This window comes from Grampus griseus, assembly GCF_964374135.1.
Source record: "Grampus griseus genome assembly, chromosome: 16".
Lineage (NCBI taxonomy): Eukaryota > Metazoa > Chordata > Mammalia > Artiodactyla > Delphinidae > Grampus > Grampus griseus.
In genome coordinates, this window is record NC_139010.1 from 51,689,920 (window position 1) to 51,834,098 (window position 144,179).

Consider the following 144,179-nt stretch of genomic DNA (forward strand, 5'->3'; position numbering starts at 1 on the left):
ACGCGCGACCCGCGAGCCCAGCACGGGGCGGGGCGGGGGCGATTGAGGAGAGCAGCAGGCGGGAGCGGCTGGCGGGTGGAGCGAGCGGGGGCGGGGGCGGGGCATCCGGGCGCGCGCGCGGTGCGGGTGCGCGGCGGGTGCGCGGGCGCGGGCGCGGGCGCGGGCGGGGGCGGAGCGGCGGCTGAGGTTGGACGCGACGGCGCAGAGCCCTCTCGCGGCCGCGGCGGCAGCAGCGCCAGCCCCAGCAGCAGCCCGGCCGCCGCTGCCGCCGCCGCCTAGCGCTCCCGCTGCTCAGCTTGACATGAGTGAGGTGGATCGGGTGCCCTCGCCCGCCGCGCCGCCGGCTGTGGCGGCGACTGCGCCCGAGGAGAAGAAAGGGAAGGAACCGGAGCGCGAGAAGCTGCCGCCCATCGTGTCGGCTGGCGCCGGTGCGACTGCGGTAGGTGCCGGGCGGGGGCCGCGGGGCGCCCCGACGGCAGGTCGGGACGGGGGGAGAGGGGTGCCCGGGGACCCGCGTATCCTCCGGGGAGCTCCGGACCCGCCCGGGGAGAAGCGCTCAGGCTCCCCTTTCTCGGGCCGAAATCAAAGAGTTGTGCCTCGTGGGCAGCCGTGATCACTTCGCGATCTGCACCTTCCACCCTCGGGAAATGTCGGGGTGGCCGGATACGCTGGCTGTTTTCGGTTATTTTCTGGCTTGGGGGGTTCCCACTCTCTCTAAGGAAATGACCAGCATCTTGGAGTCGGCATCATCTGTTGGATAAGGATAAGGTGTCAGGCAGGCGGGAGTGGGTTTTCCGCTGAGCTTGGGAGAGCGAATATTTCCCCCTTTTCCTCGCTTTTCTTTCCGTTCCCCCTTCAGATTGAACAGTCTGCGGCGAGTTTCCACCTAATTGTGACCTTTCCGTTACTGTCAGCCTCGATGGTGGTTTTATTTTTCATATGATACAGGCGTGTGACGTAAGGTGGGGAAGCATTTTTAACCTTTTATTTAAACTCAAGTGATCTAAGCTTCACGGGGATGATTTCCCAGATGGATTTTTTTAAGGATTATTTGGAGAGCGCTCTCAGGCTTCAAACTACATATTGCCAGATGATGTAATGGGACAGCCCCTCTTCCCCGTTTCTACTGGTGGTTTTGACTGTTTACTTTGGAGCACACACACAAAATTAACCTCTGATTTTTGAGATTTTTATTTGACATCATATTTAAATACTTCTTGAAACTTTAGTACATTTAAAGCGCATGACTTGTCATGCAGCCGTGCATGACAAAATGGTAAAAGTTTAGAGACCATGGTACATTTTGTTTATTCCTGCTTGCAATTCATTTCTTAAAACCTCCCTCTTAAATGACTAAGAACTTACTAAAATAGCTCACTCTAATTTAAAGTATTATAGGAATAATGTTTTGATTTGGTAGGTTTTTCGAAAATGTCTAAGGACTGTGAACTGGAAATTGTTAGAACAAGCTCTTTACGTTAAATGAGCACAGCAGAGTGTAGACAGTGATAAAATGACACTTTAAAAAATTAGTACAGTTGATTGATAAGTTGGAGTTGTGGGTAGAAATTACCTTGGGAAATGCTTTGAAGGAATTTGTCACCCAACTGCTTGTAGACCCAGTTCTTGCTGTTGGTTTCCTGGGCTTTCAGAGCTTATCTGGGAAGTTCTTAACTGGCAAATAGGCAGTGTTTCAACAGTTCATTTCTAAGTCAGTTTAAAACAGTGAATGCATACATGCTTATAGGAACAGTTATGTGAATGAATTTAGGTCCTCAAGTAAGCACGCTCCCCCAAACTTATTTATTTCTGTGTAATTGAAAAACTGAAGGCTTGAAATAAAAACTTGGAGAAATTGATACAGTGTGGATACAGGTCTACAGACTGTTATCTGAAACCTTGGGGCTTTGAAATTCAGAGTTCTTCGGATTTTAGAAAGGTAATTCAGTACCTATATTATGTATAATATCCACAGTGGGGTCCTGGCCATTTCCCCATAATCAAGCATATTAACAGCTCTGCAGTGAAATGTATGTGTTGTTCACACCAAATGAGGTAAGGTCTATAAGTAGCTTCCTGTCAGTTCAGCTCAGGTTGGATTGTCGGAGAGTTCAGATCAGGTACATGTTTTATCACCAAATAAGCTCTTTCAGTTTGAAAAGCTTAGAGGATTTTGGAAGTGTAATAAAGGAATATGGACTTGTACTACTAGACAAACAGAAGAATAGAGTGCAAGAAGTTTTTTAAGATCTTGAATAAAGCCTTGAAAAGACCGGTTAAATCAGAAGAGGATACAAATGAATAGCAACACTTGAGATTTCTGAAGGCAGTTTCTGGTGCCTTACAAGCAGGGTTGGTAGCATTGTTTTTTTGTTTTTTTAAGTGACATTCAGAATTTAAGCCTCTTAGAAATGACAGAGGTTTATCATTAGCACTGATGTTCTGAGTCACATCAGGAGAGAAAAGGACTTAGGTTTTGCAGCAAGAGTTAGGAGAGCAAGGGAGAGATGAGCAACTTATCGATGATGATATGTGGTATGTATTTGTCAGAGATTTCTAGAGCTGGAATTCTGAGCTATAGCAGTGTAAAGCCTTAGTCAAGAAAATCTGTGCTTGGTCCTCCAGAGGGCGAGAAAAGCAGGGAGCTGGCACAATGTCCGATTTCATCTGTAGGTGGAGAATGCCTTGGTGTGGGGGGCAGGGAAAGACAGCTTGTGGCCTGCTTGGTTGTTTTCCAGCCTCCATGTGGATCAAATAGAGCTTCTGGAGGTTTGCTTAGGAACCTGATTGCCATCAATAACTTATCTCTTTGAACCATTTTAGTGATTCTTCCTTTTTGCCCCAGGTTAACAGCTCTTTCTATGTAGTTTGAGTTTATGACTCAATTACTGTAGCCCTACAGTACTAGCTTTTTCCAATAATCATTGTATCACATTTCTGTGAGAGTTTGGAAATAGTTTAGAGTGACGGTTCCCTGAAATAAGTAGAAGGTCAGGTTATGATGACCCCAATTAAGCTTAAAGAGTTGGGATTGTATCCCAAAATTTTTTAAAAAGGTGCAGGGGTGGGATTGAGGGTGCAGGAAAGAACAGGCCTAACATGATTGATCCTAAGACTGCCTAAGTGTGCAGGAAGTCCATTCTAGCCAGCAAGTGCCTAACACGGTGGTCTCAAACCTGGCCATCATTGCCCAGGCCCGAATGCAGGCCAGTTAAATCAATTTCTGGGAGTGGGGCTCAGGCATCTTCTTTTTTTAAATTCTCAGGTGTAGCTAAGATTGAAAATTGACGCTCTGTGTAGTGAATTAAAAGCTCCTTGGAGTCTGTATTTTAAGTACACTGCCCCGAGTCTGCTTAGTTAATGGAGCAGCATTTGAAATGGAGTAGTGAAAGGTATGGGTTAAGTGAATGAGGCACAGCAGAAATCAGACTTAGTGGGGAATTGAGAGAAATGGCAGCAAAGGTGGTTCTAGTTAGAGGTGCTCACAGGTCCAAGATAGAGCCCTCAGAGGCCTCTCAGTGTTCGGGGTTGGCCTTGCTGCTGTGGAGAGGTGATGTAGGCCTACAGAGCTAAGGGGAATAAGGAATATGAAGGGCTAACGATGTGAATATTTACTGAAGTTGACAGATTAGAGTGGAGAAGAATATTATAAAGTAGTTGCTGCTGTAATACAGAAGTTAGAAAAAATTGGTGAATGGGGAAGAGGAAAAGGGTGAAAGGAGGAGCAGATAATAGTGATGAGTGAGGATGAGTTTGTCTACTTCATCATTTAAGTCAGGTGAGAAGAGAAAGGGAGATTCTCCATGGCATAGGGTTCAAGAAAGAGCTAGACTTTACTTAGGTCAGGGAGGTGAAAGGAAACGGAGGAAATCATTTTAGGATGGTAAAGGGAAGTTTGCCCACAGTGAAGGTCAGGAGACTTGTCAAGCAGAGGGAAGGTGAGAGCAAAGCTTAAGGTATGTGGAGAGGATTTGGTAGGAAGTCAGTAACAAGAGTGAGAAGTTTGTACTTGTTGTGTCAGGAGTGTTTAAAGGGGCTTGATGGAACCTCTGGGCCAAAATGTAACTACCAATTATTGAACATCTATTATGTTGAGCTTTGGGCTAGATGCTACAGAAAACACAAAGTTTAAAAAAAAAAAAGATTCCTGCCTCAGGGTAGGCAGGGCTGACACATGAAAACACAGCAAAGCAAAGCAATGTGTAAAAGCCACCATGTGCCATAGAAACAATTTGCTCTGTAGGAGATCAGAGAAAGGATATCAGTGGGTGCAGAACTGTAAAGAAAGGGCTTAAAGTAAAGGTAATTATTTAGGCTGGCTGGCCATTGAAGGATGATAGGATTTGGATGGGCAAAAGCAAGTGGGAAAAGTAATCCAGTGGGGAAAACAATGTGAACGAGACTTAAAGGGAAGAATTAGGGAGTAATAAAGTAAGCCCAATGGGAGCATGCTGGCAACTTGTGGGAGGTAAGTGAGATTGCATGGGGGCTGGACCAAATCAGCAGGTGGGGAAGTTGGGACTTTTTTTTTCCTGTTCTTAGCAGGAAACCATTGGAGTTTCTTAAATAGAGGAACAACATAATGAAATTAGTGGTAGTAATTAGAGGTAGTTAGACTGGAGGAGGAAGGAGAAAGAGGGCAAGGAAGGAGCTCTGCAGTTCATACTGGAGATCATGGGGCATCCGTTAGAGTTGTGGCCATGTGATAAGGTATAAGGGATGGAAGAATCCACACGAAGTGGAATCTAGTGGAACCTAGATAACAGGGATGAAAGAGAAGGAAGATTAATAAAGAAAAAGGATTCTAAAGTTTGCAGATGAGTTCTCTCAGAGAAAAACATTTACGTAAAAAGGCCAACAGCATTCCAAATAAATGTGTATGTGTGAACTTCGATAAAACTTGCCCATCTAGGTGTTTGGAACAAACTTATTTTTGGAAAATTTTGTACCCTTTTCAAACGAGATGAGATGGGAAAGAATGAAGGCTATGGTGGTAAAAGTGTCTTAAGCAATTTAATAAACCACAGATATTACAAAAATGCATCATTTATGCATATGTGTAATACATATAGATAATACAAGTGATTGCCACCATTTACTTCAGTACCTACTCTGTGCCAGGCATTTTCCATGAATCTTTCATCTAGTCAGTTAGTGCAACCAAAGCCAATCACCTAACTGCTGTGACCATGAGGAAGATACTGTTCCCACTTAACAGGAATCTGAGAGTCAGGTTATGTGTAGTATACCTTGCCAGAGGGTAAAATGGCTAGTAAGGGGCAGAGCTCGGTTTCAATTGAGACTTTTCTGGCTCAAAAAAATGCCATGCTCTTTGCCTTATTCCACGTACTCTGTATCTGTGGTCAGAGACCGTGGGGTTCAAAGAACCCGTACCTATAGCAGTATTTCCTAGTTTAGAAGAAAGGATGTGGCCCAGGGACAAATTTGTTCAAAACTTTGTTCCTAGAGATAGAACTGTTATGGGAGAGAAATATGTATTCTAGAATATCTGATAATATCAGTTTTAATTATGGTATGAATGTATCATTAAATTCTATGTAAAATAAAGCAATCTCATTAAAGAAGAGTGATCAGAGATTCATAAGACACAAAAAGGGAAGGCTGTCGCTACATAAATACATAACCAAGGTGTGTCTAATTTTGAGTGGGTTGTAAAGTCGTCTGCCAACTTTTTTTTTAATTGCAAAGCCACATTGTAGTTGCTACTTATCCTCCCATTCAAAATTAACTCAGGATGTTAGGACATGAATAATTTGACTATATTTACAGTTGAAGAAAAATGGTCATTATAAGTTACAAACCAGGGGCTTCCCTGGTGGTGCAGTGGTTGAGAATATGCCTGCCAATGCAGGAGACACGGGTTTGAGCCCTGGTCTGGGAAAATCCCACATGCCGCGGAGCATCTAGGCCTGTGCGCCACAACTACTGAGCCTGCGCGTCTGGAGCTTGTGTTCCGCAACAAGAGAGGCCGCGACAGTGAGAGGCCTGCGCGCCGCGATGAAGAGTGGCCCCCGCTCGCTGCAACTAGAAAAAGCCCTCGCACAGAAACGAAGACCCAACACAGCCAAAAATAAATAAATAAATTAATTAATTAATTAATGAAAAAAAAAAGAATCTGCCTGCCAATGCAGGGGACACAGGTTTGAGCCCTGGTCTGGGAAGATCCCACATGCTGTGGAGCCACTAAGCCCGTGCACCACAACTACTGAGCCTGCGCTCTAGAGCCCGTGAGCCACAACTAGTGAGCCCGCAAGCCACAACTACTGAAGCCCGTGTGCCTAGAGCCCGTGCTCCTCAACAAGAGAAGCCACCGTAATGAGAAGCCCGTGCACAGCAATGAAGACCCAACACAGCCAAAAATAAATAAATTTATTTATTTATTTAAAAAAAAACATAACTTATGAACCAGAGAACCTCTAGAAGTGTCCAGTATGATACTGCCTTGCTATTTGTAGCTCCCTTTCTATAAAATGGGGAAAATAGTAATAGAACTTACCTCACAGGGTAGATAAGAAGACTAACTTAGTTAATACACATAAAGTATTTAAGAAAGAGCCTTGACAAAGTAAGCATTCACATAAGCCAGCCAGCCCTTTCCCATCCTGTCCTGTGGCTTCAGTACTTTCCTTTACAAGCTTTCTTGGTTTTTTTTTTTTTTGGCTGCGACTTGCACGCATCTTGCGGGATCTTGGTTCCCTGACTAGGGGTCAGACCCGGGCCACAGCAGTGAAAGCCCCGAATCCTAACCACTAAGCCACTAGGGAACTGCTTTAGAACCTTCTTTATCAAGCCTCAAGCTCTACAGATACCACCTTTATCAACCTACCTGCACCACCCCCCCTACACACACACACACACACACACACACACACACACACACACACACACACACACACACACACACGGGCCCTCTCTGAATTAAGGGATGTCATGCGCTCTCTGAACTCTTCAGGACTGGGGTATGGTACATATGAATTTTTCTGAAAGGGAACAGTAATGGCTTCAGAAAGGGGTACTGCTCACTGTTCCAGTGTAGCAGCTTAGTCTGGCATAGTGTACGGAAATTAACTTGCTTATATTTACTTGAATTGAGGAAGAGAGAGTAGCAAAAGATCAACAGAAGATGAATGAAGAAGGAGGTGGAGCTGAGAAAGCTCTGGAAAGTTTGGATTTTTCTACTTTTTCTCCTGTGATAAGGATCCCTTCTTGCACTATAAAAATGTTAGACTGCTAAGCCTTATATGAATAACTAGTTGTTCTTAAGTTGATATTTATAACTTGGTGACAGTTTAGTAAGCAGTCAAAAAACATTTTGCAGGGAATAATTATAATAAATGTCTGTGCCTTTTAAAAATAGAAACTATTAAAATTTTACTAATTCACCTTAATTGAAAAGTCATTGTGAAGTTTGAACCTAGTCATTAAAGAAAGCTGTGTTTCAAATTAACTTGGTTTTGATCCAGACATTTTTATTAAAGAACAGTAAATTGGTTGAGAATTGTGACTACCTCAAATCACACATTTTAAAAGTAGTATTTTATCCTATAATGGTAATCTGTTGATGCAATTTCCTTTTTTCCCATCTTGTGAAGTAAGTGAATAAAATCACCCAAGCCAGTTTGCCTTTCTGATAAGCAAACACTGAAATTTCTGAGCATCAGGACTAACGTTTCCTTTGTATTAAGTAGAGTTAGTTTTCAGTTATCTGTAAGGTCAATCGCATTGTGATTTTTTTTTTTTTTGAGTGTTAAAGTTTTGTTTCAGAATCCACATCCTTCCTAGTCTCCTTTGAAAGATGTGGTTTATATCACTTAAAGAAAGCAATTTCACTGGGGCCGGTGCTATTTAGTTGGGGAGGGAGATTCTTCACACCTTGAAAGTAGCCAACTTTTCACATCTTAGTAGAAGGTTATAGAGCACTGATTTTATAACCTAGTATCCTAATAAGGAACTGTGAAAAAACATACAAAAAAGAAGAACAAAATACCTCTACCCAGGAACAGGGCCTAAAATAGTCTCCTTTGTAGACTCTAAATACAGTTAAGGCCTCTCATCTGGTGTGGCCCTAACTGGTAGTTTAGGTCAGTTTATTTTAAAAGTTGGTAAAGCAAAGTATATTCAGTGCTTTTTATTTTAACTTAAAACATATAAATGTACATTTGTTCACCAATCTTTTGACATAGTAACATTTGCTCAGTATCTCAGGAAGCCACTCAAGTCTTTTGTAAAGTAGTTTTTCTATGCACCATAGGTATTCCCTGGACTCATTGAGACTGAAGGATCCCTGCTTTATATTAAGAGCACTTAATGTATTGCTGAACTATTCATCTTTGGGTTTGAAAAATAAATTTCATTGAGGTGTGACCAAAGTGTACAGATTGCCATTGTCCGTATATACATATCTGAAATGACCAAAGCAAGAAACTCAGTTTTTATTACTTCAGATATCTTTGATTGTTCGTCTATATTTTATACCGTATTTAAATTTGCTACCTGTCCAGCAAATCTTTTCTTCCAGAATGATGCAGGGAAATGATGAAATCAGAATAATAATTCTGTCCTAATTCCTAAGATTGTATGTTGGATTGGATCTAGTTTAGGAAAGTATTCTTTCATCTATATCAGCTCTGTCCAATAGAAATAGAATGTGAACCACGTACATAATTTAAAGTTTTCTAATAGCCACATTAAAAGGAATAAAAATAAAGACGTAAAATAAATTTTAATAATGTATTTTATTTAATACAGTATATCAAGAAACTTACCATTTCAACATTTAATCAATATAGACGTTTAATGAGATATTTTATCTCTTCTTCATACTAAGCCTTTGAACACTGTGTATTTTACACTTACTAGCACATTTCAAGTGCTCAGTAGCAAATGGTTATTAGTGCAAATTTAAATGTTGTCTTCTTGTTCTCCCAAGATTTCTTAGATTCATTCTTCGTTCTAATTACTGTTTATTCCTACTGCAGCAGTCCTCAACATGTGGTCCTCAACATCCTTTTAAATGTCCATGAGGTCAAAACTACCTTTTTAACGATACTGGGATGTTATTTGTGTTGCCTTGTTCTCTCTCATTCTCTCGAGTGTACGGTGTAGTTTTCTGTGTGACACATGATATTGCAACAAACTGAATGCAGAAACAGATAGAAAAATAGATTTGCAAAATGTAAACCATGCCACTCTTCTCACTGATTTTTGTTTGGGAAAATAGTTAATTGTCCATAAATGGGTTTATTCTATTTTAAAAGGAATTGTACGTACATACAGTAATTTTTAAGAATGCAGAGAGGTCCTGAAACTAGAAAGTTTGAGAACCACTATGCTAGTGTATGTAGAATTTCCTTTGTATTATTACCATTAATGCTTTTTATTTGGTATTACTGATGACAGATATTCTACATAAGTGAATTTTCCAACTAGCCAAGTGTTGTTGGACATTTTAGAATACCCAGTCATTGACTGTATGGAACATTTTCTGAAATAACATTATGTACATCTCTTCTCAAATAGAAGATACTGAACATAATTTAACATATCCTGGTGACTGGATCCCCTATGACAACTTTGCACAGCCAACTAAACCAAAGAGCTCTATGGAGAATCCATCTACCTGTGCATTTGTGTGTGTTGTCTCTATAGTAAATAAAACTTCTGCCAGTCTCACTTATCTAATAGCTAGAATGCAACATTAATTTTTACTTGATATGATTTAAAATGCTAGCATTTCCAGCTGGTTGCAAAGCTAGTAGTTTAAAATATGTTGTGAATAATGAATTTTGTAAACATTACAAAATAATGAATTTTGTAAACAGTTAAAAAAATTTTACTTCAGGTACTCTAATATAGTGAGATATTATGACTTTAAAAAGTGTTTCATGATGGAACAGAGCCAGCAATTATTCTTTTATCAAAGATTGGTTTAGGGACTTCCCTGGCGTGCATTGGTTAGGACTGCACGGCGTCCACTGCAGGGGGCAGTTATAACAAGGAATGATATACTTTTTCAAATGTATAGGCTATTTTAATTTTATTTTTCTAATTAGCTAGGTCTGTGAACTTGAGCATATTGTTTTAATTTACCAAGATTATGCAAATTATGTAATTTACAAAGACTTTTATAGAAAAGTATTGCATATCACTATTTATTAATCTCTTTCTCCAATTTTCTCTGTCCTCCTTGGGAATCTACATCTCTGTTAGAGATTAGAACTGATAGTTGTTAAATGGCTTTATTGATTGAATCAGTTACTTGTGGGTTCTTTTTTTAATTATTTGAAGATTCCACAAGTGAACCAAGCAATGTTCTTTGGGATCTCCTTTTATTAAGAAGGAGTAGAGGAAGGGGGAGAAAAATAAAATAAAATATTGAGTCTTTTCCAGATTGCTAGAATATCAAAGATTTTCCTAAAGTACAGTTAGTTTTTCTGCTTATGTTAATTTCCTCTGGTTAGGTGAGTTGCTCCTGAAGCTATTATATTTCATTCAGCATATATCTATAAAAGTAGAGAAGATAACATCAACCACAAGAGTTGTGAAAACAGGCTGATATATGTAACATACTTCCTATCGCATGATAAATCCTTAATAAGTGATAGCTACTGTAGTGAGAAACTCTGAGCTATAGTGGTTTAAGAATACAGACATTAAGGTTATTCAGACTAGAGTTTGAATTCCCACTTCCCAGCTCTGTGAACTTCGGCATGGTACTTCAGTTTCCTCATTTGTAAAATGAAGTGTAAATATGCAACTCATAGGAATGTTGTATTAAAGCACCTAATATAATAGTAGGCATATACCTAGTACTCAATACATGACTTGTTTTAGTGAGTTATTATCATAGGAGTAACCATTTGTGAAACACTCAGCGTGTCATATGTTCTGTACAAGACCCTAGATGACGTTGTCTGTGATTCTGAAACTTCAGATTCATATCCTACATCTGTTAGAAGATGACTTTATTTCAGTTGGGCAATATGTTTAACTTTTTTTAGGCTGGATCATGTAGCCTAATCCTAACACAGAAATGTTGATTCAGACTTCACTGAGCCTAAATCTAGCCAAAAAGCAAGCAAAAACAAATAAAGCAAACAAACAAACAAACCCAAATTCTTTGAGCAGCCACAGATGTCACACACACAAAATCGCATATGTACTTTCCTTATGGAAGCATTCCTCAAGTTCTCATTTAGTGCCCCTCACATCTCTGTTGTTTTGTTAGCTGAATGACTTTAGGTGAGTCTCAATTCCATTTTCCTCATCTATGAAATAAAGGAGTTAAATAACTAATTTCTAGAAATCTCAAGTCCAGAAACTTTTAAATTCTATGTGTATAGCATCTGAATTTTTTATGGGTTATTTTTCTATACTAATCTCTTAAAAAGAAAAAACAATAAATTTACTCTGAAGTATAGGATCTATGCACAGGATTCCCTGGACGTCAAGCTCTGTGATGAATAAGGAATTTCTAGTCCAGCATGAAGGACCAGTATGACACCAATTATAATTTCAGTGGAATAATTTAAGTAAATCACAAGTATAAATAAGAGTGATTGATTTTTGTGGAAATGGTGACCACCAGAAAAAGCTTTGCAGAGAAGTTATGATAGAATGGGTTAGGCTGCATTTACAAGGTAGTCCCAAGTTTCAGTGTTTGAAAATTGTAAAGGTGCATTTATTGCTGATGGTATAATCTAATGTTGGTCAGCAGTGGCTCTGCCTCACATAGTGATTCGGGGACCCAAGCCAACGAATGCTCTAGCATCTCAGCTTGTAGCCTCTGGGATTATTACAGTAGAAGAAAATAGAGAGGAACTGGAGATTGTCCCACCAGCCTTAAATGCATCAGTACTTTCTGGTCCCAAAATGGCAGACATCACTTCTGCTTCTGGCCTGTTAGAATTAATCAGATGGCTGCATTTAGCTGTAAGAGAGTGGGCGATGTGGGAAAGTGAATATTTGGTGAGTGTAAATGTTTTTGCAACATGGCATCTGAGTTGATTCTAAAAAGCTAAGTGGAAATCAGTCTGGTAAATGAGGAAGGAGGAAATGAAAAACTCTCTACTCTGAAAGCAAAGAATGCCTAGCCATATTTTTCTTAAGTCCCCTTACACCCAAAGTCCAATCTCGTGTTTAGAGAAATAAATGAACTCTAAAAGATTTATCTTTTGACCTGAGCTTTTGAAGTTGCATCAAGACTAGAAAACCTTTAATCAATCAACCTGCGAAGTATCATATGCATGTTAACTACTGAAAAAATATTTGTGGAGGTCACAAAAACAGTGTTACCTAAATACCAAGTTAAAATAGCAGATAACATGAATGAAACGTGTACTGTGGGCAAGGAACTCTGCTCATTGTTTTACATGCATTATCTCAGTTAAACCTCACAGTAACCCTGTGAGGAAGGTACTGTTATTATCCCCATTTCCAAACTTTATCAACCTGTAAGCAGTTAGATGGCATGACTGTTTTCCTTTTATACTTAAAACAATTTGGTCCTGGAAAAGGTAAGTCAATAATATATACAGGTTTTATCTATCTATCTATCGTGCATCTATCATCAGATTAAAATCTCTATTTTAAATGTTTATGATTTTTGCAGTAAAATAATTTAAATAGAGTGACTAGGAATTATGCTGCAGTGTTAACTTTTCTGTTTTTAGGGTTTGGACAGGGGATCCAAAGGCCAGATTTCTACTTCCAGCAGTTTTATTTCAACTGTTAACCAGAAGAAAGAAGCTGCTGAAAACAGAAGTTCACCTACACATCTTGTTTTCCCTAACATCAAGAATGGTAAGAAATTTTTAATTTTAAAAATTAATGTAGTTACAATTATTAAAAGTATATGTAGTATGTGTATCTTGGCGCAAGTATATTATTGAACTATTAAAAAGTAGATTTTAATTATTCAATGTTGTTCTACTAGGTCTAGTTAGTTAATACAATAAAAAATAAGCTATAAATATTTACAGAAAGGAGCAAAATCATTATTTTTAGGTAATTGTTACCTAGAGTAAGAGAATCACATACAAAGCTCATGAATAAGAAAGTTTGGTTAGGGAGCCTGACACAATATAAACATACAAAAATTCAGTAGATTTCCTTTATTTGAGCAGTAATCAATCAGAAGAGTTGATGGAAAATATACGAAATATTTAGAAATAAACCAAGGAGAAAGTGAGCAAAACCTATACGAAGAAAAACTATGAAACTTTATCAAAAGACTAAAAGGTGGTTTGAACGGAAAAACTTAAATATCATAGAGATCTCAGATACACCCGATTTACTCTCTAACATTTAATGAATTTTTCAACAGTTTTTTAGGGGGAAACTTAAGAAAATGATGCTCTATTTGATTTATAAGAATAAATGAGAGAATGCAAGGAAAAGTAATGAGGGAACCCATTCCTTCGTATTACTATATATTATAAAGCTGTACCAATGGTAGGACTACCACCAAGGTAGCCAAATACATGGAGACGGATCAGTAAAACATAGTGTATATAAATGATATTAAATTATTCAAAAGATGGAATTAGGCCAACTAGCCAACTTTTTGAAAATGGTAACTTTAGATTTTTAAAAGCTACAAAAGTACTAGAAGAAAACACAGGAAATTGTTTTTATAATAAAATTCTTGGAATGATAGCAATGTGAACAGCCATAAAACAAAAAAATTGAAAAGTTTGAAGACATAAGAAAATTTGAAAGTTCTATAGGAATTTTAGAAGGTCATAAACAAAGTTAAAGTAAGATGTCATAGTCAGTGAAAACAAATCCTTGAATCATAGAGATCATTAATAAATCAGTAAAATGAACATTTCATTAGAAAAAAAGACAAAGTGTATGAACAGACCCATCAAAAAAGGAAATATGAATAATTAATACACGTGAAAGGATGCTCAGTCTCACTAGTATTAAAGGAAGTACAGATTAAAACAAGTAGTTAACATTTCCCTACTCAGTGGCAGAGAATGAAGACATGTGTATCTGTGGGGTTGTCTAGGGAGTGTGAAAATGGGCACTTTTATGAGTAGAGGGCTTGGAAATTGATACAACTTTTCTGGAGAGCAAATTATTTGACATACATTCAATTTTTAAAATGTTCATATACTCGCTGATCCAGTGTTACATTTCTAGGAATTTATTCTAAGGAAATAACGTATGTTGAAAGACCTATGGAAAGAATGTACATTGTTTATAATAGTGGTATTTGAAGCAATCTAAATGAATTGGTTGACTAAATTATGGTAATCCATATTGTAAATACCATGCTTTTATTAAGAGATGACAGGTGTATAAATTTTCTAGGAGAAATACTTATAATACATTGTAAAATGAAAAATGCAAATTACACAGTAATAGGTAGAATATGACTCCAGTTTTTTTAAGTGTGGGAAAACCTTTTATACTTCTTTGAGCAGAATAAAGAAGTATGGAAGGATGCCCACCAGCCTGTTAATGGTTTCCTCAGTAAAGTAGGATTGGGTGGATATTATTAATATGCTCGATTTCTTTATATAACTCTATATTGTTTTATCACAGGGAATATATACTACTTGCATAATTTTAAGTGCCCCTTGCCCTGTAATGAAACAAAACAAATCTGCAAAGGTTTAGATGTCCCTCACACCTGGACAAAAAACAACAAACCTCAGAATGTTTAAGGACCTTGTTCCTGGTAAATTGCTGTGTCCATAAGCTGCACATGGCATAAATTATTCTTCCGCATATTTTCTGTTGACACTCCAAAGGATTGCTAGACCTATTCTACACTCTTGCAAGTTAGCATTTATATTGTCTCATTTATCAACCTTTGCCTTTGATAATTTCTTTCTTCTTTTATTTATTTTTATTTTTTTATATTTTATTTTATTTATTTTTTTATACAGCAGGTTCTTATTAGTTATCTGTTTTATACATATTAGTGTATATATGTCAACCCCAATCTCCCAATTCATCCCACCACCACCACCACCCCTGCCCCACTTTCCCCCCTTGGTGTCCGTACATTTGTTCTCTACATCTGTGTCTCTATTTCTGCCTTGCAAACCAGTTCATCTGTACCATTTTTCTAGATTCCACATATATGCGTTAATGTACGATGTTTGTTTTTCTCTTTCGGACTTACTTCACTCTGTATGACAGTCTCTTGGTCCATCCACGTCTCTACAAATGACCCAATTTTGTTTCTTTTAATGTCTGAGTAATATTCCATTGTATATATGTACCACATCTTCTTTATCCGTTTGTCTATCAGTGGGCATTTAGGTTGCTTCCATGACCTGGCTATTGTAAATAGTGCTGCAGTGAACATTGGAGTGCATGTGTCTTTTTGAATTATGGTTTTCTCAGGGTATATGCCCAGTAGTGGGATTGCTGGGTCATATGGTGATTCTATTTTTAGTTTTTAAGGAACCTCCATACTGTTCTCCATAATGGCTCTATCAATTTACATTCCCACCAGCAGTACAAGAGGGTTCCCTTTTCTCCACACCCTCGCCAGCATTTGTTGTTCATAGATTTTCTGATGATGCCCATTCTAACCTGTGTGAGGTGATACCTCATTGTAGTTTTGATTTGCATTTCTCTAATAATTAGTGATGTTGAGCATCTTTTCATGTGCCTCTTGGCCATCTGTAGTCTTCTTTGGAGAAACATCTATTTAGGTCTTCTGCCCATTTTTTGACTGGGTTGTTGGTTTTTTTAATACTGAGCTGCATGAGCTGTTTGTATATTTTGGAGATTAATACTTTGTCCATTGATTCGTTTGCAAATATTTTCTCCCATTCTGAGGGTTGTCTTTTTGTCTTGTTTATAGTTTCCTTTGCTGTGCAAAAGCTTTTTAAGTTTCTTTAGATCCCATTTGTTTATTTTTGTTTTTATTTCCATAACTCTAGGAGGTGGGTCAAAAATGATCTTGCTGTGATTTATGTCATGGAGTGTTCTGCCTATGTTTTCCTCTAAGAGTTTGATAGTGTCTGGCCTTACATTTAGGTCTTTAATCCGTTTTGAGTTTATTTTTGTGTACGGTGTTAGGGAGTGTCCTAATTTCCTTCTTTTACATGTAGCTGTCCCGTTTTCCAGCACCACTTATTGAAGAGACTGCCTTTTCTCCATTGTATATCCTTGCCTCCTTTGTCATAGATTAGTTGGCCATAGGTGTGTAGGTTTATCTCTGGGCTTTCTATCCTGTTCCATTGATCAACATTTCTGTTTTTGTGCCAGTACCATATTGTCTTGATTACTGTAGCTTTGTAGTATAGTCTGAAGTCAGGGAGAGTGATTTCTCCAGGCCCGTTTTTTTCCCTCAAGATTGCTTTGGCTATTCGGGGTCTTTCTTCTTTTATTTGCATACACACATACAAGCATATTTCATTACCTCAGTCTTATTCTAAGGAGGCACCAGTGCCCGTATGTCACAGTCCTGCAACACACAACAAAACAAACTTATAATTGTGATACCATTATACCATAAATAAATAAAGTGAGCCTATTTGATGGGGGAGAGGAGTTGAGAGAGATGATTTCTATTTTAGACATGAACTAGATACTAACTGTAACCTTTATTTGTATAATATTTACAATTTAGGGAAACCTTTCATGTAATTTTCTTTGAGCAATCACATAAAATAGAATAGGTATTAGAATCGTTGCCATATAGTTTTCTGTTGCTGCTTAACGAATTATCACAAACCTAATGTCTTAAAAACAACACCATTTATTAGCTCACAGCTCTTTAAGTCAGAGGTCTTGGTGGGTGTGGCTGGGTTTTCTACTTGGGCGTCTCTCAAGGTGGAACCTGGGCTGGACTCTGGGGAAGAATCCTCCTCTGAGGTCCTCAGGTTGCTGGCAGAACTCACTGTATGCAGTTGAGACTGAGGTCCCGTCTCCTCGCTGACTGTCAGCCAGGGCTGCTCTCAGCTTCCAGGGACCCTCACAGGTTGCCACGGGCTGCCCCCAGGCCCTTTGGCTGTATCCCAGCCTACTGTTTCAGGCTGGCAGCAGGATCCCTTGTGTCGAATCCCCTTAGTACTTCCAGTGCCTCTGCCTTTGCCTTCTGCAACCAGTGGGAGAAAGCTCTCTACTTATAAAGGCCTCACGTTACAAGGTTTTGCCTACCTGGATAATCTCCCTATTTTAAGGTCAACCAGTTAGTAGCCTGAATTAGATCTGCACAACCCCTTTTGTCATGTTATGCAAGGTGATAGGATGGAACACCAGGAGGCTGAGAATCGTCCAGCCATCTTAAAATTCTGCTTCTCACACCCATAAGAGAATTGGCTCAGACAGGGTAAGTGACTTGGCCACAGTCATGCTGCTAAGTGACAGAACCACAATTCAATCCCACATTTTCTGACAACAGAACTCTTGTTCTGAGAGACAGAGGAAACTCCTGATTGACTTGTTTCTCTTGGCTGATTAATCATATCACGTTAATCACACAACTCTAATTACATCATCTCCATACTCCCTAGCTTCCAAAATTAAATAAAAATTTTTTACTTTGACATGCAACGATATTCGTAATATGACAGCTTTTCAACTTTATCTCCTGTCTTTCTCCTACATACTTACATTTCAACTATTCTCTGGGATGCCTCACACCTTTTTACCACAGAGTTTTTGCAATTTTTTCCCACTGCCTGGAACACTCTGTCCCCTCTTCTCTACCTGTCAGATCCTGTCTGTTCTTCAAAGCTACGTTTTTACTAAACCTTTACTGATTCTCCCTAACCAGATGTAATTCTTCCCTTCTTACAATTTAGGGGTTTTTTTCTCACCTCTTTTAGTCTCTCAACCTTGTGTAGTATCACTTGTGTACTTTAATCTCCTAGACTGTATGTTTCATGAGGGAATAAATACCTTTGTAACCCCTGCAGAGCCTAGGACAGTCCCCTTATTCATCAGGGGATCTTAGCATGTATTTATCGCATAGGGTGAAACAAGCGAGAACTCAGGACTGGAAAGAGCTGTGCAAGTGGGTGCACCAGAGCAGTATCAACAGCAGCCACATCAGCGACTTCATATAGTGCCCACTGCGTGCCGGGCACAATTCCAAGCACTGCACAGATATAGACTCCAGTAGTCCCTACAGCAGCCTGAGATAGGAATTATTTTCCTAGTCCAAGGGTAAGGAAACTTAAGCCACAGAGAGTTGTAAGTGCTTGCCCTGCATGAATTTATGTAGCTAATGAATGGCAGAAACAGAAAAAGGAAAAGAGAGTCAAAGGTAGTTTAAAAGAAGGAGAGTTGGTAAAAAGAAAAGGAAATGAGCCCTGAAGGAGCTAAGAGACCCAGGTTGTGCTATGACTTGGAAATTCAAGGGAAAAGAAAATTTAAAGAAGAGGATTTAGTCAATAATGCCATTGGTAAGAGAGGACAAGATGAGTAAGCACTGCGGCAGAGCCAAGGATTTGTTGGTTAATGGGTTTATGGTGACTTTGAGAACAGTTTCAGTAGGATGGGATGAGGAGAATTCAAATTGTAAAAAGTTAAGGGTAGATCTAATTAAGGCTGCTAATTGGTTGACCTTAAAATATGGAGATTATCCAGGTAGGCAAAACCTTGTAACGTGAGGCCTTTACAAGCAGAGAGCTTTCTCCCACTGGTTGCAGAAGACAAAGGCAGAGGCACTGGAAGCACTAAGGGGATTCGACACAAGGGATCCTGCTGCCAGCCCTGAAACAGTAGGCTGGGATACCGCCAAAGGGCCTGGGGGCAGCCCGTGGCAACCTGTGAGGGTCCCTGGAAGCTGAGAGCAGCCCTGGCTGACAGTCAGCGAGGAGACGGCACCTCAGCCTCAACTACAAACAGTGAGTTCCGCCAGCAACCTGAGGACCTTGGAGGAGGATTCTTCCCCAGAGTCCAGCCCAGGTTCCACCTTGAGAGACCCCCAAGTAGAAAACCGAGCCACACCCACCAAGACCTCTGACTTAAAGAGCTGTGAGCTGATAAATGGTGTTACCACTAATCTGGTAAGAATCTAGGGGCAGTGTAGACAGCCTTTAGAGTAGCTTGAACTGGAAGGAAGAAAGAAAGAACAGTGGAATTTTTTTTTTTTAAAGCCAAGTCAAAAAAAAATTTTTTTAAACATCTTTATTGGAGTATAATTGCTTTACAATGATGTGTTATAAAGCAGAAACTAGAACAGTGGAATCTTGCAGGGTAGTGTGGTCAAGCAAAAAGATCTGGCACAGGGAGAGGTTAAAGTTGCAATGGGAACGTAAAATAATAAAATGAACAGAGAGAATAGGATCCAGGATGAAGACAAGCACAGGGGTTGAGGTGTTGGCTCCAACAAGGAAAGAAGGGCACCTCTTGCTCAGACTATGGACTTGAGGGAAGAGAGGGAGTAGGAGAAGGAAATGGAAGTTTTTCTTGCCATGAATTTAGTCATCTCCTTGGAGAATGTGTTAGTTTCCTAGGGCTTCTGCAACAAAGCACCACAAACTTGCTGGCTTAAAACAATAGAAATTTGTTCTCTCCTGGTTCTGGAGGCTCTACGTCTAAACTGCAGGTATTGGCCGGGTTGGTTCCTTTTGAAGCTTCTGAGGGAGAATCTGTTCCATGCCTCTCTCCTAGCTTCTGCTGGCTGCCAGCAACTCTTGGTGTCCCTTGGCTTGTAGATGCCTCACTGCAATCTCTGCCTCTATCTTTACATGGCCTTCTCTCCTGTATGTCTTTCTGTGCCCAAATTTCTCTCTTCTTGTAAGGACACCAGTCACTGGATTAGGGCCCATCCCAATCCAGTGTGACCTCATCTTAATTCAGTTACAACTACAAAGACCTTATTTCCAAATAAAGTCACATTAACAGGTCCTGGGGGTTTAGGACTTCAACATATCTTTCTGGCTGACACAGTTCAGCCTACAGCAGAGGGTTAGAAACCTTATGAACACTGAATTGTCTGCTAAGGAGAATGATGGGGAATCAAAAGGAAAGGATGCATAGCCATAACCTTCTTCGTTTGGGCTGTTTGTTCAAATTCCTTAGCTTTTGATTCCCACTGACACTATACTCCATTCTTTCTACACTGCTACTATCTTAATCTCTGAGCCCAGCTCACCAGCGTGTTGCCCACACCTGCCTGTCTCCTCCCTGGGTGCATGTATTGATTCAGAATGTGGTCCACCTACTTGGTCTCCCGCCACTTGTCTGCTTCCCTCTCATCTGTTCCATTATTGTGGAATCTGCAGTCAGCCCGACCCTAAACTTGGAGTATTTGTATATATGTCACTCTATAGGAATAGGCCTGTTAGCTGACTTCCTTTACCATGTTGGAACTCCTAGTGCTGACTTCTCCTAGCTGTTCTGTCTGGATGCTGCTTGAATTCGGCATGGAGTTCATATGTCAAGGCTGCTGCAAAAAAAAGTCTTTTATTGAGTGGGGAGTTAGACAAAGTCTTCCAAATGTAAGTGTTTATAATTCCATGATCTTTTGCAAAGCCTCTCTTGCCAATAAGTTTGTTTCCTCAAAGATGCCTCATTCTTGGCATTTATTACAATTTCCCTCCCTCTAGCGGGACCTGTGCTGGGTATTCTCTAACAGCTTGTCTCCCCGTCTGATCTTCAAATGGTATTAGAGAAGCTGCAAAAGCCCAGCGTGGGTTTACCTAACAGCTGAGGGATGCCTTTCCTCCCTGTAGATCACATGACTAGGTATGCCTCTCGAGTTGGCTGTCCTTTTAAAGATCAGACAAGTGTGGGAGTTTTACCTACTATAACAGCTGCTGGAGATGATACATCTTCAGAAAAACAATGTAAATGGTAAGTAATGGTGTGGGGTGGTAAGCACTACATCCTCTCTTACTCTTTTGTACCTTCCTTTCTACAGTGATTATGCTCCTGTCAGATTATTTAAAACATCTTTAAACAGCACAGACCATCTTTAAAAGAAAGGAAATAATTCCTCTCCAAACCTTTTAAAATATCTGTGCGCTCTTGGTAATTCAGAAAGAGTTGACATTAACTCTGACAGTGCTCCAGGGCACTGTTCCTCTCCCAGCTCAGTCTGTTTTATGAGTTTACTCTAGAAGAGCCCTGAGGTGACATAATGAACTGTGCAGTTTTTACACGCTCTGGAGAAATGCATCCCATGCTCTTTGCTGCTCTGAAAGAGCCAAGAGAACAGAGTGGTCTTCAGCTCAGATGGTGCTGGATCTGTGTGTGGTGGGATGCTGTGATCTATTCACAGGTGAAGTACCACAGAGTTTTCACAGTTTCTCCAAAAGCAGCTTTAGAGGCAGACAGGGAAACAAACTGTGAGAAGAAACCCAGCACAGGACTTGCCATCTGGGGAGAGAAAAGTACTCACAATAACTGCTGTAGGATTTCCATCTTAGAAGAAGTATCTCCAAGGCCTCAAATGACCCCATTTCCAGGATTCCTGGGAGAATGAATTGATTTTGGACTAAATCTCCAAGATCCTTTTGTAGGTCCCTCAGTAATCTTGGACTTAGCTTTTCTTAACCATGCCTATGGGAGCGATATATCTGTCAAGAACTTAGAGTACCTTGCTGCATTAATTTGTTGATTCGGCTGTCTCTTTACTAGTCTATAAACTCCTTAAGCTTCTTTTTGGAGAGGGAAAAGGCTAGTCTAATTTTTTTTATATTAAAGTTAATTTTTTGAATGGGTAGCACACTTCTGTGTTTCAAAAATCAAAACTATAAAATTAGGTATGTTTCAGATGTCTCACTTTCACACTCTTCCCTGCTGTCTTCTGTATTCTTTCCTGTGTTTCTTTATGTAAATGAAAGCAAATATAAATATTCATTCTGATTTTCCACTTTATCTTAAAATAAATTAACTACCTACACATTATCCAGCACATTGGTTTTTTTTCTTAATGTATCCTGGATAGCTTTCTATGTCAGTACATAAAGAGCTTCCTTACTCTTTTTTTATAGTTATATTCCATTGTATTGGGCTTACTAAGAGCCTATTAAAATAAATTAGTTGTTTTTTTGTCTTTCGCTATTGTAAACAATGCCACAATGAATGGCTCTGTACAGATGTCATTTTGTTCCTGTGCAGGTTTATCTGTAGGATTTCTTAGAAGTGGAATTGTTGAGTCCAACAGTAAGTGCCTTTGCAATTTCTGGGTATCTCCAGGATCCAGTGTCCATGGTACACAGAGTCTTTACTCAGTAAATAATTTACTGAATGAGGAAATATATGGGAGGTACTTTTTCTGGGTTTCTGGCCAGTTCACCCTGTAACCTATCTCAAGGCTACAATAAGATCTCTAAGATACGTCCAGTATAGGGCATCTATTCTATTAGAGATAACCTTGTATAAAAAGGACTTTTGAATATTTTTATAACTAGACCCATAAAAGAACATTTTATGTATGCTTTCATTGTAGTTTTACAAACACACATACCATTGAACTTAGTAAAAAGTACATCTCCAAACACTAATGAATGTGTCACTTTATTTGGCTCTGATGGCTAAAGTCCTGTGAGTCAGAGTGGGTTTTTTTTTTCCCTTCTTTCTTCCTTTCTCTCTCCCACCTTCAATTTTATTTTTTGCCAAATGTTCAGAAAAGTCATCCTATAGACAAGGATGTAAACACCACCTGTTATGAGTAATCCACTCTGGTCTCTCCCTGTTTCCACGGCTTGCCACTACTGAAGTAGTCAGAAGCAGTACAGAGTACTGAACTGCTAGAGGGATCCTTCAGATTGTAGCTCGCTTATTGTCTGCCCAGCACTCGCAGGTTGTCAATTATGATACTAAATAAGAACTGTGTCTTTGAGTTTACTACTACTAGTAGCTGTCATTGGGACCTTAGACGTTAAACCTAGCCCTCGAGACCCTTTGTTTACTCATCTATAGACTGAGAAAATGGAGAATTATGAGTTGTAAAATATCTTCTACACCTGAGTTTTTTGATTTAAAGGGTTAATTTTCCAACATACTGATTTTGTTTGATCCTTGTTGAGTTTTGTTTGACATTTCATAGTTTACTAGCACCTACTTCCATGTAAATTTAGGATTCAGTTTTGCTACTTGTTTTTATACATGATAGAAAGTTCAGCTTTATTCTGTAATCTAGTCATACAGCATTCTGCCACATTTTTCATCCTCAGAGAGCCACTAAAGCTGGCCCAGGTTCAAAGGGAAAAGAATTAGACTCCATCTTTTGATGGGAGGAATATCAAAGAATTTATGGACATATTTTAAAAGTACCACATCATGCGAATTGTAAGATGCAGATCCAGAAAGAGAAGCCAGGTCTTCTGAGGCTTATTTCAGAACTTTTTCCTTTACCCTGTTGTAGGACAGGAGGTTGTAACTAAAATCAGGTGTTTAAATGACATATTCATATTAAGTTTCCAGGCTCCTTCAATTTTTCTATTATAGGTCATTATATTATATTGTATAATAGAGAATTTTTACCTGTTTTGGTCAGTTTATAAGTCCTGTCCATTTTGTTCTTAAAAGTTTTAGAGATGGAAGTTAGAAATTATTGAACCGGTGGTTTTCAAACCTATTTTTGTTACTTTTATTTTCGGAGCAAAATACTTTTTGAAAAACAATTTTTCTCAGACCATCATTATATTAAGCAGAGAAAAGCTGAGCTTCCCTGAGTAGACACGTCGACACAGCACCATTCCCCTGAGGTGGCCCTTGAAGTTCTTCTTGGGAGCCTTGGGAACAACAGACTTAGGCCATCTGTTTCATTTTATAATGTCACAGCTGAGGCCCAAGGAGTTTCATTGACTTGTCCACGGTTATGAAAGTTAGTAACCTAGCCAGCAACAGGACCTAGGGCCTTACTTCCAAGGCTGGTGCTTTCTCCATTACTTATTACTTATTTAATTACAAATTATTTGAGATGACACTTAGGGTATAGCATTTTGCAACAGTGTGTCACCAGCAGCAAACCTTTATATCAGTGTTTCCTCTCCAGCAGTAGGGGGTTAAGGAACAGAGACCCAGGTGACTCCTATTGGACACCTAACCTACATAGAGACTCTTGTTACCTTTGATGCTGCTCTTGCTACCTGTGCTGGCCGACCAGGAACTGTCTTCAGTCTCCTAATCATATGACCAGTTTACAGTGTCAGTCTTCATCCTGGTGGTGCAGCTGTGGAAAGCTACATATTACTCATCTCCAACCAGAGTCAACCTGCACTAGCTTCTTGAAAACAGTGAGCTGGTAAAATTTGGCTAAAAATCTCACACCCATGTATATCGTTATATTATGATCTTCACATTTTTAAAAATACACTACCAGCCCCCACCATAACCCTTATTCTTCTTGCATGGCATTAAGTGTTTTACTTAATGTTTCTAAGCAACCAAGTAAAATTGGCAACACTATATTAAAAGAAAGGGAGAATGATTACCGTTTATCAATTTAGCACAGAGTAGTCCCAAGTATTGGCTGAATGAAACCTAAATGACAGGTTCACTGGTAAATATATTTTGACTTTTCTCAGTGTATTACGATATTCTGTATTGCAAAGAAAGCTGCATATGATAGAACAAAGATCTGCCTGTTCTATTTATAATATCGGTTTGAGATTTAATTAATCCTTCATCACCACAGTTATTGATTTTCTCTTTTGAATTAGATTTTAATAACCATCTGCGAGAACAGGCTGAAAGCCTGTCTCTGGAAACAATGCCTTGATATTCGGGGACGCGAGAGCAGCTGTGAGCTGTTATTCTTCCTTTCTTAATAGCTGAATGTCACATCCTGTAGATTGGCTTTCATTCACTAATGTGAGCAAAGGAGTCTGCCTTTCTTTCTGACTCAAGTCCCATTAACATCGTACGTTAGCATTCTGCATTACTCTTCAGTCCAAGTTACCTTCCAAACTAAAAATAAATTCCATCTAGGCCTCTAATTCTAACCTCACCCTATAATCCTCTCGGCTTTGGCATTGCGATTTCTCTTATGTAAGAATCTCCCCACTCTCAGTCTTTGCCAAAATCCAGTTCTCTTACTAAATAAAATTTCACTCTTCCACCTCAGTATGGTATTAATAAAAATGAGTGGGTATAAAAATGTGTATATATGCTCTATGAGTGAATAAGTTAATTTATATATGAATGAGTTTGTTTGTTTCTAATAGTGGGTGTTTATAGCCAGGTTGAGAAAGGTGTGCAGGAAGAGATAGGAAAGGGTAAGCCTGGTGAAGAGGAAGAGAAACTGTAGAGGAGCCTCAAAATATAATAATAAAAGACTGGTGTTGGAGAGAGGTTCTTGTCTGCAACATTCTTTCCCTTTAATAATGATTGCCAAACATAACCCATAACAAATAATTTACAGAGATACCAAATTTTACTCACTAATAAATTGAACTTCTGTCCAATTTGTGCTTAAAGTACAAATTGCTAGAAATTAGTTATTTCCACATTTAATAAAGGGTTTAAAACTCAGTTATAGAACTAAATTAAAGAAATTTAATCATCTGTTTTATGTTGTCGGCATCATTGTTCTCTCCTTAAACCACTGAACAACATTTCTCAGTGTGATCCTCAGACTTGCATGTTAGAAATGCAGATTCTTGGGCCCCACCCCAGACCTACTGAATCACAAACTTTGAGAGGGCCTAGTAGTATTTGTTTTAGTTCAACAAGGTCTTCAGGTGATTCTGATAAACAGTAAAGTTTGAAAACCGTTGCTGTTGAGTATAAGAAATTGGCATCTCTGTACTATCTTCTAATGTGAAAGGTTATTTTAAAAGATACTCTTGGGACTTCCCTGGTGGCACAGTAGTTAAGAATCCGCCTGCCAATGCAGGGGACACGGATTTGATCCCTGGTCCGGGAAGAACCCACATGCCACAGAGGAACTAAGCCCATGCACTACAACTACTGAGCCTGTGCTGTAGAGCCCACGAGCCACAACTACTGAGCCTGCATGCCACAACTACTGAAGCCCGTGCACCTAGAGCCCGTGCTCTGCAGCAAGAGAAGCTACCATAATGAGAGGCCTGTGCACCGCAACAAAAGAGTAGCCCCGGCTCGCCACAACTAGAGAAAGCCTGCACACAGCAACGAAGACCCAATGCAGCCAAAAATTAAATTAAAAAAAAAGATACTCTTAACACTAATAAAATTTGAAGTCAGTGATAGATCCAAAGTTAGCTGCTTAATTGGGAGAGTGAATAAGGAAGGAAGGAGGACCTTATAGCTGTGTTACTGCTGTGATGATTGATGATTCTGTTTGCTTAGTAGAAAATATATTTTGATTACATTAGAATGGAACTACATTTCATTATTGTAGAATTTAGAATCTATAGAATATTCATCTATTCTATTGGTTTGGAAGTATTAATACTTGACAAAATACAGTGACCAAAGTAAAATGCTTAGTGGATAGACTCAGCAGCAGAATGGAAGAGACAGGAATTAAAGAGCTGGAATATAGAACAATGGAAATTACCCAGTCTGAACAATAAAGAGAAAATAGACTGGAAAGAAAAAGAGAATCATTTCAGAGACCTGTGGGACTATAACAAAAGACATTACATTCTTTTTTTTTTTAACATCTTTATTGGAGTATAATTGCTTTACAATGGTGTGTTAGTTTCTCCTTTATAACAAAGTGAATCAGCTATACATATACATATATCCCCATATCTCCTCCCTCCCACCCTCCGTATCCCACCCCTCTAGGTGGTCACAAAGCACCGAGCTGATCTCCCTGTGCTATGCAGCTGCTTCCCACTAGCTATCTATTTTACATTTGGTAGTATATATAAAAGACATTACATTCTTGTCATTGGAGTCTTAGAAGGAGAGGAAGAAGAAGGTAGGCTGCAAAAGTACTCAAAAAGTAATTGAAAGCTTCCCATACTTGGCAAGAGACATGAACCTGTAGGTTCAAGAAGCTGACCAAATCCCATACAGGGTAAACCCAAAGAAATCCTCATCAAGTCATATCATAATTAGACCTCTGAAAACTAAAGACAACAGCAACAAAATGTTTAAAAGCAGCCAGAGAAACAGGATACCTTTACTGCTAGGGGAAAACCTTTCAAATAACAGCAGATTTCTTATCAGTAACCATGGAGGCCAGAATGAAGTGGCTGGGAGAACTCCCACCACAGAATCCTACACCTGGTGAAAATGTTTTTCAGGAATGGAGAGGATATCAAGACATTCTCAGATGGAAGAAAACAAATAGAATTTGTTGCCAGTAGATGGTCTAACAGAGTGCATTAAGAGGTTCCCTAAACAGAAAAGAAACAAAAGAAGGAACCTTGAACATCGAGAAAAAGAAATAACATGATAAGCAAAAACTAGGTAGTACAATAGACTTTCCTTTTCCTTTTGTGTTTTCTAAATTATGGTTGACACTGGAAACAAACATTATAACACTGGTATGGTTCTAAATGTATGTAAGTAAATACTTAAGAGAATTATAAACAGAGAAGTGTAAAGAGATGTAAAAGCAGGTACAATTTCTACACTTTACTCCAGCTGGTAAAACGATGACACCGTAGACTAAAATAAGTTAAGTGTATGTAATGTAACATCTAGAGCAACCTTTCGGTAACGCTACAGATGAATCAAAATGGAATTCTAAAAAATGTTCAAGTAACTCACAGGGAGGCAGGAAAAATAAGAACGACCAAATAGAAAACAAAAATATTAAATGGTAGAACTTAAGCCCTAACATCAATAATTATATTAAATGTAAATGGTCTAAATACATCAGTTAAAAGACAGAGATTGGCAGAGTAGGTTAAAAACATGCCCCAACTATATGCTGTCTACAAGAAACTCAATTCAAATGTAGCAATATAGGCAGGTTGAAAGTGAAAGGATGGAAAAAGGTATACAGTAATGGCTATATTAATATCAGATAAAGTAGACTTAGAACAAAGAAAATTACTGGAGGCAGAGAGGGATATTATGTAGTGATAAAAAGGATGATCATCAAGAAGATATAGCAATCATAAATGTGTACATACCAAACAATAGAGTTATAAAATATGTAGAGCAAAAACTGGTAGAACTGAAAGGAGAAACAGAAAAATCCACAGTTGGGTGTTGAAGTCTCTAACTGTAACTGTGGGTTTGATAGACCTAGACAGAAAAATCAGCAAAGATATAGAATATAGAAGAACTCAACAGCATCATCAACCAACAAGATCTAATAGACATTTGTGTTCCACCCAACAACAGTAGAATACACATGCCTTTCAAGTGCCCACAGAATGTGTACCAACACCACATCCTGGACCATAAAACAAATCTCAGTAATTTTTAAAAATTGAAATAATGCAGAATATGTTCTCTGACCACAGTTGCATCAAATTAGAAATAAATAACAGAAAATAAAAGGAAAATCTCCAAACACCTGGAAACCAAACAACATACTTCTAAATAACCCATGGGTTAAAGAGGAAGTCTCTAGGGAAATTTTTAAAAATGAATGGAACTGAATGAAGATTAAAATACAGCATATCGGGCTTCCCTGGTGGCGCAGTGGTTGAGAGTCCGCCTGCCGATGCAGGGGACACGGGTTCGTGCACCGGTCCGGGAAGATCCCACATGCCGCGGAGCAGCTGGGCCCGTGAGCCATGGCCGCGGAGCCTGCGCGTCCGGAGCCTGTGCTCCGCAACGGGAGAGGCCCGCGTACGGCAAAAAATAAATAAATAAATAAAATACAGCACATCAAAATACTTCTAAAGCAGTTTGGAAAGGGGAAATGTATAGCAATCAATGCATGCATTAGGTAAAAGGGAAAGTTTCAAAACCAACATCTAAGCTCCCACTTTAAGAACCTAGAAAAAGAAGATCAAATGAAATCCAAAGCAAACAGAAGAGAGGAAATATAAAGATAAGAACAAAAAATCAGTAACAGAGAAAAGAGAAAAATCAGTGAAGCAAAGAGCTGGGCTTTTTTTTAACAAATGAATAAAATTGACAAACTTCTGTCATAAAATTGACAAAAAGAAGACATAGCTCATCAATATCACAAATGAAATGGGATATCACAACAGACCCTACAGGCAGTAAAAAGGGTGGGCAGGGGATGCCACAAACAACTCTGCATAAATTTGACAACCTACGTGAAATTGACCAATTCCTCAAAAAAATACAAACTACCACAACTCATCCAGTATGAAGTATATAGTTTGAATAGCCCTATAAATATTAAAGAAATTGAATTCATAATTTTAAAACTCTTAAAAAAGAAATCAGGTCCAGACAGTTTTACTGGAGAATTCTACCAAATGTTCAGAAAAGAATTAACACCAATTTTATCCAGTGTCTTCCCAAAGTAGGTAAGGAGAGAACATTTCCCATTTCATTTTATGAAACTAATGTTACTCCAACACCAAAACCAAACAAGTATAGTAAAAAAAAAAAAAAAAATTATAGACCAATCTTTAACAAAATATTAGCAGATAGAATTCAGCAATATATAAAAACAATTATACACCATAATCAAGTGGAGTTTATTCCAGAAATGCAAACTGTTTCCATATTTGAAAATCAATCAATGTAATTTACTATATTAGCAGTCTAATAATACAAATCATGTGATTATATCAAAAGCATTTGACAAAATTCAACACCCATTCATGGTAAAAAAAAAAATAAACAAAACATAAAACAAAAAGAAAGTCTCAAAAAATAGGAATAGAGGAGATCTTCCTTAACTTGGTAAAGAGCATCTATAAAAAATGTACAGCTAACATTTTACTTAATGGTGAAAGACTAAATGCTTTCTCCTTTTAAGATTGGGAACAATGCAAAAAAATGTCTGTTCTCACCACCCTTATTCAACATAGCATTGGAAGTTCTAGTCAGCAAAATAAGGCAAGAAAAAGAAGAGCCATCCAGATCAGAAAGTAAGAAATAAAACTGTCCCTATTTGCAGATGATATAATTATCTACATAAAAAAATCCCCAGAAATCAACAACAAAACTCCTAGGACTAATAGACGAGTTTAATAAGTTGAAGGATATAACATACAAAAACCAATTGTGTTTATGTTAGCAATAAATACATGTACACTGAAATTTAAAATATATATCATTTATAATCACATTAAAAAATAAAATACTTAAGTATAAATCTAGCAAGCATTACAAGACTTATATGCTAAGAATTACACATTGCTAATGAAAGAAATTTTAAAAGACTTAAATAAGTGGAGAGACATACTGTGTTCAGGGATGGGAAGACTCGATGTAGTAAAAATGCCAATTCTCCCCAAATTGATATACAAATTTAATATAATTTGTATCAAAATCCCATAAACCTTTTTTTTTTTTTTAGCAGCTATAGACAAAATTATTCTCAAATTTATGTGGAAGGGCAGAGGAACTAGAAAAACAATTTTGAAAAAGAATAAAGTGGGAGAAATCAGTCTACCTGATTTCAAGATTTACCATATAGCTACAAGTAATCAAGACTGTGAGGTATTAGTGGAGGGATAAATACAGGGATCAGTGGAATAGAATAGAGAGCCCAGAAACAGACCCATGTAAATATGCCCAGTTACAATTTGACAAAGGAGCAAAAGCAATTCAATAGAAGAAAGATAGCCTTTTCAACAGTTGGTACTGGCGTAATTGAACATGTATAAATATCGACCCAGATCTCACACCTTATACAAATATTAACTGAAAATGGATAACTGGCTTAAATATAAAACTATAAAACACTTAGGGAAAAAAAACAAAACAATAGGAGACAATCTTCAGGATCTAGGGCTAGAAAAGAGTTCTTAGTCTTGACACCAAAAGCACAATTCATAAAAGGAAAAAATTGTAAAATCTGACTTTTTGGTGATGGCCATTCTGAGTGGTGTGAGGTGATACCTCATTGTGGTTTTGATTTACATTTCTCTAGTAATTAGTGATACTGAGCATCTTTTCATGTGCCTGTTGCCCCCATCTGTATGGCTGCTTTGGAGAAATGTCTACTTAGGTCTTCTGCCCATTTTTTCATTGGGTTGTCTGGTTTTTTTTGATATTAAACTGTGTGAGCTGTTTGTATATTTTGGAAATTAATCCCTTGTCAGTCGCATTGCTTGCAAATATTTTCTCCCATTTCATAGGTTGTCTTTTCATATTATGGTTTCCTTTGCTGTGCAAAAGTGTTTAAGCTTTTAGGTCCCATTTGTTTATTTTTGTTTTTATTTCCATTACTCTAGGAGACAGACCCAAAGAAATATTGCTGTGATTTATGTCAGAGAGTGTTCTGCCTATGTTCTCCTCTAGGAGTTTTACAGTATCCGGTCTTATACTTAGGTCTTTAATCCATTTTGAGTTTATTTTTGTATATGGTGTTAGAGAATGTTCCGATTTCATTCTTCTACATTTAGCTTTCCCAGTTTTCCCAGCACCACTTAGTGAAGACACTGTCTTTTCTCCATTGTATATTCTTACCTCCTTTGTTGTAGATTAATTGACCATAAGTGTGTAGGTTTATTTCTGGGCTTTCTATCCTGTTCCATTGATCTGTGTGTCTGTTTTTGTGCCAGTACCATACTGTTATTACTGTAACTCTGTAGTATAGTCTGAAGTCAGGGAACATGATTCCTCCAGCTCTTCTTAAAAAACTAAACATGCAATGACCATTTAACCCAGCAGTTGCCCTCCTGGGCATTTATCTCAGAGAAATGAAAGTTCACCCAAGAACCTATACACGAATGTTTATAGCAGCTTTACTCATAGTAACTCCAAACAGATGTCCTTCAATGGGTGAATGGTTAAATAAACTGTAGTACACCCATGCCATGGATTACTGCTCAGCAATGAAAAGGAATAAACTGTTCATACATGCAACAACCTGGATGAATCTCTGGAGAATTATGCTGAGTAAAAGAAAGCCAATCCCAAAAGGTTACATATATGTGATTCTGTTTATATAGCACTTTTGAAATGACAACATTATAGTCATGAAAGAACAGATTAGTGGTTGCCAGGGATTAAGCAAGGTGGAGACAGGGGGAAGTAGGTGTGGCTATAAAGGGTACCATGAGGGCAACACGGTGATGAAATGTTCTATATCTGACTGTCTGTGTCAGGGGTACATGGGATGTCTCTGTATTATTTCTTACAACTACATGGGATTCTACAGTTATCTCAAAATTTAAAAAGTTTAATTATAAAATTAAGTATGGCAACTCTAGAAGTTTAGGGAAAAACAGTTTTTTGATCCTCCGATGTACAGAATTTGATTAATCACAATTCTGGTTCATGACACTGACCTTGGTCCATGCAGAGCTCTATTGGTTGCTTTATTTTAATAATAGAGATATGAAATAGTATAATATAGTATAATATAACATATTACAGTGTCATAGTTTATTTCCACTGCATGCTGTGTAAATACTGTGTTGTCTAAATATACCACAATGTATTCAATTCTCTGAGTAATGGATAACTGGATTATTTTCAGATTTTTTTTCCTGAAACAATACTTTTGTGAATATTCTTGTATATGTCTTCTGAGGTACTTATGCAAAATTTCTCTTGGACATGTGTTTAGGAGTGAATTGCTGGAAATTATTACCTTTTTTTTTTTTTGCGGTATGTGGGCCTCTCACTGTTGTGGCCTCTCCCATTGCGGAGCACAGGCTCCGGACGCGCAGGCTCAGCGGCCATGGCTCACGGGCCCAGCCGCTCCCCGGCATGTGGGATCTTCCCGGACCGGGGCACGAACCCACGTCCCCTGCATCGGCAGGCGGACTCTCAACCACTGCGCCACCAGGGAAGCCCTGCTTTTCAGTTTTTTAAAGTGTTTGTGGCAGTTAATACACCTACCAACAATACGTGAAATATCAAATTAATCTACATCCTCTCTAACATTATCATACTTTTTAATTCTTGCCAGTTGAGTGGATATAAGATTGTGTCTCATGTTCTTTATTTGCATTTTCTTAATCACTAATGAGACTGAATGTCTTTTGATGTGTGTATGGTATATGTGTTTCTTTCTCTAGAATGCCTGTTTGATTCTTCTGCACATTATTCTATTGGATTATTTCTCTTTTTCTCAATGATTTTTAGGAAATATCTCTCTATTCTTGGTGCTCATCCTTTGTTGTATGTGTTTCAGATTTTCCCTCCAACTTGTAACTTATATTTTTAATTCAAGGTATCTTTGATGATCAGAAGTTTTTAATTTTAACATAGTCAAAAATGTCTGTTTTTTTATAGTTGCACTTTTTAGTTTCTCTTAAAGAAACATTTCTCTGTCCCGAAATCAGAAGGATTTTCCTATTCCTAGTTTTTAAGGTATGAGATAGGAATCCAACTTCATTTTTTCCCCATGTGGTTAACCATATTTTCAAATCCTTTCTTTCTTCCAATGATCTGCCGTATATTTCATATATTGAACTTTCATGTGTGGATGGATATGATTCTGGGTTCTCTAGTCCACTGGTCAACTTATCTAATCCTGTGTCTGTAAAACACTGCTTTTTACAGTGTAAAAAGCAGTAAAACTGTAAAACTTTTTACAGTTTTAATCTACACTGAATCTGTAGATTGCTTTGGGTAGTAGTCATTTTCACAATGTTGATTCTTCCAATCCAAGAACGTGGTATATCTCTCCATCTATTTGTATCATCTTTAATTTCTTTCATCAGTTTCTTATAGTTTTCTGCATACAGGTCTTTTGTCTCCTTAGGTAGGTTTATTCCTAGATATTTTATTCTTTTTGTTGCAATGGTAAATGGGAGTGTTTTCTTAATTTCACTGTCAGATTTTTCATCATTAGTGTATAGGAATGCCAGAGATTTCTGTGCATTAATTTTGTATCCTGCTACTTTACCAAATTCACTGATTAGCTCTAGTAGTTTTCTGGTAGCATCTTTAGGATTCTCTATGTAGAGTATCATGTCATCTGCGACAGCCTCTTCAGTAAGTGGTGCTGGGAAAACCGGACAGGTACATGTAAAAGTATGAGATTAAAACACTCCCTAACACCATACACAAAAATAAGCTCAAAATGGATTAAAGACCTAAATGTAAGCCAGAAACTATCAAACGCTTAGAGGAAAACATAGGCAGAACACTCTATGACATAAATCACAGCAAGATCCTTTTTGACCCACCTCCTAGAGAAATGGAAATAAAACAAAAATAAACAAATGGGACCTAATGAAACTTAAAAGCTTTTGCACAGCAAAGGAAACCATAAATAAGCCCAAAAGACAACCCTCAGAATGGGAGAAAATATTTGCAAATGAAGCAACTGGCAAAGGATTAATCTCCAAAATTTACAATCAGCTCATGCACCTCAATAACAAAAAAACAAGCAACCTGATCCAAAAATGGGCAGAAGACCTAAATAGACATTTCTCCAAAGAAGATATACAGATTGCCAAGAAACACATGAAAGAATGCTCAACATCATTAATCATTAGAGAAATGCAAATCAAAACTACAATGAGATACCATCTCACACCGGTCAGAATTGCCATCATCAAAAAATCTAGAAACAATAAATGCTGGACAGGGTGTGGAGAAAAGGGAACACTCTTGCACTGCTGGTGGGAATGTAAATTGATACAGCCACTATGGAGAACAGTATGGAGATCCCTTAAAAAACTACAAATAGGGCTTCCCTGGTGGCGCAGTGGTTGAGAGTCCGCCTGCCGCTGCAGGGGACACGGGTTCGTGCCCTGGTCCGGGAAGATCCCACATGCCACGGAGCGGCTGGGCCCATGAGCCATGGCCACTGAGCCTGCGTGTCCGGAGCCTGTGTTCCACAAGGGGAGAGGCCACAACAGTGAGAGGCCTGTGTACCCCCCCCCAAAAAAAAAAGAAACTACAAATAGAACTACAATACGACCAGCAATCCCACTACTGGGCATATACCCTGAGAAAACCATAATTCAAAAAGGGTCATGTACCAAAATGTTCATTGCAGCTCTATTTACAATAGCCAGGACATGGAAGCAGTCTAAGTGTCCATCATCGGATGAATGGATAAAGAAGATGCGGCACATATATACAATGGAATATTACTCAGCCATAAAAGGAAATGAAATTGAGTTATTTGTACTGAGGAGGATGGACCTAGAGTCTGTCATACAGAGTGAAGTAAGTCAGAAAGAGAAAAGCAAACACCGTATGCTAACACATATATACGGAATCTAAGAAATAAAAAAAAAAAGGTCATGAAGTACGTAGTGGTAAGACAGGAATAAAGACACAGACCTACTAGAGAATGGACTTGAGGATATGGGGAGGGGGAAGGGTAAGCTGTGACAAAGTGAGAGAGAGGCATGGACATATATACACTACCAAACGTAAAATAGATAGCTAGTGGGAAGCAGCCGCATAGCACAGGGAGATCAGCTCAGTGCTTTGCGACCACCTAGACGGGTGGGATAGGGAGGGTGGGAGGGAGGGAGACGCAAGAGGCAAGAGATATGGGAACATATGTATATGTATAACTGATTCACTTTGTTAGAAAGTAACACACCATTGTAAAGCAATTATACTCCAATAAAGATGTTAAAAAGAAAAGAAAAGAAATGAATAAGCAACAGGTATTCATTGGAAAGCTCAGGAGCCCAGTTTGAGAACAAAAGCTGAAACTGGGAGGGGTTTTGCCAAGAACAGGTGAATGCAGAGGGCCCATGCTGAGATCTGAAGGGAGCAGGTAACCCCTGTGAACTCTCCAAACTAGGGATCCCTTCCAGGAAGGGGGGCGGAGGGGCGCATTCTGAGATTAGAATCAAATTTGAGCATCACTGGGACAATAAAGATTAAAGACAGAGATCACCTGAACAAAAGTGGAAGAGGGAAACAGGGCCTGGAAATCCCAGAAAGAAGCTACCATGTATTTGAGTTCTACATAAAAACAAAAAAAGGGGGTGCCACACCTCCTTCTGAAAGTTTGGGAAGATTAATTTCAAATAAAATTGGCTAGAGAAAAGAAACAAGGTCAAATTCTATAATTTTTAATTACAAAATTGTATTATAATAAAAAAGAATAAGAAACAGAATAACAGCCTCTTGAACAATGGGAGCACATCAGAAACACATGCCCACAAAAGTAGATAAAATACTATTTCAAAATGAGCTAAAGCTCATTAAGAAAATGATATGACACTTGAAAGAATGCCATAAATCAGAATTGCAAAAAATGAAAAGTGAGGTGACAGTAAAGGAAATAATCCGATTTTTTTTAATTTTAGAAATAAACTAGAAGGAACACAAAAGCAAACAAATGTAACAGATAATGCCTTAAGAGAACTAGAAGATGAGAAGAAGGAAGTATTTAAAATTTTAAAAAGAAATGAGGAAAGAGATAAAAAGAAACTGAGAGAAATTAAAATTAGAATAGGCAGAACAAGAAAGGGTTGGTAGCGCTATTCCTTGACTGGTTAGTGGTTTCAGAGGTGTTTGCCTTACAGTAATTCATTAAGCCATACATCTGTTTTGTGAGATTTTTCTGTGTTTGTTTTATTTTACAATTAAAAGTTTATAAAATGCAACAAAAAGGAAAACGATGAACTGGCGGATATTTGGAAAAAAAGAAAAATACATAAAATGTTCATGCAAATTGATGATAAAATGCTAAATCTCCAATAAAGAATTGCAGAGGATATAAATAAATGATGTACATACACAATTGACCCTTGAACAACATGGTTTTGAATTGAGTGGGTCCACTTAATGTGCTGACTTTTTCAATAAATTTCGATAAATACATAGTATAGTACTACAGAATCTGTGTTTGGTTGAATCCGCAGATACTGAACCACAGATGTGGAGGGCCAGCTGTAAAGTTACATGGGGGATCGGTGCCCAAACTCCACATCAATAAGGGGGCAAGTGTATTCAAAAGCTAATAAACACTAAAAACATCTAGTCTCAGTGAAATAATCCCTGAAAGAAAATTTATGGGAAGGGAGGCGATGAAAGAAAAACTCTGTATTGTATCTACAGATAACTTTTAATGTCAGATACAGCCTAATTTATCTGCTATGGGTGAAGTTGGGTAGGTGGCAACAGACCCTCCAGTAAGTGCCCTTCAGTGTGCTGGGTGTTTCTGTTATATGATCCCAAGGGAATGCAATACAAAATAATCCGTTGTTTTCTGTTCATGTTGAGTTAGCCTGGCATTTTATAATTTGGAAAGATTTTATGATCAATTACATTGAAAACTTTTTTATCCTTCACAGTGAGAGACCTACCACCAATTTGCCTTGATGTTAGACAGAAACAGCGCACCTCTACAGATGCTTTATCATCTGAAATGAAGACCCCAGTTCTTCCAGAACCCATCCTTCCCGTTCAGCCAAAAACTATGAAAGACTTTCTGTAAGTTTCGGCTCACTGTTACATGTAGACACATAGTCATCTGCATGTCAGCACTTTACATAATTTAATATTTTTGTGTGAGAAACTAATTGAACTTGTGGCTCATTATAAAGTATTAGCCAAGAGTGAAGACACAAAAGACTACCTGTCTCAAGTTGAAGGTGAAAACAAACATATAATTAACCGGTAAGGGATAGATAATGTTACAGCAAAAGACACTAAATAAGAGAAAATGAGTCAAAACAGGCAAGAGAGACTTCCCTGGTGGCACATTGGTTAAGAATCTGCCTGCCAGTGCAGGGGACACGGGTTTGAGCCCTGGTCCGGGAAGATCCCACATGCCGTGGAGCAACAAAGCCCGTGTGCCACAGCTACTGAGCCTGCGCTTTAGAGCCCGTGAGCCACAACTACTGAGCCCACATGCCACAACTACTGAACCCCACGCTCCTAGAGCCCATGCTCCACAACAAGAGAAGCCACCACAGTGAGAAGCCCGCACACCACAACGAAGAGTAGCCCCCGCTCGCCGCAACTAGAGAAGGCCCACGTGCAGCAACGAAGACCCAACACAGCCAAAAATAAATTAATTAATTAATTTTAAAGAAGAAAAACAGTCAAGAGGAGGTAAAGGTGGTAATAAAATAATAGAACGTGACATATAAATCATAAAAACCATGTTAGTAGTAAAAACTACTAAAAAACCCAAATGGACACTTGAAGGACTAAGTGGGAAAGAGAAGGTAGGGACAGAATGTAAACAAAATCTGTCAAGAAATTTGGCTCTGAAGTGAAGGAACGGAAGAGTGATAATTGTAAGGAGCATGTCAAAAATTAACTTTTTAAAAAGCAAATAAATGGGGAAGTTGAAGCTGGATTAATATCTTAATGCAATTAAGAATTATAAATTCATAAGCTACCTTTACATTAACTGGAACACATTTCTGTATTCAGCTTCATTATTTCAAGTTGCATGTTGGATGACATTTATCTATAAAGAATTAATGCTATTTTATCTGAATAACATTTTTATCTGTTATGGCTAATAAATGTTTTTATTTTAGGGAAGATGTAGAAAAAGCTAAGTCATCAGGAGATTGGAAAACAGTACATGATTTTTATCTCACAATGTTTGATTCTTTCCCAGAACTAAATGCTGCATTTAAGGTAATGATACATAAAGCACATTTTTCACTTTTAGTTTAAATTTTCCAAAAAAAGATACTATAAATTAACTTCTTTTTCTACCCAGTATTGGCTTAAGCAGCTGTTTAAGCAAACATAAATAGGTATTAATTCTGAAATTGTATGTATCACAAACAAGTATTACTTAAGTGATATCTTAAAGATTGTTTTTATTTGTACTAATGTTAATGTTTGACTCCATTCTTTCAGTTTTAAAAAAGAAAGTTATTAAAATAACCTTTATATATTTATTTTTAGCAATCTTGCCCTGACAGTCCTTTTTTATCATCATACTAGGAATATTAGAAATTATGTAGGAATAGTTATGGTTCAGATATTACTTAGATTAGTTCTTAAAATGTTATATACACTTGGTTCTTTAATTGAATTTGCAGAAAGATGCCTCTGCCTCGTTTAATACTATCGAAGACTCTGGGATTAATGCTAAATTTGTGAATGCTGTATATGATGCCTTACTTAATACTGTAAGTATTATTTATGAACACATGCAAATAGCATAATTGTTTGACTCTTCTGTATTTTAAAAGCAGCCAGACAAATATTGTAAAACTCACCTTGTAACATAATTACATGAGAAACTCTGATATAATTTTTGGTAAATTTAGTTGAAATTCTCAGAGAGTTAGATTATTTTATTCTTATATTTTTCTAATTAAATGAAAATTCAGTAGAAAATACTTTTATGTTCAGTCCTTATTTAAAGGCTTGCTAAGATAAAAATCATGCTTTACTGACTCAGCAAAAGGAGGTAAATTATTTGGTTGTATTGGAATTACATTGAATCTGTAGATCAGTGGTTCTCAAATTTTAGCATGTATCAGAATCACAGAAAAGGCTTCTCAGTATTCAGTAGGTCTAGCATAGAGCCCCCAAATTTGTGTTTCTAACAAGCTTCAGGATATGTTGATTCTCCTGATCCGGGGGGGCTCTCTGTGGCCATGTGAGTTTGAATTTCATCGTAATTATAATTGAAAGTCATTGAAAGATTTGTGTTTCTAACAAGTTCCAGGATATGTTGATTCTTCTGATCCGGGGGCTCTCTATGGCCATGTGAGTTTGAATTTCATTGTAATTATAATTGAAAGTCATTGAAAGATTTTAAGCTGGGAACAAAGGGATGACGGACATGATTTATAGTTTAGAAAGATCTCTCTGGATGTTATGTGGAGGATGGTCTATAGTGGGGCAAGAGAAAGGAGTTAGGAAGGCATTGCTGAAACCTAAACGACGGTCAGTGTTTGGACTAGGGTTTTGGCAGTGGAACTAGTGAGACGTATTCAGACTCTGAGTATATTATGGAACAGAGCTAAACATACTTCTGTAGATTGGATGTGGGACTTGAGGGAAGAAGGAAACTGAGTAGATGGTATTGCCATTTAATTAGATGGATGGGGCTCAGCTATCAGCAGAGAGAAAAAAGGTGTTTCAAAGAGGTAATAATTAATCCTGTCAAATGCTGCTGAGAGATTTAGTAAGATTTGGACAGAGAATTGAGCACTGTCTTTGATAAGGTGAATAATTGATGACTGAGTTTAATAAGAGCCGTTTCCGTGAAGTTGTGGAAACAAAGCCTACTTGGAATGGGTTGAAGGGACCATGAGAGGAGAGGAAGTAGAGATAGTGAATACAGACAGCTCTTGGAGAGTTTTGCTGTGAAGGGAAGTGGAGAAATTAAGGGTTAGCTGAAAGAGTACATGGGTCCAAATGAAAGGTTTTTAGCATGAGCAATATATTAGCCAGGGTCCTGGCAGGAAACAGATGACACACTCTAACTGGTAACCTGGAGAGGACTGTTTACAAAAGTATTAGCAGAACAAGGGAGGCCCTCAGGAGTAGTACTGTAGAGTGAATCTGGAGATGAGCTGTCGGGGGGAGAGGGCTGCCTTACAGGAGATGAGGGGCATAGCCAGCCCATGGTGACCTTGCAGGGAGGGCGTTGGGGGAATAAATACCCCAACTTTCCTCTCTTCCCTCTTCTGTCAGTGTTCCCTATGGCTGAATCCAACCAGAAGGCAAAAAAAGGCAAAGGAGTCTGGTTGATGTAGTCCTTAGTAGTCAGCCTCTTAAGAGCATAGATCAGGGTGGAGAAGAGTGAAAATGCAGAGACACATCTGTGCAGATGGTATTAGGATGTAGTGTTCTACTGATGGGAACGACCTAGTAGTGTGGAAGAAATGGATGATATGGGGGAGATAGAAGAAAACTGAATAACCAGGTCCTTGACAAGGTGAGAGAGGATGGAGCATAGGGCTCAAGTGAGGGGGTTGGGCTTGGTCAGTTGTAGTGCAGGTAAATGATTAGAATAATAGTGGCAAGATGAATCTGTTCTCATTTGGGTGCATCTGTTTTCTCTCTAAAGTGTGTGGCAAGATCAGAGCTGAGAGTGATGATGGGAAGGAGGTGTTGGAGATTTGAGGAATGAGAAAAAGGTTTGAAATAGTTGTCTTGGAGAGCAGGGAAGTAGATGAACTGGGGAAATGTTGAAGGACTGTCAGTGGTGTTGAGTGTCCTTTTGAGATTTGTGACATAAACTCAGTGTGTCTAGTCAGCACATTTGTGTGATTTTTCTCCTGCAGCCTTCCATTGCTCTGGGGTGCTGTTTGCCTGCTGGGTGTGAAGGGTCACTGCAAGCAGAGGAGGAGAAAGGAATGATGTATTAAATAAGTATATTAAGAAAGGTGCTAGGCTGAATGAGTGCTGACAGACATGTCTTAGAAGTGATGATTGTGTTTTTTTAAAAAATAAATCCATGATATATGCTTGTTTTCTTGACATTTGCCCCTTTCATATAACAATATGACAGAGAAATTTTAATGACTGTTTGGAGCTTCTAGTTAATGAAGCTTTTAGTCATTACTTCTTATAAGCTAAAAGCACCATCTAGATGTGTTTTCATTCATTCTTATGGGACATGTTTGGTGGTAATTAACTTTTTTTAGTATTTGAATTATTAAACTATAAAAAACGTTATTTAGTACCTTTTTTGGATCCTATAACAAAAAATCTTTATCTTGTTATTTTTTTATTGAACATAATTTGGTTGTACTTAATAATGAATTGTGGGCTTAACTGCTAATTATAACATGGTATTGGTAGGGCTAAATATGTCCAAAACGTATGCAGTCATTTTATATTGTTAAACATGCTATTCTTAGACTTATGTTCATGATTTTATCCTGTCAATCCAGAGAAAGTGAAATTGTTTTTCTTTTTCTGTTTTCAGTGTTATATATAACTGATGGTAGTCATCAAACAGCCACCATGTATGTTTGTGCAGGTTGTACAGTGCACATTCCAGGGAGCATTCTCATTATAATCTCTCAGATGTGAAATTGAGACTACCGTTAAGTGGTAGTCCTTGGTCATCAAGTCTGGTTTTAACTATTGAAACAGATCTGTAAATATAATTAGCATATAAAAGTCACCTAAATAGCTAATCCTAATTATTTCATGATTTTCTTTTGCCTACAGCCTCAAGACATTCAGAAGACAGTATTAAAGGGAATCATTAACAGCCTGTTACGAGAATGGAAAGGGTAACTGAAACTAATATTTGGCTAATCAGTATAGATGGTTAATATACACAGCTCATCCATCTTTAATATATACGTATGTGTTTTACTCTCAGAAAAGATTTTAGTTGCTACGATAAAAACATAGACCAGAATGAAATTATAAACCATTTATAACAAAGCTTTTTAACTTGAGACTTATGACTTCTCAGGATGGTCCACAGGTGAGCTTCAGAGGATCTGTGAATTCTTTAAAATTGTATATAAGATCTGTCATGTACAGATATATGTGCTTTACAAAAATAGGATGGGTACTTAAATCAGTCACCTAGAATGAAATAATATGGGCGTTAAATTTAGCCTTGGGCTTTCTGGTAGCAGAGCAAAACTTTTCTTATTTCTAATATAAGAGAAGTAAATTTAGCTACTGAAATATTTTTTCCTGGAACTAAATATTGAATTGTTATGTAAGGAATGATGGACAGTGTAATTGATAATGTTTTGAACTGTGAATATGCAGAACACAAAAATATACTTTTAGGGCTTCCCTGGTGGCGCAGTGGTTGAGAGTCCGCCTGCCGATGCAGGGGACACGGGTTCGTGCCCCGGTCCGGGAGGATCCCACATGCCGCGGAGCGGCTGGGCCCGTGGGCCGCGGCCGCTGAGCCTGCGCATCCGGAGCCTGTGCTCCGCAACGGGAGAGGCCACAACAGTGAGAGGCCCGCGTACCGCAAAAAAAAAAAAAAAAAAATATATATATATATACTTTTAAAAGTACATATGATTTAAATTGGTGTTACTTAACATTATAATTTAAATGATAGCTTCTATTAAAGCCAAATAATACCATTAAATTATAATTTAAATGTTTATATTGAGCCCAATTTGAAAATACCAAACTAGAGTTCTTAACTATAATGTTAAATGTACCCTATATATTTTAATAACATTGTTCCAATTTTCAGAGAAAATTGTGGTTTTTATAGAAAATTGAGAAAAGTCAAGGTAGTATAAAAAAGTAAAAATGTAACATTTTGCAGCTTTTTTCTAGTCATCTTTTTAAAACAATTGAAATCATACTGTATCTTTCATGTGATTTTTAATTTAACAGTATTTTCCTAGTTTATCATTCTAGTAATACTTTTGCATTTTCCTTGAATTTCATGTCTCTGGTTGAATACATAATGCTTCATTGAAAATGAAGAGGAAAATTTGGAATGTAAAGTGAACACTTAGGAGAGTGAGGAAGTCCAGTGGTCTGAAACTGCTGGGACCTCAATCCCCTCCAAGCATGCTCACACAGCTTTCTAACCCCTGCTCCTCAAATGTGTGCTGGAGACAGATTAAAATAATTTGATGCAACTTACTTATCAAAGGATCATGTGGTCTTTACCCCCAAAATCTTGTTTTATTTTGGATTTATAATAACGACAACAAGATCTACAGTTTATTGACTGTTTAGTATGGGCTAGGCACCTTTCAAACGATTTTGCATGTATTTCTCATTGAATCTTCACTACAATCCTGTGAAATAGGTAATATGATTAGTTTCATTTCACACTTGAGGAAACTAATTTACAGAGAAGTAAATTGCCCAAGTTAACACAGTAAGTGCCTGAGTCAGAATTAGAACCCAGGCTGTCTGGCAAAAGAGCCTGTGGGGCTTCCCTGGTGGCGCAGTGGTTGAGAGCCTGCCTGCCGATGCAGGGGACACGAGGTTGTGCCCCGGTCCGGGAAGATCCCACATGCCGCGGAGCAGCTGGGCCCGTGAGCCATGGCTGCTGAGCCTGCACGTCCGGAGCCTGTGCTTCGCAACGGGAGAGGCCACAACAGTGAGAGGCCTGCGTACCGCAAAAAAAAAAGAGCCTGTGATCTTAACTACAATTTCTGTACCCAGAACTGTATACTGTACTAAAATACTAGTGCATAGAACAGGAAAATGGAAGTTTTCATGGTACAGCTATAAAATGGGAAAACAAAAAACGGACTCTCCTATCACCAGGAATTTTAATACTTATGAATTGCTTTGAGCTTTTTAAAACGTTTTCAAATATAATTTCTAAAACAAAACAGTAGTCCTATTGAGAAAATAATCTGACAATTATGTAGAATAGTATAGAAAGAAATAGTTTAGATTTTATTTAAATCTAAATAATTTAAATCATTATTCAGTCAAGATAATTCTTCCACAGAGAAATATTACTGCTAATTTAAAAATTATATATATACATGTGTATATATATCAATTTCAAAATGTGATACATATGTTATATATTTATATTTCAGATGATGTGGCTTTATATCTTGTAAAGATCATCTAGTACACTTTGGGCAATGATTTATGTTTTCAGGTTTAAGTCTAGTTTTTGGCTTTTATCAAGTCAATTCTCACAGAAACATTGATAATTTTTTATTAGATACTGTAAGGTTAAACATTCATCTCTGATCAATTACAATTATTTCTGTTTCAGTCCACGAACAAAAGATGATCTTAGAGCATATTTTATACTTTTACAGGTAAGAAAGCAAAAACATAGTTGAAGTGTGTAATTCATATCTCAATCTATGCATGTGTAAGTGAAATGATATCAAATACTAAGTATTATTTTGAGCAACATTTTTGATACTTTTTTAGATTATAATTACTTGCAACCAGAGAATTAAAGCTATAAAAATTAACAGTGGAAGGCTAAATTATCTCCAGGATTAATATTTTAACTTGCCTTCCTGCTGTGGGATTCTGGAAGAAACAGAATGGAAGCACTTTTCCTCCTCCAGTCAACTTCCTTTCTTGTAGCTAGTTTTTTAAGGGACTCCAAAACTTTCTTTTATTTCCCAATTAGTGGGTTTCCAACTTTTCTGTGTATTTTCAATAAATGTTTAAACTAGAATTCTAATGGAAAAATCAAAGTGGTTGTTTATATTTGCTAAAGCAAATATGATGAATTTTTTCCTCTTGAGAAATACAGATTCATTGATACAAAAAAAAATAAGGTCCAAACAAATGAAAAGCAATTTTAGTTTTTATAATTTTTTGAGAAGTATGTTATTCCCATAGCTAGCATACTATGTTTGTATTATTCTTTACAATTTACCAAAGGTGTTCATATAAATTATTATCTCATTTAAAGATAAGAAAAAATTATATTAAATAAGATAGGATATTTAGTTCAATATTATGTCCAATAAAAGGAAATATGGAAGATAGGGGTAGAAGAAGGAGGAGAGAGGAAACAAAAAAAGGGGAAATAGATAAGAGGTGGTTGAGGGATGTAAGGAGAGGAAGGGAAGTAAAGAGGTAAGAGGAGAAAGACAAAACTAGAAAAAAGAGGAAATATACCTGGAGAATAGTAAAAGCTAGAAAGTGACAACATGAAGCTCAAAATTTTAAGTGAGTGTATTGGTCAACAGTAAGCTCTGCTCATGACATCTTGTTCTTATGAGCTATCACTTGATGAGTTTATCATCTGGGGTCACTCCCTCATTTTGAACCATCCTGACCATAAGTCAATTTTGAAAAACACATGGTGCTCTTTTATTTTTTACAATTTTGGTTTATTGTTCACTAATACTCATTTTTCCCATGGAGCTCTGAAATGTACACTGTGATGGAGTTTTAGATTTTGGAAATATAACTAGAGGTTTTGCTTGGTTTACAAGCTCTACTCTAACGCTTAAAAGTTCTCTGAAGCTATTATGTGGTTCTCCCCTTGTTCTTTGTGAAATATGCAAATAACTCATTTCACAATGGCAAATGTTTCATTACCAGCTTTTATTTTTCTAGCATTCTCTCTCCCCTTTTTTTTTTAATCAAAGAAGAGCCAGGTTTTTGTTTAGTTGGATAGTAGTGATTGCCACCATTTGTACCAGGCAGTGAGCTACGTGCTTTACATACAGTTTTTTTTAATACTCAAAACAACCTCCAAGATAGATGCTATCATTCCCATTTTTCAGATGAGGAAGTTGAGAATCAAAGTTTAAGGAACATTCCTAAGGGCATATAGAGTAGTAAGTGGTAGAATTAGCCCTCAGACCCAGATCTGTCTTAATTCCAAAGCCACTGGACCATAGTGGAAATCCAAGTCTCTGTTAATTAAATAATTAAACAAATAGATTCTTGTTTTCAAGGATTTCACCTAGTATTTCATAATCTCAAATTTAGTTTTCTGAATTCGCCACTTAGCTCATTAAGCATAGTGTCTTTCCTTTTACATGTTAACAAAATTTTAACGCAATTATCTTTAATATCTTTTTCAGAATCCTCAATTTAATAACACATCTACATATGTCATCTATGCTCACTTGCTACGACAGATAGCTACCTTAGTGGAAGCTGACCATCATTTCCTAGTTCACTGGTTTAAAAAGTAAATTATTCTATGATATTAAGAACTTTTATAATCTTAAAGTTTTAAGTTTGTTAGTAACTTTATAAGAAAATATATTAAATGTTTTCAGGTCTTGAGAAATGATACTTATAATTCACAGTGCTTCAGAAGCCAATTATAAGCATATTCTTTAGTACTACATAGAGGATACATTAAAGATCTGTTTTGTATGTAAGTAATCGTTTTGCTTGTGCCAGCTGTTGTTGAGATTTCTGTCCACTGCTTTTGCATTTTATACAGCACATTCCTATCATTGATTTTTCATATATCTCAAAGATGGTGACTGGATTTGCTCATACATTACTATTTTAATTTGTGTCTTTTTATTTCCTATCAATAAATTTTACCATTATTTACACAATGCCTTTTCCTTACCTAAAACATCATTGTAAAACATACTGGCCATCAATATCAATTTATAAAAGTACAGTACTTTTTTTCCACAGAACAATACTTACATTAACATTTACATTTCCCCATGACTAATAAAAGCTAAAGAAGCTAAATATTCCCAAAATTAATTTTAAATACGGTTAATTCTTATTATTAACAATAGTTATGTTCTATAAAGCTACTGGGAACACTGAATTGGTGAACAGTGAAATACAGGGTTAGCTTCCTGCGAGCCTTTGGTCACAACATTTTTATCAACCAATCAGTACATAACCTTGCTTTATCTGTATTTCTATTTAAAGACACCTATTTGATATAAATTTTTGTTTTATTAACATTGAACTCACGGCCAACAGCACCATAACTCATGTCTGAGCAAATTTTATCTGACATAAGTACCTTCTCCATAAGGCACATCACATCCTTCTTTACTTAGGAACACTAGACAGAACTTTAGCACTATAGTTAAGGGCCGTTTTAAAACAGCAGAATCGCTAACAGAAAGCACAAGAATTTGAAGAACATGACCCTAAGTAGACTGCATAAAGGACACTTGTTTGCAGTATGAGAGCTAAAACAAGAAGGCAGAGCGTGGCCTTGTTCAGCCTCGGCATAAGCAACTCCCATTTTTTGCCACTCTTTGCACAGCCATGAAATGACCACGAAAGCGCCACAATTATTGATTTGGGGATTAGAATTAAATTGTAGGGAATGGGTGAATTTGCAAATACAAAATCTGCGAATGAGGATTGACTGAATACTAAAAGCCTTAAAAGTGAAATGTTTAATGCTAACTTTATAGTAATTTTGGTGTTTATTTCTTATTTAAGAAATGATATTCGAGGTAAGATTTTGCATCTTTTCAAAATTTTGGCAATTTAAGAAATAGAATTTGGGGGAATAGTCTAAAATTTTATGTATAAAGGATGAACTTTGATCTCTAACAAATATATTGCCAAAGTAGAAAATGTGAATTTTGATTGGAATTATTTCAAAATCTTTACCAGATTATCCCAGAAGAGGTTCAAACAATTGGTAGAGAGATTGCTGCAGTTTATTTCTTTACGCCTGTTTCCTGCAAAGCCTGAAGAATTTCCACCTATATCAAAGTGTTCCTGGTGGATCCCATCAGCATCTAAAGTGTTGGCTTTACTTAGTAGGTTTTATTATTCAATCATCTTTACTTTTCTTTTGTTAAATATAAGAACATTTCCATAAGGATCTCAAAATACTATAGAGGCGTTCTTACATCTTAAACCATTCCTTTGAGGAGAAGAGTTGTAGTGATTTATTTTCTATTTTGCTAATGGGTTTCACAATTAATGTATAAGCATGAAAAAGCTTTATGCATTTTATTGGGCAATATTTCTGTTTTATGGCTCTCAGCTGCATACTACCTGCTAAGTAGTGATTCCTAAGAATACAAGAACTTCCATTCATTCCTGCGGACCCCGAGAACACCCTGATGGGGAAATAGGATGCGTAGCTGGCCATCTGCATACTCCCTTTACTATACGATTATAATCCCCACGATTCAAGTTTTTTTTTTTAAAGCAAGAAATTATTGGCTGCATTTTGACCACAATTTTAAAACTACCTTTTCGTTTGGCACTACAATTGCTTAAAATAGGAATTTCTAGATAAAGCTTTCTGGTGGGCATTAAAATGTTCTTCTTATTATTAGAATGAATCATGTACATGTTAGGAAAGATCATTATGTTAGAATTTATCTTTACAGATACTGCAAACAATTTGGTTCATCCTCCCCTTATTCCTTATACTGATTTCTATAATTCTACATTGGATCATATTGATCTCATGGAAGAATACCACACCTGGCAGAGCTTTGGAAATTCTCACAGGTATGATCAAAAGCTCATCTGATTACTCACCTAAATAAAATGCTATTCAAAATAATGACTGGCTTTTAAGTTTGTGTAAATAAATTTAAATATACACATACCTTTGCATATAAACTTATAAATGTAGTTTAGATATCCAGCCTTGAAATATCATTATATTTCTTAAAGCATTTTCTTTTTCTATTACATTTTGAATTTATAGTTACGTTAATATGGTTTTGGCTTGATTAGTAGCATCTTTTTAAGAAGGGAAAAGTTCTATCTTAGTATGCAGTTTCTTATATCTTCTTATTCTATGTGCCATCACCTAGCACAGAGGTCGACCAACTTTTTCTGCAAAGTACAGGATTATAAATGTTTCTGGCTCTTTGGGCTATACAGTCTCTGGTCTACCATTATAGCACGAAAAACAGCCTTAAAAAATATGTAATTGAAGGGGTATGTCTGTGTCCCAAAAGCTTTATTCACAAGCCTAGGTTGTAGGCTGTATTTGTCCCATGGGCCATAGGGTGCCGGTGCCTGATCTAACACAATGATCACACATGCGTGCACATACACACATACATTCACTCTTTTTCTCCCTTTTTCTGTGGATGAAGTATTTGTCCTTTATACACAGTATTAAAAGAATGGATGTTACAGAGAAATGGCTTTACTAGAAATGATTTATCACAGTAGTATAATAGATTTTGGAAACACTTGGCCGAATTCTTTATTACCCTGCACCTTATATCCACACTTACATTTTGGATTAAACCAGCAAGACTATCCCAGACTTAATTTATTCCCAGACCACAAGATATCCTGCAGAATGCATTATTCTAAAGGAGACTGACTAAGAAATAGGATGTGGATATAAGTAATCTAAAACGTCAGGTTACTTCATAAATTGGTTCGAGCTCCCAGGGACCCTTTCTACCAGAATTGGCCTAAAACATAGACTAGCTTTCTGGACGTATCTCAGTCCACACCTGACCTAAGAATTCCGTTTGTGGGGACCTTGGTCAGTCTGATGGATATTTTCTTGACAAAGTTTATTTTACACTTTAATGTAATTGTAATGTTGTAGACAAAACCACAATACAGTTGCGAGAGTTATTGTGCACATTTCAGTGACATCTTTTAATGCAGAGCTCCTCTAAACACTGTGCCATAGCGTTGTTGTACCAAAAAGGAGTTAACAGAGGTTTGATTCTATGATCTCTTCAGCCCTTGGGAAGCCACCCTGGACCTAGAGGGGGACCGGAGCCCCAGGGCAAGTCACATGTCTGGCCATGGGCAGCCTCATCTGTTTATCTCAGTGTGTCATACACATAGTATGGTGTCTACGTGCCGTGACTAGGGAAAGGCTGAGATGCACTGTTTTAAAGTACCTAAGACCAACATTATCCTACTAAGTTCATTGCACTTCTTTTTATTTCCAAATTTCTAGTTAGCACTTAGTGATTCGAAATTATTACACATTAATACTGAACAGTTTTCTTACTGCTTTTTAACAGTTTCATCCCAAGGGGAAAGCCATTTCATTTTCAGTTCACACTAGGGCTATTTCCTTTTTCCTCGTAATCCCTATCTTGCACAGTGGTCACAGATGCACTGCTTGACTGTCCTCAGTGCATTCCAACTGTAACTGATGGATGCATTACAGCCACTTCTGGGGGGAGTCTAACTCCTGAAGTGTCATTGCTACGATACTAGTTCTCTCTAAGTGCATTTCTCTGTGTGGTTTGTGGCTCTTTTATATAACATAGAATGAGCTCTGACCCAGGAAAGAAGTTATTTTCATAACTTTTGATCATATGTTGTATTTTTACAAATACATACCATTTCATCTTACTACATCATTAAATACAGTGCTAAAGCAACACACCTTTTTCTAACTTTTATTTTATTGCTCTTAAATTTACTACTTTTCCTACCATAGTTATTGCTAGATTTCCTCATTTCTGAAGCTCACTCATCAGAAATATCCATATAGTAATGGATTCTTATATTAATTTCTGCACATGAATTTTCTGTCCTAAATCCTTCATCAACACTTCTGCCTCCTGGTTCTGCTGTTGCCCATATTTTTCCCAGGTAATGATATACAAGTGACTATCTAAACTGAAATTATTTGTACAAACAATATAAGCAGTTAGCACATATTTCAGAACATTAGGTGTAGTTTCCTCTAGAGAATAAAGGCACTGCACATCTAATAATGAAGCATACTTCACAGGGCTGTGGGGATTCAAAGAAGTGATGAACATAAAATCATTCTGTGAATGGTAAAACACAATACAAAAGTAATGTTTAATATTGTTAGAAGGGGTACCTTAGATTCCCTTAGTATAATTTTGCTAAAAATACACCATTTTGCTTTTTCTGTTTTCACTTGTTGAGCAGGTTTTCCTTCTGTCAGTACCCATTCGTTATTTCTATAGCTGCAAAAAAAATCATTATTCAAAGAGACTCAGAGCAACAGATGATAAGCATCGCAAGGGTAAGCCAGCTATGAAAACATTTATGCTGACTATAATCAATATATAGTAAATAATTTAACAAATAAGTCAAATGTCTTGTGAATTGTTCTAGCATAATCAGGAAATGTTAAAAGTAAAATTCATATCATACTCCCTCAAAAAGTACTTAAACCTGTTCATGATATGGGGAAAAGATACCCCTCATCAACTTCTCATTATATTATAAATATAGCATGGAGATTAAATGCCTCTCACAGATCCAAAGTACTCGGAACTTGTTGGACATCATTTTGTAGATAACATCCTCCAGGGTCACTAGCAGAGCACTGGTGAGAAAGAAGTACAGTGAGGACAAGGAAAGGAGTGTCCTTAAGAGCAAACTACTCAAACCACTGACACATTTTCTAGATTTTATGACAGTCAAATAGAAACAACTGAAAAATTAGAAAATGTAACAAAAAGTATAGTCTTGAAAAACTGAGAAAATATGTCCAAAGAAGGCGAGAGATGTTTAATGATCCTTAGGGAACCAAAATGCATGGGGGCCCATTGAAACTGGGGTAGCAGTCAGGCTGGCTTTAGACAAATTAATGGAGCAGGATGAAGTTCATCTCTGGGCCTGTCCTGTTCACAGCCTACCATGGTTTCAGCACAGCACAGTAAAGTTAGGTACTTTAATATATATCAGATTGACTGAGCTTTTTTGTTTTAGGTTAGAGCTCTAGACTATACATTTAAATGCTCATATATTTTGAGTATCTGCTTTTGTGACATGATTACTTGCAACTTTAAAACTTAGAGGGAAGGTTTGGCTGTAGTCTTCTTAAAATAAAGAGACCCAAGACAGACCCATAGAGTAAAAGGAAATGATTTCTGTGTCTTGTCCAAGAATATAAAAAGAATCCTAATGCATAAATTGTAATACTTCAAAATACCATAAAAATAAGAATTGTTTATTCTTCAGTAATTCACCAGAAGGTGAGTATTTTTTCCTGTCACAGAGCGGGACAAAAGATTCGAGTGACTAGTGACATCCGAGAGTCAGTTTACACTGAGTATTGGAATATTACAAGAAATGTTATTGCCTATGTGTACCAAAGGAGTAACATAGCCACATTACCCTGCTGAAGAGTAGATTTCAACAGGTATATTTAGCACCAGAATTATTACCTAATCTTGGGTAGATATTGGCTCAAAGATTAGTCTACATAGCTTGTCATTTTGACGTTTTCGGTTAGTTGCATTTATGCAATTTCATGTGCCTTTTTAGTGCTTTTTTTTTTAACCTTGGGTTATGATTTTTTATATTTATAAGGGAAAAATCCAAAGAGCTAGAAGTTTATCTAAGTTCCTCTGAGCAGTCTTCTGCTGTGTCACTCACACTTAAAATATTAAATAATCTTCTTTTAACTTTTCTTCCAATTAAAAGGAGAGTGACAGCTGTAGACTGTGTCCCAGGCTATCTTCCACAGGGCATGGGCACAAATGAGTAGCAATTGAAGTGTCAAGTAGCATTGTCGGTTATGGGTGTTTCCCAGCATTTTAACTTGTAAACTGCCATACCACTTGGAATTAATGACTGGTAACTATTTTGACACAAGGACAGCCTTATAAGTAGTTAATGCAAGCAAGAGCTTATATAGTATACTTTAAAGTTGCAAAAGACATTCCCCAACCTAAAAATAACTTCCTCATCAGACTATGTCTAGAATTCTACCATTGTTAGTTATTTCTTTCATTTGAAACACTTTCTATTCAATATGAATTCCTGATGGGAGGAGTAGCCACTAAGCCTTGTCTTCCATTAGCATCCTAATTGAAATTTGTGTGTTGGATATTTCCAGTGTGACAGCTTCCCAGGAGCTAGACTGGGAACAGAAGATAGTAAAGGGTTGGAAAACAGGACCATGACACAGCATACTATCCTGGAAATATAGATCTCTTTGAGCGCAAAAGAGAGGACACAGAGAAGGAATAAAAACTACTAAAAGCCTTTAGAATTGAATATTGGAGAGATGAGGAAGGGCTCTGAATTAGTGTATTATTATAGTAATCTACAAAATCATGAAAGTAGCCTTATATAGATTTGGGGTATTAAAATTTTACCTAGTAAGCAAATTGCTGCATGTATTTAAAATGTCTGAAGTGTTCATCTTTAATCTGTACAATAATTCATTTTCTTTGTTACCAAAGAGGATGAGGTAGTCTGAAAAAGATTTAGATAAAGTAAATATACAAGCATGATATTTATATATTCCTTATATTTTTTAAATCATATTTCCATCACTCAAGCATAACTATTGTTAACATTTTAGGAAATTTTCTTTTGATAGTTTTTACCTATATTGTCTTTAAAAGGCAGCAGAGTTTAAACAATATTGTGTATACAATTTTGTTTCTCCACTTTTTTTTTCAGTTGTATATTCCCTAAACATTTTCCATGTTATTTACATAGTATTTATGAACATCATTTTTGATAGCTGTATTATATTCCATTAGAGAGATACATACTTAAGATATTTCTAAAGTTTTGCTCTTATAGATAATGCTGTGATGAACATCTCACTGTATAAAATATTTTCTGTGTTTAGAATTCCCAGAAGTGGAATTACTGGGACAAAGGATATGAGCATTGTTAATGGTTTCTGAAATATGTTGAAAATTACTTTCTAAAAGTAGACTAATTGTGCTTTTAGAGTAAATCCAGTATCTAAAAAAGCTTAAGCCAAGTTTATCGTCAGAAGTATATACCTTGTTTCCAATGTTCCCACTTTGTTTGTATTTACTAAACAGAAAACTTTGCCATTTAAGAGATGAGACATACAGAAACAGTAATGCAACATTATTTTACTAAAGAAGATGAATTATTTTAGGTCCTCCATTTTGGATCCCATTTGGTTATTATTGTCCCCAAATGAAATAATTGTAGGGCATTTTCATAAATCAAAATTTGTATAATCGAGTTTATGAAATTGTTTATGAGAGATGGCAAAGAGAGGAATATAAGTGATTTTTACTAAAGTGTTTAAATGTTTTAAATGAGATTATAGTTTAAGTATAAATGAAAATGTTTGCTTTCTTTTTTAATTAGCAAAGTCTGGTGGATAAAGTATCTCGAAGACAGAGACCTGATATGAATATGTTATTTCTAAATATGAAAGTAAGGCGGACACATCTGGTCAGCGATTCTCTTGATGAGGTATTGATCATTTATTCCAGAATAGTATTATTTGATTAAAGCTTTAAATAAATTTGATAATATGGCTTATTACTAAAATCTTAGTAAGCTATCTTTTGTTTCTGTATGCCAGTAGTGTGCTTGCTTTTGTGTGGTGTGTGTGTGTGGTACACGGGCCTCTCACTGTTGTGGCCCCTCCCGTTGCGGAGCACAGGCTCCGGACACGCAGGCTCAGCGGCCATGGCTCACAGGCCTAGTCGCTCCGTGGCATGTGGGATCTTCCCGGACCGGGGCACGAACCCGTGTCCCCTGCATCGGCAGGCGGACTCTCAACCACTGCACCACCAGGGAAGCCCTAAGATAATATTTGATTTAGTTATGTGATTTTTTTTAAGTTTAGCGTTGAAGGCAATGAACTACTTTGTACTGTATTCTGCTAAATTAAAATCTTGGAGACAATATGGTGCTGGGAGACAGTAACCTTGGGCAAGCTACCTGAGCTCTCTAATTCTGTTCCTTGATCTCTACAACAAACATTACCATACCTGACTAATACAGTGTTGGGAGACGGATGGATGGATGGAGTTTTGTGACATTGTAAATAAGATAATACGTATTCCAAAATTTTAAAAATTAATTTCCTTTTTACTGCCCTTTGTTCTCCTCTACTTTATAATTTCTTCAAATAGTTAACCCGGAAAAGAGCAGACTTGAAAAAGAAGTTGAAAGTTACGTTTGTAGGGGAAGCTGGTTTGGATATGGGCGGCTTGACTAAAGAATGGTTCCTTCTTTTAATTCGCCAAATTTTTCATCCAGATTATGGTGAGTAGTTAATTTTTATGAAAGTGTTTTCTCCCTAATTGTTAGATTCAAGTAGTCGCTCTTATTTTTAATTTAGCCTATGATTTTACAGATTTTTTTGTCAACCATAAATGTTGAATGATTTTTTAAAGACTGTTAGTTACATTTTTTAAACTGACCAAATTGATGAACCTAATAATCATTATCTTACTGGGAATCCTACACAAGATGTCTTTGCAAGGAAGCATCCACATGTTTTCTGACTAAGCCAAATGCATGAAAATTTGTCACTGAAATAAAAAGAACATTCAAAATTAAAAAACAGAACTATAGTTTGCTCTTCACTAATATTCAAAGTCTCTTTCATTAAAATATGAGCCATTTTAATAAATAAGAATCATTAAATAAACCTTTGAAATTTAATTATATTTTATTTAGAGAAAACACCTATATAATCCTTAGTATCATTAAATGTTTTTCTTCAAAAGAGAGTTTTAAGTGTTTTTCTTATTCTTTATTTTTCCTAATTTGGTGTATATGTATATACAGCATCTCTCTGGTAATGGGAAATGGAGAAGACAGAGGTAAATTGAAACCTCCAGATAATCCTCAAAATTAATTTTGATCATAACTTATAAAATATAAAATTATAGTTTTTATAAATCAGCTGATTAATTTAGTTTCTGTCTTTTTACCCTGTTTCTACCCCTGGTTCAGGATACCAGTGAACAATAAAGTGCTCTTGCAAATTCGTTGGACGTGTATTTGATACATTTTAACATGAAAGGTAGTTTGTAACAGAACTGTTGCTGAAATGTGTTGCTTCTAATAGATGAGATGCCATGTACATGTTTACTGCTCTGGGTTTTTTTAATCAATCATATTGATGAAATTATGCTTCTATTTTCCAGGCATGTTTACGTATCATAAGGATTCATACTGCCATTGGTTTAGCAGCTTTAAATGTGACAACTATTCTGAATTCCGATTGGTTGGAATTGTATCCTTTAAACTTTCCACTAGGAGGTGCTAGTAGACTAGAGAGTTTTAAGAATTTTATCTGAATTTTGGAAAACTGTTAATAAGCATTTTATTCAGATTAAACATTCTTGTCAAATTACTGGTAGATTTTTCAGTAATCTTTATTATTTCGTAATATCACAGCTATGTAATATCAGCAGATTTAGTTAATTGGAAGGAGTGACTGAATTGTTCACACTTTTCTCTGAAAACCTTATCTCAAAATAAATATTATTTCCTATTTCATATATAACCTAAATTATCAGAAATTTAAGACATTTTTTAAAAGTCATAGTGTCTTTCCTATTCATAGTGAACTATTTTTCTGTTAGTTCTTTCACTTTGTGCTTATTTCACCCAGTTTTCTAAATTGAAAGTATGGAAATTAAGTCTAACTCTTAATGTGGCCTCAAATCCTGGGACATTCATAAAAAATTAAAAGTTGAATGGAATGGGAACATTTAAAGCATACGGCATTATTTTATAGTGTTTTTTAAAATTATATAAATTTCTATGCCATCCTCTGATCCCTATCAGGTGTGTTGGAGAGGGCATTCCTGCATTGGCTGGGAGACTGGACAGGATGACTTCTGCATTCATTTTTAAACTCTAAAAAATATAATTGTGGAAGAAAGGAGGGAAGAATAAATAAATAAGCAAACACTGGGGATACATAGGTTAAAAGAAGGAAAAGAAAACTACCTTTAAGAAGCTTACCATCTAGACAGACAGATGACCACCAATTCAGGGTGGTCTGTTCTCAGAGTCAAATGACCATTTGGCATTAAGTTCTGAAGAGTTCTGAGAAGGAAACGATTCAGTGTGTTCTTCCCAAATTTTAAAATGGAACCAATATATTTGATTAACACAGGACTGGAGAGAGTAGGGCATAGACTGGGAGAAAGGCTGGGGACAAGTCAGCGTTGTGCTGGCCCTGTTACAGAGCAATGTAGAGGTCCACTTGATGGGAGCAGAGGGTGCTCCGAGAGTTATGGAAGGTGCTGGCAAAATAAGAATTAAGAGCCATCTGATGGAGAGCTTTGAATGTCTGTCTTTCTTGCATTTGTTGGAGTAAATCCTGAAGAATGTATATGAAAATTGAGAGGCTGGATGGAAGAAAAGGTAGTGAGGAAAACCACACCTTGTGATGGTAAACTTAATCTGAAATTTTGTATGTGTTGTCGTATCTAAAGGTCCAAAGTGCTAAGCCCACAGTAAGGAATGTTTAACAATTATTAGACTCCTGTTTTTACTCTCTTATCTCCAGTAGTCACTTGTTGAATATTTCGACTTCATTGAAGGCCTGAGTCATTGATGCTTCTCACCACACTAGGAGCTATTTGAATTTCCTGATAAATATGTTTGTCATTACTTTACATTCTTATCATGGCTTAGATTTGGCTGATACTTTGACTTTCTAATATTTGTAATAAAGTATCAGCTCTTATACCACATTTTTAGAGTGGTATATGTAATATTGTGAATTTGCTTTTTGTGTGTGTGTGTTTTTTTTTTTTTGCAGTAGGCATTAGTTTCTATTCAATCATTACCCAAAAGAGCATATTAAGTGTATTTTCATGTTGTATATTACAAATTAAACAATTAATCTAAAATTAAATTATAGCCACTATTATCTCATTATTATGTGTATTTATCTCACACACACAAAAGAAACCTACAGAAAGTAAGACTGATGCCCTAAACAGCATGATAATATATACAAACATGTGGGATGACAGTGGATTGTGATCACGTAAGTGGTGGAGAGATCTGTCAAAGATGAGGAGAACAAAAAATTGAGAAGTAACAGGTATGATGATTTAGAAAATAGAGTTGGTTCCATACATAGTTCCAGTTTCTAAATTTCAGGACCAAAGATTTATTGTTCTAGTAGTTCTCACAGTATTGTATTTCTAATATAATTATTTTTAAATATTAAGGCCTTGGAGTTTACAAGAAGTGTTATAGTAAAACCTATAGAAATAATTATAAAATGTTTTGAAGAGTGTATGAACAGCCATAATCTAACAGTTTTTTAGGAGTAGAATTACCAAAGGGGCACTGGAACTAAGGGTAGGGGGCGACATAATATAGTGCAGGGTTTTCAAAGTCGGCTCTGTTTGCACCACATGACACTTCAGTGGCTCCAGCAGAATTCCAACATCCCCACCCCTGCTTCAACCAGAGCAACTTGATTTAGTGCGAAATGCAGCATGATTCTTCTGGGTATGGAAGTGCCCTGAAGCAGATCCTATTAACCTACTTCCTCATCTGTTAAAAACCTTCCTTCAGGATTATAATTTTTTTTTTGTAATTTTTAATGAAAAATGCTTAGAACTTGTCACTATAGTAAATGATCATAAATGGTAACTACAGTAGTATCATGCTTATTACTGTTATTGCTATTATCACAATTACAGGCATACATTAGAACTTAATTTCAGTATCTTTACCCTAGAACACATTGCTCAGTCTCTGTTGATATGGTTACCTGTAAAATCACATATCTGTTCCTTAAATTATTATTAGCCTTCATTCTGCCTTAGCAAATTGAATTATTGGCTGTCTTCTAATCTTTTAAATTGTTTTCAATAATTTATCCAGCCCATATATTTAGATTTCCTTTTAAGTCAATAAAATTTGACTTCCTTAAGCACTTGATACTATAATGTTTATTTGACAGTTGAAATATTATGAAATTTGATCTAAAACACCGTTTTTAGAAAATGGATAAATTACATTCTGCTGTATAACTGATAAACAAAATGCAGTCGGGCAAAGTTTATAAATATAACATCTGTAGCTTTTTAACTTTAACACTTTAAGTAAACTCCAAGTAATAAGTCTTTCAAGTATTACTGTGGCAGAATAATTGTCCTATTAACATATCAGTAGTGCATGTGTATGTAGATGTCAGTGTGTGTGTATCCATAGGACTACTCAATACAGCTCTCTCTACATAGCCTGTATTTAGTTGGGTTTTTTTTGTTTTGGTTTTTGGTTTTTTTGGTTGTTTTTTTCTTGCGGTACGCGGGCCTCTCACGTTGCGGAGCACAGGCTCCGGACGCGCAGGCTCAGCGGCCATGGCTCACGGGCCCAGCCGCTCCGCGGCATGTGGGATATTCTCGGACTGGGACACGAACTCGTGTCCCCTGCATCGGCAAGCGGACTCTCAACCACTGCGCCACCAGGGAAGCCCTGTATTTAGTTTTAAAATAGCCAAAATGATCACCAAAATCAATGGTGGTGTTCTGCAGTGAGTTCTGAATAAATTGCTGCTGCTTATGAAATCACCTACATCTTTGTTTAAATTTAGAAAGTTTTCTTATATGTTAAATACTTTATAAAAATGTATGAAATTGCTATCTATTGTGATCTTAGATAAACTTTTCTAGGGAAATGATTAAATACTCTCACCTGATCCTCTCCTTTTTACATGATTTTTGGTAATTATCAATATATTATGTAAAATAAAGGGAAAATAAATGAAAGGAAAGAGGAAGTATGTGGGATTAATTAGAAAGTCAGTGTTAGATCTGAAAGAAGTATGCAAGAAATAGACTGATGCATAATTCAAAACTCATTTGTTGTCATGGATTTTATGTTAATGCTTAACATTTAGTATGCATAGCTTATGGGACTAGCTGTTTATAACAGCATTACTTTGGATATTCGTTTCCCCCCCTGCTGCTACAAGAAATTATTGAGCCCTCCCATCGTTCCTAATGACCAAAGTATGCCAGTAGGCATCTGCAGTGTTACCACTGATGACCTGTGTCAAATTATGCCTGTAAGTATAAAGTCGTTTAGCATCTTATCCCGTAATTCTAGATCATCTCTCTTCTACTGCAGTCTCTCTCCTCCTAACGCTATTCTTATGTTTAAATATGGTTTCCCTCTACCTTTGTAACCCATCTCCTTTTTTGTCTAATTTTCTCCTTCCTTATAGAGACACATAACCCGCTTTGCAGCACTTCTAAGTTCCTCTAACATTAGTAGAACAGGCTGTGAGTCAGGGACAGAGATTTGAATCCAGCCTCTGCCACGTATTAGCTCTGTGAATGTGGATAAGTTGTTTATGTTTCTGAGCTCTAATTTCCTTATGTGAACAATGGGATAGTAGAACTTCCATACTGGGAAGATTACATGAGATAATAAAGTACTTAGTACCTGATCGCTACTGTGGATTCTTATTAACGTGTCACTATGCAATATCGTTAACAACATCTGCAACACCATCCCTGAATAAAATTAATGAATTTCACAGGCCTGTCTCTGATAACATTCCTCAATTCAGAAATTAGATTTCCAATCATCAAGTTTAATCCAGTGCAAAAACGTAGTAGAAGAATGGATAGTATACACATCATCCTGAAAATCCTCTACAGTAATAATGCTTTTTTACAGCTGGGTTTTGGTAGCCATTGGTCAGCAGAGAATTCCCCATAATATTCTTAGTAAGTACCTGGATGTGGATTAAGGGCCTGTTTAAATATCTCTGTGTCTGGATGGTCAAATGAGTTTGGTGTAGGGTTGGAACCTTCCTATCAAAGTTGAGAAACCTCTCCAGAATATGTGACTAATTAGAAAACCATTCTTCATGTGATATCAGATACATTTTTGGAAGTTGGTTTGGATTCTTTCAGATTAAGAGCCTAAATCTGTATTTTTATAAGACTCAGTAGTTGGAAAAAATTGCAAAAGGTATAGAGCAGACTACTTAAGAAACTGAAAGATTTGCCCTTTATAGTCTTGTATTTTGGACACACACTACCTATGAGCCCTGGACGATTCAATTAATTTCCTTATTTGTGTAACAGTGGGAGTTATTGTTATATCTATACACTGATATATATACTAGTTAGTATATATTATATATATATATATATATACACACACTAACAGATGAGCTACCTTCTCATTTAGATTTCTGTGATTTTTTAGTCCCATATATGCAGTTTTTGTTAGATCATTTACCAATAAATTTCCTAATTTTATTATTGGTTTTTACCAATAAATTGTCTAATTTTATGATTAAAGCTATTTGAATTTGACTCATTTAGATCCAGGTGTTTTTAGTTAATAATAATGGATATTTTATGAATGACTATACCAATATGTTGTTTTATATTATGGAGCTGAAGGTGATACTGAGTTAATTTCATGTTCTTATATTGCCTCTTTAATAGTGAATCAAGATTGTGCATATGCTATGAGACCAACTGTAGAAAAAACTGAGTCTCTATGCATGCATGAATAAAGATTGAAAGGAAGCAAGAAAACAGCCATGTTAGGATAGTGGAATGTGGGAAATTTTTTTTAAATTTAAAAATGGATTATCGATTTAATAATGGCATCTATTAAAAATTAACACCTAATTCCCATTTCATATATGGTAAAATATATCGATAAAAAGTTTTAAGTGCTTTTTTATTCAGTACTTTGTTTACCATTTGTATCTGTACACTATGTGTTTTAAGAAGAGTAAACAGGAAAGCAAAGAGAAACCTATAGTGATACATTTCTTAATTTAAACACAGTATCTGTGAATAAGGACAAAAAATACAGAAAGTAAGCAAAATATTCAGTGGTGGAGCCTTCAATAAATACAGTGTTAATAGGCCAGTGCTTTTCGATGGCCATGTTAATGAAAACTCCATTGGTTTTATAGAGACGGATCCATGACTCAAAGCATCAGAACTGTCCAGCAGCAGCAACAAATCTTCCCCACACAGCCTTGTGAAAATTACCCTTGAGGTTTTTAGTTGAGAATGGAGGAGAGGCTAAGTGTAACCTTGAATCAGGAACTGCAGTAGCTCTTTTCTTTTTGCTTAAGTCACTCTCAAATATGCTCTATTAAATAATACCAGGGTATTCAAACAGTGTGTAAAATCAGTAGTCTGTATCTTCACACACTCTTAATTTTACATTTACAAAATTATAAAGGTGTTGAACTATATGGGTAATTAATATTTTAGAGATAACGTATTACAGTTAAGAGTCTAAGAACAGATAAACAACAACAACAAATCAACAGAAATTGGGTTTTGAAAATACAAAGGCTGGGAATAAAAGGCGCTACAGTCCTGAATAAAGCAGATCTGAGTATATAATTGTACTACCTAATTGACTTTGTATTTTATCATTAAAAATTTAATCTTTGAAAGAAGATGGTAAATACTTTCCATTAGATTCATCTACTAGTCCCTTGAATTGTTTAAAAAACTGCAAATCTCCCAATTATAATTTTCAGCATCCATAATTTTATTAATAATTGAAACAAATGATGAAAATCATATCGGAACCTATGCCAGCCTAGATTTGTTTAAATTTTTCTTATTTTAATGGAATGGAAATTTTAATATGTAAAGTGTGTAAGGTCATCCTAATCATGCTGTTCCTTATATTTTCTACTAATATTTAAAATAAATTAAAACTTTTTTTCATAAAACCTGAAATTTTAAAAAATACTGGCTTAGTTTTTCTATTTTTCGATCTCTGTTCAGGGAAATCATGAGTTACAATGTAGGAAAATATTTCCTCCAGTGTTCTCAAGTTGTTCTTGGGAGAGGAAGGCACCGTAACTGAAATGTAAAAACCACTTAACATGTATGAACTGTGTGTTTTTATGTTTAAAAGATGAATCCTAAAACATTAACAGAGTTTTTTAAGAATATAAACGGAAAGTGAGAAATACTGCAAATTCATAAACAGTGATGTTACAGATAGCAGTGAATTATGATGGAAACCGTGCTCTTAGCTCACTGAATAAGAATAGACCCCAGAATTATTCCTCTGTGGGTATAATTGAGTATGTTCCTTTATGTGACCTTTTCCAATACATTTTTCCAAGCCTTTTACATGGTAGAAATCATTAACTAGCATTTTGTGCCCTGGAAAAAAAAATATCAAATATTATCATTATTTCAAAGTCTGCGTTTATCTACTCTGTCTCACATGTAACTGAACTGTAGTAGATCTGCTTAACTATTTTGGGTAGTACTATTTGATTTAAAAACACAGATAACAGATTTCTCTTTATAGGAGTTGGCCCATGGATTAAGTGAACTCCTGTCATATGAAGGCAATGTTGAAGAAGATTTCTATTCAACATTTCAGGTATCCTTAAGGGCAAATAGCTTTCCGTTAACCAGGTATTTCATATGTGAAAAATACCCTTTGTTACCATACACCCACCATTAGAAAAGGTGAACAAGGACTGATCAGTACATACCACCCCCTATCTTAAAGGATCTTAACCTGATAAAGTAGAGCTAAAGAGGCAGACACATATAGGTGAGCAGTCAAGGAAAGTGCTTAAAGAACATCAACAAGGGTGAGGGCACTCTGCCAGGCACCTGGCCTATGTCCTTGACTCAGTTACTTTCTCAGAGCTTTTCAGCTTCTAACAACAAGCCCCCTCTGTCGCTTCAATGCAAGAAGCTAGAAGCAGAAGCTAACCGACCAGACCAAAACTCTCTCACTTCCACTCCCCTGACAATAATCAGGAGGTGGGAATTATAGTAATCCACATGGCTCCAAAGACCTGAGTGCTCCCCTAACTGCCCGCGCAAATTTTGTTAACATCAGTAAAGTATTTAACTGTATTCAAGAGGGTTAAGGCCCTACTTTTTTACCCCAAAATGCTTCCACGACTCTATTCTTAATACAAATATCACAAAAGCCTAGCCATTCTGTAGTTTGTATATTTAGAAGAGGGGGGAAAAAGTTTTCTTTTTAAATTTTACAAACCTGTTCACTGAAGTCTGTTAATATATCAGCATACCAATAAATACACTGTGTTGGAATCTCCCATCAGGTGTTTCAAGAAGAATTCGGAATAATTAAGTCCTATAATTTAAAGCCAGGTGGTGATAAAATTGCAGTTACCAATCAAAATAGGAAAGGTAAGTTAAAACACGATTTATTAATTAAAGCGCATTAGTATTTGCCATTTACTTTTACTACTTAACAGATATAAAATTGTTTTCCAGAATATGTACACCTTTATATTGACTTTCTTCTCAACAAATCCATCTATAAGCAGTTTGCTGCATTTTATTATGGATTTCATAGTGTGTGTGCTTCAAATGCCCTAATGGTGAGTTTAAAACTTCATGCTTTCAGTTAGGTTTTGTAATACTATGATATTGACAAATAATTCCTTAAATATTTTAGTAGATAGGCTTTTAAAATTTAAAAAAAAAAAAGGTTTCTAGGGTTTTTTTTGTTTTGAGGAAAATAATAAAGATTTTTTTTAACATCTTTATTGGAGTATAATTGCTTTACAAAGGTGTGTTAGTTTTTGCTTTATAACAAAGTGAATCAGCTACACATATACATATATCCCCATATCTCCTCCCTCTTGCGTCTCCCTCCCACCCTCCCTATCCCACGCCTCTAGGTGGTCACAAAGCAACGAGCTGATCCTGTGCTATGCTGCTGCTTCCCACTAGCTATCTGTTTTACGTTTGGTAGTGTATATATGTCCATGCCACACTCCCACTTTGTCCCAGTTTACCCTTCCCCCTCCCCACGTCCTCGAGTCCACCCTCTACGTCTGCGTCTTTATTCCTGCCCTGCCTCTAGGTTCTTCAGAACCATTTTTTTTTCTTTTTTTAGATTCCATATATATATGTGTTAGCATACGGTATTTGTTTTTCTCTTTCTGACTTACTTCACTCTAGGTCCATCCACCTCACTACAAATAACAATTTCGTTTCTTTTTATGGCTGAGTAACATTCCATTGTGTATATGTGCCACATCTTCTTTATCCATTCATCTGTCGATGGACACTTAGGTTGCTTCCATGTCCTAACTATTGTAAATAGAGCTGCAATGAACATTGTGGTACATGACTCTTTTTGAATTACGGTTTTCTCAGGGTATATGCCCAGTAGTGGGATTCCTGGGTCATATGGTAGTTCTATTTTTAGTTTTTTAAGGAACCTCCATACTGTTCTCCATAGTGGCTGTATCAATTTACATTCACACCAACAGTGCAAGAGGGTTCCATTTTCTCCACACCCTCTGCCACATTTATTGTTTGTAGATTTTTTGATGATGGCCATTCTGACTGGTGTGAGGTGATACTTCACTGTAGTTTTGATTTGCATTTCTCTAATGCTTAGTGATGTTCAGCATCCTTTCATGTGTTTGTTGGCAATCTCTATATCTTCTTGGGAGAAATGTCTATTTAGTTCTCCTGCCCATTTTTGGATTGGGTTGTTTGTTTTTTTGGTATTGAGCTGCATGAGCTGCTTGTATATTTTGGAGATTAATCCTTTGTCAGTTGCTTCATTTGCAAATATTTTCTCCCATTCTGAGGGTTGTCTTTTGGTCTTGTTTATGGTTTCCTTTGCTGTGCAAAAGCTTTTAAGTTTCATTAGGTCCCAATTGTTTATTTTTGTTTTTATTTCCATTTCTGTAGGAGGTGGCTCAAAAAGGATCTTGCTGTGATTTATGTCATAGAGTGTTCTGTCTGTGTTTTCCTCTAAGAGTTTGATAGTTTCTGGCCTTACATTTATGTCTTTAATCCTTTTTTTTTTTTTTTTTTTTGCGGTACGCGGGCCTCTCACTGTTGTGGCCTCTCCCGTTGGGGAGCACAGGCTCCAGACGCGCAGGCTCAGTGGCCATGGCTCACAGGCCCAGCCGCTCCACGGCATGTGGGATCTTCCTGGACCGGGGCACGAACCCATGTCCCCTGCATTGGCAGACGGACTCTCAACCACTGCGCCACCAGGGAAGTCCTTTAATCCATTTTGAGTTTATTTTTGTGTATGGTGTTAGGGAGTGTTCTAATTTCATTCTTTTCCATGTAGCTGTCCGGTTTTCCCAGCACGACTTATTGAAGAGGCTGTTTTTTCTCCATGATATATTCTTTCCTCCTTTATCAAAGATAAAGCAACCATGTGTGCGTGGGAGTATCTCTGGTCTTTCTATCCTGGTCCATTGATCTATGTTTCTGTTTTTGTGCCAGTACCATACTGTCTTGATTACTGTAGCTTTGTAGTATAGTCTGAAGTCAGGGAGCCTGATTCCTCCAGCTCCATTTTTCTTTCTCAAGATTACTTTGGCTATTTGGGGTCTTTTGTGTTTCCATACAAACTGTGAAATTTTTTGTTCTAGTTCTGTGAAAAAATGCCATTGGTAGTTTGATAGGGATTCCACTGAATCTGTAGATTGCTTTGGGGAGTATAGTCATTTTCACAATGTTGATTCTTCCAATCCAAGAACATGGAGGAACATCTCTCCATCTCTCCATCTGTTTGTATCATCTTTAATTTCTTTCATCAGTGTCTTATAGTTTTCTGCATACAGGTCTTTTGTGTCCTTAGGTAGGTTTATTCCTAGGTATTTTATTCTTTTTGTTGCAATGGTAAATGGGAGTGTTTCCTTAATTTCTCTTTCAGACTTTTTCATCATTAGTGTATAGGAATGCAAGAGACTTCTGTGCATTAATTTTGTATCCTGCTACTTTACCAAATTCATTGATTAGCTCTAGTAGTTTTCTGGTAGCGTCTTTAGGATTCTCTATGTATAGTATCATGTCATCTGCAAACAGTGACAGTTTTACATCTTCTTTTCCGATTTGGGTTCCTTTTATTTCTTTTTCTTCCCTGACTGCTGTGGCTAAAACTTCCAAAACTATGTTGAATAATAGTGGTGAGAGTGGGCAACCTTGTCTTGTTCCTGATCTTAGTGGAAATGGTTTCAGTTTCTCACCATTGAGAACGATGTTGGCTGTGGGTTTGTCATATATGGCCTTTAGTATGTTGAGGTAAGTTCCCTCTCTGCCTACTTTCTGGAGGGTTTTTATCATAAAGAGGTGTCGATTTAAATATGACAAAGGATCTGAATACACATTTTTCCAAGTAAAATACACAAATGTTCAAGGGCATATGAAAAGGTTCTGGATATCATTAGTCACCAAGGAGATGGAAATCAAAACCACAGTGAGATTCCACTTGACAACAATTAGGATGGCTAAAATCAAAAAGTGAGGCAATAAGTTTTATCGAGGATACACGGAGAAATTTGATCTCTCATATGGGGTGGAATGAAGATAAAATGGCAAAGCTGCTCTGGATAAAGCTCTGGGAGATCCTCAAATATTAAACCTAGAATTATCATATGACCCATCAATCCCACCTAGGTACACGCTCAAGAAAATGAAAACACATGTTTGATCAAAACTTATATATGAATTTTATAATAATGTGATTCATAGTAAGCAAACGGGAGAAACATCCAAATGTCCATTAACAGGTGAATAGATAAACAACATGTTTTATCCAATCAGTAGAATATTATTGTGACATAAAACAAAGGAAATATTCACACATAGTTGTCTCTTGAAGAAATTATGCTGAGTGAATGAAGCCCTTCAAGAGGCCATGTATAATTCTTTTAATATGAAAGAGCAGAATATGGAAATAGAAAGTAGAGTAGTGGTTTTCTAGGCTGGGGCATTGGAGGAGGATAAGAAGATTAGCAATGATAGCTAAAGGGCAGAGGAGTTTCTTTTTCAAGTAACAAAAATCGTCACAAATTGTGGTGATAATTGTGTGTATCTGCAAATATACTGAAACCATTAAAATGTACACTTAATGGATGCCTTCTAAAGTATGTGCATTATATCTCCATAAAGCTGTTAAAATAAATCAATGCATGAAGTATTTTGCAATGTAAAAAAAAAAAGTGTTGAATTTTGTTGAAAGCTTTTTCCGCATCTATTGAGATGATCATATGGTTTTTGTCCTTCAGTTTGTTAATACGGTTTATCACATTGATTGATTTGCATATATTGAGGAATCCTTGCATTCCTGGAATAAACACCACTTGATCATGATGTATGATCCTATCAATGTGCTGTTGGATTCTGTTTGCTAGTATTTTGTTGAGGATTTTTGCATCTATGTTCATCAGTGATATTGGCCTGTAGTTTTCTTTTTTTGTGATATCTTTGTTTAGTTTTGGTATCAGGGTGTTGGTGGCCTTGTAGTATGAGTTTGGGAGTGTTCGTCCCTCTGCCGTAGTATGGAAGAGTTTGAGAGGGATAGGTGTTAGCTCTTCTCTAAATGTTTGATAGAATTCGCCTGTGAAGCCATCTGGTCCTGGGCTTTTGTTTGTTGGAAGATTTTTAATCACAGTTTCAATTTCACTGCTTGTGATTGGTCTGTTTATATTTTCTATTTCTTTCTCGTTCAGTCTCGGAAGGTTGTGCTTTTCTAAGAATTTGTCCATTTCTTCCAGGTTGTCCATTTTATTGGCATATAGTTGCTTGTAGTAATCTCTCATGATCCTTTTATTTCTGCAGTGTCAGTTGTTACTTCTTCTTTTTCATTTCTAATTCTATTGATTTGAGTCTTCTCCCCTTTTTTCTTGATTAGTCTGGCTAATGGTTTATCAATTTTGTTTATCTTCTCAAAGAACCAGCTTTTAGTTTTATTGATCTTTGCTATCATTTCCTTCATTTCTTTTTCATTTATTTCTGATCTGACCTTTATGATTTCTTTCCTTCTGCTAACTTTGGGGTTTTTTTGTTCTTTTTTCTCTAATTGCTTTGGTGTAAGGTTAGGTTGTTTATTTGAGATGTTTCTTGTTTCTTGACGTAGGATTGTATTGCTATAAACTTCCCTCTTAGAACTGCTTTTGCTGCATCCCATATGTTTTGGGTCATCGTGTTTTCATTGTCATTTGGTTCTAGGTATTTTTATATTTCCTCCTTGATTTCGTCAGTGATCTCTTGGTTATTTAGTAGTGTATTGTTTAGCCTCCATGTGTTTGTATTTTTTACAGTTTTTTTCCTGTAATTGATATAGATAGCATTGTGATCGGAAAAGATACTTGAAATGATTTCAATTTTCTTAAATTTACCAAAGCTTGATTTGTGACCCAAGATATGATCTATCCTGGAGAATGTTCCATGAGCACTTGAGAAGAAAATGTATTCTGTTGTTTTTGGATGGAATGTACTATATCAATTAAGTCCATCTTGTTTAATGTATCATTTAAAGCTTGTGTTTCCTTATCTATTTTCATTTTGGATGATCTGTCCATTGTGAAAGTGGGGTGTTAAAGTTCCCTACTATTATTGTGTTACTGTCGATTTCCCTTTTATGGCTGTTAACATTTGCCTTATGTATTGAGGTGCTCCTATGTTGGGTGCATAGATATTTACAAGTGTTATATCTTCTCCTTGGATTCATCCCTTGATCGTTATGTAGTGTCCTTCTTTGTCTCTTGTAATAGTCTTTATTTTAATGTCTATTTTGTCTGATATGAAAACTGCTACTCCAGCTTTCATTTGATTTCCATTTGCATGGAATATCTTTTTCCAGCCCCTCACTTTCAGTCTGTATGTGTCTCTAGGTCTGAAGTGGGTCTCTTGTAGACAGCATATATACAGGTCTTGTTTTTGTATTCATTCAACCAGTCTGTGTCTTTTGGTTGGAGCATTTAATCCATTTACATTTAAGGTAATTATCGATATGTATGTTCCTATTCCCATTTTCTTATTTGTTTTGGGTTTGTTATTGTAGGTCTTTTCCTTCTCTTGTGTTTCCCACTTAGAGAAGTTCCTTTATCATTTGTTGTTGAGCTGGTTTGGTGGTGCTGAATTCTCTTAGCTTTTGCTTGTCTGTAAAGCTTTTAATTTCTCTGTCAAATCTGAATGAGATCCTTGCTGCGTAGAGTAATCTTGGTTGTAGGTTTTTCCCTTTCATCACTTTAAATATATCCTGCCACTCCCTTCTGGCTTGCAGAGTTTCTGCTGAAAGATCAGCTCTTAACCTTATTGGGATTCCCTTGTATGTTGTTGTTTTTCCCTTGCTGCTTTTAATATTTTTTCTTTGTATTTAATTTTTGTTAGTTTGATTAATATGTGTCTTGGCATGTTTCTTCTTGGATTTATCCTGTATGGGACTTTTTGCGCTTCCTGGATTTGATTGACTATTTCCTTTCCCGTGTTAGGGAAGTTTTCAACTATAATCTCTTCAAATAGTTTCTCAGATCCTTTCTTTTTCTCTTCTTCTTCTGGGGCCCCTGTAATTCAAATGTTCGTGCATTTAATGTTGTCCAGAGGTCTCTGAGACTGTCCTCAATTCTTTTCATTCTTTTTTCTTTATTCTGCTCTGCAGTAGTTATTTCCACTATTTTATCTTCCAGGTCACTTATCCGTTCTTCTGCCTCAGTTATTCTGCTATTGATTCCTTGTAGAGATTTTTTAATTTCATTTATTGTGTTGTTCATTATTGTTTATTTGCTCTTTAGTTCTTCTAGGTCCTTGATAAACGTTTCTGGTATTTTCCACATTCTACTTCCAAGATTTTGGATCATCTTTACTATCATTATTCTGAATTCTTTTTCAGGTAGACTGCCTATTTCCTCTTCATTTGTTAGGTCTGGTGGGTTTTATCTTGCTCCTCATCTGCTCTGTGTTTTTCTGTCTTCTCATTTTGCTTATCTTACTTTTTGCAGGCTGCAGGTTCGTAGTTCCCGTTGTTTTTGGTGTCTGCCCGCAGTGGCTGAGGTTGGTTCAGTGGGTTGTGTAGGCTTCCTGGTGGAGGGAACTGGTGCCTGTGTTCTGGTGGATGAGGCTGGATCTTCTTTCTGGTGGGCAGGACCACGTCCGGTGGTGTGTTTTGGGGTGTCTGTGACTTTATTATGATTTTAGGCAGCCTCTCTGCTAATGGGTGGGGTTGTGTTCCTGTCTTGCTAGTTGTTTGGCATAGGGTGTCCAGCACTGTAGCTTGCTGGTCGTTGAGTGGAGCTGGGTCTTAGCGTTGAGATGGAGATCTCTGGGAGAGCTTTTGCCATTTGATATTACATGGAGCTGGGAGGTCTCTGGTGGACCAGTGTCCTGAGCTCAGCTCTCCCACCTCAGAGACTCAGACCTGATACCCGACCGGAGCACCAAGACCCTGTCAGCCGCATGGTTATAAAGAGTTCCACAGGGCTTCCCTGGTGGCGCAGTGGTTGAGAGTCCACCTGCCAATGCAGGGGACGCAGGTTCGTGCCCCGGTCCAGGAAGATCCCACATGCCGCGGAGCGGCTGGGCCCATGAGCCATGGCCGCTGAGCCTGCGCGTCCGGAGCCTGTGCTCCACAACGGGAGAGGCCACAACAGTGAGAGGCCCGTGTATCACCAAAAAAAAAAAATATATATATATATATATATATATAAAGAGTTCCACAGATATGGCTTGAAGTCTATAGACAAATCATTGATCATCAACTTGTATTGTCCTCTTCCCTCACAGCCTGGATACAAACCTCCAAGCTCATTTAGATTGATGGCAGAATTCAGTCCCTTGTGGTTGTGGACTAAAATTCCCATTTCCTTGAAGACTTGGATGGGGTGACTCCCAGCTCTCTCCGATTCTCTCACATGCTCCCCTCCATTTCAAAGCCAGCAGCAACATGTACTTGGAAACTCTCTGGCTTCCTCTTCGGCTACCAGCCTGTGAAGACTCTTTTCTTCTTTTCTTTTCCTTTGTGCTTAGTCTTGTTTCACTTGCTCATAGGGGCCGCGTGGGGAGGACTCGCGCCAGGCACTTCACAACAGAGTCCCTAGTCAGTTTTCTAGTTTTTAAAGTCAGAGCTAGAAATAAAAATAGTTCTCTCATTTCAGCCTTAATTTTCTAAAGGGAAAAAAGACCAGTCAACTCCATTCCCTCCCCACCCCACTCCACCTTACACTATGTCTTATGCTATGGCTTTTAAGGCTTTAAAAAATTTCCTCAAGCAGAGTGGATGAAGAGATCCCAAGGGCTCCAGGTCTTTAATACTGCAGGGCAAAGCACAGAAACTAGTCAACAATAAGCTCCAGGGCAAAAGCCACACCTTCTTACTGTTTAAGGAACAGGTTTATAACTGCTTCCTGCCTCTTCAGGGGTCCCCCCAGCAACTCTTGTGTTGCCTTTTACCCACAGGATGTAGTTTGTCACCAGAGTCATGGTGGACTCCAGTTGGTTTGACTTTTTCTTAGCCTTGTGAGTATGGGTCAGTTGCCGTTGAGAACACTATGTCGGAAATGTCATAAGATAAAAGCGTGTTTTCTCTTCACCGCTGCTCCCCTGGGCACACTCCATCAAGCCATTTGCACCTCCATGCAGTTTTATAAGGGGGGTTGGGAGCAAGGTCTTCAATGTGAATTATTTTGCATAGGAGAGAGCTTCTTTTAGAGTGATCTTTGTCTCATGTTTATTGAAAGTACCTTTGGAAATGGAGCACCTGTTGATTTCGAATTGAGTTTTGTCTGTGACGCACTATAGTTATGGGGGTGGAGGGAGGGAAAATAAATAAATAGCATAGCAGGTCTCTGTTTTTAAATTGTAATCTCTTTAGGTGGGAGACAACCTATGTAAGTGAAAAAAAAACGAGTGAACAACACAAGACAGACTAACCTACTACTCAAACTCTACAGTGTACACAGGAGGCTTTATGGATGTTGGAACCAGGCATGTCAATAGATGCTAGCGTATTGATAGCTGAAAGAGTTTCAGGCTGGGTTTCAGGGAAGAGTTGTAATTTGGACTTATGCTTAGTCATCTGCTTGTTTTTCTAGCAAACTGCTAATTGCTATTATTTGCAAAAGGGGGAACCTAACAGTTTGACAAGATTTATACACTTTCAGAAGCAAAAATACCTTACCTTAGTAGGAAAAATATGAATGGAGATTTTTCTTTAGCAAAAATGGTTTGATTTACTATAAGAACGTCATGATTTTTGTTCTTTGGTTCAGTGAAAATAGTTCCAATTTCACTTTTTTCAAACATCACTTTTTCTTATCATTTTTGATAAATAATCATTGGCAGCTGCTTCGTCCAGAAGAGGTTGAAATTCTGGTGTGTGGAAGTCCTGAACTGGATATGCACGCCCTGCAGAGAAGTACTCAGTATGATGGCTATGCGAAGACCGACCTGACTATACGGTGAGCTTTTTTTACTTCTGAGAGTGAGGGTGCTGAAGAGAGAATGAAAGAGAGTGTGGTTCGTTTATTTGCATAACTTACAATCTTTGAATCAAGTTAAGTCAGCTGAAATACTGTACAGCCCACACTGCTTTATTTTATCTCTTGAAAATAATGTGAGAATATTAAATATGAAATCACTTAGCAGTCCCCTTAGGAGAAAGTAATATAAGTAAGTTTCTACAAAAGCATAGAGATTTGACTTTTTTTTTTTTTAATTACTTTGGTTCTAGAATTGCAGGGATGCCATGCTTATAAATAGCCTTTTAATAGCACTGTGTTGAAAAATAAGGAAAATTATATAGGAGAAAAATGGCTTTTGTACTCTCTACTGTTGGACTATTTTTATAATGATGTTAGTCAAAAATCTAATTTATATCAGAAGCCTGTCATTCCTCAATTTCACATTAAGGGTATTATGTACCTTTAAGGGAAGTTGTTTCCCTAGAGCTTACTTTATATTACTTTATTCTGATCTGCAGGATTTTTGTCAAGACATTTTATATAAATATCCTTTGGTGTTCTCTAGATACTTTTGGGATGTTGTGCTTGGATTTCCTCTTGATCTTCAAAAAAAGTTGCTACATTTTACCACAGGAAGTGACAGAGTACCTGTAGGAGGAATGGCTGATTTGAACTTTAAAATCTCAAAGAATGAAACTTCTACTAACTGGTAAATTTCCAAATTGTAATTTTTTTAATCTGTAGGTTTGGCTAATAATAATATGTTTGGAATTAGAGGATTCTTTGATTCTGAAGTGGTTTTCATAGAAAACTCTTGGGAGTAAGCATGGCTTTGAAATAAGAGAGACTATGGCTTAAGGTTCTGTATGAATTTTGAGAACTACCAGTACGAACTGATAATAATTCCTGTGCATCAACTTTTTACTTTCATAAGTCAACTGCTTTGTAGTTGCTTCCAGAATCTAGCTTGCTTTTCATAGATTATCTAACCTTCATTTTTACTTAAAGGTGTTTTTTATTTAAAATACTAAGGTGAGTTTTTGGCTGTTATAATTAGTTCTTGTGCTGGAATACCGCTAGTGCTAGTCTTTTTTTCTTTATCTAGTGCTCTTTGCATATGAAAGTGATGCCGATGATGGCTTTAAATTATTTTCTATAGTGTTGATGGGTTAATGCTAATCTACTTACTTCTTTTCCCAATCTCCTTGTAATTTCTAAAGCTAATTTGAGTAGACACTACTTTGATTATAATCATTTTTTTCTCCTGCCCCATATATTCCCTGAGCTTTGTCAGTTCTTCCTTTCATAAATTAGAACTGAAATCTGTCCTTTCCTTTCTCACCGCCACCGACAGCTGTTCTGATGCTGTGGAGTTCCTAAAGGCTGAGGGAAAGGGTCTAAGAAATCTGTAGGAATTTTGAATAAAGATAACAGTGTCATCGGGTAGAGGGTTGGGAGAGCTGAACAAAAAGATTCAGAGGATGAATGTTGCTTGTACCTTGAGGGCAGCAACATGAGGAGCATGGGTATCAAGTGTCCCAGAAATGTTCTTTTTATTATTTTTTGACAGTCAAGACTAAAAAAGTAGTAACGGTTATATTATCTACTATTCTGCTGGGTGTTTTATGTAGACAGCTCTTTTCATCTTCCCACCCATTCAAATAGTTTGCCTTATGATGGTGATGAGGCAACTGAGATTTGGAGACATGAAGCCGCTTGAACAAGGTCTCACAGCCAGAAAGTGCAGGAGATGGTATTCAAATTCAGATTTGTCTGACTCCAAAAATAATGCCTCTAGAATATGAGTTTTGTGAGAGCAGGGACATTGTCTTGTTGGTAAACCCAGCCCCAGTGTCTAGAATGGTGCCTAATACACAGCAGGTACTCCAAAAGTATTTGTTCAGTAAAGGAGTGGATGAGTCATCTCATTATAGTAAAATAGATTTGAATGTGTGTATCCAGGTACTTTGAAAGTTGCTTACCAGTCATTCTGTGTTTGTTTTAGGACTTGGTATCTTTAAAAAAAATTTTTTTCTCTAGGTTGCCTGTGGCCCACACCTGCTTCAATCAACTTTGCCTTCCCCCCTACAAGAGCAAAAAGGACCTGAAACAGAAACTGATTATTGGAATTTCAAATTCAGAAGGTTTTGGACTTGAGTAACCTAGAAGACTTGAAGTATATTTTATATGTAGCATTCACTTCCCTCTTACTGTGCCTTTAACCTTTTCATGTTTCTGTCTCAAAACACCTTGACAAAGCTCACCAACTTTAAAATACTGACTTTTTTTAAATCAAATATGAAGTATGTTCAGTAGAGGCATGGTTTTCTAAAAACACAGCACTGCTTGAGTGAGAAGAAGACCAGATGGCAGAGACAGGGGTGGGTCCAGTCCCTCTTTTTTATAGCACTTTATCATTCTCCATAAGTAGTTGTCACAGGTGTTCCACTGGGAAAGCATCGTGCAGTAAAGACTGCACAGATGACAGAGTGGAGCCCAGTGGCACCTTGTGCGCTGCTAGCACACGGTAGCAACACAGATAGCTACATTATCATTAATGTAAGGCATGTAGCCATATTTTCATATAGCGGTTAAACAACAGTATAATTGCAAATGCAATTTACAGGGTTTTTTGATATACTGGCTTTGGTCCTCTAAGATTCTTTTCAACCATTGCTGAAAAGCGTGTAAATAACTACATAATAGCCTGAGAATAATGGGATTTTGATAGTGCCATTTATTGCTAAAGATTTATTTTTACAAAGTAAATTCAGGGTTTTAGATGTGTATACAGCTTTTACAAATCAATAAAGATGATTGTACAAGAGTGTAACTATTTTCAGACTAATTGGAATCAAGGTTATATTCTTTTACATATTGTTAGTCTGCATGCATATGCGCAGTAAGCTAGTTACTTGGAGCACTCTGTAATATTTGTATAATCATTTCTTCTTAAGGGTCAGAATATTATATAGAAAGGAAGTAGAACTGACTAATCACTGATAAATTAAGTCAATCACAAGCACAAAAAAAGAGAACTGTTTTTATATATACTTTGATTGATGTACAAGACTTATTTCTAATATTTTTTGATCACCAGTTGTACTGAAACACTAATTTTTGGAAAAAAGTAGGATAAGATATTTGACAAAAGTGAATACAATAATATTTGTGTCCAAATGACGTAGCTTGGTGTAAAAATAAAGTTCAAGATTTTGGCTGAAATGTTTGTTTTCCACTGGATTCTGAATATAGCAAATTCAAAAGTACCCTTTTTGGAGTTTCTTAATAAAGTAGCATGTAAAAGGAAACTGCATTTTTTAAGTCAGACAGTAAATGGTTTTCTTTTTAATTTACAGCAAATGAAGCAGTTTTATTAGCATGTTATAGATATTTCCAAATCAAGAATTCTCTATTATACTTCGATAGCTTTCCTTCAGAAAACTCTGAATATATATTTGCAATAATAATGAAGCCAGCACTTAGTACCAGCACATGGTTCACATGCAAATAATACTTTCCCCAAATTTTTTCTGAGTTACACTACTATCTTATTACTATGCTTCCTACACCCCACCAGCAGAATTCTTTTAGGGTGGAGGAACTAATCAGCTTGTTCTGCTTTTTTTCTGAAGCCAACTTGTGAATCTTAGAGGAAAAGGAGTTAGTTAGTTTACTGTTCTCTTGAGACAGAAGTGACTCCGCTTTTCCACTTGGACATACTATTTAAAGGATTTTTCTTACAAGTTTTGGAACACCTAAGATTTAAAGGCATGTTGGTTTTGTTTTGTTTGCTCTGTTTTTAATCCATATGCAAATAAAACTGCTTCTCTCTTATACTGCTTGAACTAGAAAGTAAGATTTTAACATAGGTTACTACTAACTAATAAGCACAAAAGAATCATGTGTAAGAAACCAGATTTAAGTGTTTTAAATAAAATGTAAACAAAGTTTTTATTTGGTAGAGACGGAAAAATTGTGTTGGTTTGGTCTGCATGTTTAATGATGTGCTTTGTGTATCAATAGCTATGTCATTTTTAAATAAGAAGTACACAAGCCAAATTTTTAAATGACAGAGTCCATAAATAACTGGAAAATTTTTGTTGTCTGTTGTTGAAATTTATAATCATTTATCACTAAATTGCACATTGCCTTTATTTATTTATGCTCTGGTTTTGGTTTACAGTGTAATTAATACCTCATTTTTTAAAAGAGCCACTACTGTTACATTTCGTTAATTTAAACAGCTAGAAAATTCATATAGTTGCTTTTTTTTATATATAATCTGTTAATGAATTCTTGATTTTTGTATCTGCCACAGTAAATTAAAGCATTGCACAGTATTTATCAGTATTTACAAAATGTCCTGTCCTTTTTTAATCTTTCCTTAATTAATCATATTTTTGTCTGTATGATCAGAAGTTTTAACAGTCCCTCTTTTTTGTACAAATGTGTATTGTATTACGTTGTTAATTTCTGGATAAATTTTTTTCAGATATTAAAGTTATATAATCAGCCAGGCTTCAGTTCATTTTTTGAACATTAGGCAATGAATTAAAACCACAAGTTTAAAATATAAATGCAAACTACTCTCTTTGTTACACTGTCTCTTAAACTGGTGCTGAGGAAAATTGCTAATACATACACCTTCAAAAGATATGTGTTGTTGACACCAAATGTAACTAACTTCTAGCATTATTTTTCAGTACAAAACAATGTGTAGCCAATGGCTGCATGATCACAGATATTCCACCAAATGAACGTTATACCACCATCAAGGCCACCTAGAAATGAACTAAGTATGACATTTCATTGGCCACCGATATACAACTTCAGATCTTAAGTATTCCCCTCCAAATCCATTAATTTGGCCCTTTTTTCCCACATTTTCTATGCTTAATGGAAGAAGAGAGGAGATTATGAGAAAGTAGGAGAGAATGTCATGGGTGATGGATGGAAGAAGAAGGTAGCTGGGTGGAAGACTAAGGAGAGTTTTCACAGGGGAGGGTACAAGATCAATTCACCCAGACCACACACAGCCTTTAGTCCAGTGAGTGGTTAAGAACTGTGCTTTGGAGCCAGACTACCTGGGTTTGAGTTTACTGTTCAATAGTTGTGTTTCCTTGGGCAGGTTACTTAATCTGCCCATGCCTCAATTATCAAGTGAAAATAATTTATAAAATGGAAATAATAAACCTATCTATCTCTCTGATAGGGTTCTAGGGAAGAATAAATGAATTAAGATGTGTAAAGCACTTACACAGTGCCTGGCATATAGTAAACCAGATAATGTGATGCCAGAGGAACCGTGGTACCAATGGGATTACATCTTACAACCACTGCTTCTGAAGCCTTCTGGAGGTTTTTGACTCTCAGACATCAGGTGTGACCGCAGATTAAAGAACACAAAGTGTTTCTGAGGCATTAAAATTGTGTTAGGAGAATATTCTTATTCTAGAAACAATGCTTTAGGATTTATCCTTATAGATGTCTCAGTAGGCAAGGGCTTTTAATACTGTTTTGCAGATGTGTAACAAGATGTCATTTTAAAATTCAAAACTGAGCAGTTTATTTTTTTAGCATCTTTGAGAATAATTGCTTTACAATGTTGTGTTAGTTTTGAGTAGTTTATTTTTAATGAAACATTTCAAATATAGAGAAAAATTTCAGAGATTAACTTAATAAAACATCACGTCCCCACACTCAGATCTAACAAATGTTAACATTCTGCCAGATTTTTTAAAAAAAATTAAAAATTAAAGATGCAGTGGCAGCCCCTTTTTGTGCTCCTCTCCAAACCCAACATACTCACTCTTTTCCCCATTAAGCTGCAGTTGGTGTGAATCCTTCCCACACTGTCTTACATTTGTACTATACATGTGTCTCTCTAAACACAGTTGACCCTTGAACAATGCAGGGGTTGGGGTCACGACCATCGTGCAGTCAAAAAATCCAAAATCTGCATATAACTTACGTGGTTCCTCTGTATCCACAATTTGCCATCCTCAGATTCAACCAACTGCAGGTCATGTAGTGCTGTAGTATTTACTGTTGAAAAAATCCGTGTATAAGTGGACCCTCACAGTTCAAACCCATGTTGTTCAAGGGTCAACTATATAGTATTGTTATAGTTGCATATACCATATATCATACTCTCCCTATCTTCACACAACTTTTTATACTCAGTATTGTCTTTTCTAGATTTATCCCTGATTATACATTAATTCACCCATTTTAATGCAGAATAGAATCCTGTTAAATGAATATACCACAGTTTGTTGATCCATCCTCCTAAGAACTAATGTTTCCATGTTTTCTCCAGTGTGGCCCAGGCTGTGATGAGCACCTTGCCTATACTAAGTATGCATGCACAGTCCCCCAAGGTTGCAGCCCAGGTGTGGAGTGGCGGGATCACAGGCTGCATATCTTCAGCTCTACCAGGTATCATCCAGCTGCTCTCCAGAGTAGTGCTTCCAGCATGAATTTCCACATTATAGGCGTTGTAATTCTCCACGTTCTCCCAACACCAGGTTTTAGTAGATTTTTTTTTTTGCTAATCTGACCAATGTGTTTTAATTTGTCTTTCCAAAATTGATGATGTTGCACATTTTGTATGTTTACAGGCCATTCAGATGTCTTCTGTGAATGGCCAGTTCAATATTTTTTGCCTAACTTCTATTCTTTTCCTCATTGATTTTCAGGAGTTATTTCTTTATTCTGGACATTGATCCTTTGTTAACGGTTATGAGCTACATTGCTTCAGTTTGAATCCCAGATCTGTCAATGACTATGTGACTTTGGACAAATTACTTAACATCTCTTGACCTCAGTTTACCTGTCTGTAAAATAAAGAAAATAATAATACATAGCTCATAGAATTGTTAAATAAGCCTAAGTAGAACAGAAGTATATATGTGTGTGTATATATATGTATATATCTTTTATATAAATATAAGTAATGTGTGCATATATATGAATTAGATATATAGATATATGCTTATACATAAAACATATATATACCTATATGAGACATATTTAACATAAATGTATATAAATAAAGAAGTGCTTATATCATGCCTAACCTATAATAAGCATTATGCGTTTGGTATTATTACTATTACCTTATTATTATAGCTCATGCATTGCAGAGATCTAGTTGTGGCCAGACTTTTGTCTTTTATAATATGAATTTTTAATACACTCCATAAAATATTATTCTATATATTAATAGTTTGTTTAGATTTAACCACGTATTTATAGTTTCTTTGCACACCATTCCCTCTTCTATTGTTCTTCACAGCCACCTCTGGGATCAATTTTTTTCCTCCTAAATTACATGTATTAGAAGCTGTTTTAATGACAGTTTGTTGGTAATAAATTCTTTTTCCACTTGTCTGAAAATGACTTTATTTCACCTTTATTCATGAAAGATAGATTCATCAAGCATGCATTTCTATTGTGGTGCTTATTGTTTTCTTAGGCATTTTTTTTTTTTTTTTTTTTTTTTTTTTGCAGTACGCGGGCCTCTCACTGTTGTGGTCTCTCCCGTTGGGGAGCACAGGCTCTGGACACGCAGGCTCGGCAGCCATGGCTCACGGACCCAGCCGCTCCGCAGCATGTGAGATCTTCCCGGACCGGGGCACGAACCCGCATCCCCTGCATCGGCAGGCGGACTCTCAACCACTGCACCACCAGGGAAGCCCTCTTAGGACTTTTAATGTATAATCCACTGTCTTTGAGTTTCATTGTTGATAGGAAGTTAGCTGTCAGTATAATTGTCATTCCTTGGTAGATAATCTCTTTTACTCTGGCTACTTTTAAGATATTTTTTTTCTCCTGAAACTGCAAAACATCAAAGACAATGTGTATATTGTGTATTTTTTTATCCCTCTTAGGATTTGTTATGGTTCTTGAAACTAGGAATTTCTTTCAATTTTAGAAAACTCTTCAGCCATTTCCTCTTTGAATATTGCTCTTCCCTCTTCCCTCTAACCTCTCCTGTTAAACATAGGTTGGACCATCTCACTCAACCATTAAATCCCTCTCGGTGCCTAAACTGTTGTTTAACCAATGTTTATTTCAGTGGTTGTATTTTTTATTTCTAGGAATTCTTTTTGTTCCTTTCCAAGTCCACCTGCTCTTTTTACATACTGTTCTTTCTTTCATGTGTTTTTTTAAAAATAATTTTCAGCATAATTATTTGATACTCTCTTTTAGATTGTTTTACTCTTCTCAGTTCTCGAAGTACTAGTTCTTGTTTTGTTCATACACTGGCTCTCATAGTGATTTGGTTCCTTGAGTGATTTATAATTTTTTATTTTTGCATTTTTTATTTCATTTTGTGCCCTGAATGGCGCAAGCGCCCCTAGCAGAGTAGTTTCATGTTGTTCTCAACCAAGGCCCTATGGGTTTCCCACACCAATTTTTTTTCCTTGGATTAGGGTTTCTTCCCCACTTGTGTAAATTTGGACCCCCTCACCTAAGTGGTACAGGTTGGGGGTTATGAGTAAAGTTTTTCTATCCCCTTTTCATAGACGTAGTAACCCTTTTAAACTCTAGGCTTTATGAAGTGGGATCAGCTATGGCTCCTCACCTTGAATAGGCTTAAGGCATATCTGTTGAATTCATGTGGGCATTAAAATCCATTAGAGAGTTCATGACCCCCGTGAGTCACCTAATCCTGCTTACTTCTTCTGACTTTTCATTTCTTCCTCATTTCCTATAACTGATGACTTCCCTTCTTCCCTTCCTTTTAATCTTGGACATTTATATCTTAAGATTTTTGTAGTTAAATGTTGCCCCAAATTTATAAAAGTTTATAGTAGTAAATGGCCTCTTCCCTTTCATCTCAGCCTATAAGGCCTGCCCCTTGGTTTTTTTTTTTACCCTATCCAATGCATACAACTTTTAAATACATTGTTCTCTGTAGATTATCTGCACCAATGTTTATTTATTTGTTAATTTGACATTTGTGTATTTAGTGCCTATTATATTTCAGCTGGAGGCTGATCTTCAGCTCCACACGTCATTTGCTTATTCTTTACAAACATAAGAAGCAAATGTAGTTCTGAATACTTACCTTGTAAAGCATTAAAATGTGTATCATAGCAAGAAAATTTCTCCAGGACTTACATGACAATTATACAAATCAATGTTTTCCTGCCATTTAGATATTACAACTCTGATATACATACCATAGAAGCATTAGTCACCACTGAGTTAAGCTGCTAGATTTTTTTGGCAACCCAACTTGACATTTTCTATGTACGCACACACATGCGCACACACACACACGTTGTGATAGAAAAAAATATAGACTTATTTCAGTAGGGTTCCTCAAGGAGCATAATCTTGTGCTGTGTTTCCACCTGCAAATAGACCAGCTCTGCTCATAAGGCCTTCAGTATGCCTTCCTTAGGTGTCTATTTCTGTCACTGGCAATCTTATTCTCCTGATTCGCTTGGCTTGTAAACATTGGTCTCGTTTTGACTTTTCATTCTCTTTAACCTCATGTCTGCAAGGCTCATCTTTATGCTGTTTCTCAGGTTTGACCCTTCTTTCTACTACATTCCTACAGACCCCTTCTTAGTTTAGACCCTCAGTCCTTCATAGCTGACTGGCTTCTCTGACTATAGGCTTACTCTTCCCCATTTATCCTAAGGTCTCTACTGTTAATCTTTATAAAATTCTGTTCTTACCACGTACCTTGGTATCAAGTGCTTATCTGACCTCCCAACTCCAAAGCCTAGCGTGTGTTCCACTTTCATTTTGCATATTCCCCAGTACTGGCTTCCAAAAGGATCGCTCCTTTACTGTCTCCCGAGCACACCCTGCACTGTCACATCACTCCTCAGCCCCGTGCTTCTGAGGTGCTCAGGTCTCCTGCACTCCAAACTTCCCCAGAATAGAATTTTCTCTCCCCTGCCAAACCTTGTCCTGAACTACCACCAACCCCCAAACAAAAAAGCTAGCTGGAAGGCGTCTCTCCCTCTTTTTCACACCCATCCTACCCATCTTCATTGCTCAGGTGGCTCTTAGTATTTTCAAACTTGCTGTGGTTCATTGTGTGCATATCAGCAACTTGAGAACAGAGGCATTTCCTGTGTCCCCACCTAGCACAGAGCGGGATCAGTCAACTCAGATAAAACCCTACCTGACTTGTTGACTTGACTGGGCAGGTGAAACACTCATCAAATCAGTGGAGCAAACCAGAAACCCGCCTGAGTTTCATCTTTCATTTGTAGCCTCTTGCCCTGATTCTTACAAACCTGCTGTCATCCTGGTTGTCCAGGCTTCAGTGTGTCAGCCTCAGGGAAATGCCTGTGAACCCCCGTCTACGACCATGTTCCCATCAGTCTAGGCCGGCCTTTCCACTCCCAACACACAGAGCCTTAGCCTGCCCACCTCCAGTTACCAAGTGCTCGTTCACCAGACGAAACAAAACCAGTGAGCAGCAGTGCCATTGTGCATTAACTGTGTAAGGGGGAAAAGGTGGTTGCAGAATAGCTCTAAGGTATCATCCAACTTTTGAGGGTGCGTGTGTGACTGAGGGTGAATATATATGAATGTGTGTATGTTCTGAAAGATCATATCACACTTTGTTAATAGTAGCTATCACTGGGATTATACATGATTTTATTTTTGTCTTTTTGCCTTGTTTGTTGTGTGTTTCTTTTTAATTTCTCTGCAATGAACACTTTGTAATAAGAAAAGAAACCATTTTGTTTAATTTTTTAAACCAGTTATCCAGTACCTCAAGCATCTATAGAATATTACTTGAAGGAGCAGAGATGGATGTTTATTGATCACCTGTGGTGTATGAGGTACACTATTTCACGTTTCATTTAATCTTTACAATAGCATAAAATTGATGTTATCATCACCATGCTGTAGGTAAGGAATTGAAACTCAGAGAGACCTAGAAGCTTGCCCAAGGTCACACAGGCGTCAAGGAGCCAAGGCAGAATTTGAACTCATGTCTCTCTGACTCTAAACATCACGATTTCCCATTTCATATGCTCCCTCAGCTAGTGAGGCTTTCCAGAAACTCCCAAGCTTGAACTATTCTGCTAGGTATGGATAAAACACGTTCTCCCTGTTCGGACCAGGAGTCAGTCAATGTGAACTCTAGTCCTGAGTCTGACACTTAATGGCTGTATAACCTTAAATGATTTTTTTGCTTCCTTTTTTGTCTTCCAAAAAAATGATAGATATCCTTAGAATTTTAAAATGTAGTACAGATTAGAATTTGCTCTGGGTCAAGGAAGAAATTAAGTCTATAATAAGGACTACTTAGAAAACCATGACGGTAACAACACTATATATTTGATCACCTGGGTTATAGGCAAAGGGTATTCATGAGGAAATTTATAGCTCTAAATATTTTTATTACTAAAAGATAAAATTAATAAATTCAACAAATAAACTTTCAGGGAAAGGGGCAATGGAGAGGGAACAAAGAAAAACAAAGAGAAGAAGATAAAAGCATCAATAAATAATTCAATTAGAAAACATAGAAACAGTATAATTGCGGCATAAACTCAAAAGGAGATTTGAGCTTGAAAAAGCTGATAAAATCTATAAACTTCTAGCAAATATTAATCAGGTAAAAAGGAAAGACACACTAGATTAGAAACAGTAAGCAGTTGCAAATAAGCAGGGGTGTGCCATGGAGCGTGTTGATCCTACTCAGCAGACATTCACCCCACTCAGGCTCTCCTTCCAGGTCTGCTCTGTCCCTCACCCACCCTCTCCTCTGACCTCCACTCTGCTCACACCACCCCGGAGAACGCTCGGTCACACACAGTCGCAGGCTGGATTCTCCGGACGCAGGTGCTGACATGAAGTTTGGGGGCACACGAAGGTTACTGGGAATCAATACCTGTGAAAGGAAAAGGAGAGGAAGCAGAATTGGGCAGTGGGAGAGGTCAAGCTGTAACACAGTCCTGACAAAGCAATGGAGCCAATACTACTGGTCAGAGTTGCCCTCTCTTGGGCCGAAATGGCCAGCCTTTCTGTCAGGCCTCAGGCAATCAGGCAGCCCCTTGGAAGGGCTGGACATGGGGCGAGGCAGCTCTCCGCAGCTGAAGCCAACCCCGAAGGAGCTGACAGCCAGGACTCTCTGCTGACTGTACTTCCTGGCCCTGGGCAGCAAGGCCTTCCTTGGGGGCGTGGTTCTGGAGGCCTGCAGTCTACCTCTTATGGCCACACCTGACTGCCAGTGAGTCGGAGGAATGTGGTCCCGCTGCCTAAGAAGAGGGAGAGCCAAGTGTGGTGGCATCTGGCAACCAGACAAGATCTCAGCACGTTCTCCAAACCGACTTTCCAAAGGAGCCTGTGCTTGGGAGTTACCTGATAAGAGCAGGCAGTATGATCTTCATTTAGCCGCTGGTTTACCCCACCTGCTAGGACCCTAAAGGGATCGGGGTGGCAAGCACAGGACCTAACCCTAGCAATAATGTCTGTAAAGTGCCTGGACAGGAGGTGCCCGATCAATGCGGCTTCCGTCTCCAGCTTTCACAGCTGGGTGGGCTTCTTCCAAGAGCATGACCAGCCCCACTGGAGCCCCACTCATCACTGCTCGGAGTGATTTATTAAGTAAAAGGAGGAGATGAAAATGGCCTCTGGGTTACACAACTGCCCTTGTTTATGTGTGGGCCTGTCAGCCTTGACCTCCGAGATACCGAGGGCCTACAATCACTTTCAGGTCCAAGAGAAAAATCTGGAGACCTAGAAATAAATCCCCCACTTTGTACCAAGTGACCTACTTTTCCCTTTTGACTGTCACTTCTGAGGTTCCCGTGGTCAGAGGAAAAGTTGGGCAGTTCTCTGTGTAGGTCACAGATGCCAAGCACTCTTCTTTGACCCCTTACATGAGAACATTAGGAAATTCCAGCCAAACACAGGTCCTGAGCATCCAAGGAGGTTGAGAGTTAGCTCCTGGTCATCTGGAAACAGGATTGGGTACGACGGCACCTCCCCAAGCAGGAAACCTGGCTGGCTACCAGCTGAGGTGTGTGAGGAAGGGCCTGGCTGGATGGGCAAATGTGGGCCCTCCCCTCCTCCTGCCACCCCTCAGTGGTGCCCAAAGCTGTCATTCCCCTTAGGGAGCCCAGGAACCATCACAGAACCAGGTGGAAGAGACCATCTCAGCCCTGCTCAGGCCCTAGCCCACTCCGTGACCTTGGGCAAGTGACCTCACAGAGCCTCCGTGATCCAACCATTAAATGGAGCCAGAATACTAAGTCCCCCTACCTCTCTGGTGGCCTTGTAAACCAGGAGGTCCATGTGCATTCTCTGGAGGTCACTGGGCTCTTCTCTGTCATTTTTCTTTTTTATCTTGATAACCTAAAATGATTCCCACAAGCCGACTGGCTACTTCCTGGTCATCTGGAACCACAGATGCGTCATGATTTAAGTAAGACACAGCATTTGTGTTTCGATCCAAGGAAGGGCCAAGTGTCAGCATGCTAGAGACAAACGAATGGAGGTGTCCTCGTTTCCTATTGCTGCTGTAACAAATTACCACAAACTTAGAGGCTCAAAACAGTACATATTTATCATCTTACAGTTCTGGAGATCAGACATGTGAAATGGATCTTAATAGGCTAAAGCCGAGGTGTCAAAAGGGCTGCATTCCTTCCGGAGGCTCTAGGGGAGAATTTGTTTCCTTACCTTGTTAAGTTGCTAGAGGCTGCCCGCATTCCTTGGCTCATGGCCCCTTCCTTCTTCATCCTCAAAGCCAGCAGTGTAGCACTCCGACCCTCCTGCTTCCTCTTTCACTTATGAGAGCCCCTGTGATTACATTAGGCCCACCCAGATAATCCAGGATAATCTGCCCATCTCAAGATCCCTAATTTAATCATATCTGCAAAGTCTCACTTGCTATGTTATGTGAGGTAACATTCACAGGTTCCTGGTATTAAGGCATGGACATCTTTGGAAGCCACTATTCTGCCTACCACAGAAAGTTTTCCATTGTCCAAACAGTCCAGTTGAAGGCAAAATGGACAAAAACAAAATAATAAGGAATGGTTAGAATAGGGAAGTGCATCTTCCATTTATTCACTGATTTCCTACAGCAATCCCTATCGTTCCTGTGATCTTTTTCTTTAACTATAACTGAAGTATTTAAAAACTAATTTCAGATATTCTCCATTTCCTAAATACAGCAGAAACAATACTGAAAATGAAAGAAAAACAACAACAAAAAACAAGCTTTATATACTTCATGGTTACCTCCTTTTTCTAGATTCCCTAATGCATTAAGAAGACCTCTTCCTGTTAAAAGGAATGAAACAAATCAATATGTGTTAACGCGGACAGATATCCAAAACAGGTGGTTAAGTATGAAAAACAGCCTTCAGAGCAGCATGTTTAGTGTGATCCAATTTCCATAAAAGTCATAAGATTTATTTTTGTTTTCACATAGAAAATACCCACAAGAATATAAACCAAACTGTCAACTGTGTGTTCGCCCGGGCGCTGGGGCCAGCAGGAAGGAGGCAGCCATAGAACTCCAGGAGACTTTCACTTTCTAAATCATCATGTCTGTAACGTTTAATTATAGTTATATGTATTATATATATTATAGTGTTGTACTTAAAATCGTAAGTTTGCATATATAATATATAGTTACTGTGTATTATATCAATATAAAAATATGACATAATACATATATCATAAATAATATAATTACATAATATGATAGATATAATAAACTCTTCTTACCTTTTGTAACTATGAAAAAATAGAACAGTGCTTATTTGTGTTTAAAGACTAAGGGGCGCTTCTAAAATACAGCTTTTTCTGGAGAATAGCATCAACCTGAGTTTCAGTATTCCGCCCAACTGATGTGAGCCCAGCCTCACCTGAGTGCTGTCCATTCCCTCCTTTCCAATTCTTCCTTAGAAATCTTAGCTCTGCCCCCAGCCATTGCAATCACAGGGCATGTAGGTCAGGTAATTAGTAACCAGGGTTTATTTCCTTTGGAAAACAGTACATTTGGGCAAAATAGGCCAGTTCCCATTCTTGATGGCAGAATCCTAGAGCTTTCTCGAGGGGAGGGACACTGAGGTCACTGAAAGCCAGGGCCCCCCATTGTACCCTGGGGCCCACAGCTAGGTCACCAGCTAGTAAGCACTAGTACTGGGATGCAAGCCAGGTCCATGGGACTCCTGAAGTCATGTCCTTGCCACTTGACTGCCCCCGGTCAACCACTGAACATGGTCCTCCCTGGGATTCCAACGTGGGGCTCCAGAGACTGGCAGAGCCCAGATGTGCAGTAATGGCCCCACTCATGCCCCACTTCACCTTGGGCTGGGACACTGGTGACCACAGGGAGTGACTGGGAGCATTTGTCACTCACACAGCCCAGAGATGCACATGTCACAAGTGGCTGGGCTGCCCCTGCTGCAATGCACTGCCGTCTTGATGAGCTCTTGGGTGGATTTCGGCTCCTTAAATGTGGAGTTTTACAACCAGGCCACTTTCTTGACTGACCTAAATATGATATGACTCATGGATCCCAGGATGGTTCTGGCTAGTGAGACTATCAGTACAGACAAGTGGGCGCAGCTTCCAAACATCACTGGGGGGTGGGGGTGTTTATATCACGTACCAAGCATCACGTGAGCTGGAAGACTCACACACAGAAAAGCCTGAGACCCACCCAGAGGGTCAGGACAGGAGGTCCCAGGACACAGCGGCAATTGCCCCAGGGCTCACAAGTGGGCAGGAGTCTAGACAGAAAGGTAGCCCAGCTGGTAACCAGCTTGGAAATGCTGCCGGGCATTTTCTTCCCAGACTCTTTGCTGGTATTGATGTGGCCACCATCCCCTCCCCCAACCAGGACAGGGCAAGCAGTGGTGGATGCTGGGGACACATAACGTTGGTGAGCAGGGTAGAGCTGCTTCTGTGTGACACCCCCAGGGTGTCACCACCTGTGAGTAAAGCCTGACCCCAGGAAATCACCAAGCTTTGTCTCCAAGGAACTTGGATCCCGGCGCCACACCACGTGGGTCCAGCTACTGCCCTGCTCCGGCCCTTGAAAGCTGGAAACACGTGCTTTGTTCTGTGGAGGTGAGATGAAGAAGAACTGGAGCGTCCACTCCAGATCAGCATTCTTTTACCACTGAACTGTCTCCTCCAGAGCCGCCTACAGTTTTGTTCTCATCGATCCCAGTTTTCAAGGACTCACCAGTGGGGGAGGACAACCAGCTGTTCTCTGTGCCAGAGGGGTGGTCCTTCTATCCCACCCAAGAGCACAGAGAGGGCCCTGGAAAAGGAGCCATTCTCCGTCCCACTGCCACCCCCAACACACACACACAGCTTATAAGCCTGTGTCGATAAGCAGGCAGCACCCCATGCCTGGGTCTTCCACCTAGAATCCTACTCAGGACAGCAGGCTGGGGCATGTAGGGCAGACGTGAGACATCAGGGAGCTCTATCCCCCGATGGAGGCATTTCGTTCCTTCTGAGTTCCTCTGTTCAAATGCCTGGGGACCATGGTGAAGTCCTTTCTGTATCACTATGGGTTGATTTGTTACAGGCCTGCCTCTTTCTTGCCTCCTTACCGTGGCCGGTATGGCAGCCTGACCTTAAGGGAGGTCGGAGCCCACAGGACCAGAAACCTCCTAAGCTGGGTCAGAACTCAGAGACCACCTAGGAGGGAACAGAATCACAGCATTGGGAACTCTGTACACAAGTTCACAAAGGAGATGAATGATCTTACGGCAAATACGGCCCCCAGAGCTCTGTGAATCATCTCAGGAGAGTAACCACCTTTGCACGTCAGCTTTTCAGTTTCACTCTCCAGGCTGTGCCAGAAAGCAAGAAAGGGCAGGTGGCTTCCCCCGCACCCCACTGGGCCCCCGACCACCTTGGCAGCCTTCCCTCCCTCCTCCACTCCCAGGAGTCGAATGACTCACCACAGCATCGCCTTCCCTTCCTGAGGCTTCTTCCCTGTCTAGGGGAGTGGGCTGTACTCCCCTAGAAGGAGCCAGGGTCCAGGTTAGGAGGAGAGAAGGGCGGTGAGCAGAGATGAGGGAGCCCGGGGACCTGCTCTGCGAGGCCCCGCACGTATGGAGCAGCGTTAAGGGGAGACCATCTCCTCACCCCCTTCTGGATTCTGAATTTTGAATGTGTCACTGTGAACGTGCAGTAAGGAACCGAGTGGAATTTCTTCATGGCTTGTGCATGTGTATGTGCACATGGGCTCTTCAGCAGAGGCGGGGGAGGAAGGCAGAGCGCTGGACAGCACAGGCTGGAAGAGGGAGAGACGCTTGCAGCCAAGCACACAAACCAAAGAGAAGAGCGGCTTCATGTAACATGGGGGTGAGGGACTCAGGCCTCCGGCCACCTGGCCTCTGTCTTGCAGCTCCCCCGAGGCCTCTTTGCAGAACCTCAGGGCTTCCAAAACCCTAAGCAGAAAATGTCAGCCATCCAATCCAGCCCCTCGGGGTGCAGCTGCAGGAGGGAAAAGCTGCCCCGTCGCCTCACAGTCCTGGCAGGGCTCTGCCCTCGCTCCCCTGGTGGCTCGGCCTTTACTGAGCCGCTCTTCCTCTTTTCAAGATTTCCTGGAGCTCCGGCAGCCACGTCAACTTGCAGCAAGGCCCGCGGTTGCATCATTCCTTGCCCCAGACAGTATGCAAGAGGGTTTGGTAACCCTGGCTCCTCAGTGCTGGTTGGCCCAGAGCTGAGACACATGGCGGGGTTGGGGGCTGCCCTCACCGTCTCCCTGTCCCCAGTCCGCCTCTGCTCACTGTGTCTGATGCCTCTAAACGAGCGACTGTAGGACACGGATGAAGCACTGTGTGGACAGAGGGGTGACAGCAGGGGCGACACAATGGTCTCTCTGGCATCTTTTAAAGGGCATTCCAAACAACAAGGATGTGGTGGGGGACGTGTGTCTATAAAGCCCTAGGGACTGGCCTGTTGGCTGGCATCAGCTCTCAGAGCCTCTTGTATCTCTGACCCCCTTGCTGACCTCCCCACTCCTCCCTAAGTCCTTGTGCAGGTGCTTAATCCTCAAAGAACTTAGGATCTCCACCCCTCTGCCCTCCATTAATGGGACCTTTGACCCAACTTACTACTCCCTGCCTATAAGATCTCAGGATCCTTCCTGCTAGTCTCAGCCCCCAGAACTCTGCCCAAGGACTCTACAACCAAGCTTCTATACAGTCCTGCTCTGGACCGCCTTCTCTGCTCCCTTGGCACCGGGGCACAGAAAACAGAGATGAGGTAAGACCTAGCCCCACCCTGGCAGAGCTCTCCACCTGGTAGAGATGGTATCTCTATGCACTGGTCCCATAGAGCTCATGGCAGGGTGTGCTGTGGGAGAGAATCATCACAGAGCCATGGAATCCCAAGAAGGGAACAATCATATCTGTGAGCAGATCCGGGATGGCTCAGGGAGGGTCAGGAGCATAGAAGGATGAAGAGCAAGGACTCTTGGGTTGGGCAGATCAGGTGTAAACCTCCCACTTCCTGCTGTGTCTCTTTGTCCATGCTAATATCTCTGTGCACAGTCTCATCTATAAAGTGGGGGTAACACCCCCCTTACAGGGCTATTGAAGGCTTATTGAAGATTGCCTGCTTGGTGCTTCCCCCCTTGTGGATGCTCAATAGGAATTTTTTTTCCCCTTCAAGGAGCAAATAGTGTAAACTCTGTGAAGCCAAGGGCCAGAGCAGGATTTGGGCATGCCTGTGGAATTAGAAGACCTGGGTTTGAATCCTGGTAAAGGATGTGGCCTTCCTAAACTTCAGTTTCCTCATCCATAAAATGGGAATGATAACAAGACCCAACTCAGAGGGTCGTTGGGAGGACTAAATGCAACAAGCTCGTAAGACGATTAGCTCAGGCCCTGGCATTTATTAAACACTTAAATGCTGGCTACTGTCACAGCTTGTGGGCTCATACAGCCTAGGCTGACTGGTACATGTCACTCCCCGACCCAAATCCCAGATGGCCTGTAATGACACAGGGCAAGGGTCTCTCGGGGGCCACAGTGAGAGCAACCACAACCACAAGCTTCTGATGGCTCTTTCCACCAAAATGGGTCCTTTCTGCCCAAAGTCACAAAGGCTTTGTGGAAACTTGTGTTTGCTCAACTGGTTTCGACACCCCTCCTGTTCGCCCCACCTCCATCCCATGAATTCTAACCTGTGTGAAACTTTCTTCCTGACGAATGGTTTACAGGTTCAGCTTCAAGTAATCAATGGTGTGTATCATCCACCCGCTCCTCAGTTTGGTCACTCTAAAGACGAGTCAGGTCAGACTCTGATCTCGCCTCTGAGCTGTTATGATAAATGTTACTTACAATGGTGAATAACATCTGTCTGGCATATGCAGCATCTTTGCTACACACTCTCACTCAAATCTCACAACAACCCCATGAGGCTGATGGGGCAAGTCTGTCCCAGCAGGTTAAGAGTAGACGGACCTTTGGCATCTGCTCTAGGTTTTCTAAATTGTCATTTCTTTGGGTCAGCCACCTGAAAAGGGGATTCTCTTGAAATTTGGTGTGCACGGAACACACTGTTGTGGGTTGATCTGGGGGTGGCTTGGGGAACGGATAGCTGCCCCTGGGGACCACCAGACCTTCATTATCATGTAATTTAACTTTCTCATTCTACAAATGGAATAAGTTGAGGCCCAAAAAAGGGAAGCAAGTTCCCCAGGGTCATGAGACAGTCAGTGCAGAGCCTGGGATAAGACTCTGGTCTCTCAAAATTAACATTTTCTTGGCCACCTAATAGGTGCCCAAATTGAAATTTAAAAGGTTTCTTTATGGCAGGGCTTCTCAGTCTTTAATGTGCATTAATTTCTAAGAGTAAAATCATTTTTAAACTTCTTCCAAACTTTAAGTCCTTTTTCCGCAACAAACACTTATCAACGTCATGGTAAAGAACACAGTTGAGAACAGTTGGTCTCATCTTGCCTGTCTATTTACATCTAAACAAAAACCATTTTGTAAGCCAAAAATCAATCCTGATTAAGAAGACAAAGATAGGGACCTCTTCTTGGGAAAAAAAAAAAAAAGTCCCAGGCTTCCCTGGTGGCGCAGTGGTTGAGAGTCCACCTGCTGATGCGGGGGACATGGGTTCGTGCCCCGGTGCAGGAAGATCCCACATGCCGCGGAGCAGCTGGGCCCTTGAGCCATGGCCGCTGAGCCTGCGCGTCTGGAGCATGTGCTCCGCAGCAGGAGAGGCCACAACAGTGAGAGGCCCGCGTACAGCAAAAAAAAAAAAAAAAAAAAGATTTGGTATGAACATGAGATTACCTTGGCTGCAGGTCCTTCTGCCAGTACCCAATGCCTGGAAGTTGGTTCCCCAACTCTCAGCAGGGGAAGCTTGGGGGAGTGTACCAGATTGAATCTTTCAAAGATGGCTGCAAAAATCTCTCCTCTCCCACATCCTTTTCTACAATGCAGACTTGCTAAGATGTTATTAGGAGGCAGAATCAGTTTCCCTTCCCCTTGAGTGGCAGGAAAGTAATGCTGTGACTTCTGGGGCTGAGTCATAAGAAGTGATGCAGCTTCTGCCTTTTGCTCACTGGAAATTCATAGTCATGTAAGAAGTCCAGCTACCCTGAGGCGGCCATGCTGTGAGGAAGCCCAAGCCCCATGCAGATGCCACATGTAGGTGCTTCAGTCAGTAGTCCTGGCCTTGAAGTCAAATCAGCCCAGTACCAGACATGTAAGTGAAGGAAACTGCAGATGATTCCAGCCCTGTGGACGAAGAATGTCGCCTGCCTTTCAGTAAACAAAGGATGTTGTGGCCATCGAGTCATCAGCCACTGTAGCTGTCCCAGACTGTGCACCCTCAGGGGATTCAGGATGGAGAAAAGCAGGATACTGGCCCTAGATAGCTAAGGTGTATAACAAAGGAATGATTTCAATGAGCCCAGACTATTGCATCTTCCCATACATAGAAAAGCACTAAATGTATTAACTTGATTTAACTTTATTAAATTAATGAATTTATTAATATCTGGTTTTCCTTAATTTACAGTAATCTTTCAATGTTCCAACTACCTGGGGTTTTGTTGCAAAAACTCCTATATATCCTGGCTCCTGCCTTACCTCTTCAAAGCAGTCCCTCATAGTTATCTGAGAGGCTGTCTTCTGGGCTTAAGTCCTCAGCATGTCCACCAAGTAAAATATAATTCTCAGCTTTTAGGTTATGCATTTTTTCAGTCGACAGCTCCCTTTTGAGTCACCCCCAGGCTTTGACTCTTCCCAGCTGAGGTCCCAGATGTCACGGAGTAGTGACAAGCCATCCCCTTTGTGCTCTGTCTAAATTCTTGACCCAAAGAACCTGTGGGCATAATAAAAATGGCTGTTGTTTTGAGCCACTAAGTTTTGGGATAATTTGGTATACAGCAATAGGAACTGGACTGTGCATAACACAGGCATGAGTAAGCATGTTTAAGTTGAGGGTTTAGATTGGTATCAATGTTCTCTTTTATATCGAGAGGGGATTCTCTTCTGTATGCTTTTTTGTTTGGACTCAACCTTTTGATGGAGGACTCATCTACTCAACAATACATGTTAAGATGTAGCTCTATGCAGGATCAAAGAGACAAAGCACTAATATGGTACCATCTGCATGGAGTTTCTATTCTATGTGGACACTTAGACAAATGCTAGTATCACACAACTGGAAATACTCAACAAGAAGGAATGACCAGGGGAGGAAAAAGGCAGAGAGACGCCCCTGGGTAACCAGGAAATAAGTAAAGCTCTGAGAGCTTCATGTCATGGAGACAGTAAGTCAATGGCTTGAAGCCAGAAATGGTTTTCCAACCAGCTGTGACTCTGAAAATCCCATACGTGGCACAACATTAAGCTGCTATTTCGGATAGTCTTTCATCTTTTTCAGAGACATCTCAGGGGCCCTTCCTTCCTCTTGGAAGGCAGCCAGTTCTCTGCAGAAATCACTTCATCAGCAGGAGCTCAGGCATTTCACATGCAACTGTACAATTCTGGAAACGTGGCTTGAAACATATTCTCCCCTGGGTGAAGAAAGAACAATTGCAGAGCAGTGTTTCTGTGAGCACCAGCGAGGCAGCTTTGGATGCACTTTCTTTTTTTTTTTTCCCCCTTTCGAAATGGCACCTGCATATGAGCATAATGCAGCCCTGTTGATTTCCTTAGAAGAGTGATGAGTCCACTTCGGAGTTACCGGGGTTTTCCATTATCACTAGTGTCCATGGCACCAGTGGTATCCTCTCAGATGTTCAGTTGAATTTATAATTATTCGTTGAGTATCTGTGCCTAACACTGTGTTAGGAGTTGTTGGTGGAGTAATGGGCAAGACAGTCATAGCTCCTGCCTTTACATAATTCTAGGAAGGACAGCAGGCGTTAAACAATTCTAAGGGTATAAGTATGACAAAGGGAGAGTAAGTCGTAGGTGCAACTCAAGGCCAGGGAAGTTCTCTCCAAGCAGATACTCAAAGGAGGAGTGGCAGGTACCAGATGAAAAGAGGGAGTAGAGCAGAGCTGGTGGAGGAAAAAAGCATGACCAAGGTCTGGCCACTAGAGACAACTGCAGGTGTCTGAGGAACTGAAGGAAAACCAGTGGGTGGAGAAAGTGGGAGGAAGAGTGGCCTGAGGTGAGCGTGGGGAGGGGGCAGGGCTGGACTCAGGCAGAGACTGCAAGCACGCGGAGGATTTAGATGTTGTCTGAAGCACAATGGGACACCACTGATGTATGTTAAGCCATGTGAGCACATTAGTGTCTTGGAACGACCACTCTAGCTTTAGTATAAAATACGCATTGGAGAGAGCCAAGAATGATGTCACAGAGGCCAGGTAAAAGGCTACCGCGATGGTCCACGTGAACAACTGTACTAGCTCAGTGCCAGAGGCTTCAGAGGATGTAGGGACGGGAGCTGGGAAGCTGAGAACTCTGACTTTTGTTTAACACAACACTCTGATGGGCCTTTTCATTGTAGTAAAAAGTGCTAGGGCTTGTGCAGAGGCAGAGGAGTTAGACCGAGGGAACTTGGTGCCTGGCCTGATAATGTGAGAAGCAGCTGAGGTCACTATGGGCAATCCCAAAGGAAGCCCAGGGATGGAGAGACGTTGTGGCAACCGCAATGGAGAGGGGACCCAGCGAGACGGGCAGAGGCCAGGATTCTGGAGAGAAGCAAAGACCAGGGACATTTAAGAACCAGGATGTGGGTTTTGTGCTGTGTGTTGCTACCATTGAACGAGTTCTCCTCCCATACCACTGCTGTTTCCAATCCCCCCACCTCCAAATCCCCTGAGAGCTATATGCAAGTAATGTTTTGAGAAAATGAAGGGAAATGGGCCACCATCCATGTCTGCGTGGGTGCTGGAAGGAGAAAAGCAAGAAACCTTGAAAAGTGTCTACTGAGCCTTCCCAAAACGGAAAATTGGAACAAGAGGCGCCCAGCAGTACTGTCCAGGGAAAGGCGCAGGACACAGTGTGTGCAAGGGGTTTGAGGCATTTGTAGCCGGATACCACAGGTCTTGTAAAATATCAAATGAATACTGTCTGTGAACTGTGTTTGGATTCTGATTTGAAAACCATCTACAAAAACTACGAGCTTTCCTGCAGGAACAACCTTCCTATAAGAACACGCCTCTCAAAGGATCTCCTTCATCTCTCCATCCCTCTCCAGAAGAGGGGAGGAAACACGAGAAGTGCCTGGTTCAGAGCCTCAAACCCTACTTCACGGATTCAAAATGCCCAGATGCTATCGAATCGCCATGGCCTGTAGCCAAGCACAGATGGTAGTTTTGTGTGTTGGCTACTGCACTGTCCGTGCCAGCCTGCAGGAGGTGAAGCAAGGCTTACAGAAGGATGCTCCCTCAGATGGAAGCAGCACTAAAAGCAGCAGGATGAGGGGGAAACCATCCTAATAAACGCATTTTGGATAATACAAAAAGAAAAAAAAAGTAATTGAGACAATCAGAGAAATTTTAATGTGAACTGGATCTTAGGAATTATTAACTATGTTTATGTGATAATGGCATTGTATATGGGTGGGTGGTCATTGTTTGTTTTTTGCTTTAGTCCTTTTCTGTTATAGACGCATACAATATTTATGGGTGAAATAATATGCTGTCTGGGATTTGCTTTCCAAATGTCTGGGAAAACACACACACACACACACAGAGAAAAGCCCCAGACCCAGACAACTTTCCAAGAGAATTCTACCAACCCTTCAGGAACAGATCATTACGAGGCTGTCTGAACTGTTCAGAGTACTAAAAATGTATTCACGCATTTTATCCTCACAACACCCCTTGAGGCAGATGGTATCCTTAGTTTCCATGAGGTCACTAAGTCACAGAGATGGGAAGAATCGACCCAAGATCACACAGCTGGAGGTGATGTAGGCAGATTTGAAACCAGGAGATGCAATCCAACGCAACTGCCCCTAACCTAGCGTTGCCATATATGATCCTTGTGAACAGCGCCCCCTGGAGTCACGCAGAACAGAGCACAACATGTAAGAAGGTTCATGTGGGGCTACATTTACCACTATGCTACTCAGCCTTTCATAAATGAATAAGTGAGTGAATAAATACATGATAAATGAATGAATGAATTCTCTTCATTTCCTCTTACTAGTTTCACCCTCAGCAGATGGGTTCCCTAAATTCTGCCTTGTTCTCAAGAAGGCTGAATGCAGAGCTGTCCATGCCAAGACTGCACTGATGGAGTTCCAGCAACCTCTTTGCTAATTCGGCTTTCCTGCTTGGCAACAAATCAATTGTCAAAATTGCCTGTTGGGAGATGAAGTGATGTTGGCCTGGCTCCGTTTGGCTACCCTGGCTTCCTCCAACTGCGAGGGACAGCAGTCAGTCCCCTGTCGGAAATCCTAGCCTGAGATGAAGGCAGAAGCCACCCACGCAGTGGGGTGCAAAAGAAGCCAGAGGCCCACCTGCCCCAAATTACTTATCTTCCCTGGACTGCTTCTGTGCTTGAAACTCCTGCCATTGGCTTCTCCTGCCTGGATCAAGTAAGGCCCAGTCAAAAATGTGAATCTGTAAGCTGAGAGTAAGAGCACACAGCTAATCCTTGGTAACACTTTTACATGAACACAGACTCCTTTGTCGTCGAACTAAGAAAAAGCAGCACCAAGAGGAATGGGATCCAGATGGATGTGATGAGAGGAGAGAGGAATCCCCAAAAGCCCTAAGTGTGGACCTTTTTGTTGAGAGGAATCTGCCATTTTGACGGGCGGGATGGTCTGGAAAGATGGTGCCATGTGCACATGTGGACCTCAGGAGACCAACAAAAGAGGATCTGGGAGACTGGGAGCTGTGAGAAGAGAGAAGACAGAGAGAGCTGTGATGGATATGATGGTTTTCATTTTTGTGCATCCGGCATTCCTTCCCATGCTCTTTCCTTTGGATTCTTTGCGGAATTCTTCCCATTTCATAAGGTCCCTGGCGTGGCTGTCAGTCACAGTGTCTGACCCTCATGAAATGAGTATGTGACACAGGCTAATAATCAGTTAGACTCCTTTATGAGATTGATACATGGACTTTGATAGATAGAGGTCTGCCATAACAACATTTTTTTTAATTTTTAAATTTAAATTTTCAAAAAATTCAAACTTCCAGAAAAGTAGCAAGAATAGTACAATGAACTTAATTTGTCCTTCACCTAGATTAACATTTTGCCAAAATTGCTTTATCGTTCTCTTTCTCTCTTCCCCTTCCCTGCATATCCTATTCTAGTCTAGTCTAGTCTATTCTGATATTATATTGTTGTTATTGCTGTAATTATTACAGTATTTGAGAGTAAGTTGCAGACGTCGTGCTCCTTTATCCCTAAATACTTTGCATTTATCTCTTAAGAACAAGGATATTCTTTTATATAATCACAATACAAAGATCAAATTCAGAACATTTAACATTGAAACAATACTACTGCTTAATATACAGTACATTTCTTGATAACAATTTTTTCCAAGATCCCATCCAGGATCCAGGTTGGTGCATTGCATTTAATTTTCATACATGAAAGTGAGACTCCTTAGTCTCATTTAGTTTGAAGAGCTCCTTAGCCTTTCTTTGTCTTTCATGACGTTGGATTTTTTTTAATATAGGCTAGTTGCTTTGTAGAATGTTCCTGAATTTAGGTTTGTCTGATTATCTCCTCATCATTGGATTCACTTTTGGCAGGAGTGCCAGCAGCTTCCTGGACAGTCATGTAGAGAGAACCAGTTGGAGGAATGAAGCTTCACAGAAACTAGATGAACAGGGAGATGGAGAAAGAAAACGCTCAGGAGCCCCTTGATCCAGCTGAAGCCACTTGCAGCTCTGGACCCTCCAGTTTCATAAGCTAATAAAGTCCTCTTTTTTGCTCAAGTTAATCTGAGTTGGGTTTGTGGCTACTCTGACTCACTCATACCTTAGCCAATAATCTTGGGCCACACAGTATCCTCAGAAGGCCCCACGTCAGTAGGATCAAATGAATTCTGACTAGAAGAACGTACCCCAGGCATCCCTCACTAAACTGACCATCTCTCCTAGTAACAAGCCAGAGACCACACAGAGGTACCTACTTTCTTTCACTTGATTCCCACCTGAGAGTCCTTGTCTCTGGACAAAGCCCATAACCAGCTACGGTCTGTCCAAGACCTAGTGGCACAAGAGGAATCTTTCTTTTCTCTCTGCTTCAGGGCCTCCCCATGGAGACCTCCCCTCACTGTGCCAAAACTGTGTGTGAAAATACTATGGTTTATGTTGAACACCTGCTTTCCTTCTGGGAGTCTGGAATATTGGTACCTGCTAAGCAAAGAGTGCCTATATGACCAGTCTCCTGTACAAACCTGGGCACTGAGTCTCTAATGAGCCTCACTGGTAGACAACATTTCACATGTATTGTCATAACTTGCTGGATGAATTAAGCGTGTCCTATGTGACCCCACTGGGAGGAGATCTTGGAGGCTAGCGCCTGGGTTCCTCTGGACTTTACTCCATGTACCTTTTCCCTTTGTGATCTGGCTTTGTATCCTTTCCCTGTAATAAACTTCAGTCGTGAGTACAACTCTGCACTAAGTCCTGGGAGTCCTCCTAGCAAATCACAGGAAATGGGGGTGGTCTTGGGACCCCCAACACAGATGCCCTCCAGGATCTTAGATTTATCCCCTGGGGCTGGTCACACTGGGGCTTTGTCAGTGGAGAAGATGAGTGGAATGGCTGTGGGGAATGTCAAAACTCCACCGGACATATTGATACTTCACTGACAGTATCAATTAATCATTCCAACACTTAATGGAATGCCATGGACACCAGAAAACATCTGTAGGGTTTTTGTCACTTGCAACCAGAGTTTCCTGACTCACTACAAAGGTAATAAAGATGTGTATCATAACTGGAACAGAAATCTAAATTGTAAGGAACCTTACTGATAATCTCATTCAAATCCACGCTCCTCTTTGACCTCGTATTCTGTCAGAGAAGCCACAACATCATGGAGAGGATGTATAGGGGAAAATTCCAAATGCCAGGGACAGGACGACCAGCACATTGCCCCATCGCAGGCAGCTTTGCACTCTGAATAAGGGTGGATGTCCCCACGGTCGGAAATATTGGAGATTCAGCAGATGGTCTTAAGATCCAGGGAGCTCCTGGTCACTGTAATTGGATGCAGTGGTTCAGTCTGAAACCCCGTGTAATGATTAGTCAAATCCATTTCACCTGCCTTCACTAATCAAGGTTGTTTTAATACTTGCATGTCCTCCAAGCTGGACGTAGCCTAAACAATAAGATGTTTGCCTGAGCTATTTTCCAGGAACTTGGGATCAGCTGTGTCTAGTTGGAACTGAGCTGGTTAAGACTGGAAGGGACCACCGACCCTCCAACTGGGCATGCACGAGTGTCCGCTAGGTGACCTTCTGAACGTGAAACCTGGCGCCTAGCTACGCCTACGCAGAATGATTACCACAACTTTTTCCAATCAGCTTTCCCCAAGCCTCAGAGCGCCCTGCTGCTTTATTCGTTATCCTGTAAGTACCCTAGCCCCTTGCCTTCCTGGAGGCGGATTTGAGATTTTTTTTTTCTTCTGTCGTCTCCTCTGGCTGCCTTGCGAATAACCCCTCTTTTTGCTGCCAACCTCTGTGTCTCAGGGTTTTGGCCTGCTGCGCGTGGGGTAAAAAGAACCTGGGTCGGCAGCAAGATCAGTGGTCGATTCTCTCATCACAGAATGAGCAGGGGAAATAACTCCCAAGTCTGTTTTCACTCTGGTGTTTTCTGTCTCTGTATATCCCTCTGGGCTATGTCCATGTGAGGAGGAGAAGGTAGAAATGGCTCTAAACAACTGAACACCCAACTGCTTGCCACAGTGTTTGACACCTAGGATCCCCAGACATGTGAACATAGCCATGGCTAAAGAAGACCTTGGTGGAAGAGTCTGGGCTATCTAAGCACTCTGACTCCTCTGACCTCTTGCCATCGTTCTCCCATTTCAATCAATCAATGATCCCAGTCTTGGGTTGGGACAGAGAGAGAAGAAAGTAAAAGGCATGGTTTATGCCCTAAAGGAGCCTGCATGTAGCTGGGGACAGGAACAATGAGAAGCAGACTTGTGGGTGTTCTGAACCATATATGCAGTAGGATTTGGGGAATGGGGTTGTCATTGTGGGCTGAAGTGACCAGGGAGGCTCTCTGAGGTTTCCAGAGCGTGAATAGGTCTTGAGAGAAGAGTGGGCTTTAGACTAACATAGGAGGCGTAAGAACTGCAGCAAAGCGAGGCACAGCACAGCGATGAAGTCAATCTATTGGGGGCTCACCAGGGAGCCCAGTGGCTTTGGTGGGAGAAAAGCAGGAAACCCGGCGGCTGGGAAGGGGGAGGGGATCTTGAAAACAGAGCAGTGCAAAGAGTTTGAGGCTGATGAGGGCCGCCAGCCATCAGCAGCTGATGCAGGCTCTTGGGCAGTGGTGTGGCCGGGGTCCAGCTGAGGTGCACAGAGGAAACTGGAGACAAGGAGAATGACTAGGAGACCTGCCCAGCCTGGCCTTCCGCCCCCACTGCCCCAGAAACGGAGGTCTGGGTTTGGAGGCTCGAGGGAGGAGAATTCTGCCAGAGCTAAGAAAATGGACAGATTGGAGAAGCCCAAGTGAAGGCAGAAATGGCAGAGCTACAGAATTAAGCACAGGGAATAGACGCAGAGACCAGGTCTTCTGCCTGGGAGATGCGAGTTCCTCGTGCACGCTTGAGCACACAGTCACTCCGTCTCTGCGTAACCCTCACACTGGCACCCTGAGGTGCTTAGGAGAGGAGCTCTTAGCACTGATGTTCCTCAGCCCCTTCCAGCACAAACACTGGGCTTGGTCAGAGAATCCTGCCACTCCCTCTGTGCCGGGAGCTCCCTCACACATCAGTACTCCCCTGGGACTCTGCTCCCTACACCCTCAGGGCTGAGAGGCACTGGGAGGGAGTTGGTGATACCAGGAGGCAGAGTCTGAACCTGATCAGAGAGGCTGCGCTGGAGGCCAGAACCAGACTAGGGATTCCAGGCCTGGGCAAAGCCTCACCACCTTCCTCCTCAGGCAGGAAGTACCCTCGAGGTGCTTTGGAGGACCGTGCTGCACAGTAATTACACCTGGTGACCCCAAGTACTTTTTCTTCTTAATTTTCAAAAAAAAAAAAAAAGACGTCATTTTCAGCAAGCTGTGAGCGCTTTCTACCTTGCTAAAAGGTACTTTTTGATCATCCCTGTTGAACTGTGGGCCCATTAAGGGCAGCATCTGCTACTTAGTCAACTCTATTATCCCCAGGGTCTAGATAATTCCTGAGATATACTAAGTGTACAGTAAATATTTCCATGTCTTACTAATTGATTCTGATTTCAAATGTGATAGCACTCATGTTGTTATAAAGTCCCAACAACACACAAATGATTAAACTTAGTAAGCAGAAAGTTTTCCCAAACACAAGTCCATCCTCCTTCCCCACCAGTAACCATTACTAACAGTTTGGCAGCAAACATTCTTTTATACTAGGGCTTTTCAACCTTGCCTTATTGGCATGTGGGGCCAAATAATTCTTTGTTGCAGGGTGATCAGCAGCGTATCTGGCCTCTACCCAGAAGATGCCAGTAGCATCCCCTCAGTTGTGACGACCAAATAATATTGCCAGACATTGCCAAATATGGGAGGGAGGAGGCAAAATCACCCCTAGCTGAGAACTACTGTTCTGTACACCTAGAGAGAGTGAACCAAGTAAGCAAGAGCAAGAGAGCAGGGATAGCGATGGGCAGACATAGGTATAGACAACTATCTATAAATGGTTGAATGTAAATGACAATTCCAGTGCCTGACTCCCAGTCTTCCGTGGCCCTAGTCCACACATTCATTCTTTCCTTCATTCACCCAACATTTATTGATTACTTACTATGTTCTAGGAACTGTGCTCAGAGATATATTTAAAATACTAAACTATAACTAAATTTTCCACCATCACCCCCTTCTTCACAGATATTTTCACCCCCATAATGAAGAAGGGAGTGGGAGCGAGTCATCCCCAGGTTGGGGACAGTTACCCCTCAATCTCCCACCAGCACTGACCAGCCTCCCTCCCTGCCTGCTGCCCACACACCTCCATCCGACTGGCTGCCATATTGGGCTGGGAAGTGAGAAAAGGGCAGACAAGAGCAGAGAAAAAGGGAAAGGCGTTGCCTGTAACCTTGGCCTTCCTTGGAAAGGGACGGCTGGAATAAATGCCATCAGGAAAGCCAGGGGCTCTGGGTCCTCTCATACCCCCCATACCCAGCCCCACACATGCCAGCTCCCTGCAAGAAGTCCCCAAGCACTTTGTGAGGATCCCCCTCCCAGAAGCACTTACTCCCGGTCTTACTCAATTGGCCTCAGCTGTAACTGTTTACCTGGCCTGGTCTGTGAGCGGAATCCGTGGCCACCTTCAAATCAAGCAACTGGCACAGCCCCTGGCTATTGACTAATTCAAAGATTACAGTTCAGCAAACAGCAGCATGTTAATTTTTAATTTCACTGTGTTGACTGGTGATCAGGCTTCCTCCTTGTCCTGTGACCGATAATTACCTCATTAGAAGAAAGCAATCCTTGCCCCACAATAAAAGCCCACCTGTCTGGCCTTCCTGGCCCTAGCTGGGCTTCTTAAAGCAGCTCCCATATTGATTTGACCTTAATCAACAGAGAAGTAAGGGACTTCTTCTGAGTTGGGCAGCCCTGGATCAACATGAGAGCAGGTCTTTGAGTCCTGGGCTTTTGGGTAGGGACAGGGTCTTTCCTCTGACAAAGAGAGAGGTGACAGAGAAAGTGTTTCTTCCCATGGCTCCCAGCTCATGGTAAGTCATCTCCTGCCACAGACACGCTTGCACCCTGGAGCCGGGTTGTTCTCAGCAGTGATTTCATCACAGCCCATGAGGCCAGAAAACAGCAGGGACACAGCGTCACCTCATCCTCACGGGGGCTCTGCTGTTTGCTACGTCCCTTATTCACATGGACGTCGTGCCATCCCCTGGGAGCTCATGGCCAGCACCCCATGATGTGGAAAAGGAAACTGAGGATAGCTGTCCTGCCCAGGGTTCCACAGTTCACATCCTTACAGGGTCTGGTCATTTAGTGCAGACGTCTGCCAGAGATGTTCCTCTTTATTTTCTCCTTTTGCTTTTTGGGGCCAAATCGGTTTCAGTTTGAAAACCATGATGAGTTTAACATAGATCAAGGAGAGCCACAGAAGCAATTTTTCTCATCTGAGATGGAATAGATGCTTCGATTTCATGCCATTCGTCTACCCTGTCACTCACTGCAGAGAAGACATTCTAACACTGTCCTTTGTGGCCTCAAGCCGTTTCCCTGGGGCTGTTGAACTAAAAAAATAGAAAACCAGAGAAATGAAAAATGTGGTCAGAGCCTGAGTGAAACTGAATTTTAGAGACCCGCGGAGCAAGAATTCATTCAGTTGGTTACTTTAAATAATTCACTCCAGAAAAAGACTGGTTGAGTACAATGTGTGCATATATATATATATATACATACATAGCTATAGATATAGATATAGATAGATATATATAACCAACTTCAACTTCATTCACAGTTGTTGGCAAGTGACTAAAAAAAGAAGGGAAGCTTTGTTCAATGCTCAGAGATGAATGTACCAAATTATACAAGCCCCACAGAGTTTGAGAACTGCAGGGAGATGAGGAAATCAGTAGAGCAAGCCAGGGCTGGTAACTTTTTTCTGGGGAGCTACTTCTGAGTTTCCTTAAATTTCATGGTCACCAGAGACATAGCTGGAAAAGGAAAGGGTGGGGTTTACTGAGTTATCATCTTCCTGCTTTCAGGTCTCACAAGTTTCCCCATTGCCCCATTGCGTTTCCATGAACATCAACCTCATGGGATTCCTCCCTGCAAAGCTTTGCCTGGTCACACATGTTTGGGAAATGCTACTCTGGGATAGTTGCAGTGCACATCTGCATACTGAATGCTGCTGCATTGAGAAGTCCTGCAATCAAGAAAACCTCATTCCCTTTAAATCCCTAGTCTTATTTTGTGATGGTATCAGGTAGGACATCGCTGCAAGTCACAGAAACGCTGACTCAAAGCTGGGATAAACAATAAGGACGTTGACGCCTCACAGAGCAGCTGTTTAGAAATGTGGAGCAGGCTCTGGAGACTTTTCCTCTTGTTATTCTACCCTGGCAGCCTCAGTGTCAGCTTCCACCTCAGGCAATCATGAGATGGCTGTCCCAGGAGTCACATTTAGGCCTGATACAGGGCAGAGAAGGAAGAACGACCATCTCTTCATGAGCAGAAACTTTCCCACAAGGACCCTGGCATCCATTCAGGTCTCGTTGGCCCGAATTAGGTCACAGGTCCACTCCTGAATCAACCATTGGCAAAAGGAACAGCCTTTCCATCTGATCAGTCCCCCTCAGGCTGGTGGTGGGTCAGCTCCCCTGAAGCAGGTGGCTGCGGGGAGCCGGAAGGCATCTCTGAACAAAACTGGAGCTCTGTTAGGAGACAGAGGAGAAGGGGTGGGCCGCCCACAGCATCTACTCCAAGTGCAGACCCCCTTTTACACCCAACACCTGTCATGGTTCATTCTCTGTGTCACTTGACTGGGCCATAGGGTGCCCAGACATTTGGGCAAACATTACTCTGGGTGTGTTTGGGAGGGCGTTTCTGGGTGAGCTGGTAGACTGAGTAAGGCAGCTGCTCCCTCCACCCCCTCAGTGTAGGTGAGCTCATCCAGTCTATTGAAGACCCGAATAGAATGAAAAGGCAGAGTAAAAAGTGAGCTCCTCCGGCCTGGCTTCCTGAGCTGAGACATGGGTCTTTTCCTTCCTTTGGACTCAGACTGAAACATCATCTCTTCTTGCGTCTCGAGCCTGCTGGCTCTCAGACTGGAAATTATACTGTCTCTTGGGTCTCCAGCTTGCTGACTGCAGATCTTGAGACTTCTCAGCCTCCCATTCCTTATAATAAATCTCTTTATACACAAACATTTACTACTAGTTCTTTTTCTCTAGAGAATCCTAACACACACTTCTACGTGTCCCTTAGTACTTAGACTCCTTTGTATACTTTGGAAAATGCTGGAAAGCTTTCCTGGATAGAGTTCAAATTCCCTCATATAGCATTCAAAGCCCATGATGCTGTGGGTCCATACTGTTTTCTAGTCTTTGTACCAGTCTCCTCTCTAGCAAACCAAATGGTCTTTCAGGCTCCCGTGCTTTTGCGTGTGCTATTCTCTCTGCTAGTTGCCCCTTTCCGTCTTTCAAGTGCCTACTCAGCTTTCAAGCACGTTTCAAACATCACATCCCTATGAATCCTTCAATGAACCTCAACCTCCAACCCCACAGACTGGGTCCTGGCTCTGCCGCTTACTAACAGTGGAAACTTGGGCAAGTTACTTACCCTCTGTGCCTCAGTTCCCTTTCTGGGGATCCTACAAGTAGATACCTCACAGGATTAAATGAGCCAATGCCCGCAAGGGTGTGGAACAGTGCCTGTCTTTCCTCTTTGAGACTTGACACCAGTGGTACGTGACTAGCGCTCAGCAAATGCTTGGTGAATGAGTGGCTGAATGGTCATCAGACCTGAGGAACTGAAACTCCAACAAGGTGAAGTGAGTTGCACCACATCCCACTGACCCAAAGTGCCAGAACTTGGAAACTGGCTCTCCTGACTGCAGAAATCAGGAGCTCTGCCTGCCACCTAGAGACGGCTTCGCACCGTGTGACAGCATTCCTGTATTCAACTCAACAAATCTTACTGGATACCTATGTGCCAGATGCTCTGCTGGGCATCCATGATGCAGAAGACACAATCCCTCAAGACATCAGAGAGCCTTCCCCTGGACCAAAGCCTCTGCTGGCCTCCCTGCATCCCAGCATCTGCCCCTCCCATCCATCCTTCAAGACACCATCAGAATGGCTTCTTGAGCCTAAGTGCTCCAAAAGTCATGGCCTCGTGGGAATAACGTGTACACTCCTGGGCTGCCACTCTGGTAACCCAACCAGCGTCTAACTTCATTTATCCACACAGGCTCATATCTGACCACTGGGCAACCCACTCCTTCCCACTATTGGGACCAGACTTCTCACCACACCACAAACCACACAGCAGCAGACTTGTTTCCATCTCCACATCTTTGCTCATTGGGTACCTCCCACCTGACAAACTTCCTTTGATTCTCAACCTGTAACTGGTGTAATCTACCTCATTAGCCTAGAGTTGTCACTTCTTTGTTCAGTGAAGCCCCTGGAGGTCCTGTATGTTCCTATTAGAACTGTAGTTCCCTCTTTATACTCTCCTAAAACTTGTCTAAGAACCCCAGGAGCTTTCTAAGTACAAATGAAACAACAACTAGAAAATCTGATCTGTTCACTTCCGCCTTTCCTTCTTGTCCCCTCATGCAGTTGCAGGATCACTCCTAAACCATCTTAGAACATTTGTGTGTCCCAACCCAGGTCGCAGGTTATAGCTCCTATAATCATACCTCTCTGCATGTCCCCAGAGCTGGATACCAGTGGCTTTCCACAGCTGCCTGTGTTGAGCCCACATCACAAAGCCAGGCACTGTAGACCTTGGAGTGATTTGCTACCAGTCAGTCAAAGGTCCTGGCCACCCCAGGCCACCCCCATCAGATTCCCCTCACTTCCAAGCTCTGCAAAAGGAGGTGGTGCTCTGGTCCTTTCCCATCCAGAAGATTCCTGGGCCTCAGATGCCAACTGACCCAACCTTCTTCAGAGCACTGCATACCAAGGGGGGAAGCAGCTGCTGTTAAGCCACAAAAGAAAACAAGTCCCCATTTCACCTTCCTCTCAGGCCAGTAGGGGTCTGCTTATACTTGCTTAACTGAGAGATGCCATTTGAAGGACTCTCCGTGAGCCAAGGCGACCAGCCGTGTCCATCTTCTTGGAGGCATGCTGGCAGCCTCCCACTCCAAGCTGTTTTTTAGATTGCTCCTACCCAGTAACTTATTACACAGTCATATCAAGTCTCATCTTTCAAGGTCCTGAGAAAGTCTAAACTAATGTCTCTCTCCTAAAATTCCTATAGAGCTTATATTTAGTCCGTATCTTGATTTACTCATTTACTGAGCAAACATATATTAGGCGCCAACTATGTACCAGGCCCAGGCACTAGGGATGCAACATCAAATGGGCCACAGACTCTGCCTCCAGAACCTACCAAGCCATTGGATTTTATCAATATACTGGACTGTGTCACACTGTCAGTGTGACAGTTGCTAAGGACCTGTGCCCACTGCTGTAATGCCAGAAGGCCCGCTAGCTCTATGACAGTTAATCTGGTGGATGACAGATAAGGTTGCAGCTTCGATCAAATTGCAGCCCAGCTTCTGCCTTCCCGTGATCATTACTGTAACATCTTTCTTACCCCAGCCCATCAGCACCTGCTCCATTTGGAAGGACCATGAAACAGGATCGCCTACCATCCTACACGAGTATGGACGTGGTAAGGCTGAAAGCATCTTAGCTGAGCGTACCCACTAAGGATTGGGTTGGATTTCTGAAAAGGATATAGCTCCTCAGAACACTAATTCAGTTCCACAAATGTATGGCCTGATGAATAGTCAGGTTCCATAAACATTTTGGACCTTCCCTGTTTTTGTTGAGACAAATAATAATCCTAATATACATAGAGGTGCTTTGTAAACGTAAATTCCTCTTTGAGTGAAGGGGAAGCAAAAGAAAAAGGAAGGCCTGGGAGTGAGTGGGTACCTGCCTACAAAAAAGATAACTGTTTGATTGAGATCCTGGATGTTAATAAAACTCTCCCCCAGTTTGGGGGCCCAGGTGGAAGAAATAGTACAGGTTTCCAAGTGAGTGTAGAATCCAGGAGAAAGAACTAATAGCCCTTAGTGTCTGTAAAAGGGCTGGACTGGAGGTCCAGCCGGTAAGTACCGGGCTTTATCAAGCGCTGGGCTGAGCGAGCATGCTGGCCAGACAGGGCAGCGAGTAGATTGCACGCGGCTGGGCCCACCTGGACTCTTGACTTTAGAGCATAGCTGTAAATTGCCTTCCTACATAACACATATACCCTGAAATTCCTCACAGGGGAGCCAAGTTTATCTCTGGGTGGATCATATGCTTAAGATGATTCACCACGAGAGAAGTTGAAAGGGGAAGGAGGAACGAAGGAGTGGAGTCTTAGCCTCAGGTCACAGGTGAGTCAAGCAAAAGCCCTCAGCTCCTTGAAGGGCTGGGAGTGACCAACGGCGAAAGGGGTAGCCTCCCATTTGATGGTGTCCTGGGTAATGTGACCATCCAGGACCTCACCACAAGCTACAAGCATCGTTTGTCTACTGGAGAGACCACGAAGTCTCGTAAAGGGCCAGTTGGCAGGGAGAAGGCAATCACACTGTACACAATTGGGCAGGGTCCCAGCTGCAGCCCAGCTCTCCTCTGAGTGGTGGGTCTCAGAGGTGCCCTTGCCATCCCCAACTGGCCAGCATCAGTGAGCTGAGAGTGGGCCACTTCCTGGGTGAGCTTCGAGGCAATGCACAGTCATGAAATCTTAGCTCATTGTCAAGGTGATGCCCACAGAGGACATGTGGAACAAGGATTGGCCAGGACGTGTGGTCCAGGGTGATGCCTCAATCTTCCAGGAGCCCAGACCATAGGGCTGGGGTATAGGATAGGGCAGCTTTCCAAAGCATTCGAAGAATTAAAAGAAAAATTTCTTGGGGTGTGATTGGTGAATGGCTTTAAGAGCAAGCGATCAGAGAATTAGAAGGGAAGGGTTAAGAAGTAACGATTAGGGGCTTCCCCGGTGGCACAGTGGTTAAGAATCCACCTGCCAATGCAGGGGACATGGGTTCGAGCCCTGGTCTGGGAAGATCCCACATGCTGCAGAGCAACTAAGCCTGTGTGCCACAACTACTGAGCCCATGTGCCACAACTACTGAAGCCCGTGCACCTAGAGCCCGTGGTCTGCAGCAAGAGAAGCCACTGCAATGAGAAGCTCGCTCACCACAACGAAGAGTAGCCCCAGCTCGCCACAACTAGAGAAAGCCCGCGTGCAACAATGAAGACCCAACGCAGCCAAAAATAAATAAAATTTATTTTAAAAAAAAAGAAGTAACGATTATCAAATATCTACTATGCACCAGCTGTTTTATATGCAGTATCTCTCTTAATCCCGAAAAAATGCCATAAAGGAAATGTGACCTCTCTGCATTTAAGTGAAGGAACAGATTGAGAGAAAGAGAGTGAACTGCCTACGAATGCTAGTAAGTGTCCGGGTTAGAATGCAAACCTGGCTCTTATTATTGGCAGAGCCTATGTTTTTCCCAATTAGACTAAAAATCTAATTCAACACCAACAATGTTCAATGCCTACTATTTAATAAGGCATAGAGCTGGGCCTGTGGGCACATGCAAATGTGAACAAGACACACAGTCCCTGCCTCACAGGCTAATGGGAGTCGCAAGACCTGTAGTTATAATGGCTGAAAATATTCTAATAACAGTTAAAATAGTCAATATTAGCAGCTCAATCTCACCTTGCACCCTCCTCCCCTCAGTCACTAGAGCTCAGTAGACTAGCCTTGCTGGTCCGCACAGGCCCAGCTCAGCTCCACCCAAGAGTCTCTGTGTTTGCCTTGCCCTCTGCCTATCCTGACCTCCCCCAGCTCCAAGTCACTTTCTCAGAGTCCTTCCCTGATCTCCCTTGTCCCCTCTGCACATACACCCTCAGTCCCCTTCCTCGTTCTGTTTTATTTTGCTGGCTTTCTTTTCTTCCTAATACTTAAGTGCAGGTTTGAAGTCTTGTCTGGCTTCTAGGTGTGTGATTTGGGACAAATTGCTAACTCCCTGACCTTTATTTCCTGTCTGTCAGCAGATAGTAATTATACATAGCACAGAGGGTTTTTGTGAGGACCAAAGGGAATAATAATTAATGAAAATATTAGAGCACATAGAAACTGCTTAATACACGACAGCTATTATTGTTTTTGTTTCTTGTGTTTCTTCCCCACAATGTGAGCTCCATGAAGGCAGAGACTTGATCTGTTCACCATGGCATCCTCAGGGTCTGACACATCGTAGGCTCACAAGAATATTTATTGAATGAATAGCTAACTTTCTATGTGCCAGGTTGATCCCACTTGAGCTTCACAATCACTCCATGAGGGAAGAATCATTTACCATCCTCATTTGATAGACCAGAGCCAGGAAGGTTAAGTACGTTTCCTAAGGCCACACAGGCAAAAAGGGTGAGCCAGGATTCAGACCAAAGAGCAAAGTGGAGTGAGAAAGAGAAAAGCAGGGGATGATGGACACTCAAAGAAGAGGGAGAATTCGTTGTTTTGTGACCTTCAATTTAGGTATCCATGAAAGGCTGGGTGCAAGCGGGGCTTCTGAGCAGGCCTCTGAAGGATGGGCAGCAGGTGTGGGTGGAAATTGAATAGAGAGCATTTATGAAAGAGAAAAAATGAAGGAGGTAGAGCACAGCCTTGCAAACGGGAAAGTTCTGAGTATGTTTAAGAAACAGCAAATTGTCTGACTAGGACAGGAACGCCACAGGCAGTGGCCCATGAGTCGCGCTAGCCCGGTCACTGCCGGAGTGAATGCAGATTTGTAAGGCGGTGGCTGGCTAGATGGGCTGGTGCAATGTCTGCCTCTTCTGCATCCAGACGTGGAGCCGGCAAGTCACCTAGGAGCGGACTTTGTGAAAGCCACTTGAGTGAGCCCTTGTCCAGAGAAAGGGAGGAAGAGGGAGTTTTTCCTGCGCTCTAGCCAGGGCTTCTCCTCCCCGCCCCTTTGTCTGTAGAGCTCTGGTGCACTGGGGCCAGGAAAGGATGCGAGGCCATTCCCAAATGAACCCTTCTGGTAGGAAAGGGACCACAACAACACCCCTGCTTCCAGAGCGGAAGGGTAGAAGTAGATAGACCTGACTCTGACTATGGCCCAGCTAGCAGGGAAGGGCACTGGTGGCCCCAGAAGGAACTTGCCACAAGGTAAAGGGGGCCCTGGGCTGGGGTCCTGAGTTTAACACAAAATTAAAGCAGTTAGAGTGGCACATGAAGACACAGGACACAGGGTCCCTCGGGCCCCAGCCTTCCTGACCCGTATTATGCTTTGGAAGCATCCACTGAGCACATGAGAGAACTGAGTACTGTGGCCTTGAGTCCAGAGCACTGTCCTGCTATGATCAGAGCTCTGGGCAGCATCAGACAGCAAGGACGGAATCCACAGACAAATTGGTGATTCTAATGTCATGACAGAGAGCTCCAGGCCCCTCTCTGCCTTGATTTGGAAACAGTATTGATAGTCACCTGTGATTTGGGGCTAATTTTGAAGGAGATAAGCTTCAAAGGAGGATATCAGACTTTCTTCTACTAAGAACAGAGGAGCTAGAACAGCTAACTGGAAAAAAAACAGGTTGAGACGTGATTACAGTTTTTACGATTACAGTTTTCCAGGAATGAGCAAAGGTGTCCCCCAGCAACATTCGGCAGCAATGAGGCAGGTGGCTGGTGCGATGCAATGTGGGAGAAGAGGGAGGACCCTGAGAGAACGGTCACCCAACAAAGACTGCGTCAGGTGGGACCCCGGTGTCAGGGGCGGGGGGCAGTGTGAGGACAGCAGGAAGGAGCGTGAAAGCAGCCCGGGGCCATGGAAGACACACTCTGTCTACATCCAGGGCTCGCCCTGGCCTCCGCTTGTCCCCATCTTCCACTGCAAAGGTCATAGAGATACTTAGAGCAGACCTAAACTACCACACAAGCAATATAATTTTTATATAAGTCAGACTCTCCTAACACAAATTAGCTAGAAAGATTGTGAGATTGCATTCCATGAAGATATAATAAGAAGAAGAACTGATTCTCACTGGTCATCAGGAAAGGTACTGGGTAGGGCAGTGGTTGTCAAACATTTTCAGTCACGGAAATCTTTATTAGAATAAAAGCTTACACAGAACCTCAATATTTAGACTAGAGAAAGATGAGCAGTTTGGAGGGAACCAGCAGCAAGATCCACTGGGCCTTGAATACAAGACCTTCCGTTGTATTTCCCCCCCACCCACTATGTTGGTCCTGAGGGGTCTCCTAGGAATAACTAGGACTGTGTAACATACAGTTTAAAAACTGCTAGGATGGGAGATGTGGTCTCGTGAAATAGACCCTAAGGCTACGTCCCCTCTTTCTTGTGAATCTTGGCTTTTAACACAGGATCCTGGACCACAGCCACCCCTAGAATAGAAGAGGGGGTCCCTGTCCTTGGTCGAGACCACTGGCGCAGCTAATGGGTCACAAGTCTCCTGTGTGCCTCTCTCAGGCCGCTTGCTGATGTCCGTATGAGCACGTCCACAAGGGTTAATTGATGCCAGTGTTCCAAGGCTCTGCCATTTCTTGGCATTGGTTCCCAGGCTGCATAACACCCATCAGTGATGGGCGAACTGAAGTGGCATGGCTCCCGCCACTAACACCTCCTCAGCCCAGCTCATTTTGAACTACCTCCAAAGCATCCTCAGAGAGGAGTGCCTCTTCAGAGTCCCATGGTTCCAGGTGCCATAGATGCCATCACAAGGGTGACAGGAGAGCCAGGCTCTGCCCATGGAATAACCAGAGATGAAGGTGACAGACACCAGCCCAGACCCCAAATGACAAGGTCCAGATGAAGGACCCATAACCCCATACTCACGGTGGCTTGCTCAGCGTCAACTCTCCAGAGCCTGGCACAGGAGTTGGGACATGTAGATGCTCAGCAGATGCTTTGCTGAATGAGTAAAAACCCTGAGTCAGGAGACTAGGATTTGCTCTGGCTGTGTCACCAGTGAATGTGTGACTTAGGACAAGTCATTTCTCCTCGCGGGACCTCACTTGCCCAATTATAACACAGGCAATTATAAAACCATATAAGTTGTTCTGTATGCTGCGAGTTTCTGAAGAAAAGTTTTTCACTGAAAAATGAACATCTTAACTCCTTAGGAATCCATTCACTTTTGTTATTTGGGTGTACATTTGGATTCTGCATACATTTATTTGAAAAAAAAAAGGGGGGTAGATCTTATTTTTAAAAGGTTGCAAAAAAAAAAAAAAAAAAAAGGTTGCAAACTACCAAATCAGACGATCTATAAGGATTCCATCAAGTGTTGACATTTTTTGAAACTTAATTTCCTGAATTATTCATTGCCTATTCCAAAGGGATGGTGACGTCAAACTGAAAAAAGTAAATTCAGCGTCTTCTTAGTTCCACCTCCAGATAAAATTGGGAGAGAGATGAAGGTAGGTTCCCATGTCCTCAGCACAGCCTCATCTGATGTCACTGCCCTTGGACACTATTGTGCAAAGCCAGTGAACAGAAACTGTTCTGTTCAAATCATTGTCAACTCATCTGCTGCAGAGCTACGCTAATGCCTCAGGATTAACAGGCTGAAAGGGACCATACAGTCACCTACTAACCTACTTGGTAACCAAGGCCCAGAGCATGAGAATGATTTGCCAAAGACCAGAAGCTAAACTCAGCTTTCCCAGTTCCCAGGCCAGGGCTCATCCCACTAAACAGTAGATCTCACCACTGACTGTACATGACGAGATCATCTGGAGGGCTGTGTAAAGGGCGGTACTCAGGCTCCACCCCCAGGGAATCAGATTTCATTTGTCTGGAGTGAGGTCCAGCAATCACTAATTTTTTTAAGATTTTTATCAAAGTATAACATATATAAAGAAAAGTGAATCAATTATAAATGTATGTGTTAATGAATTTTCACAAACACCCATGAACCCAGACCCCCAGACCAAGAAACGGAAGCTCTCTAGCACATAAAACTCCAACCAGAGATAATTGCTATCCTGATTTCCAACACATAGATGACTTTTGCCAGCTTTTGTATTTTGTGTAAATGAAATATACAGAATATTCTTTTTTGTGTCTGATTTCTTTTGCTCGGAATTATGCTTATAAGATTCATCCATATTGCTTGCTACGGTTGTAGTTTGTTCGTGCTCATGCAGTATAGTATTGCATTGTGTGAATATACTTCAGATGGTGATCCGTTCTACTGCTGATGGACATTTGGGTGGTTTCCAGTTTGGGGCTCTTATAAATAATGTACATTCTAGCACATATCTGTCGGTGAACATGAATGTGCATTTCTTTTGAGTATATACTTAAGAATGGAATTGCTGGATCATTGGATATGCCTATGTACAGCTTAGTTACTGTGAGACAATTGTCTAAAGTGATTTATCAATATATACCCCCCTCCCTAAATTGTATGAGTTGTTCCACATCTTCACCCATACTTGGTATCATCAGTTTTACTGTGTGGTCATTCTGCTGGGTGTGTGAGGGTATTACATTCTTTTAAGTTCCCCCAGTGATTCTAAAGGACAGAAAAGGATCAGAACCCCTGCTTTATCCCTACCCTCATGACCACTTGGGGCTTTTATTATCTAACTCAGTGCTTCTATGATATTCTACAAGCCAACCTAAAATGTCAGGCCAGGCCACTAAAATAAAAAAAAAAACTTTTTTAAGCTCTCCCTAATTTGTACAAAAAACAAATTGGTGGATAAACCTTTACTTAAATTTAAGTTTTTCAGTAAATTTTTCTTATATTTTTGGTACCCAATGCTGCTTCCCGCTAGTGAATGCTAGCAATCAACAAAATAAACAAGTAAGAAATGAAACAATAACCTCTTCCAATCCCTCACATGGAATTCTGTAATATGTAATTTGGAAGTTTTTTTGGTAACCACAGGCATTTCCTGCTAAGTATACAAGTTTCTCTGTGCTAAAGAGCCCTTAATGTTCTTCACCCTTCTCTTTAGAATTCCATCTTCCTCACAGAGGAAAATGCAACCCCATGTACCGCATAATCCTCTCCCAACTCCAAGTAACTGCACCAAGTGTAAACCCCTGACTCCAGTTGGGCCAATCAGACTCTCTCTTTCAGGAATTAGGAATTAAGACTTAAAGGATGAGTTGGTTATTTGCAGCCATACAGTTATGTGAAATTGAAACCAAAGTTGGTACCAAGTTACTTGAAAGCCACATAAAAGCTGGTGTGACACCAGCATGAGCAGAACTTAAGAGTTTATACCAACAAGAGAGCTTGAGAGGGAAATCCAATACAGGTGCACAAAATAATTTCAATTACGAAAATCCAATTTATTTTAGCTCTGTGGTACCATGGCAGGATTAAGGGAGATGGATGTCAACCAATTCTTATCATTAAATCAGAAAGGCATGGAGCCTGAAATAAAGAACCAGACTCAAGAAAAAAAACTCTTAGCATGTTAAGAAGAGTGATCCTGGGCTTCCCTGGTGGCGCAGTGGTTGAGAGTCCACCTGCCGATGCAGGGGACACGGGTTTGTGCCCCGGTCTGGGAGGATCTCACATGCCGCGGAGCGGCTGGGCCTGTGAGCCATGGCCTCTGAGCCTGTGCAGTCCGGGGCCTGTGCTCTGCAACGGGAGAGGCCACAACAGTGAGAGGCCCGCGTACCGCAGGAAAAAAAAAAAAAAAAAGAAGAGTGATCCTGAAAAGGTCCTCTTGAATAAGGGATGATAAATGGAAATTAATGGTTCACACCCCACTGATGCTAAATTAACATGTATTACATATCATTGATTTTGGTATTTGATATCATTAAATATCAAATATCATGATTCTGTCATTTGCTGTGCTGTCTTTATGATCTATTTTAATGAACATAAGGTGATTCATAAGCTCTCATCAGCTAATCTATAATCATTGTCCATTTAGTATAATTTTCCTGTACAGTTCTAAATCCTTCTAATATGAATTCTCCAATCACAGGGCTATTTGGTACTAGACCTCCAAAGCTGGAGATGAACTGTTGGATTAACAGCAAAGTTATGAGGAAATCAGCAATGTTTCACTGAACAGATTATTGGTTTATTTTTGATAAGTGTCTCTATCAGTTACGATAGGCTAGGTTTTGCTGTGATAACGAAACTCCAACATATTAATGGCTTAAACAAACAAAGATCTATTTCTTGTTCACACCACCTTGGCCGTAGGTTGACAGAGGCATACGACTCATAGCAGCCCCAGGACCCTGGTGAACAGAGGCTCCGTCTTAGCCAGGACTTCCACAGAGACTGCACCACAGAATAGGGAATAAGGAGAGTCACACACTGATTTTAAATGCTTCCATTCACATTTATTTGGCCAAAATACAGTATACGGCCATGCCGATGAAAAGAAATGGAGAAGAAAAAGCTCACCATGGGCCTGGAAAGAGAACCAGAATATGTGCAACTAGGCTTAACAACTAACACAATGTGTGGGATTACATTGTTAAACTGTGTGTTTTTCTTTCTTTCAGGTTTATTGAGAGATAATTGAAATACAGCACTGTATAAGTTTAAGGTGTACAGCATCATGATTTGACTTACGTACATCATGAAATGAATATCACAATAAGTTTAGTGAACATCCATCATCTCATATAGACACAAAGTAAAAGAAGAAAAACTTTTTTTCCTTTGATGAGAACTCTTTGGATTTACTCTTAACTTTTTAAAAAACTTTTATACAATTTTTAAAGGTTACTTTCCACTTACAATTATTACAAAATGTAGGCTGTATTCCCCACATTGTACAATACATCCTTGAGTCTATCTTTCGCCCAGTACCTAGTACCTCCCACTCCCCTACCCCTATATTGCCCCTGCCCACTGGCAACCACTAGTTTGTTCTCTGTATCTTATACTGTATGCTTGTGATACAGCTAGCTGTTCTGCTGGTAAAGTGGCTTTTCATTTGTATGATGGAATTAAGTCAATAATTCACAGGGCTCCCCAGGTACACTGGCACCTGAGTTTATTTAAAAGCTGCTGGCCTAACCCATGGTGGGAATTTCAGTTAGATGGGAAGCTATTGGGGGTTGACTGAGGCCCACATGTGTCATATCCCACAGGCAACCTTGCCCACCAAACCTCAGGCCAGTCCTCTTTCCAGAGCCTGGTGTAAGTGGAATATTGTAAATCTGGCCTCTAGTTTGGGTTTTGGTGGGGATGGAACTGGGGAAATGGAGCAAAATGAATAGGCCACTCTGAGGGAAAAGAATCCAGCCTAGTGTTTGGGTTCTGTTTGACCTACAGCACCCTAGGTACCCCAACAGCTGGGGGAGGTGAATACCACAATGTTATGTCATGAACAGTTTCTAATGCTCGAAAAGCCACATTTCTTTTCTGAGCTGTCAAATGAGGAGGTTGGAAAACAACATTTTTTAGTATAAAACTCTTTCCAGAAATGTCATAGTCAGAATCCCAATGTATAAAATAGATACAAACTGGTACTAAAGAAGGGGTGAAGGACCAGCCCCACATCCCCTTAGACCTCTCAGCAAAAGGCAGTCCCTGAACCAACTTCATGTAGAACTTTTAGCGCTCCGGGGAACATGACGTTAAAATGCCATGATTACGTAGCCTCTAAGATCCTTTCCTGCGACTCTGTTGATCTAGCTTTGATGCCAGCACTTCCTGGTTGGAATCTAAAGAAACATCCAGCACTCACAGCCACCTTCCCTGGGCCCGGCCCACTCCCCGGGCCTTGACAACCGTTATTATTGCAGCTCCAAAGCTCTGTGCCCAGAGCTGCCAACAGCGCTGACATCTTCTGCCTCTGTTAGGGAGAGGGCAGGCTGTGCCCGTGAGTGAGAAATCTCACGAGCCCAAGCCCTCTGTTTCTTACCCGGGCTCCGTTTCCTCTTCTCTCCTCATCAAGTGCGGCTTTTTCATCATCCCAGTGCCACAAGGGTTGGCAAATTGCAGAGGAAGGAGGCTGTCATGCCACCAAGAACCCCTTGGTAGTTCTCCAGGGCATTAACAGGACTCCCGGAGACACTGGGAACGCCTTTGGAATGTTAAACAAAGAGGCTTTTGTTCTGCACAAAGAAGGGCTGGCCTTGCCTTGGGTGGGTGGGTGTGTCTGAACATCCCTTGGCCATCACAGCCCCAGGCCTTCCCTTGACTTACTGGTTGGTCACCTGTCAGGGTGTTTCTGGTGGACGAAGGACAGACTCATTTTAAGGCTCTTGTAACAACTAGAACACCCTTTCCAGTCATCAGTCTGTGAAATGTTGTACTATTTGCCAATAAGCCCTGTCTTTATCTAGGTCATTTGCTTTGTCTTGAGCTGAGCCATTCTCTAGCCGCTTGCCCCTCAAAGAGTGGTCTGGATCCGTAAGCATCGCCTGGGAACTCGCTAGAAATTCAGAATCTCAGGCCCTACTCCAGACCAACTGGATCAGAACTCTCATTTTAACAAGATCCCCAGATCACTAATCTAGTCTAGGTAACTCTACGAGTGCGAGCAACTTGGTCAATGCTGACATTCCAGCTGTCTCGGAGAGGCACCCCGTGTGTCACAGAGACCACTGGTCCGGGAGTCCGGAGACCTGGCTTCCAGGTCTGCCTTGGCCACTGCCTCGCTGAGTGGCCTTGGCCAAGTCACTTATCCCCTCTGGGATTTTGGATGAACTGGGCTCCTGACTCCAAGTGCCTGCTCTGAGGACAGAAAACAGAAAGGCAGCTCTCTCCTGGCTGCTGATAACGAGGTTTTATTGGCAAACACTTAACAGATCACTGTACCCAAGATCTAAGGACTACCAAAAAGAGGAGCTTCCGAGGGCTACCACTGCCTTCTTGTTTTATTAACTGTCCCTCAGCATTTCATTGTTTTATTCCATGCAGTGTCTGTCTATGGCAACTCACTTCATTCAGTTAACTTGGGGGGATGGGGGAGGAGGGGTCTCTTTTGTAACCTCTTTGCACTTGAGTTCTCCCAGCTTACAAAATAGGAATGATCATACCTGCCCTGCCTATCCTATAGGACTGTAGTGAGGATCTACTGAGAAAGCACCTTGAAAAGTATGACGGGCTAACACACAATGCAAGTGGAAAGCCTTCCTGGGAAGGCCTTTTGTAATGTGAATTTTTTTAAACCTTTAAAATATGGACACACCTCCCAGTACATCATCTGCTAGGCATCGACCCTCGGGAGAAAACGCTATTAATCACCACAGCATTGTGACTAATAGTGAAAAATTGTACATAACCCAGATGCCCAACGACAGGGAACTAGTTAAACTAGTATATGGTGGTACGCCCAGAACAGAATTCCGTGAGCCATTAAAAACCATGCTGAAGACAAGTACTGAAAGATGTGGAAATCTGTTGGTGATTTCGCACTGATGAATGAAAATATAAACAACTGAAAGCACACACGTTGTCTGTGAAAGCTGGTACACTCTGATTATGGGTAGGTTTACGTTTCTCATTTTGTTTATGTGTATTTTCCATAGTGAAGGTGCATTACAAAAGGAAAAAGTGTTTCTTTAGAAAGAAAGGCAGAACATTCCTTACAAATTAGCTTCTAATTCGTACTCATCAGTGGAGGAAGCCCCCTGTGGCTGGGGAAGAGGGACCCAAAGGACAGGGTTCCACGTTGGCCACATTGCTGTCCTCACACCCACCAGGTGAGCAGACTTTGACACCCCAAATCACCTGCAGCGGGTGAGGAGAGCTACCTCTTGCATTCAGGGACTCAGAGGGGAGGGGGAAGTAGGAAGGAAATCAGAAATTCTTCCTGGAGGACAGAAACAGAAACTCGCAGCCCTGCCAAAAGAAGGGCAGCAGAGGTAGATGGTGTGCCTCCTGCAGGGCCAGCTGGCTCCACTCTAGAGCCAGGCCAGGGGCGTGCGGGCAGCGTCTGTCTTGTCTCCTTCAGCTGGAAGCAGGGGGCCAATTCACCTGCCAGGTGATTTGTTTTCAAGAGGAAAGAGGACTTTGAGTCTATGATTCTTCCCTTTGAGTTCATTGAAAGTAGGTTTGTCTTTCTCATTTAAAATCACTCCATCAGGTAGTGAGCTGGATGGACCTACAGTCTGTCATACAGAGTGAAGTCAGAAAGAGAAAAACAAATACAGTATGCTAACACATATATACGGAATCTAAAAAAAAAAAAAAAAGGTTCTGAAGAACCTAGGGGCAGGACAGGAATAAAGATGTAGAGAATGGACTTGAGGACATTCTCAAGCGGGGGAAGGGTAAGCTGGGACGAAGTGAGAGAGTGGCATGGACTTATATACACTACCAAATGTAAAATAGATAGCCGGTGGGAAGCAGCCATTGTGACCACCTAGAGGGGTGGGAGGGAGACGCAAGAGGGAGGAGATATGGGGATATGTGCATATGTGTAGCTGATTCACTTTGTTATAAAGCAGAAACTAACACACCATTGTAAAGCAATTATACTCCAATAAAGATATTAAAATTAAAAAAAAATATCACTCCAGGGCTTCCCTGGTGGCTCAGTGGTTGAGAGTCCGCCTGCCGATGCTGGGGACGCAGGTTCATGCCCCGGTCCAGGAAGACCCCACATGCCGCGGAGCGGCTGGGCCCGTGAGTCATGGCCGCTGAGCCTGCGCGTCCCGAGCCTGTGCTCTGCAACGAGAGAGGCCACAACAGTGAGAGGCCCACATACCGCAAAAAAAAAAAAAAATCACTCCATCTGGAACAGAAGAGAACTAACAGTGTTGGGAGCCCGCTTTGTCTTGTCCGTTATAAATAATAGTGGTGGCGGTGATAGTAGCAGCAGTGGTTCTGGTGGCAGTAAGAGCAATAATTTGTGCCAGGTATTTTGCATGTATGATTTTATTTAAATCTTCATAACAACCCTGTGAGGTTGGTAGTAGTATTGGGCTGGCCAAAAATTTCATTCTGGTTTTTCATAACATCTTACAGAAAAAAACCTGAACAAACTTTTTGGCCAACCCAATACAAAGGAAGAAACCAAGGCTCAGAGCAAGTAACTGGCCCAGAGTCACCCAGTGAGTAAGGGCTGGAAGCTGGATTCCAACTAGATTTGTGAACTCCAGATATCCTTCTTTCTAACATTACACAGTAGAAAAGTAAAAGTGCTACCAGTCCCAGTTTTATTTAAGTTGGTTCTAGAATTGTCTGCAAGAGTCCAATTACACTCAACAAACTCAGGATGCTTTTCTTTTTTTTTTTTTTTAATTCAGTCTCTTCTTACGTCAATAGTTAATGAAACTCAAAATATTTTCTCTCCACTTCACAAAAGAGCCACTTCACTTTCCAGGAGATATCATTCTTCCACCTGGATAATGTACCAGCCAACATTCCCTGATTTGGCTATCACCGAGTGGGAAGTTTTCCCTGGTCTCTCCCCTGATAGAACACTATTTGCTGATGTGCAGAATTTGATATGACTGGTCCTCTCCAACTCTATCCAAGAGTATTGAGTTAGAAAAGGCTGGAAAGAAAGTTTATTTCTAAGCTTTTATAGAGTGATCTGATGTCCTTTTTTTCCCCAGGGATGAAACTGTGGCTAAGCAAGTTGAAAGACATTATATAGCAGAAACATTCTGCAGTGGCCTAGGTAACATGAATAAAACTGCATGTCCAGGAAACTCCCACCTCTGCTGAGCCAGAAATGTGGGGATTGTCAGGGGATTAGGAGAGAGGTGTCTCCCAAAATCTAAAGTCCTTATAGAGAAACTCCCAGTATCTAAGAAGGTACTTATTAATTCAGTGTATTTATCCATTAGGTGCCTTCTGTGTTCCAGGCATGGTTCTTGGCACTGGTAATTCAATAGGAAGCTTATTAGACAGAGTCTATACACTTATGGAGCTTAGAGAGAAAGAGGAATGCATCAGGAATATTCTCAGCTACAAGTAACAGAAAATCCAATAAGCAGTACCTTTTTAAAAAGTGGAGCTGGGCTTCCCTGGTGGCGCAGTGGTTGAGAGTCCGCCTGCCGATGCAGGGGACGCGGGTTCGTGCCTCAGTCCGGGAAGATCCCACATGCCGCGGAGCGGCTGGGCCCGTGAGCCATGGCCGCTGGGCCTGCGCGTCCGGAACCTGTGCTCCACAACAGGAGAGGCCACAACAGTGAGAGGCCCGCGTACCACATTAAAAAAAAAAAAAAAAAGTGGAGTAATTTTTCTCCATAAAAAAGTCTTCAGGGGCTTCCCTGGTGGCGCAGTGGTTGAGAGTCTGCCTGCCGATGCAGGGGACATGGGTTCGTGCCCCGGTCCGGGAAGATCCCACATACAGCGGAGTGGCTGGGCCTGTGAGTCATGGCTGCGTACTGCAAAAAACAAAACAAGACAAAACAAAACAAAACAGAAAAAAGTCTTCAGCAGCTCAACAATACCATCAAAGTCCCTGTGTGTTCCCTTCCTTCCACCCCAAATGTTCAGCATGGTGGCTTTTTGTTTATCACCATGTCCCAAGATGGCAGCCACAACTCTAGATATTATACCTATTTTTAAGGCAAAAATAGAGGGTAGAGTCAACCATATCTGATTATTTTATTCAGAATGCAAAGGCTTTCCAGGAAGTCCCTCAGCGGATCTTTGCTTAGATTCCATTGGCCAAAATGATTAATTGAACCAGCCCTAGCTATAAGGGAGACTGGAAATGTATCTGGTGAATGGGATTACAGTGAAGGACTTTGACTAATCATGACTCAACTTCTGAGACTAGGCCATTGCCATCCTAAACAAAACCAGGTAATCAGAAGAACTGAACAAAACCATGGCATATGGGGAGAGGGGAGGCATGGCAGGTAGCTGACTAAAACTGTCACAGTGAGTAAGACTCAAACCAACATGGGGAGACCCCATCAGAGTTTAACGTCTAAGGCTACAAACACTTGGCCATCCAAGCTGTACATCAGGCTGAAGACATACCTTGGGATTCCAGGCACACTTTGCTCAGCAGGGAGTATGGAACCAGGGCCAGAAGCAGCAATAGCTGCTGTGGAATCAGTGGTGACAATGTTGTATGTTAGTGTTCTTGTGTGAACTGCTGTCTACATGTGTCCTGGGCTTATAACCTATCTCATTACTTGGATCTAGAGGTGTCTTTTCTCTCTGCTATTACTGCTAATTCCTTGGAATTAGATACCTAGAAGCTTCTTCTTAGACTATGGCTCTCTAAGTGCCCCTTTCTTTACTTAGGCACTTGTTCTCTTCAAAGAAAGAAATATGAACCTAAATTCACACCAAATGGGAATAGTTAAAAAAACTGATATATCTTTACCATGAAATACCATAGGCAATTAGAGAGAATGATGCAATTCTATATGTGCTGATGTGGAAAGATCTCCAAGGTGTTTTGTTAGATGAAAAAAAGCAAACTGTAAGACAACACCTGTAGCATGATAACATGTATATCTCAGATAACTTCCATGGTGTCTGTAAAATATGTCCATAAATGCTGTGACACAACTCCCTCCAGTCCCTCTCCCCTTGAGTGTGGGTCGTATTTAAAGATTCACTTCAAACGAATAGAATGAAGCAGAAGAAGTAGTACATGACTTCAGAGATGAAGTTATAAAAAGTACCATGGCTTCCACCTCCTCGTGTTATCTGAGATTGCTCACTCTGGGGGAAGTTAGTTGCCAGTCATAAGGACACTCAAGCAGCCTATGGAGTTATCCATGTGACAAGAAACTGAAGCCTCCTGCCAATAGCCATATGCGTGGGCCATCTTGGAAGAAGGTCCTACACACACAGTCTAGGCTTCAGATGACTGCAGCCCCTGCCAACATCCAAACCCACAAGAGACCTGAGCTAGAACCAGCCAGATAAGCTGCTCCTGAATTCCTGACCCATAGAAACCGTGAGATAATAAATGTTTGTTATTGCAAGCCACTAAATTTTAGCGTAATTTGTTGTGCCATGATAGATAACTAATAATGACCCCCTAATTTACATAAGTTATAATGAGACAAGTCCTTATTCTGTGTTAGTCACCATTTTAAAAGCATCAACATTAATCCTCACAACAACCCTCTAAAGTAGAGACCAATGTTATCCTTTTTTTTTAAGAAGAAACCAAGGCACAGAAGAGCAAAGTAATTTGCCCAATAATGTACAGCTCTCTGAACCAAGGCAATCTTAGAGTGACTACTTGTAACCTACTATACTATACTATACTGTAATATACTGTCCTATAATGTGTGTGTGTGTTGTGTTGCAGGTCTTTTGGTGTGGTGTGTGGTATGCACATAGAAAAAGTATGGAAGATACATATAAAACTGTTGACCACAGTTACTCCTAGGGACAGAGGTAGAATTGGAGAGAGAGAAGGAAAAAGGGAAATTCTCATTTTTTCTCAACCAACTTCTGTACTGTTTGAAGTTTTTTACAATAAAAATGTTTTAATGAAATATTGGTGTAATTAAAAATTTAACTGAGCTGGCTAACAGATGTATGCTGTTCAGAGAAATGAAGTGCTGGGGCAAGAATGGGCACATGTGACCAAATACAAGTCATCAGCCATGGATCTGCTTAGGACTGACTCAGATGGGCACTTGCTGTGAATTTGCAGGGGGACGGGGGCACCCCCAGCTCCCCTTCCCCTCCAGCCCCTCCAGCCTAGGGCCTCCCCCTTTTCCCACAGTCCATGAGGCAGGTAGAAGGTACACCCTCCCTGATCCAAAGAATTCTCTCAAGACATGCCCAGAAGTCCTACCACCTCCACAACAGCTGCCCATGTGCTCATCAGGTTGTGTGACATGTGATGTCTTATCTGGAGACCACAAGTGGGACAGTTGGCCAGGAGCCAGGGAACCTATTCTCAGTCTGGGCCTGAACATGGTTCAGGAATAGACTCTGAGAGCAGAGTGTTTGGGGTTTCTACTCTTGTGACTGGGAAGGATTATGCAGCCGGTGTGCTCCCTGCCACTGTCCTTGTCACTGCGGGCAAGATATATTTAGCATCTGACCTGTGCCAGAGCTGTCAGTAGGACCTCACTGCCTTGGTAACTCCAGGGCACTGGTCACAACCTAATCCCATCTATTTTTATAAGCTCAGTTTGTGGAGTAGTGATAAGTGTTATCTTTCTGATGCAACACAGGATCAGATGGGCCTGCCCCAGTGGCCTGTTGGAGTCTGTGCACCAGGTGATGAATGGCCTTGACCTTCTGATATGTGAGAAGTCATACCACCACCTACCCCCCTCCCTGACGGCTGCAATGGGGTAGGAGTTTCAGCCAGCTTTAGAAACAGGGCTGTCACTCATGAGTGCCAGACACCTGATGAAAATGCCCAGGAAGAAGGCTTCTTCCACACCCCTAAAGAAAAAGAGACCAGGGCTTAGATACAAATTCTTATTACAAAAGTCTCCATTGCTTGAGCAGCAATCACAGCAGACCTCATTAATCAATCCCAGTGATCTTTTCCACCGAGTCCCCAAAATTTCCTTGGGAGACCATCCCTGGAAGCCTCTACCAATCAACACAAGTTCTTCCCTCTGATGAAAACCGTGCACCACCCTTGGGCTGGAGGGACTGAGAAAAAACAGCAGTGGAGACTTGATTAGGAAAGAGGGTGAAACACTGCTGAGTTCAGAGGGTGGTGGTAGGATGAGAGAGCCTGGGTGCATCAGGTGGTAGGGAGGAATTAATGAGGCTGAAAGATGGAATTTGGACATTAATACCAGCTGGTGAAGACACTAGGTACAAGACAGGATTAGAAGGACTGTTTCTTTTCTCGTGTGACCCTGGGTAAATCCATTCGCTGCTCCAGTCCTCAGATGTCTTACCTGTAAAATGAGTGAGTTAGACCAGAAGACTTTATGACCACTTCTAACTCTGACATCCTATAATTCATGATATTTAGTATAGCACAGAATTCGGTGACTGCCAGCTACAGCGCCCCTTAATTTTCTCTTCAGGGACATGTGGAAGAGACTGCTGGTGACTCCTCAGTATCCTTTCCCCACTTCTTCATTAGTATGAGAACCCCAGTCTTTAGCTGAGCAATTGCCACTCAGCTAAAAGACTCGATTTTGCAGGTTCCCAGCAATGTAACTGTGTTCTATCCAATGAGATGTAAGTGGCAGCGTCATGTGGAACTTTGGGGAACTCTTCTTAAAAAGGAAGAGGCGGATGTGATGGATAGCACACTATCTGCCTTCAGGACAGAGACAGAAAGAGAAACAAACACTGGAACTAATATTTAAATGACAAAGACATACATGCCTTTGTCTTTCACCAGTTCTTCTGGATGTTTCATTCAGTCTTCTGGGAGAAAGAAAGCAATTGGAAAAACTTAACTTATTCCACAAACATCGGATACCCATTATATTCCAGATTCTGCTGAATTAATCAGATAAAAATTTGACCTCAAGATGCTTCCAACCCAACAAACACAGAATATTGACTTAATATTTAAAAATTATGTTTAACATTAAAATACAGATTTTTTTTCAGCTTCTATCAAATTATGGAAGAGTCAGCAACATGGAATCTATATTCCCACCTGACAACAATTTGCCGGAGCTGAATAGCGATGCCTGCTTTCACAGGGGTTGTGTTCTCCAGTTTATGACAATTGCCACCACTCACCAAACTACTTTTCCTTTCACCAAACTACTTTATCCATTCCATCATTTCCCACCTGGCCCTGTAGGGCATTGGGGGGTGTGATCCCTGATCTAGAAGCTAGAATGCAAAGGGGGTCATATGTTCCCAGCATCAGAAACAAACATCTATTGAGCACTTATATCAGAAGACTAAATTTGAAATATAGTAGTCTTTCAGATCTACTCTGTGTTGATATTTGGGAAGAGAGAGAAAGAAAAGAGGAGAGAAGAGATGAGGTGGAACAGTACAAAGAACAATAAGATCCTATTTCATCCTTTAAAGCGGGGAGGGAACACTACTTCCTGCTGTTTCTATTTGGCTGTCTGGGACACAGATGTGATCATGGATCTCTAACGTCCATCTTGGACTTCAGGGTGAGGGCTACACGCTAGGAATGAGAGATCAGAGATGTGGAAGGAGTCTGAGTGCCCGAAGACTTTATGGAACTACCACAACCAGTATTATGTGAGAGAATAAAACCTTGGGGGTGGGAAACATTTTTTTCTGTTTCCTGTCTCATGAAGCCAACCCTAATCATACTGATTACAGGCTCAAGTCCAAATCCCAGATCTGCCTGTGTGATCTTCCTGGGAGCCCCCAGTTTTCTGCAGGAGCAAAATCCAGCTGCTACCCAGTTGACAATCCCAAATACGTTACTCCCCCTTCAGCCTCCTGGGAGTCACAGGATCACTCCAGCCACTCCAAGGGGCCACCTAAACACAGGATTGGGAATCAGATCCTACCTGGCCATGTGTATCAATAAGGATGGTTTGGGCAACAGATAACAGAAAATCCAAGTCAACTATTTTAAACAATAAGGACATTTTGTTGTCTCCCTTGACAAGAAGTTCAGAAGTAGAACCGTTTCAGGGCTTGTTAACCCAGTGGCTCAGCAACACCATCATGCACTCGGGCTCTTTACATCCTTCCACCTTGCCATCCATCCACAGTGTATTGGCCTCTGTCCTCACTGTGACCCTTCTTGGTTGCAATTACTCCAAACATCCTGTCCTCATCCAACAAACTCCAAAGCCATGGAGACTAAGTAGCTTTTACTGTCATTTTTCTTGAAGATTGTGGAAAACTTTCCCAAAAGCCCCATCAACAGGCTTCCCTCATGCCTCATTGATTAGAGCTGTGTTATACACTCAGCCCCAAACCACTCACTGGCAAAGAGGGTAGAATTATTATGATTGGGTCAAACCAATCAAGATTTATTCTCTGGGGACAGGGAGGGGTAGGTAAGATCTTCCCTGACACCATGGCTGCCCGATAGCAAACAAAATTGGGGTTCTGCTAGGAAGGAAGCAGGAAATAGCTGTTAGATAGGCAATGAACAGTTCTACCAAACCATGTAAACTTGGGTCACTCATTTTCCCTCTCTGTGCCTCAATTCCCTTATCTGTAAAATGGGAAGAATGCACTAGAGTTCTAGAGTCCTCCAAGTTATCTTCCCAATTGATGATGAGTGTCTAGTGCTAGTGGCAGAAGATGCTTCCAAACTGACTGACATTCAGAGATCACTGCAGCATCGAAGTAGCCTATGAACGGCTAGGAAGGGCTCATGAAGGTGATAAGGCTGTCGTGTCTTTTGTGACTGTAGCCTCCTTCTCCGGGGAGCCCCTTTATAGTAAGAAAACCCCCCTTAAACTCTCTCAGGCCACTGGCCTTTCCAAGGGAATGACGTTGTTCATCACTGACCAGACCTCACCCATCGGCCCAGTCATTCATTCATTCATTTGCCACTTTGGACCTACTGTATATTCTGAGCTCTGCATTGGGCCTCCACTCTGCTCTATCAGGGGACAAAGTGAAGAAGGATTTAGGGGTAGGGGGTCGGGGACAAATGGAAGAAGAGCTGTAAAATCCAGGGACAAGATTTTCCTCTGCCGGTCAAATTCTAGTTCACAACTCACTTCTCCCAGGAAGCTTACCAGGTTCCTCCAGCTTTCCGTTCAACATGGAGCATGTATACTCCTGGAGACACCCTCTGGTCTGCCAGGAGAATGAGAAGTCACAAAATAAATATGATGCATCTTTCTGAAGCATCAGATCGTATGAAGTTTGGGAAAGAGGGTAGGTTAATACATGAAACTCGTCAATGGTTTAAAACATTAATTTAGGTTGAATTAACCATGGGCATATTAGAAAGAAAAGATGGTATGAATTTTTTGAAAGAAATAAGATTTCTAAGAATGTCAGCCTTCTTGAGCTTTGGCCCACAGATCACTTAGAGAGTGACAGACATTCATCCTCCTTGGTCACTATGGGAACCAGGAGAGGAGAGTCTGATACCCCATTCGTTCAAATCCCTGGCTCTGTCACTTACCAGCTTGATAGCTCAACATTTGGGGGCAAAGTATTTAACCTCTGGGAGCCTGTTTTCTCTTCTCTTAAAGGAACTCCATTGTTAAATGGAGGGGTTAACCACACTGACCTCACTAAATGAGTTTAAGGGCCAGAAGTGATAGTGCCTGGAAATGCTTAGCATACTCATTTTTATTGAGCAATAAGTGCTTCCTAGTCAAAAAACAACAAACAACCAATATGTGTTAAGCACCTTCTATGTGCCAAGTACTGTGATAGGCATTAGGGAAATAAAGTTAAGAAGGCAGTATCCATCAATCAAGTGCCTATTCTGTACTGAGCAAGGTCTGAACCAGGTGCTTTCACATACTACAAAGACAAATAAAATGCAATCCCTGTATTTTAGGGGCAAGGCAGGTACGCTGAGAGTGCAGAATGCTCAGTGCTTGGAACTTCACTTCATTGGATCCTCATGACTGTGACAGTAATGACATAACCATGATAGTGTCTTAAACCTACTTCCTTTAATTTATAACAATGCACCCTGTGAATTCTTGGTAGATATATGTTACAATCAAATATCAGAAGCAAAAGGCTAGAGACAACGTGGACAACTACCAGTTACCAAAACCCTACCACCTCTAATTTACCTTAGCTGTCACCTCCAGCCTCCTAGATCATTATATCACTGGTTTTTTGTTTGTTTGTTTGTTTTGTTTTGGGGTTTTTTTTGCGGTACGCGGGCCCCTCACTGTTGTGGCCTCTCCCGTTGCAGAGCACAGGCTCCGGACACGCAGGCTCAGCGGCCATGGCTCACGGGCCCAGCCGCTCCGCGGCATGTGGGATCTTCCCAGACCGGGTCACGAACCCGCGTCCCCTGCATCGGCAGGCGGACTCTCAACCACTGTGCCACCAGGGAAGCCCTATATCACTGTTTTTTAAACTGAGGTATAGTGGATGTACAATATACAAGTTTCGGGTATACAACATAGTGATTCACAATTTGTGAAGGTTATATTCAATTTATAGTTACAAAATGTTGACTATATTCCTTGTGTTGTACAATATATCCTTGTAGCTTATTTATTTTATACATAGTAGTTTGTTCCTCTTAATCCCCAACCCCCATGGGGCCCCTCCCCCGCTATATCACTTTTGCGCTTTATATCACTTTTGCACTCAGACCACGTGCCACAGTTGGAATTCTGGCTGTGTCCCTTACCAGCTGAGTAACCTTGGGCAAGTCCCTTGACCTCCTCAGATTTCTTTCTTCTCATTTGTAAAATAGGAATAAAAACAGCTCCTTCCTCAAAGGACTGAGTGGTTCTTTCCTGTGTGTTAAGCAGGACAAAAATAGTTCCAACCTTATACAATTTAAGGAGATAATATACCTAAGCCCTTAGCACATTGCCTGGGACACAGAAAGTGTCACATAAATGAAGCAGCGGGGCTTCCCTGGTGGCGCAGTGGTTAAGAATCCGCCTGCCAACGCAGGGGATACGGGTTCGAGCCCCGGTCCGGGAAGATCCCACATGCAACTAAGCCCGTGCGCCACAACTACTGAGCCTGCGCTCTAGAGCCCGTGTGCCACAACTACTGAAGCCCACGCGCCTAGAGCCCGTGCTCTGCAACAAGAGAAGCCACCGCAGTGAGAAGCCCGCGCACCACAACGAAGAGTAGCCCCCACTAGCCACAACTAGAGAAAGCCCACGTGCAGCAATGAAGACCCAACACAGCCAAAAATAAATAAATAAAATAAATAAATTTGAAAAATAAATAAAGTAGCGGCTGTTATAATAATCATTATTATTGCTCCTTACCGCTCTGCATAACCTTTTACCAGAGCTATAGCACACTGGCTCATTCTTCTACTTAGTATGAGTCATCTCCTGTCATCTCCCCTGGGATAAGTATGAGAAAACCAGTGGGAGTCAGTGAAACACGGAAGCAAGTGAGTCCTCAGCTAGAATAATCCATCTTTGGGGATGATAAAAGAACCAGCCCTGACCGAGCAGGTGTGCTGCACCCTTCACTTGCCCCTTCAGAGCCCATCCTCAGGTCACTCTCTGAGAAAGCCACCAACACACATCCACAATGACTCTTCATGAGCCCCTTATTCTTCATCCAGAATCTAGAGGGGAAATTCTCCTCCGACATCACGAGATATGAGGCAGTTATGGTGTTTCCCTGGCTAGCTGACACTCAACAGGATGACATCATATTATATAATCATCCCTTACCCCCATGTTAGCCTATTTGAATTTCTTTTCAGGGTGTTTGCATGTGCATCTGTGTGTTTTCCATTTTCAGCCCAAGTGAGCAAACTGTCCTCTGGCTTATTGGAGTGCACATCAGATATTTTTGGTGCTGTATCTCTTCAGAAACAGGAAATAGTCCTTCTTTCTAGATAGAAAGGCAGACCATTACCATATGTTGGTTTCAGAGACCGTTAAGAATTAAGGAAGAAGCTACCAGGGTGGGAAAGCTCACGGCAGTGGTGTCTGGCACAAGTGAACTGACATCGGGCATCTTAACCTGAACCTCACGCTTTTCTCTTCTGCAAAATGAAGGCTTTGGACCCCCACGATCTTAAGCTTGTTTCATTTACCCATTAAACAAGTAACTATTGAGCTCCTGCTGTATGCCAGGCACTGGAGACACCACGATGTCTAAGACAGACTCGGTCCTGCTCTCACTAGAACTAGCTTACGTTCTAGTCACAAAGACGATAAACAAATCACTTCAGGCAGTGAGGACCACAAAAAAAATTAAGAAGGACGATGAGATAGACAGTGCTCTGTGTGCATCAGGGAGACTCACCTTCGATGGGGTGGTCAGACAAAGCTCCTATGGAAGCCACATTTAGGCTGAGAATTGAACAGGAAGGAGCCAGCCGTCGGGGAAGAGGTGTCACGCAGAGAGAACCGTTATAAAAGTTATAGAATTCTCCATGGGGAATCAATCTGGGTCTACAACACAGGTGCCACTGAGCTGGCCCAGATGAGGAAATGCTGTTTTTTCACACACGCTGTGATGACACAGACCTCCAGCCCCTAGGAGGGGGCATGACCTGACCACCTCCCTGCAAAGGTCTGAGAATGCCTACTACGTGCAAGGCTCAGCGCCTCTAAGTCAGAATCACTGCTCAGAGCCAACTGGCTGGGAGCGAGAGAAATGCACGCTGACCTTTCTGAGCAGCAATGACAATGATAAATGAAGGGAGATTTGGATGCTCGCCCTTGACTATAAGAGGAAACAGGCCGATTGTGAACTGGGGCTCATGTTCCAAAGCTTAAGTTTCACCAGCTATACAGTTTCCAGAGCTGTTTGCTCCCACAGAGCACGGCAGGAATTTGGACTTAAGGACTGACCTCCTGGACTTAAGGACTACTCAGCTCTTAGCCAAGATCTCTGAGCTGGGAAAGCTTGCAGCCGTGGCTCTGGGATGGGCTGCCCAGGTGGGCACACGGGTGACAGGCAACGTAAAGGGCCGTGCTGGGAATCAGAACACCTGGGTCACAGTCCCAGCAGAGTCCACAGGAGTCAGGAAACATCTCCAGCCATTATAATCGAAACAAGAGAGCATCCGCTGGGGGCCAGGCGTGGGGTGGGCTCAGCACACGGGGTATCTCATTTACCCCTCGGCACAACTCCTTAGGGTAAGTACTACCGTCGTCCCTACCAGACAGATGAGGCTGCAGGAGGTTTTGCAACTTGCCCAAGGTCACTTTCAGCGGCAGAGGTGGGATTCTAACTTGGGTCAAGCTAATTTCAAGTTACCTGTTCACTCTCTTAGCAATTCATCAGTTACAGGGGAAGAGTAATGATATGTGTCCTACCCACCTCGCGTAGTTGTTGGGAGACTCAGACAAGATGAGAGGGTGCTTTGTAAACATGGATGCCCTGTTCCTGTGTCTGCTGGTCCCAGGGCAGCTCCCAGCAGCCCCGCTGTCTGCACAGTTCCTGCCCACCCCACCTCCGCTCACCGATTTCCACCCTCCCACGCCTGGATGGATGCCCCCCTGCCTCAGTGCTGCATCCACCCCTGAAACTGCTGCCCACGCTGCCCCTGGGCAGTGGCACATCCCTGCCTTTCTCCAGAGCAGCAGCCCTGCCCCCGCCCTGCTGGGAAGTCTTGGCATGCAGCCAGCAGGATGGGGGCGGGTGTGTGGAAAATCTGAGGAGATGTTTTCCTTTCTTGGGAAGAAAGCCAGACTGCAGTTTGCTGGAATTCTATAAATTATGCACCCAGAGAAGATTTCATTTAGGAAGAAAAGAGAAAAAATATATTTTGTTATTTGCTTAGTGAGCTGGGTTGGCTGAAGCCAGGGCCAAACCGCACATAGTTGACCTAACTTGCTGTGTTTGCAGAGCAGCCCGTGTTCCAGGGGATGGCCGGGAAGACCACAGAACAGCCAGCAGTGCTCTGCAGGCCTTTTCCAGCCTGCTTTCCAGCTTGCTCCAGCCTGGGCCTGGGGCTTGGTTTCTTGGGCCTGGAAGGCTGGGGGGCTCAGAGGAAAGGTGGGCAATCATGATCTCTCTCTGCACACACCTTTCTCACGCCCTACCCCTTCAACCCTGTGAAGCTCAACCCCCAGGGGAGCTGACACCGCCTCCAGGAAGCCTTCCCAGGGCCCTGAAGCTGGGTCAGGCTCTTTCTTAGGGGCTCCCACAGCACCCAGTGCTCACCACACTGTATTATCAACCTGGCCACCAGCTAGTCTTCTGCAGGCTCTGAGGGCAGGGACCTGGTCAGTTTTGCTCCCTGCGGTATCCCCAGTGTGGCATTTCAGTGAAGAAATCAACGAAGCCCGCATAGGAAGGGTCACCCAGCTCAGCAACAAGAGTTCCCCCAGCAGAAGACAGGCATCCTGGGTGTTGTGTTGTGTTTTCTGTGCCATGTTTTCCTCCATCTGTTTTCCTGGCCTCATCTCCTACTCTTCTCAGGCTTCCACTACATGCTGCTTGCAATTTCCCACCATTCTAATTCTGCCCCCATCCTTTGCTGACCCCGGCCCCTCTGCACCCCAACCTTTCACCCTCAATCCCAGTCCAACCTGCTCTCATGGAGGAAGGCCTGCTCCACCCCGCACAGTGCCGCCTCCCCCATTGTTAGAAACCCCTTATCTTGGGTCCCTACAACCCTACCATGCTTATCACTGGGCTGACCGCAAGGCCTCCAGTGATTTGTTGATATAGCTGTCCCAGCACCCCCAGACTCCAGGCTTCTGGGGAGCAGAGGCCTGTCCTAATCCTCTCCCTGTCCCTAGCACTAAACACGCAGCAGCTGTTCAATACATGCTTGCTGAATTAATTAATTAACTAACACATGCAGAAGGTAATAATAGCATGTGTGTCACGGGGCAAAGTGTGATTAAGATCCCGGCCAACCCTGTGAGCTCAGAGAAGGGAGGAATTGCCGCGGGCTGGAGTGGGAGAACACCCTGTAGAAAGAACAACCGATGGAAGATAAATCCCCAAAGGCAGGATGGAGAACAGCCAGCGGGTAGCAGGGGAAAAGTGAGAAGAAGTCTGGGCTGTAAAAAACGTAAATCAAATCGTGGCCTGCGCCCTCTTAAAATACTAGTGGCTTTTCCCTATATTTAGGGGAAAATCCAGACATCAAAGCGCATGAGGCCCTATGGACGAATCCAGTCCTCAAACTTTGGAAAAAGGGAAACTGAGTCCCAGAATGACATTTACAGGGATGCTATGATCACAGTATTTTTATTTAAGACACAGCTTTTTGTCTAAAAAAATATTTTTAGCAAATCATATGTAATATTTTTATTATGAATGTATTTGTCTTCAGTTTGAAATCCTTGGTACAATTTTCCAGAGAATTTTCCGTATGTGAACCACGTCCTGTGAACCTTCCCTTATAGAACATAGTGGAGATGTTTGTTTCTTCCATCATAACTCATTTGAAAGTTGCCCTATTTAATGGGTAAGAACCTGTTCTGGGGTTGTTTATCTTTTCAATTGCAATGGGATCTTAATGTTACTTCAAACCAAGTCTCCTGAGAACCAGGGAAAGACAACTGGTTTGCTTTTTCCATCACTAGCTGCTGAGGCCCCTCTTTGTGCCGACACTGGGCCAGGAGTCACTTGGACGTGTCCCTGCCCACAAAGAACTTATGATCTGAGAGGAGAGAGGTGTGTACTCAATATCAGGTGATAAGATTTGACCCAAGCACTGCGCTCGCCACTTTACATACTTCACTTCTTACTTCCCCCATAATTATAAGGGGTAGACAGTATTACCTTCATTTTATAAATGAGAAAACTGCAGCTGAGAGAGAACAAAGGCTCACCCAAGTCTCACATCAAGTGAGTGGGAGAGTGGGGACCTGAGCCCAGGTGTGTGCTTTACCTCAGTGTAAAGCAAAACAGGTTGAGCTGTACAAAGGAAGAGAAGAAATTGCTTCAACAGTTCCAGGTAGGAGATGCTGTCCCACAATGCACTTAGCCCATCTGAAGGAAGTGATCATAAGTGTTAGTCAGAGCTAACAGTTGTTAATCATCTATGTGTACCACATGCTTTTGTATAACTCTGTTCCTCACAGTAACCCCCAAGGAAGGTAATGAAATGCCACAGCTGCAAAGTAGGTGCTACAATTCCATTTTACAGTGGGGTCTTAAGAGATGTTCAGAGAGGCTAAAGAATTAGTTCTGGGTCACGCAGAGACAGAGCCAATATTCTAACTCTGTCTCAATGCAAAGTCTTTTTTTTTTTAATGTTCCCAGCTTAGAAGAAGCAATGAGCATCTAACCATTCGGTTTACTATTTATGACTCTGGGAAGATCACTGAGAAAGGACCTCAGAAATTGTGCTCAGCACAGAAGGGCTCAGGCTGAGGCAGGAGGAACTCATGGGAAATACATGGAAGAGTTTCCGTCTCTAAAACGGCTGGTGAGAATGGGCCCAGGAGACTGGGACAGACAGAGCTCCTGTTACCTCACTGCAGAGCAAGGCCCTTCCAGCTACTATCACCAGCCCTGAAATGGCATGGCCCCCAAATAGGGGCTGGGCCAAAGTCAGGTTACCCAAAGGCACAACTGATCACCAAACCCATTCTGGATTCAGGGAAAGGTATATGGTCGAGTTTAGGAATGGAAAAAAAACCAGCAAGAGCCACCAAAGGACAATCCAAGATGGCAGCCTACAGAACTGCCAACAGGACAGTCAGAGAGACCAGGAAGCAGACTACCACAGCAAGCCTTGTCTGACCTGCCCAGGGCCTGGCACAGAGCAAGCAGGAGTTTATAGCATAGTGGAGGGTCTTCATATCCCAAGCCAGCTAAACCACTTGGGAGAGTGGAGATGGAGACAGAGAGAAAAGGAGAAAGAGAGAAGAGAGAGAGCGATTAAAATGCTGCCTTTGACCCCACCAGTCATTGTACCCCTTGAGCACATGCCCCTGAGTGAATAGAGGTGGGAGGTCAGCTGTCCCTCAGGAGACGAGGTTCCCTCAGACCTCTCTTAGATAGGCGTCAAATGACATTAAGGGTGGTTGTTGTGTTTAAAGGTAGGTTTTTTTTTTTTTTTTTTTTTGGTGGTACGCGGGCCTCTCACTGTTGTGGCCTCTCCTGTTGCGGAGTACAGGCTCCGGGCGCGCAGGCTCAGCGGCCATGGCTCACGAGCCCAGCCGCTCCGTGGCATGTGGGATCTTCCCAGACCGGGGCACGAACCCGTGTCCCCTGCATCGGCAGGCGGACTCTCAACCACTGCGCCACCAGGGAAGCCCTAAAGGTAGGTATTTTCATGCACTGCGACCTCTAAATGCAAACCAACACAACATTGTAAAGCAATTAATCTCCAATAAAGATGTTAATAAATAAATGCAAACCAACCAATTCATCTGGTGCTCTTCCAAAGAAAGAGTGATATGTCCAAATACTAGAAAATAAGATCTCTGTGATGGATTAAGTGAAATTCTGCAAAGGGTTCCTTTCCTAATGTGGAGTCGTAGGGAATTTTGACCATGTCAGCTTTTAATCTTTTGTGCTGACTTTGGATTATCTCCAGGTGGTTGAGACTCTTCTGTCAATGTGTGTAGTACGATGAGGCATCTTCTGAAGGCCCAGGGCCCAGAGCCTGAGGTCTGACAGGAACTGATATTTAGTTCATGAAAAGTGGTTTTGTTTTTAAAATAAAGATAGCTAAATTCCTTACCAGTAGCAATTGTAGTGTGGCAGGTTAGCCCCGCTGGGAATGTATCATGGAGGTTCTCCAGGAAAGAAAGAAAAACATTTTTTTCCCCTATTGCTCTCTCCTATCTCTCTTTACTCCAGGAGACCTAAGGTCCCCTGAGGGAAAGTTTAGGGATCTTTATTTTCTAAAGCAAAGCTCTGCTGAGCTATAGACAAGCTGAAACAAGATGGTGGCAGAGTCTTGAAGAAAAGGCAAGTAAAGTTCCTGGAGGGAGAGCATGGTAGACAGAGGAGTGGGGAGTATCTGAGAGACAGGGGTATATACCCTGCTGCCATGTGGTGTCCCAAAGAGGGTTGCCCTTGGGGGGGAGGTGACTGCCAGATGCCTCTGGAGGCTGACACTCAGCACAGTGACCTTAACCTTTGAAGAGGGTTCCTGTGGTCAGTAAAGGGCTAAAGATTTGCAAGGTGAAATAAGACCAGAACAGCTGGAAGTCCCTTCCAAGAAGAAGTCTTGGGCAAATGGCAGAAGACCACAGCACCAGACATCAGCATTGGGAAGCAAAGAAGCGATGCAACAGTGGAACCACCATGAGTTACAGCCCAGTGCCTCCTGCATTTTCCCAGAACCAGGAATCTTGTACCATCCAAAGGAAGGAATGGGGGAGCCCCACTAGCGACTGATATTGGGTTCCCCTCCACCTGAGGAGTGGAAAGAGGGTGCTCAAGCTGTTTGACTTTTATTTCAAAAAGTGAATGAATCTGTCGTCGCTTAGGCCTGAGTTCTCCATAATTTCTTCCCAAATATCATTATTACTGTAATAATAACAATACCTAACATCAGCAGAGGGCTTCTCCAGTTACACTTTCACAGTGTACACTTTCCTGAGTTCTGGATATTATTATCCTTTGGGGTGTGGATTCTAGAAAGGATTTGTAGCCTTCGATTTCATCCTCCAAAGTTGGGGGTCTCTTTTTTTTTTTTTTTTTTTTTTGCAGTACGTGGGCCTCTCACTGTTGTGGCCTCTCCCGTTGCGGAGCACAGGCTCCGGATGCGCAGGCTCAGCGGCCGCGGCCCACGGGCCCAGCCGCTCCGCGGCATGTGGGATCCTCCCGGACCGGGGCACGAACCCGTGTCCCCTGCATCGGCAGGCGGACTCTCAACCACTGCGCCACCAGGGAAGCCCAAAGGACCTCTTTCAGAACACTTTTGAGTGCTTCACTGATGCTTGCCATTATGCATTTCAACCTTTTAGAGAACTGAGTTTCTTTTAATAGCATCACTGGAACTCTCTCTGTGAACAAGAGCCACTAGATGGCCTCCCATGTGTCATAATGTGATGACCAACATGACTGACACAGACTAGGTGCTTAATAAATATTTGTTGAAAATAAAAATGAGTAACTGAATAAATTATTTGATTAAGCTAGGTTTTTTAAATTAACAGACTTTATATCTTAGAGCAGTTTTAGTTTACAGAAAGCACGGAGTTCTCATATACTCCCTCCCGCTTCTCCACCACAAACAGAGTTTTCTCTGTTATTAACATCTTGTGCTGGTGCAGTACATTTGTTATAATTCATTATGCAGTATTGATGCATGATTATTAATTTAAGTCCACAGTTTACAATTGGGTTCGTTCACTCCCTGTGTTGCATGGTTCCATGGGTTTTGACAAATGCATAATATCATGTATTTACTATTACAGTGTCATACAGAATAGTCTCACTGCCCTAAAAATCCCCTGTGCTTCACCTTAAAATTCCTCCTCCCTTTTCCCTAGCTCCAGGCGGTCACTGATCTTTTCACTGTCTCTACAGTTTTGCCTTTTCCAGAATGTCATATGGTTGAAGTCATACAGTATGGAGCCTCTTCAGACTGGCTTCTTTCACTTAGCATTATGCATTTAAGATTCCTCCATGTCTTTTGTGGCTTGAGAGTGCATTTCTTTTTAACCCTGAATAATATTCCATTGTATGGATGTATCAAAGTTTATCTATTCACCTGTTGAAGGATATCTGGGTTGCTTCCAATTTTTAGCAATAATGAATTGAGCTGCTATAAACATTTGTTTGCAGGTTTTTGTGTGGACATAAGTTTTCAATTCATTTGGGTAAATACCTAGGAGCATGACTGCTGAATTTTATGGTAAAGACTATGTTTAGCTGTGTTAAGCCTGTTTTTCAAAAAGCTATTTCTAGGGCTTCCCTGGTGGCGCAGTGGTTGAGAGTCCGCCTGCCGATGCAGGGGACACGGGTTCGTGCCCCGGTCCGGGAAGATCCCACATGCCACGGAGCGGCTGGGCCCGTGAGCCATGGCCGCTGAGCCTGCGCATCCGGAGCCTGTGCTCCACAACGGGAGAGGCCACAACAGTGAGAGGCCCACCTACCGCAAAAAAAAAAGCTATTTCTAGCCAGCGTTATCTCATAAAACAGAGGAGGGAGAGGGTAGTAAGCTATGAGTTGACTTCCCCCAGTGTAGAACTATAAAACAGGTCTGCTTTTATTTGTACTAAAAAAAATGTTTAGCTTCAGAGCGTATACCCAAGTTCTAGTAAATTTGGATTTAGTGAATAATACGAATTATGAATTAGTGAATATATCATTGCCCCCATGATTTCATTTTGGCCTTTTCAGTTTGGCTGCCAAGATATACTAGTCTGAGAAAGTCCCTATCCACCGGAATTTTACATGGTAGTGGGAGAAACAGTAAATAAACATACAGCCAAAACCCATTCAGGTGGAAGTACTGGAGAGGAAAAGACCACAAATGACCAGGCAAGAAAACAAATGAATTTTTCTATCAGCTTACATGGTGAATCTGCTGGGGCAGCCAAACTAGGATTTGGGGGAGTGGAGTAGGGGTCGGGCCAGAGTGGGTAATGCAGAGATAATTTGCTTCAAGGAGATATTACTAGAAGCTTTCTTGAAATATTTTCCAAGATGTTCAAGTGACCTTATAGCAGGGGAAGGCAGGTAGTAGTTAAGGGAGAAGATTCATGTTTGAGGCAAAGAAAAACTTTAAAACATGAAAACAGAAAGCAAGAAGTCTTTACGCCTTCTTCCTCCGATGTCAGCTGCCTTCCTCTGAACCTCTACATCACAGCTCTTCAGCTGGGTACATCCCTTTCCAAGGAAACTGGAAGGGTCTTACTTTTTTTTACTGCCCCTCATTTTTACTTTGCAGGTAGTTAAGTGCTCAAGAAGAGCTCACTACATCAAAACGGGGAGCTTTCACCAATATGAAAAAAGGAACTCCAGTTTTACCCTCAAAGTTCAACTACCACAAAAGCCCAACACAAAACCAGAAATAACCTCCTCTCGGTAATCAAGTGTTTTTAAGTGGTGTTGGAAAGAAACCAGCATATACATTTTCAGAGCTTCATAATCATTAACTATTCTCCACCATCCCAGAAAATGTGAACTTGGATGAGCTCCAAGCATCTTAGCAACAAGCCAACAGCTCCCAACCAGAGCCCTCAGCCTTCTGATGGGGCCAGAATCCCAGAGACAAAGCATTATTTATCGACATAAACTGTCTTGCTTCTGAAGCTGGAATCCCAAGAACCAAGCTAATGAGAAGACTCCGTGCCAGGATGTCATATTGAGTTAAGAAGGCCAACCCAGTCACAGTCCATTTCTCTGTGCTCAGCCCAGACCAGAGGAAACACAGGGCAAACATATACAGCGGCTTCTGAAAGGCCCCAACACTTGATGCTCGAGCACCAAGACAATCGCTGTCTTCAGCTGGGAGCGTGGGAAAGGGCACAGAACATGGAATGTTTTCTGAACGGACGGGCAGGACCCTTCATGGAGTAGCAGGAGCTGCCAGCTGCAGGCCTCGGCAGCGCGACGCTCCCAAACTCCTGAGTATGGCAGTCAGGGCTCTTGCTTGATGAGCCTAATGGTGAGACCCAACCCCTCTTTTCTCCTTCTAATCCCACCACTACAAAAGGCTTCATCTAGGGCCCAACTGCCGGCACAGCTAGAAGAGGCAACCTCAGCATAGCAATAGGGGTCCCTCGGTTTCAGGAGGATAAGGCACCTCTCTGAAAACCCCGAGAAGAGGTGACATTTCTCTGCACCCCATCTGGAGTTACCTTTGGTTGTTTCCTAACTCTGAAACATCCTCATATTTTTCCTTCTACTATATGTTTTTTCCTTAATCTTGGGGCAACTTAGAAAGCCAAGCATAGAAGAGGGCTTCAATTTGTGTTAATAACAGCAAATGATCACTGAAATTTACTGAGCTCTATGCATAGCAATGCACTAAGCGCTTTACATCCATCACCTCAATCCTCACAAGAACTCTCTAATTTAGGAATATCAGGGACCCCATTTTACTGATGAGAAAAACAGAGGCTTAGAGAAACTAGGTTAGCAGTTCTCAGAGCGTGGTCCCTGGACCAGAAGCATTAACATCACCTGGGAATTTGTTAGAAATGAACATTCTCATGCCCCATCCCAGGCCTACTGAATCAGAAACTCTGGGGGCGGGGCCAGCAATGAATTTCAACAAGCCCACGCGTGCGAAAACGTTGAGGACCCCTGGACCGGGTGACCTACCCAAAACCACACAGTCAGTGGGATCCAAATTCCGGCAGTTTGGCTCCAGAGCCCTGCTGCTAACCTCTGCGCTATGAATTTATCTGGACACAGACCTAAGGGGCCCCCCTCCTACCTACAATCACAAACTCCAGATGTAGAGAATCAGCATCTGTTAATAGATGCTTGGCCACTGAAAATGTCTGGTCAGATTCATAAGGGGGAGAAAAGGGAGAAGCAACCTGCCTTTTCTACATTAAGGTTTTCACTTCTTTCTGATTTAATAAGGCTCTGAAACATTCCTCACAGAAGCGAGGATTTCTTGCACCGTCAACACCCCACCCTAGTCACAAGGGCACTCCCAGAGGCTACACTCCGGCCTTATGGAATCTTCATTTCACACCCAGAGAGCAGACAGAGCAACGCAGAGGAACGAAGTGGGGAGTAGCTGATATTAAACATGAAAAAAATTAAAAGCATCTGTATTAATTTCCTAGGGCCACCATAATAAAGTGCCACAGACCAGGGGGCTTAGAACAGTGGAAACGTACTGTTTCACAGTTCTGGAGGCTGGAAGTCTGAAATCAAGGTGCTGACAAGGCCCTGCTCCCTGTGAAACCTGTAGGAGAAGGATCTTTCCCTGCCTCTTCCAGCCTCTTGTGGCCCCGATGTTCCTTGACTTGTGGCAGCATAATTCACTTAGCGTTCTTCCTGTGTGTCTTCACATCATCTTCCCCCTGTATGTTTCTGTGTCCAAACTTCCCCCTTTTAATAAGAATATTAGCTTTATTGAAGGGCCCACCCTACTCCAGTATGATTTCATCTTAACTAATTACACCTGCAGTGACGCTATTTCCGAATAAGTTCACATTGTGACGTTCTGGGGGTTAATACTTCAACACATGAATGTTGGGAGTACACAATTCACCCATAACAGTATCTGTTTATGAGGGTAGGGGATTAGACTACAGAAGTTTTCATGCATAGTGTTTGTGGCAGGACCATTTCAGGGACTCGTAGACTGACATTAACAAGGCCATCTACCTGAGGGTAGTTTCCATCATGGCTGATGATCAGAACCATCTGGTACTTGTTAAAACCAGAAATTCCCAAGCTGCCTCCCAGACATCCTGAATCAGAAAGAGATTCAGAAAGTTGTGTGTTAACAAGCACCCCTGTGATTCTGATGTAACCAGCCCTTTGATGCCCTCAAATTTGGGAAGCA

General features: G+C 41.0%; 1 protein-coding gene across 2 annotated transcripts; it reads left to right on the plus strand.

Moving 5' to 3' along the window:
• Positions 1-266: 266 nt before the first annotated feature.
• On the plus strand, positions 267-77,428 carry HECTD2 (HECT domain E3 ubiquitin protein ligase 2). 2 transcript variants are annotated; one of them, XM_082674317.1, is made up of 21 exons: positions 267-439; positions 12,693-12,822; positions 37,167-37,305; positions 38,367-38,469; positions 38,883-38,972; positions 41,980-42,044; positions 44,492-44,537; positions 46,278-46,387; positions 47,809-47,957; positions 48,540-48,663; positions 51,052-51,148; positions 54,220-54,327; positions 54,996-55,128; positions 56,019-56,107; positions 59,759-59,917; positions 63,172-63,246; positions 63,947-64,034; positions 64,122-64,228; positions 72,948-73,063; positions 73,632-73,775; positions 75,107-77,428. In XM_082674317.1, exons 1-21 carry the CDS (start codon positions 302-304, stop codon positions 75,225-75,227), a joined length of 2,331 nt encoding a protein of 776 aa, XP_082530443.1. In that variant the 5' UTR covers positions 267-301; the 3' UTR covers positions 75,228-77,428. The 2 variants fall into 2 exon arrangements, with proteins under 2 accessions (XP_082530443.1, XP_082530444.1); XM_082674318.1 differs by lacking the exons at positions 63,172-63,246; positions 63,947-64,034; positions 64,122-64,228; ... (1 more) ...; positions 73,632-73,775; positions 75,107-77,428 and having other exon boundaries at positions 59,750-59,832.
• Positions 77,429-144,179: the final 66,751 nt, after the last annotated feature.

Excerpts from the sequence above, each read along its gene's own strand:
- HECTD2 (XM_082674317.1), top strand. The coding sequence starts at position 302 with ATGAGTGAGGTGGATCGGGTGCCCTCGCCCGCCGCGCCGCCGGCTGTG. Across the intron at positions 51,149-54,219 it reads AGATGATAAGCATCGCAAGG|CAAAGTCTGGTGGATAAAGT; the intron begins GTAAGCCAGCTA and ends TTTTTTAATTAG. Across the intron at positions 63,247-63,946 it reads ATTTCTATTCAACATTTCAG|GTGTTTCAAGAAGAATTCGG; the intron begins GTATCCTTAAGG and ends ATCTCCCATCAG.